Source organism: Prionailurus viverrinus, chromosome A1 (genome assembly GCF_022837055.1).
Source record: "Prionailurus viverrinus isolate Anna chromosome A1, UM_Priviv_1.0, whole genome shotgun sequence".
NCBI classification, from domain to species: Eukaryota; Metazoa; Chordata; class Mammalia; order Carnivora; family Felidae; genus Prionailurus; species Prionailurus viverrinus.
This window is the reverse complement of record NC_062561.1, coordinates 219169012-219313190: the sequence shown is the minus strand read 5'-3', so window position 1 is coordinate 219313190 and position 144179 is coordinate 219169012. Positions and strand designations below refer to the sequence as shown.

General features: G+C 34.1%; 1 protein-coding gene and 1 non-coding gene across 4 annotated transcripts; both read right to left on the bottom strand.

Moving 5' to 3' along the window:
* Positions 1-34891: 34891 nt before the first annotated feature.
* Positions 34892-123397, bottom strand: CDH9 (cadherin 9). Of its 3 annotated transcripts, none has more exons than XM_047862011.1 (11): positions 123170-123397; positions 68505-68799; positions 61837-61956; positions 61079-61246; positions 58836-59023; positions 57638-57891; positions 45783-45955; positions 45248-45369; positions 40811-40928; positions 40458-40709; positions 34892-35379 (listed from the first exon to the last, which is right to left on the bottom strand). In XM_047862011.1, the coding sequence occupies exons 1-11, from the start codon at positions 123395-123397 to the stop codon at positions 34892-34894; spliced, it is 2406 nt and encodes an 801-aa protein (XP_047717967.1). The 3 variants fall into 3 exon arrangements, with proteins under 3 accessions (XP_047717967.1, XP_047717976.1, XP_047717980.1); XM_047862020.1 differs by having other exon boundaries at positions 45819-45955; XM_047862024.1 differs by lacking the exon at positions 61837-61956 and having other exon boundaries at positions 45819-45955; positions 123170-123242.
* Positions 123398-137128: 13731 nt separating this feature from the next.
* LOC125147249 (U6 spliceosomal RNA) lies at positions 137129-137235 on the bottom strand. The gene has a single exon (XR_007145089.1). It is a non-coding gene; the product is annotated as a U6 spliceosomal RNA (small nuclear RNA).
* Between the last annotated feature and the right edge of the window lie 6944 nt (positions 137236-144179).

Below are 144179 nucleotides of genomic sequence, written 5' to 3'. Positions count from 1 at the left end.
AATATAGAACAGTTATTAAAACTGTTATGTGTGTTATATGTGTTCATCCCAACTCAATTTAGTGTAATATCACATCCAAAAATCCACTCTCAAATATGACTGTTATGCAAATGAGTAAATACCGCCTCTATTGTGAAATTAATGCTGGTCTTTAAATTACTATTTAAGATCGTATTGAAATTCCAAGTAAGAATTACAACCTAATTTAAGGAAAACAAATAGTGATATCTGAATGGAATACTTTTATAATGCTTACAGATTCAAATATATGCTAAAATAAAGTTCAGCACCCAAGACAAGGGCATCTGATTATTAGTGAAGATTTAGGCTTCAGAAGCACCGATAAACATTTTAATTACTTCAAGTGGATTGTCAGACTTTAGTGCTTGTACGCTACGTTTCTGGGACCATGTAAATAGTGTAGTTGGGAATATTCCTCAGTTATGAGGCTGTGGTAATTGTGTATAAAGCTTATAATGATGGCTTCAAAGTGAATCTCTTAACTAAGACTTCATCATTGTATGAATTACCATTTATTCTTTCAACAAAATATTAGTAAAGAAAGTATTGTGTAAAAATCACTTGGAATGCCCTAAACCATAAGCCAGGAACTCTTTGTGGTACTTAACAGTCTCTCAGAGTGAGACCACTAGAAAGCTAAAGCGCCAGAGAGTATTATCAGAGGAGAAAAGTATTCAGGGTCAAGTAGTAACCCAAAGAAATTGTAGTCCATTGTACTTATAGGTGAGGGTTAGCGTCTTAAAGGGGTGAAAAGGACTAAGTGTTCCTTGCTTCAGACAGAATTAAATTTAAGTGCAGTTGATGGCAGAGTTGCACTCTCTTAGATGCCTATGTCACATCTTCTCCTCTCTCCTAAATCACTTAAGACTTCCTTTTCCTGCCTTGATCCAAGATATCTTTAGCATTTTTTCACAGAGAAAATAGAAGCAATCAGAAGAGAATGCCCACATATATCTACCAGTACATTTATCAAATCTATCTGAATCCATGTTCTTGTCTTTCTTTCCATCACAGTGGATATGCTCCTTGGGTTTCTTAGAAATACCCACTTGTGATTTTTATGTCTTACTTTCTTCACCATCACTTTAGAAATTGTTCCCTCTTTTGACTTCCTCTAACAGTATTTTTTTTCTGTTAAATCATTTCATTAACATCTATCTTGGCTTATATATCTCACAATATTAAAAATTCTCTTTTGACTCTGAAGCCCTTCCAAGTAACATAAACTTTTCCATTTTTAAATCTTCTGGTTTACTTCTTTCTCCTTTGGAAACACTTACGGCATGATTCATTTCTCATGACTCCACTGACACAGCTTTTCTCAGGGTAACTAATAGACCTTGGATGCCAAGTTCAATGGACAGTGAGAAAACTTCATCTTTCTCAACTGTCAGCAGCATTTGACAAAACTAAGTGATCTTATACAATCTTTTAACTTTTTAAATGTTCTCTATATAGATCAGCTGCAATTCCTATCTCCTACCAAGATCTTATTCCTAACTCCAGAAAAGTATTTGCACTTTGTTTCTACAAGTGTATGAAGTGAAACTATAATTCCCCTATCAAACCTACACTTTCTGCAGTACTCCAATTTTAATGAAGAGATACCTCGATTCTTCTACTTGCTCAAGCCAAATCTATGCAATCATCCTCGGGCTTTGCCCATAATATATCACACTCAATACACCAACAATACTATAGGTTGTTCCACTGAAATATACCTTGTCTCACCAATTCTCACCACCTCACTTCAGCCATCGTTGTCCACAATACCAAATTTGATGCCGTAAAAATATGTCTCATCATATTGCTCAAATTCTCCAGGGTTTTCCACTCCTACTCAGACTACAATCCTAATTCCATATGAATGGCCTTCCAGGATGTATGTGACCTGAACCACTTATATTTATAACCTATCTCTAACCTCATTCCTTCATTCTCATTCATATTTTCTCTCATTTTGCTTTTTGTTGTCCCAAAATCATGCCAAGCACATTTCTGCCTTGGTGACTTAGGTTCCTTTTTGTTTGTTTTGTTTTTGGGGTTGTTTTTTTTCTGCCTGGGAAGTATTCTCCCAGAATTTTCAAGCACTTTTGTCCTTTATTTTCCTTCTAGTATCTGCTCAAATATTATCATATCAAGGAATCTTTACCTAATACCCTTTTATAAAATACTATATAACCACTTAAGAATCTTGGTCTCTCTTAACCTGTTTTATTTTCTTCCTAGCACCTAGTCAGCCCTCCTTTACACTATATTTATGTATTTCTTTTGTCTACTTTCTCCACTAGAATATAAATTATATCAGTAAGATATGACTACAGTCAAGTTGTCTGTTTTACTTACAACTATATTAATGATGCACAAGACTGTGTTTAACAATATTAATCTCATAATAGAATTTGCTGAAAGAACAATGGACTGACAGAATAAATAAATGAAAGGAACAATGTGAAAGACTTTAGATATTATAGGGACCCAAGTATGCCTAAAAACATGCAACTTTAATACGACTTCAATTATAGCTATAATTTTTGTATGAGAAAAATTAACATGGCTAATTATTGTTTTTTTATTTGTATCATTTTATTTTATTTCATTTTTTAGTTTTATTTTTTGAATTTACATGCCAAATTAGTCAGTATATAGTGCCACAATAATTTCAGGAATAGATTCCTTAGTGCTCCTTACCCATTTAGCCCATCCTCCCTCCCACAACCCCTCCAGTAACCCTCAGTTTGTTCTCCATATTTAAGAGTCTCTTATGTTATGTCCCCCTCCTGTTTTCATATTATTTATGCTTCCCTTCCCCTATGTTCATCTGTTCTGTGTCTTAAAGTCTTCATATGAGTGAAGTCCTATAACAGTTGTCTTTCTCTGACTAATTTTACTTAGCACAATACCCTCTAGTTACATCCACGTAGCTGCAAATGGCAAGATTTCATTCTTTTTGATTGCTGAGTAATGCTCCACTGGAGATATATATACCACATCTTCTTTATCCATTCATCCATCGATGGACATTTGGGCTCTTTCCATACTTTGGCTATTGTTGATAGTGCTGCTTTAAATATTGGGATGCATGTGTCCCCTCAAAACAGCATCCCTGTATCTCATGGATAAATGCCTAGTACTGCAATTGCTGGGTCGTAGGGTAGTTCTATTTTTAATTTTTTGAGGAACCTCCATAATGTTTTCCAGAGTGGCTGCACCAGCTTGCATTCCCACCAACAACGCAAAAGAGAACCTCTTTCTCTGCATCCTCCCCAACATCTGTTGTTGCCTGAGTTGTTAACGTTAGCCATTCTGACAGGTGTAAGGTGGTATCTCATTGTGGTTTTGATTTGTATTTCCCTGATGATGAGTGATGTTGAGCATTTTTTCATGTGTCGGTTGGCCATCTGGATGTCTTCTTTGGAGAAGTGTCTATTCATGTCATTCGCCCATTTCTTCACTGGATTATTTGTTTTTTGGGTGTTGAGTTTAGTAAATTCTTTATAGATTTTGGATACTAACCCTTTATCTGATATGTCGTTTACAAATATCTTCTCCCATTCCATCGGTTGCCTTTAGTTTTACTGTTTGTTTCCTTCTCTGTGCAGAAGCTTCTTATTTTGATGAGGTCCCAGCAGTTCATTTTTGCTTTTCTTTCCCTTGCTTCCAGAGATGTGTTGAGTAAGAAGTTGCTGCGGCCAAGATCAAAGAGATTTTTGCCTGCTTTCTCCTCAAGGATTTTGATAGCTTCCTGTCTTACACTGAGGTCTTTCATCCATTTTGAGTTTATTTTTGTGTATGGTGTAAGAAAGTGGTCCAAGTTCATTCTTCTGCATGTCGCTGTCCAGTTTTTCCAGCACCACTTGCTGAAGAGTCTGTCTTTATTCCACTGGATATTCTTTCCTTCTTTGTCAAAGATTAGTTGGCCATACATTTGTGGGTCCATTTCTGGGTTCTCTGTTCTGTTCCATTGATCTGAGTGTCTGTTCTTGTGCTGTACCATACTGTCTTGATGATTACTGCTTTGTAGTACAGCTTTAAGTCTGGGATTGTGATGTCTCCTGCTTTGCTTTTCTTTTTCAAGATTGCTTTGGCTATTCAGGGTCTTTTCTGGTTCCATACAAATTTTAGGAATGTTTGTTCCAGTTCTGTGAAGAATGCTGGTGTTACTTTGATAGGGATTCGTTGAATATGTAGATTGTTTTGGGTAGTATCGACATTTTAACAATATTTGTTCTTCCTATCCAGGAGCATGGAATCTGTTTCCATTTTTTATGTGTGTCTTCTTCAATTTCTTTCATAAGCTTTCTGTAGTTTTCAGTGTATAGATTTTTCACCTCTTTGGTTAGATTTATTCCTAGCTATTTTATGGATTCTGGTGCAATTGTAATTGGATCGATTCCTTGATTTCTCTTTCTGTTGCTTCATTGTTGGTGTATGGGAATGCAACCGATTTCTGTGAACTGATTTTATATCCTGCCACTTTGCTGAATTCATGAATCAGTTCTAGCAGTTTTTTGGTGGAACCTTTTTGGGTTTTCTATGTAGAGTGCCATGTCATCTGCGAAGAGTGAAAGTCTGACCTCCTCCTGGCCGATTTGGATGCCTTTTATTTCTTTTTTGTTGTCTGATTGCTGAGGCTAAGACTTCCAATACTACGTTGAATAACAGTGGTGAGAGTGGACATCCCTGTCTTGTTCCTGACCTTAGGGGGAAAGCTCTCAGTTTTTCCTCATTGAGAATGATATTAGCTTTGGGTCTTTCATATATGGCTTTTATGATCTTGAAGTATGATCCTTCTATCACTACTTTCTTAAGGGTTTTTATTAAGAAAGGATGCTGTATTTTGTCAAATGCTTTCTCTGCATCTATTGAGAGGATCATATAGTTCTTGTCCTTTCTTTTATTGATGTGATGAATCACATTAATGAATCATGGATACTGAACCAGCCCTGCATCCCAGGTATAAATCCCACATGGTCGTGGTGAATAATTTTTGTAATGTATTGTTGGATCCAGTTGGCTAATATCTTGTTGAGGATTTTTGCATCCATGTTCATCAGGGAAAATGGTCGATAGTTCTCCTTTTTAGGGGGGTCTCCGTTTGGTTTTGGAATCAGGGTAATGCTGGCTTCATAGAAAGGGTTTGAAGTTTTCCTTCCATTTCTATTTTTTGGAACAGCTTCAAGAGAATAAGTGTTAACTCTTCCTTAAGTGGTAGAATTCCCCTGGAAAGCCATCTGGCCCTGGACTCTTGTTTTTTGGCAGATTTTTTATTACTAATTCAATTTCCTTACTGGTTATGGGTCTGTTCAGATTTTCTATTTCTTCCTGTTTCAGTTTTGGGAGTGTATATATTTCTAGGAATTTGTCCATTTCTTCCAGATTGCCCATTTTATTGGCACATAATTGCTCATAATATGCTATTATTATTGTTTTTATTTCTGTTATGTTGGTTGTGATTTTTCCTTTTTCATTCTTGATTTTACTTATTTGGGTCCTTTCCTTTTTCTTCTTGATCAAACTGGCTAATGGTTTATCAATTTTGTTAATTCTTTAAAAAAACCAGCTTCTAGTTTCATTGTTCTCTTCTACTGTTTTTTTTGGGGGGGGGGGGTGGGGGTTGTAGCATTAATTTCTGCTCTAATTTATTATTTCTTGTCTTCTGCTGGTTTTGGGTTTTATTTGCTATCCTTTTTCCAGCTCCTTAAGGCGTAAGGTTAGGTTGTGTATCTGAGATCTTTCTTCCTTGTTTAGGAAGGCCTGGATTGCTATATACTTTCTTCTTTTTTTCTTTTTAATTTTTTTAACATTTATTTATTTTTGAGACAGAGAGAGACAGAGCATGAACAGGGGAGGGTCAGAGAGAGGGAGACACGGAATCGGAAACAGGCTCCAGGCTCCGAGCTGTCAGCACAGAGCCCGATGTGGGGCTCGAACTCACGGAGCACGAGATCATGACCTGAGCCGAAGTCGGCCACTTAACCGGCTGAGCCACCCAGGTGCCCCTATATACTTTCTTCTTATGACTGCTCTTGCTGCATACCAGAGGTTTTGGGTTGTGGTGCTATCATTTTATTGACTTCCATGTGCTTTTAAATTTCTTCTTAACTGCTTGGTTAGCCCATTCATTCTTTAGTAGGATGTTCTTCAGTCTCCAAGTATTTGTTACCTTTCCAAATATTTTCCTGTGGTTGATTTTGAATTTTATGGTATTCTGGTCTGAAAATATGCACGGTATGATATTGATCTTTTTGTACTTACTTAGGGCTGATTTGTGTCCAAGTATATGGTCTATTCTGGAGAACGTTCCATGTTCACTGGAGAAGAATGTATATTCTGCTGCTTTAGGATGAAATGTTCTGGATATATCTGTTAAGTCCAACTGGTCCAATGTGTCATTCAAAGCCATTGTTTCCTTGTTGATTTTTTGATTAGATGATCTGTACATTGCTGTGAGTGGGGTGTTGAAGTCTCCTACTATTATGGTGTTACTATCGATGAGTTTCTTTATGTTTGTAATCAATTGATTTATATATTTGGGTGTTACCACATTTGGTGCATAAATGTTTACTATTGTTAGGTCTTCTTGGTCTATAGACCCCTTGATTATGATATGATGCCCTTCTGCATCTCTTGATACAGTCTTTATTTTAACGTCTAGATTGTCTGATATAATATAGTTAGTCCAGCTTTCTTTTGTTGACCATTAGCATGATAGATGGTTATCCATCCCCTTATTTTCAACCTGTATGTGTCTTTAGGTCTAAAGTGGGTCTCTTGTAAACAGAGTATAGATGGGTCTTGTTTTCTTATCCATTCTGTTACCCTATGTCTTTTGATTGGAGTATTGAGTCCATTGACATTTAGAGTGAGTACTGAACGATATGAATTTATTGCCATTATGATGCTTGTAGAGTTGGAGTTTCTGGTGTTTTTTTTTTTTTTTTCATCTTTTCTGCCCCTTTTCTGCCCTCATCTTGTCTTCCCTTGTAGGTTAGGGACTTTTTTTTCCCTTGCTGCTTTCATGATTCTCTCCTTGCCTGAGTATTTTGTGAATTTGACTATGCTATGCCTTGTTGATGGTCGGTTTTTTGTTGAATCTAATGGGAGTCTTCTGTGCTTCCTGGATTTTGATGTCTGTGTCTTTCCCCAGGTTAGGAAAGTTTTCCGCTATGATTTGCTCACATAACCCTTCTGCCCCTATTTCTCTCTCTTCCTCCTCAGGGACACTTATGATTCTGATGTTGTTCCTTTTTAATGAGTCACTGATTTTTTAAATCGTGCTCTTTTGCCTTAATCTCCCTCTTTTTTTTCTGCTTCGTTATTCTCTATAAGTTTGTCCTCTATATCGCTGATTCTCTCTTCTGCCTCATCCGTCCTTGCCGCTGCTGCATCCATCCGTGATTGCAGCTCAGTTATAACATTTTTAAATTCATTCTGGCTATTTTTTACTTCTTTTATCTCTGCAGAAAGGAATTCTAATCTATTTTCGGCTGCAGCTAGTATTCTTATTATTGTGATTCTAAATTCTGGTTCAGACATCTTGCTTGTGTCTGTGTTGGTTAAATCCTTGGCTGTTGTTTCTTCCTGCTCGTTCTTTTGGGATGAATTCCTTCGTTTTGTCATTTTGAAGGGAGAAAAGGAATTAATAAGGTAGTAAAATCAAAATTAAAAAAATTAAAATTAAAAAAATATTAAAATTAAAAATAAAAACACACACAAAAATTGAATAGAGGATGCTAGATCCTAGGTGTGTTTTGGTCTGGGTGTAGAAAGTGGTTTGACAGATTAGAGAAACAAAAACAAAACAAAACAAAAAGGAGTGGGGGAGAGAAGACAAAAAAAGGAAATCGTTCTAGAATTTGAAAAAATGAATACATACACTAAAGTAGAATATAATACACAAAAGTAGAGAATATAGTAGAAAAGAATTTTAGAAAAATATTTTTAATAAAAATTAAAAAGAAATACGAATTTTTTTGTTTTCTGTATTTAAGAAAAAAGAAAAGAAACAAAAACAAGAAAAAGGATAAAAAAAGAAAAAAGAAAAGACAAAAAAAGAAATCGTTTAAAAATTTGAAAAGGTGAATACACTGTAGTAGACTGAAATAAAATGATGGGAGTAAGATAGAATTTGAAAAATTTACATAAAAGCAAAAAATATAGTAATAAAAATTAAATGAAGATTTTTTAAAAGAAATTGAAAGAAATAATGACGTTTCTCTCTTTCTGCATTCAAGAAAAAGAAAAGAAACGAAAAAGAAAAAAAGAAAGAAAAAAGAAATTGTTTGAAAATTTGAAAAGGTGAGTACACTGAAGTAGACCAAAATAAAATGATGGAAGTAAAGTAGAATTTGCAAAAATTTACACAAAAGCAAAAAATGTGGTAATAAAAATTAAAGACAGATATTTTTAATAAAAATTGAAAATACAAATGAGTTTTTTCTCTTTCTGTATTCAAGAAAAAGAAAAGAATTGTAAAAGAGAAAAAGGAAAAAGAGAGAGGGGAAAAAACATTGAATAGATGAACCTGCTAACAGATTGAATTAGGACTGAAATTGCTTCGTTTTCCCCTAGAGGTCAGTCCATGTAGCTCTTTATAGTCCATAAATTAAGCCGGCGGTGAGGTTTGTGTTGTTGAAGAGCGAAGTTGGCCCGGTTGGGCAGGGCTTGGTGTAACAGCTTCGTTCTCCACTAGATGGCGCTGCTAGCCTACTGGGGTGGATTGTTGCAGTGCTTCTGGGTGCGCATGCGTGGGAGCAGTTAAAAATGGCGCCTCCCAGCCACTCAGTCTGTTGTCCTAGATCAGCAATCACACACCGGTCCTCCGACTTCAGCTCTTGTCCACTCTCTGTGACCAGGCCCCAGGCAGTACCTCCCTCCCACGTTTTGTCTCAGATGCGGCTGTTTTCCCCGGCCCCTTACTTCGGGAGGACTGTGGCTTTACCCGCTCTGCCTCTCTGCGGGAGGGTCTCACTGATCAATGGCTGAATGTCGGCTGCACCCATGTACACCTGCTAGACCCTTCTGTTGCTGGTGCCCAGAGACTGTGGCCAGGTGCCAGCCTGTCCCCGAAAAAGATTACAAGACAGTGTAGCCTCAGCGTTTCAGGGACCATGGAAAATCGCAACACACATCTGGCACCAGGCTTCACCCTCAGCAACCTTCCCCAAGCACCAGCGAATGTGGCTGCCTTCCCGGGTCTGCTGGGACCAGGTGGCTTCAACAGTCTCTACCACATGTCCTTCCAACAGAGGAACTGCTTTTCCCCGTGTGGCCTGAGAACTCCCGGACACCACTCTGTTCCTGGGGATTCGCCCTTCCCACCAGAGCACCGCCAGGTATGGAGCTGCGGAGTTGCAGCCTTTGCGCTCCCCTTGTTTACAGTCTTCATGGAATTTAAACCCTCTCCTTTCTCCTTTCTCCCTTTTTAGTTTAGTCCCTGCGGCTGTTTCCAATTTTCCACTTTCTCTCCAGCTGCTTTTGGTGAGGGGTGCTTTTCTCATAATCTCCCCACTGTTTCCATCCTCTGTCTCTATGCAAAAGCACCTCCTTGCCCTCCACGGCTTCTCTCTCCCCAAGTTTACCTCTCCGAGCCACATACGTGCTGAATTCTGTGGTTCAGGTTGTGCAGATTGTTGTGTTAATCCTCCGATCAGTTTTCTAGACGTGTAGGATGGTTTAGAGTTGGTCTGGCTCCATTTCATGGATGGGAGACACACAAAAAACTTCCATGCTGTTCTGCCATCTTGGCTCCTCCCTCTGGCTAATTATTGTTTTACCAGATAAATAATTAATTATTATTTTTCTAGGTTTATCTATAAAACCTTAGGACTCTATTTCATTTAGGGTTTCCTGATATAAACAAATAGTTGTGAGAATCTTTCATGTGTTTGGCATCACATTAAGTAATTGGTATATAAAATGAATGAAGAAAACTAAATATCATTGACCAGGGAGAACAATCATCATGCATTTTCTATAGAGAAAAATGACTGCTATGATTGGAGAGCATAGTGTTAAAGTATGCTTAGCAGAGGCATTTCACATGGCCTTTATTCTAGGATTTACAGACTTAACTATCAGGTAAACTAAACACATGCTTAAAGCAGCACCAGCCCACCAAAGATGCCACTTACAAAAATGAATGTATTAAGTTTTTTGATGCCCAGGCCTTCCAGAAGTTTTAAAATTGCCTCTATTGTCTTGTTTCTCAAAGTGACACGATCACAAAGGGCTTCAGCTACATTTATCTAGGGATAAGCCTGTATCTTTAATTTTATTACCATACATTCAGTACAAATGCCTTTTATCTAATGCTTATGAGTACATTTATCTAAAAACTGGAAAGAACGCTACTGAATGCTGATCAGTAGAGACATCTGCCAATGCAGATCTGAGATTATGTTGTACCATTTAAATCTACACGTGATGGGCTATAAAATGTTAAAAGTGAAAGTGTTCTGATTCCATTTCCTACTTTCCTTGACTCTAATGGTTTCTTTGATCTTGCTCAGAAGCTATAATTGGGACACTTCAGAGTGAGATAACCGGAAGTTTCATTGACAGGAGGGTAATTTTGTTTCCTGAGGGTATGATCATCCTTCTGGTATTTTGCCAAGAATCATTTTTTAAATTCAAATATGATTAAGGAATCCTTAAGAAAAAAATATATAATGTTCTTAGTGTGCAAAAGAGGTAAAATAACTATCCTTCAAATGTGAAGTTTTAAAGGAATCACAGTACATAATGGAATATCTAGTTTGCATTGATATATTATAAGAAGCGAAATTGAGGTGCAGGAAGAGAAAAGAGACACAATAAGTGACACAAGCAGAATCTTCAAAGAGGAAAATGAAAGCATTAAAGAAAAGGGGAGCAAAGGATACGGAAAGCTAATAAATTTTCTTGCTGAGTACAATGGAAGTTTAATGGAATTAATCCTTTTTACACATTGGATCATTTCAGAGAGAGGCATTGCAGAGAGCCTTTTCGGATGATCAGAAAAATGGCAAAAGAGAGTAGAGAAACGGAAGACAATTAGAATGAACATGGATCAAATAATTAGAAAGAAATTTATAAAATTCATGCCTAAATAAGTCTTACCAACTATCTAGCTTGACACAAAATTAAATGTCTACACTTTTAACATACTGCCGTGATAAGTGTGTCTTTATTGTTTTGTTTGTTTGTTGGTCTTGTGATGTGGGCTTTTAAGATCTATTGGCAACTTTCAGATATGCAATACAGTATTAACTGTAGGAACTATGCTATGTTACATCCTCATAACTTATTTTATAACTGAAGTTTGTATTTTCTGACCACACCCTTATTTTTTATTTATACAAAATATATTTAATGTAATGACTATAAATTTAATTATAAATTCTATCATAAATTAATTTCTTTGCCCCGCATTTTATATTGGGTAGATCATACAACACATTTTGGTTGGCTTAAAGTGGGGACACATGTTATGTCTATGGAATTGAGTTAAACTGAGAAAATTACCTTAAATAGTCCTATTTTTCTGCTGCCCAAACCATGATGAATAACAGCTTTGTTTGGTTTTTGAAGCATTTTTCAACCTTGGAATTGTTGATTAGTTAGATTGATATACACTTCTCCTATTTATTCTGTAAAATGTAAGCTATTATTTCTAAATAATTGTCAGGTTGGCATCTAGAAAGACAAATGTGGAATTTTATTGTAAACTTGAATTAATAAATTATACAGTATCATTTGAGATAGCACATAGTTCTCAGAATTTAGAAGAAAATGAGAATTTCAGATTATATTACCCAGAGAAGTATTACAGATCCCCACAATCCCTTTTATGGGGATAGTTGCCTTAAGTGATTATTATGCAAATTAATCTGTGGGCTTATGCAAAAAGATTGAATGTACATGTGACTATAAATGATGCTATTAAGTAGACCTATGCAGTTACTTTTAAATCCTTTGAGGAAACATTTTCTTTCAGCTGGTTGTCAAGTATTTTTTGTCTTCTTGAATGAATACGTTAAGAACCTTTACTTCAATGAATAGTCATAAAATCATGTAAGCCCCAAGGGGTTCTACCTTTGGTCTCCTTTTTCTTTTTCACTTTGAAATGTAATGGGCCAATCATTTCACCAAGGGCCTCTGATAAACTAAACACATGGGAAAATTGTGAATTTATTCCAGTCAGATCTAGGAAAAAAATGTTCAGAAGCAAACATATATCTCCTAGATGTTAGAAAACAAGCTTGCACTTAACATAACCTCTATGTATTTTTTTTCTTCTTGCCAGTATGTTCTCACATACTGAAAGTGAGTCAGTCCACAATCATCCACTTTTCCATTCAGCTTGATAGTTTTACAGCTTGAGATAATTTTTGTGTTTTATGTTTATGTGTCTAGAGAGAGAACAAATTGGACACATACAATCTAATTTTTTTAATGTTTGAGAATGTCATAATTGCTAGTTCTTGAGAAAATATGTTAAGGCTGCTTTCCCATGTGGTTTATATGAAATGCTTTCCCATGTGGTTTATATTAAATTCAATGGTATTTAAATAGATACATAGTTGACCACTGAACAACACGGGTTAGGAGTGCTGACCTCCCACATAGTTAAAAATTTCTGTATAGATTATTACTCCTCCAAAACTTAACTACTAGTAGTCTACTATTGACTGGAAACCTTACCAATAACATCAACAATCAATTAACCCACATTTTGTTATATATTTTATATACTGTATTCTTACAATAAAGTAAGCCAAAGAAAAGAAAATGTTATTAAGAAAGTCATAAGGAAGAGGCAATGCATTTACTGCACTGAACTGTAAAAAATCCACCTATAAATGAAGAAGTTCTTTTCAAATTCATGTTATTCAAGGATCAACTGTGGTCAAAGAAAGTTATAGTTTTAAATATTTTTGATGAATCCGTTGGTTAAACATTAGGTGACATGTTCATTCTCAGCACCAAAATCTGGACCCTATCATATGCCAACATAGTGTGAGAATCTTCATTGACTATGCAAATAATGCTTTCTATATTTAACCACAGAATTTTTTATTTAGAGTGCACCTTGCAAGTTGGATATTCCATGAATATACTTTGATATGGTCTAACAGTCAGCTATTTCAAAGCCTCTCCATTTTCTCTGAATTTCCCATTTCTAACACTCCCTTTCTAATATTCAGTAGAAAGCAGATGCCAATAAATAGAAACTTACCCAAGTTCCTATCAGAAATCCAGCAGAATTATTTATATATGCATCAATTTTTTTTATTCTTTTCCCACCTAAAGAAACCCCACCAACCATGCTCTGAGCTCATTGACTTCCATCTTCTCAGAATTATCCACCAACTCAGTTCTTTTCTATGTTTTCAGCCTCTCCAATTTTGCTCACTTTTATTCTTCTCTTCTAAGAATTTACTCTCCCCTAGGATTTTAGAACTGGAGTTCTACCAGAGGCACGATTGTATGATATCAGTCTCAAGTACAGATTGTCAAAATTCTTGCCCTAGAATCTTTGGCATGAGTCTAGAATCCCTCAGAGATTCCAAATCAAACCTGAAGTAATAAAATCACCAAAACAAACAAAAGCAAGACACACACACACACACACACACACACACACACACACAGATTTTATAGCAAAGACTTTTCTTGAGATATATTTGGAGTACTCTATTCAAGATCTTTTCAAAATCTTCCTCACAAATGAAGAGGGATGGAAAATGCTCTTTTCCAGTGCAGGTCTAGAGAGAAAAACTTCAGTGGGACCAGTGGAAGGGAGTAATAGGTATCACTAAAGTTGGGGAGCCACAGTGGTCTGGGGGAGGAGTATGCTATTATTCTGACTACCAGTACACCCAAATCATGTCTCTTTCTTCCTGAAACTATATCTAAGTCATAGTTCCCAACTTCTCATACATGTGGTTGTGTGTTTTCCATTCTGGCCACTGCAGTGTGGAAGGGAATTAGATATAATACTTCCAAGCCTTTCATAAAAGGCCCTAATTTCTCTCCTTTTCTTTCTTTCTTTCTTTCTTTCTTTCTTTCTTTCTTTCTTTCTTTCTTTCTTTCTTTCGTTTATTTATTTTTGAGAGAGAGCGAGTGAGCAAGCAGGGGAGGGGCAGAGAGAGAGGGAGACATAGAATCCGAAGCAGGCTACAGGCTCCAAACTGTCAGTATAGAGCCCGATGCAAGACTCGAACTCAGGAACCATGAGATCATGACCTGAGCCAAAGTCGTACACTTAACTGACTGAGCCACTCAGGCACCCGAATCTCTTCCTCTCCTTCTGTCTCTCTCCCTCTCTCTGTCTCTCTCTGCTATCTAGCGAAGACAGCAGATGCAAATGCAAATGCAAAGAATAGTGGAATTGCAAAATGGAAGGGCCCAGTTGAGTTCTTGAATGGCTGGCTGTTCAGAAAATCAACTTCAGTACAACTCCTTCAAATGATTGAATGAGTATAAAATAAACTTCGTTTATACTGAATTAAGCCATTAGGATATGAAGGTTGTTTTTTTTTTTCCATAGTAACTTCTAGAAGGTAATTTTTGCCTAAGACATTTGGAGATAACAAGAGTTACACTGATCAGATGCTTTGAGAGAGATATAATGGAGAAACATCCTATCAAATCAAAAAGAAAACACTTGCTACCAAAGTTTCAAGTGTACTAGTGTGTTTATAGGAGATGTGGACCACACAGAGAGCAGAGAAAGATATTAGCTATTTTATAACAACTGTCTTATCTCTCCTTTCCTTATTTCTTCTGTGATTCAAAGCTAGAAAGGTCAAAAATATTAGCTACCAGGTTGAGGGAGGAAATGCCCAAAGAGATAGGATGGACTAAGCTTCATAGCAAGTGATTAATCCACAAGACTCTGGCTTGGGTGGTTGAGGGTATTTGATATCAAAAAAAGTTGAGGGTTTGATAATTTTGAGGAACTGAACATTCCAAAACCTATAACTAAATATAGATTATGTTTTTAACGCTAAGCTTTGGAAAACTTCTTACCTACGCATCCATGTGCAAGATAGAAATTTAACTCTTTATTATATAAGTCTGAGTAGTATATTGGCTGTGCTTCATCTATTTGTTACAGCATTTTTTCTACTAACTTACCCTTATACATGTGTTTCCATCTTTATGTATTTCATTAGAGGTGATGGAATAGACAAAGAGTACCGTTTTAGTGGTGAAGCACATGAATCTTGCTCATATTCTAATAGTTGATATCAATGATATGGCCACACTAGCAGCAAGAGGCTTTAGGATTAGGTGTTTATTATGTATGACCATTGGCTAGGCCAAAGATGTTACTACTCTGAAGGAAAGCAGTAATAAATATTAGATTAAAATTAGCAGTCTGGTCCATATTCTACTAAATTAATTATAAAGAAGCAATTGCATTTTTATTATGTCCAGTAGGTCACCTGCCTTTAATATACTAATAGATACTAAGAAACAACTTAAAAAAAAAGTCAACTCAATAAATACAACAAAAGACCTTTACTAAAATTATTTCCCAAATTTCTTGATTGAATCTTCAACCTGTGTTGTTTTTCCTTCTTCATCTTCTTTTCTTATTTAATTCACAGTGGTATGGTCCTACTGACACTATTTTACTGATATTACACTCATGAAAACAAAACAAAAATCTCTTGTTTCCACCTCGTGTTCCATCTAATCTTCTGTGTTACAGCTGTATTGAGGATAGTTGTCACTAGTGATAAAGACAAAATAAATATAAGCCTTGAACTTGTTTTTGGCTAGTCACTGTGTATCTGGGCGTGTGTACACGAAGGAGAGGTTGGGAGAAAATCCAATCCATGTAGTTGTTTCCAATTTTGCTGTGACCCTAAAACTGCTCTAAAAATAGTCTTTAATAAAATAAAAAGAAAAACCAAAAACTAACAAAAATCTTTGCATGTTCAAGAAATAAAGCATATTCACACACAAAAACTTGTATGCAAATGTACATAGCAGTATTATTCATAATAGTCAACAAGTGGAAATGAATTAATTGGCAAATGGATGAACATATTTTGATATATCCAAACAATGAAATAATATTTGGCAATAAAAAGAAATGAGTGCTGATAACATGCTATAACATGGATAAATTTTGAAAACATTGTGCTAAGTGAAATGAACAAGTGTTAAGAGGCCACATATTGTATGATTCCATTTATATGGAAGGTACAGAGTAGGCAGATTTATAGAGACAGAAAGTATGGTAGTGTTTGCCTAGTGTTGGGAGGAAAACATTACCTGTGTAACTTTGTGCAAGATAGAGTTTTCTTTTTTTTATCACATAAAGGTCTGAGCTAGTATACTGGCTCTGGTTCATCTATTTCTTGCATCATTGTCCCTAGTAATTTACCCTCATGCATGTATTTCCACCTTTACTACATTAGAGGCAGTGGAATAGTAAAGGAATACCATTTTAGTGGTTAAACAACACATGATAGACAGGAAATAGAAGGGTAATGGCTAAGGGGAGTGGGGTTTTGAGGGAGATAATAAAAATGTCCTAAAATTTCTTGGACACGTGGTACTAGATGCAAAATGTAGCAATGGATACACAGTTTGGTGAAAATACTAAAAAACGTTGAGTAATACAGTCTAAATGGGTGAATTTTATGGTTATGAAATATATCTTTATTTCAAGATGCAAAATATCATTTAAATTTTTTTTATAGAAGTAGGGACCCACAGAGGCAAAACTTCCTGTGGCTCATGCAAACCACAATACAGCCTTGACTCTATACTATCAGAAACTTAGAATACATGTGCCCTACATCTGCTGTTTTTGCCCCTACTTCTATTTCTGACCTCAAAATTCAGAAGCAATGGCAAGCCAATACCAATAATGTTTGCCTTTCAGAGTCTTCAGTCCCATTTTATGTAATTTTGAAAACATACACATAGTTCATGAGATATTTATGGTTAAAAATACCTATGGTTCTGAAAAATACAAAAGATCTGACTCTGGGTAGCAAGTACACAGCTTGAACTCAGCCCTTCTCTAGCATGGCAGATTTCCTGAATGACCTCAGTCTGGATCAAAATCAGAACAGAACTAATGTATCATTTTCGTAAATGCAGCATATATTAAAAGAGAAAAAATGTTCTAAGAAAAATTCAGTAGAAATGTTGGTCCCTGTTCTGATATTTAAATAAAAAATACAGACTGGGAAATAGCACACTGAATAGGACACTAAAGCCTTGGCTGGATTTTCAGATAGAATTTACTAAGTATGGGATGTTTCATCTAAGTGGTATTAGGGTTCCAGTTCCCCTAAGGATAACATTTGGTGAGTGTTCACAAATCTAAAATTGCTCCTATCCTAAATTTGGAGGACAGCTAATACATAAGCTAAATTCGGTTTTTTTCTTCCAAATACATGGTTTCTTTGGTAGTTAATTATACCCTTTTATGATGAGGAAGTTTGAATTAAATTATTTAATAATCATCTTTTTTTGGGGTTGTGGTAAAGTTAGACTGTAACAGAGATACAACAATAATTTAGCTACTTAAAAGGGATAGGAATTTCTTTCTCTTTCACATAGTAAATCACGGACAGTATTAGGGATAGCTGAACAACTCTGCTCCGCAGGAGCACGGCTCTGTTCTCCATGGTCTCCAGCTCCACAAATTCTGGCTGATGTCTGAAGCTTGTTTATCTTCCCATTATAGATGATTATATTTAACTTTTTAGAAACTTTTTTCATCTTTAGAGTTCATTATTTAATCCATCCTTAAGGAAGCAGATTTTAAGGTGGACTAAAGTGAATAGTTTAGACACTGTCAGAGCCTTCTGATAAAATACTCCTGGATTATTTATAATAGTCACATCTGTAGAATCTAGAGGCAGGCTACCTGAGGGATAGTTTCAGCTTTATTACTTATTAACTGTGAGAACTCATACATGAAGCATGCGATTTAATGGCTCTGTGTCTGTTTACTCATACAGAGATGTATGTTATAATAATCATACCTCAATGATATATTAAATCAATTAATAGATTTAAGGAGCCTAGAGAAGTAGCAAAGCCATAGTAAATGCTCAATAAGGAATACTGAGTACTGTCTACTAAAATATTAAGTAATTTAAAGTAAGGTAAGATATTGTTGGTTTTTGTTATTTGTTTGTTTACTGTTTTATCGCCAATGCCCAAAGGGCCTGGTAAATAGTAAGCACTGAAATGTTAGAGTTAATAAATACTGAGGCATTCCACAAAATATTCTTACATCTATTGATTTGTTAATACAAAGAATCTAACACTCAAAATATGGTTTAATGTAATTGATATAGCATAACATTTGTGAACTAACATATTGGGATGCATCTGTCTAATTTGAATGCTGGATCTTCAACCCCCTAAAGGTTTGTTTAAATTCTGAGTCACATTTGCCTTCTCAATAAAATAGGATTACTAAAAGCATACCTCTCAAATATTATTTAAGGATCAAGTAATATGGTATAACTAAAGTGCTTAAGATGATGGTTAGAAAAATGATAAATGTATGACTGGTATTATTTTTACTACTATTATTACTTCCCATTTGGATAATCATTAAAAGTGTAGGGGTTCTCTTTATGCTGTAATTACATTAACATTCACTAAGCCTACTTTATACCCTTGTTATTTTGTCTTTCATTAACTTTTAAAATGCTTGTTTTCTCAGTAGACATGTTTCATACCATTTTATATTCCATCTGCTCTCACTGGTATATGACTGCAATGAATGCCAACTGGTGATTCATCCTAGTGATTTAGGGAAAGTGTTCTTTAGGTATAAAGTCAAGCAAGCCACTTTCTCTGTGATCAATTACTCATGTCTTTCTTTCTGAAAAGAGATCTTGTTTAACAGGGCTGCCACTCAGTAACCTCTCAGAAACGTGGCTTCCTCCAGACATCCTCTTCATTTAAATGAATTATTTTTTGCCATCCTGTCACACAATAGTAGTACTTCTCTTAGGCAGGGGTTCATTGTTTCTGTAGGCACTGTTGCTAAGAAAGATCTTCACAGATTCTTTGACACTTATTGTCCTTTTGTTATTTTTCTCACTGACAAAGGACAAGAAAATGAGCTTTGACCTTATCATTATCATTCAGTGAGTCTTTGGTGGAGACAGTCCCTTTGGAAAAACTGTTGTCATCCATTTACTTTTCTTCCTACAGAATCCTTTTGAATACCCTCTGACTTTTATGAGGTAAGGTTTTCCTAGTCCGCTCTCCTCTTTGAAGGCAAAGAATATTCATCCCAAATATTTTCATTTGGGTAACCAACAAATTTATGTATTGATATGCCCCGATTCGAGAGACCCCCCCCCGAAAACAAACCACCAGAGTCCAGAGTCAAAGCCAAGCGGCAAGGGTCGTTTATTGCAGGTTCGAACCCGGTCCTCCGCGCAGTCGTTGCCGGTGACGCAAGAGGCCCCGTGCAAGGATCTTACAGCTTCTTTTATAGATAGGCACAAACAAGTTAGGGATTTTTTTGAGGTTACAGAGTTGTTATAGGCTGACATTTAAATTTGAACGCTCAGCAGAACTTGATTGGTTCCCGCCTTTATTTCAAACCATTCAGCAGAACTTGATTGGTTCCCGCCTTTATGTCAGACTACCACCGGGGGAGCCCTGGCTGGTTTCGGGAAGTGGGGGGGAAGGGAAAGATCTTTTCTTTGCAGTTGTGAGTACACCTGGTAATTTTTCTCTTAGCCTCTCAGTATTACTAATTCCAGAGTCTTGGCATATGCTGTGTGTTAAGCATAAGTAGGATTTAGTCTCTGTATGTATGTTGCTAGTGTATTAAGAGATCAAATTTATTAAATTTTGAAAAATGAAAAGGTATACATTCGTCCAGCATATTATTTGGGTTGACTCTTGAACTTTGAATGTCCTTATTTTACTTCCAGTCACTGTATTTTCAAAGACAGTATGTTACCAAGAAATCGGAATCATTTCTTTTAGACATAAAAGATCCTTCTTTCTCATATTTTTTTTACTGAAACAGTGCCAAGATTAATAAACTACAAAAGCCTACTAAATCATCAAAATGATCACATTTCATGAGAATTTATTAACTTTCAGACTTTAGGAATCCAAAAGCCTTTGCATATCTACAGGTTTATTAACATTAGAATGTTATTGCCATAATGCTAATAAGGTCTAATACTACCCAAAATGATCTTTTGTTTTTAGTATAGTTTATTTGTTTATTTTTTTTGCTATGCGGAATAATTGTGTAATTGTAGTTTGACCTTCAGAATGTTTTATAAAAATAGTCATCTATAGATATAAGTTAGCAAACATATGTTTGATTAGTCAGAATGTTATTTTAAATTATATAGGAGTTGGTAATTCTAAATATTGATGTCCCTCTCTGTTTGCCATGGGTGTGGCATTGGACAGATTTCTCTACCCACAGGGACCCTATTCCAAACTTTTTTTCCTGTCACACTGCTTGTCTCCTTATTCATTTTGAACTACACGTGAAAAGTCTTCATCCTCAATCGGTCTCTCTTGAGGGTTCTCTTAACTCTGTCCACTCTTTTGCGTATAATCTTTTTCTTCAGTTAAACACATTGAACACGTTGACATCTTTCTTTTTTGATTAATTAAATATAAGATGAGGACAAAAGGGTATCATTAAATACTTCTTTGAGGTTTACAAATGGACCCATGAAATATCTCTGCCTTCCAATTACCAAACACACACTATTCACCTGATTTTATGTACCTAGAATTACAGAGAAGCAGAGGGATAGTCACGAGGTGCCAAAAGTTACAAAAGATCTTGTTGGTGGAAAACTGGCATTTTGGTTTCCTTCCTCAGTGTACAGGGGACGAAATTATTCCTTCCCAATGCTTCTGTTATTTGTTGCTATATACCAAGCTACCCCAAAACTTATGGGCATAAAACAAAAGCATTTCACTTAACTCATCGTTCCATGCATTGGCAATTTGGTCAAGGCTCAGGTTGGTGGTCCTCATATTGGCCTGGATATTATTTTCTGGGTTTGTTCACAGTTCTGGGGGATTAGCTAGAGTAGCTAGAGGCTCTCTTTATATGAATATTTTCTCTTATTCTCCAGGAGGGTAGCCAGGCTTGTTCATTTGAGGGCAGACTATTTCTCAGGGCAAAGGCAGAACTGCAAGCTCAGAATTTGGACAAATCACTTCTGCTGTATTCTATTAGAATAAAGCAAGTAGAAATACCAACAGCCTAAATGCTTGGCATGGGGAAAGAAATTATAATTCTTTTTTATTTGAGTTTGTTTTTATATATTTTGAGAGAAAGAGAGAGAGTAAGCGGTGGAGGGGCAGAGAGAAAGGGAGACAGAGGATCCAAAGCAGGCTCTGTGCCTTCAGCACAGAGCTTGATGAACTGTGAGATCATGACCAGAACTGAAATCAAGAGTTGAATGCTTAACTCTGAGAACTTAGGCATGAAGCATGCTGAAGGTGCCCTAAGAAATTGTAATTATTGATGGGAGAAGTTGTAGATAATCTTTGTCCAATTTTTTAAGGTACCATACGTAGTCCTACCTCCTGGAGTCAGGTGAAGTGTTGCTCCATAAGAATCAAACAAAATTCACCTGAACATATCAGAGATATATTAACAAAAATATAATCTGGCTTCCCTTCTCTTCTTAATTAGATGCCGACTGAGTTCCTGAATAGGAAAGTTGCTTTATTGTTGTCATCAAAGCAGAACAGAGAGAACAGAACAGGATGCCTTTTTGGGAAAATGCAACATGTGTCTCATAATTTTGAATGTTGGGCAATATTCTGGAGGCTCTTTCCATTACTGTTTAGATGCTTAAAACCTTGATAATAAAATAGCCCATGATAGTGGGCTAAGAGCAGAGTATGGACTAACAGAGTACCCATGGAAAAGATGGAAGCTATCTCCAAGTTCCTCAATTCTGCATCCTTCCCTCACATTTTCCATGACCTGCAGAAGGCAAAGAATATCTTAGAACTTCTGAAATACCATGTGAATGAGCACAGAAAGCAGAGAAAATGTGCTTATATTAAAGAGACTGATGATCCCTAGAAAAAGAGAAAACTTTGATTTGTGAGTATGAATGCAGTTGGTCAAATCAGTATATGACACTGTGCAAAAACTGACTCAGTGCCGCAACAAGGCAAGTAGATAATACTTTCATAGTGAACTAGGACTAAGTAAATTAGTGATTATGGATGCTTGATAATATCAAAAGTGGAAATAGTAAACATATATATCTATAATTTAAATAAGATAAGTAAGATAGACCAGGAAAACGTGTGTGTGCTTTCTTGTTTACTGTCTCTCTGGCTACATTTTTTTCTCCTATCGAGATGCATTGCTAGGCTTTGTACTGATAAAGGACATTTATATAATGAAAGATAATGAATGTTGTAGGAGCACATAAGAACTTTCATATGAGCATACAATTCCTTAAATCATTGTCATCTTTGTTCTCAGTGGATTAGAGCTTCAGTCATTTCTATGGTTGATTTTGTTCTACTTGGGATTTAATTTTAAATTAAATTTTAATGAGCTGTAATTTCTTTTCCTCATAAATTGAAGAAGAATAAGGATGAAGTTTCTTCTTTTTTCCTCAAAATAGAATTCTACTTAAAAAAATCTTAAAAATGCAACTACCCTTTGAGATTTATAGCATAGTTTTTAGCTTGGGGCTTTTCTTTTTGATCACTTACATTTATGCTTTTCCTCTTGGACCTTTCATAGGAATCTATAAAAAGAGCTTTTCTCTCAAAGATGAGCAGAATTTCCTCTTAATCTTAAGTTCACTTTCTTGGTCCCAATTCACAAAGGTGTTTTTGTTGCATATGTGGAAATTCACCAAAAATATATGCCTAAAATTGTTAAATACACATTAGTTTTCTTGGGAAATGTTATTTTATTTATAGGTTTCTGCTGCCTGGTAGCATGTATATTTATTCTTAAAAGGAAGATGAATATGGTATTTAGAGAATAAATAAAACATATTTTGTTAAGCTGCTGAAGATAAAAACAAATCATGTTAATTAATTTGTCATATATGATCTAACGGCAAGCAGTTCAGCTGTATTAGTTTCAACTGAATTAGATTAGATTTTTAAATAATTTTTTTAGGAATTCAGATCACTCATTTAACAGAGATTTGCATTTAAATATCTTTTAACATTGTTTCTAAATTATTTGTTATTCAGTGAGTAAAACTGATGGTTACTGCATTAAAGTTTTAATGAATAAAGGTGGGGAATATTTAATATAATTTCATGATAATAAGTATGAGAGTAGATTAATAATGAAAAAATGCAAAATACGATCTTTCATTATAGCTGGAAGGTTAAGGAATTAATTTTACAGACCATGAAATGGAAATAACTTCCCCACTATTTTATTAACTGATGCTTAGATCAGTATAATCAACTCTCCTATTCGGAGCATGTCTGTCCTCTGATCTAGTAGCACTAGATCAACATTTCCATCAGTTCATTAGGTTAACATAATTCAATAAATAAATACTCAAGTAAGAACTACATCATATTACATGATTGTTTCTTGATAAGATGCCTTATTTCGCTACGTAAATACATCAACAATTCTAAAACTGAAACAAGTGTGAATTTTTTAGCGACAATTTTTGTAAGTTAGGCAATTTATTAGCATGATGCAATCAATACAGGAAGCCACCATTCATCCAGAACATAGGGGAATATTTAGAATACTGTAAACTTCACAATTAGTTCTTTCTTATTGGGTAAGTGAGTTGTAACTCAAAGTATGATTTTTTTTCCATAAAAATTAAAATCTGAGTATGTAAACACTCTCGGATGACATATATGAATGACCCTCTACACTTTCAGGAGATATTGTGATATAGATGCTATATTTTAAATATATTATAGATATAAGTATTATATGTGTCTGTCTACCCAGATTAAATGTATTTGAGTTTTATCCTTGACAATGTCTGAAGTTTTCCATCATTGAGAAGATAAAGGCTTCCAGTTATGGAATGAAAAATTCATGGGAATAAAAGGCAGAGTGTGGAGAATATAGTCAATGGTACTGTGATGCTATTGTATGGTGACAGATGGTAGCTACAATTGTGGTGAATATAGCATAACACATAGAGAAGTTGAATCACAATGTTGTGCAACTGAAAATAATGTAATATTGTGTGTCAACTATATTCAAATAATCAAAATATAAAAAATTAAAAGTAAAAAAGTCATGCTTTGGGAACGGGTGGATATATGTGTGGAGCAGAGTGGGGAGTCATCAAAATGACTCCCTGGCTCACCTCTGTCATTTGTTTTAAATGAATACACATGGAAAAAGAAAGCCATATATTTTATTCAGTGGCCAGAGGAAAAAGTAATCAGACTAGTGTCACCATCGTCCATTCTTCTATTCTTTCATTCTAGTAAGATGTTCCTAATTTCCAAATTGGCCACTTTAGAATGAATGTGGCTAATGATAACTGTGATGTTCAATATTCCTTCTTGACTTTAGACTTAATTGCTGCCAGGTACCATTTTAATTTGCTTGCTTTGCAGATTAATTCAAAAGTGGTCTTTCAAAGGTTTAAAAGTGTGATATGGAAATGCAGGATATAAGGTCTCACCTCTGACCTCAAATCTTTGTTTTTAGTGCTGGTGCTTTCTGTTGCTTCCTCTGTCCCAGTCCTATCCGAGAGAATGTGACAAGCTTCCCACTATTACCTGGCTTCAAAGTGTGAATACATATTTGGGCACCTGGGCGGCTCAGTTGGTTAACTGTCCGATTTCAGCTCAAGTCATGATCTTGCAGTCTGTGGGTTTGAGCCCTACATCAGACTCTGTGCTGACAGCTCAGAGCCTGGAACCTGCTTTGGATTCTGTATCTCTCTTTGTCTCTGCCCCTCCCTCACTCGCTCTCTGTCTCTCTCTCTCAAAAGTAAATATTTAAACAAATTTAAAGAAGTATGAATACAAATTTACCTATTATTATTAGCATTAACCAAAGAATAAAAATAAACTCAAAGTATTTAATTTTTAAGGAAAGTAGACATATCTAATTCTACATATACTCCATATAACTTATTATCCAATGCAATGTATTTAATATACAAGATTTTGTGGGAATTTCTCCTAATCACAGAGTGATTTCCCCATCTAAGGAGAAATAATCAATAGAAATCTCGTCCATATTGTGGCATTTTTTTAAGTTTATTTATTTTGAGAGAGAGAGAGGGAGACAGTGCACATGAGTGGAGGAGGGGCAGAGAGAGGGAGACAGAGAATCCCAATGAGGCTCCATGCTGTCAGCAAGGAGCCCTACCCAGGCTCAGTCCCACAAACTGAGATCGTGAACTGAGCCCAAATCAAGATTTGGACGCTTAACTGACTGAGCCACCAAGGTGTCCCATAGAGTATCAATTTTTAATACATCATTTTATGTGCTGCAGTTTTGTTAGCTTTTGCTATTTATGATTAGATATTATTTGTCTTCAGATTCTGGTATTACCCTTATCTAGAACTTGCTTGTGTAATTTCAGATCCTTCCATTACAAGAAAAATATTTTATATCCTTTAGTTTTTCAAAACCCCAAATTGTTAGTGGACATTTTGTTATTATTTTTTAAAGATTTTATCTTTAAATAATCTCTACACCCAATGCGGGGCTTGAATTTATAATCCCAAGATCAAGAGTCACATGCTCTACTGCCTGAGCCAGCCATTTCATTATATTTTTAATCAAATTGCATATGATTGATATTTTCTGAGACAAATATATGATTAAAAGTTCCTAACTCAATGCTACTACCATGCTTTCTGTTTCATAAAATGATGACCTAATATAAGATACTGGTTAAAAAGCTGAGCCTACCATATCGAGTCAGGCTGCCTAGATTTAAAGCTTTTCTTCATATTTTACTAACCTTTAACCTTAAATAAATTTTAGCTCCCTGTTATATATAAAGAGAAGGATAATACTTGTCTCAAAAGATTTTTGAGACTTACGTGAGTAATCCCTGTAAAATGCTGAGTACAGCGCCTAGCACATGGGAGCATAAATACATCTTAATGTAGCTATTCTCTTCTTCTATTTACCAACTTACTTAGTCTATCAATAACCAAGTGTGCATTACCCTATAATTGAAACCACAAATATGCTCTATACTAAATTATTGCATTTAATAAATAAATACAATGATATTTTGAGTAATTTCATGATTAAGAGGACCATTATAAAATATCTGTGAAATATTTTAGAGTATTTTAAATGTTTATAAAATCATATTTTATGTGTTTTTAACCTTATCAAACTACCATTTTTAGATGTCTAAAACTTAATTGTAATTTGTTTCTTGTGGTCTTCTGCACAGGTAGATGGACTCCCACTCAAAGTGTGATTTGAATATAGAGACCAAAGATGCCATGCACACACACCAATAAGGTATGAAAAGCTTTATTGTTTATATGATTGACACCTCTTGGGAGAACACTGAAGCCTCTCAAGTAATTCCAAAATGGCTAAGTTTTTATTGTGATTAGAGGGTGGGGCTAGATGAAACTTTGCTCCTATGGGTAGGACGTATGTGAATTGAATTTCCTGTCTGTGCCCGAAGAAGGAACACCCAGACTTTTATCAGCTTGTCTAGACTTGGGGCTCAAGGAAAAGAGGGAAGGGTAAGGCTTTAAAGCTCTCAGTAGTCAAATATCAAAAAATGGTATCTGTGTCCTCATTACACTGTGATCTTAAATTTTAATATCAAAATTGACTGAGTTAAATTAAGTAGAAACAGCTCCTTACCGTATTTTATTCAAAGGTGACTTTGATTGATTTTTACTGGATATAGTAATTCTTGTTTACCAGTTTTTAAATGATATAATTGTGAAACACATGTGAAGCCAAGAAATACTATTTTACCCTTTTTTTTATACCATTTCTAAGCCTTAATCACATACTACTTTATATTTTAGTTACTCATGTTAATGTTTTGTCTATTGAATTGAATTTTGAAGTCTTATAAGAAATGAGTTCTGCGCTGTACTATTTTTGCTTTTTTTTCACCTAGATTCACATAATCCTAGCATTTAATTGGGATTTATAAAATTAATAAGTTAATCATTAACTTACATAAGATTTTATCAGTGATGTTTCTTTGTTGCTATAGCATCCTGAAAAAAGTAAATTATAATTTGAATCAATACCTTCCATTAAAAGCATTACTTTTCTCAGTATACTATTCCTGTAATTAATAGAAAAAGGCACCAATATGTTTCCTATAAAAAAAATAAATTTGAAACTAACAGACCACACAACTGAACCATTCTTACAAAGCTGGTAGTAGAGAGAGGTTATAAATGTGATATACTCTGATTAAGATAACATTTGATTCAAATAAATATATAAAGATACATACTTTATTTGGCTTTAGTTGATATTTTGTGCATATTATTCTAGATCATGTTGTACTTGATTATTAAATCAATGTGTGCATACTGAATTTCCAAGTATGTGAAGGGTTTTAAATGCATTTTTCAGGATTATATACACTGAAAGGTAGACTTGAACTGGCGTAATAAAACCAAACAGACAAAACCAGATCTGAATGTTTATACATTCATTTCAAGAATATGACTACCCAAAATGTATTTCCTGATAATGCATATATGTGAGGCTATTATATATTAGTATAAGTAATGATCATATACTAAATTTATAATAATTAAAATCAAATAAATAAGATTTATTGATAATAGGATTCATAATTTTTTTTTAGAATTCTGGTCAAGGTTGTATACTAACATTGTTATAAACTCAAATGCCTAATGCCTATGAGGAATAGGCAGATCATATAAACTAATGAAGCTGCTGTGTAAATGTCCTTGGAGAAATTTCTGGTGACCAAGGAGTTGAAATACTTCCTTCAAACTAGTGAAACTTCACGACACCAATACAGTTAGAGCAAAAAGACAAGTGATTACTAAAGCATTTCTGTTTGTGTAAAACACAATGGAACTATAATATTAGACACAAATGTATAGTAACATCATTTAAGAGATATGTAGACAAAATTATCCTAAACATGGTGGGGAGAAGGAACAAGAAAAAAAGACTCAAAGTGTTTGACATGGGACATAGGACTCTAGATTCCAGTTCTGGAGGAGAGACTCAGGGAATGCCCAGGTAGATGGTGGGAGGAGGTACCAGGATGCATCTGGCTTAGAAGACAGTTAATCTCACTCAGTAGAGCAGTTCAGTGACTGAAGGAAAGATTTCTTCCAGGAGATGAAATTAGCTCTCCACTTTTTTTGTGCTTCTGAATCTCGAGAGAGAAAATTTACACAACTGACAGAGTTTGGAGCTGAATTAGTAATAAGGATACATAGAAAACCAAGCAAAAAATTGCAGGGAAACCATAAGACATAGTTAATGGTTAACTTCATAGTATACATAATTTTGGTTACATTGAAATTAATTACAGTGAAAATGCAAGCCACATATTTGTGAAAGATATTTATATGTTATTGAAAAATGGCTACTATCAAAATTACATAATTATGTGTTTAGAAACAATAAGAAAATAATAGACATGAACTGGCAGTTGGTGAGATTTACTGAGTGATACATAAATATAGCAGAAAACTACCTAATTTCACTACTAGATTCCACAGGAAAATCCATAGGGAATTATGTATAGGTGAAATACCTTGGTCTTTAAATGTTGGTAATACTATGGTGATGTTTGTTGTACTTTTTAACACTATATTAGCTAATAATATTCCATCAAACAACAACAATAACAAAGACTGCAGGTAAGATAAGGCCCAATGTCTGTACATTGCTAGTTTGAACATAATGACTTAAATAGCTGATTTTTTTTATATGAACTGTTACTAAGCAATGTTTATTTATTTTAATTTTTTTAATGTTTATTTATTTTTGAAAGAGAGAGACAGGAAGAGTGGGGGAGGGGCAGAGGGAGAGAGACAGAGGGAGACACAGACTGTAAAGCAGGCTCCAAGCTCTAAGCTGTCAGGACAGAGCCCGATGCGGGGCTTGAACTCCTAATGGTGAGATCATGACCTAGGCCAAAGTTGAATGCTTAACCGACTGAGCCACCCAAGCACCCCCAAACAATTGTTTATTTTTAAAAAATAGTCACACATCATTACTGAAATTTGGAAAGTAATTAAACATATTTAAGTAAGAAAACATTTTCATAGGTTGTTCAGCTTGCCTTTATTCACAAAATATTATCCAAATGTGGGAAAAGAGGGCTAAAACCAATCCAATAATTAGGTGATTATAAAGATAATTAAAACTGCACAGAGAAGGCTGTTTCTTTGATTCTTATTTGTGTTGGCTTGTGTTTTGATTCTGGCATTTAGAATTGATGGCCTGAAATCTAGTAAAATCCCATTACCGTATACTTTTAGAAGCACGGATCATTGAATACAATTTTAATTTAGGGAGGCTTTTTTAAAAACTGGAAAAAATTTAGTCATGCTTTCTGTAATTTTGAAAAGATCTTTTTAAATAGTGACCTAATCATGATCAACCAGAATTCAGCATATAGTACTTAGATTTAATACTCTAGGCTATAATCAATACTGTGTTGAAGGCATATACTTTGTTATGAATTTGAGTATAATTCTTTTTTGATTACATTTGTTTTATTTAAATGTCCTATGTGTTGATAATATTTTACCAAATTAAGAAAAGTATCGTATCTAAATATTGAGCATGTCACTTAACTTTTAACAAGTATTTGCTGCACGTTAACAAATTATGATTTGGGAAGAATTCTTGTTGGAAGAGGTCACTGAGACCTCAGGTTGACCCCAAAACTAGACCCTGGGCTTTCAGAAGCTCCTCACAACCCTCCCCTGTCCTTGCAATGTACATTTTGCCCACCATTCTCACACTAGGAGCTGTTTCAGTGTTGCACCTTTGAGAGAGTAAGGAGCTGTGGAGACCATCTAGGCGGAGTAGGTGACTGAATCCAGTTAAATCCTTTGAGAAACTTTTAAGATTCTGGCTGGCAGGTGCAGAAATGTAACTTGTCCTGTTGCTGCTCAAGACAAGCCTCGTATGCAAGTTCCTTTGCTTGTTAAACCTGCCGCTGGCCAGTCTGGAGGGGCCTTCCTCCTTCTTCCACCTCCCCTTGCCCTGTGTGTGGAAGGGCCAGTTTGTGAACCAACAATCATTCTAGTAGAATTTGGCAAATGAAATAACTAAGTGATAAACACATTATGCATTGTGTTCAATAGTGATATTTTCTGTGGAAAATATTTATTTTAAAATAAATCGGGAAAGGAGAAATGGGTTTTGGGGGTTGTAGTTTTCAGTGGCGTTTGAAACAGGACTGGAAAGAAGTTCTAATGGTTAACTTCATGAATATCTGGGGAAAACTAATTTCAAGGATAGTGATCAGTGCAAAGGGAAAATGCTTAGTGTTTTTAAGGAAGAACAAGGAGCCCAGAATAACTGAAGTGAAATGAGTTAAGGAATTAGAGGAGAGTAAGATCAAAGAGATAAAGGGTACTTGATAACTTCGTGAGGACTGACTTTCACTGTAAAGAACAATTGATAGGTTTTGAATAGAGAAATGAGATGTTCATGCTTACCTAATTAAACAGAAGGAAGGGAGGAAGAAGAAGGAAGGAAGGAAGGAAGGAAGGAAGGAAGGAAGGAAGAGAAAACAAAGAAGAAAAAGAAATGCACACCAGTCTGTATTCTCTCTTCAGTCTTTTCAAATAGATGGTAGGAGCCAAGGTGCATAAGAAAGAACTCTTAGAAGTATACTGCAATAATCCAGGTGCACAAAATGCCAGGATTGTAGCCGGGGATGTGATGAAAATTTATTATATACCAGACAGATTTTGAGGGTATAGTCAATAGGATTTCCTAAAGTATAGCCTATGAAGGATTATAGAATAACAGAAATGAAGGATGACTACAAGATTTTTGACCTGGACAGGTAGGAAGATGTTGTGGTCTTTTTTTTTTTTCCATCAACTTGGGCCACTTTGAGAGTAGAACAGATTTTGGGGGCAAAAATTAGAGGTTAATATTTGGACATATCCCACTTCATTAAACTTTCATGTGGAAATTTAGAACAGTTCATTTGAAATATCTTTGGATTATAGGAATGAAGCAAAGATAGTGGGTTGTAGACCTCCAAAGATGGAGGTCTAAGTTTGAGAATTTTCAATTTATCTCTATATTGATATATCTATATGTTCATATGGATATTGATGTAAAAATGTATAGAAACTGGGAAAGTGGATAGATCATCAAGAGCCAGAATTTAAGTTAAGAAAAGAAAAGAAAAGAAAAGAAAAGAAAAGAAAAGAAAAGAAAAGAAAAAAGAGGGCTTGGTCCGCTCTAAAATACAGAGTTAGACGGAAGAAGCCAGTCAGGGAGGCTGAGTAAAATAAAAGAATACCCAATATAATAAAGGATCCTGGCAGCCAGCTATAGTGGTTACGCCAAAGTGGAAGGAATAATCAACTGAGGTCAGTTCAACCACTGGCTATGGTAGGATTTTTTTCCCCTTATTTTTTTACTGCTTTGTGTTGGTAATACTGTTTTCTTTTCTTTACTAAATTGACTTTTTTAAGTGACTGGAATCTATTTCACGTGTCTAAGAGCAGGATTGAAGATACTACCACCCAGTCCATATCTTAAAGTGCAAATAATGTAGATAGGTTCCTCTCTCGGAAAAAAACTTCAGAGATAAATATAGACATATATTATTTTGAATTTATTGAATATATAAAACAATGATTGTTTTAATTATATTTGGAAAAAAATGTTTACTCAACTAGCTTCAATTTTATCTTAAGTTTAAACAGTCAAAGCTAACTAATTTATTTTGTTTGGAAAGTAAACACACTTTAAGAATTAATTTTCCTCAGATTTTACCAGTGTCTCAGTCCCATGAGAATCAAGTGTTGGAAACTAATATTATTGAATGTATTGTGTGCATCTTTTTTTTTTTTAATTTTTTTTTCAACGTTTATTTATTTTTGGGACAGAGAGAGACAGAGCATGAAAGGGGGAGGGGCAGAGAGAGAGGGAGACACAGAATCGGAAACAGGCTCCAGGCTCTGAGCCATCAGCCCAGAGCCCGACGCGGGGCTCGAACTCCCGGACTGCGAGATCGCGACCTGGCTGAAGTCGGATGCTTAACCGACTGCGCCACCCAGGCGCCCCTGTATTGTGTGCATCTTAATGAAATAAAATTATCCAAACACAATAGAGTAAATAATTATTATCTCTATTTTTTGTGTGGGTATGGGTGGGGAAGTTATATTTTTCTTTCTTTTTTTTTTTTTTTTTTTACTTCTCAATTAGGAAATTTTTTTTTTTTATTTACAAAAAAGCTGATCAGTCTTCTAAATGCATTTTCCTACTACAGGAATTTCATAGATTATTAGAAAATTATGAAAAGCATTAATATTTCATGAAACTGGTAATTTCTTTCACCAAATAGGACTCCTTGATTGATAGCAAAAACAATCATATACTTATTAAGTATGAAATCTATTAGTTCTGTCCTCACAAAGACATCAGTATATCAGTCATTCTCAGATCCAGAAAAGGGAGAACTCAAACCAGTTTTATTAAAGTGCTGAAAAATGGTAATCAAATGAATATTTCTTCATAATAAAGCTTACAAATTTAATGTCTTATTCTATGTGGTATTAATATGATTTCCTCATTGCAGTTGTAGGTTTACAACTTACAGGTAGCTTGGTTTGTTGTGATGCGCTTAGTATTTGAAGTGTGGTAAACCCAGGTATGCAATGTAACTACCAATTCCCCTTTTCTGACTCAACATGATTTTTTCTTCATTTCTATACAGCTGTTACACGTACAGTCATTATAGCCTCTTCTTAATTTGTTTACTTCTTGCCACTTATTCTAGTGATTATAGAATAAAGTGATAAGAAGTTTAATAGATATCTAATTCATTTTTGCCGACTGCTTTAAGCCACTCAACGTTATCCTCCTCAAATATTTGTCTGATTCATGCTGGAATAGCTCTAGCAATGGGAAAACTTAATTACTTTCTAAAGTTAAAAAAAAAAAACAACTTTCTAAACTAAACCTAAAACTTAAAAATTTTCTGTTTTCTGGAAAATTCCAATGATTAGAAAAATTTCAAATTTTTCTTTACTGCAAAGTATATTTTATTTTCTTAGCATCAAATTAATTCTGTAATATGTGTCAGCTACTGGTGCTAAAGTTCTTGAATGGTCTTTGAAAATTTTATAACATAGTAACAGAATACACAAATTTGTCTATAATTGGTATTTGCTATTTAAAAAGGCTTGGTAACAGACTAGTCAGTGTTAAATTTCTAAATAAATTCCACATTAAGAATGACCCTGGGTATGATATTTACTTTTTAAAGGATGAATAATAAAAGAGAAAACAAAAGATAATTCATGGCACAGGAAATGAATAGTATGCAATCTCCTTGTGAAGTTTCCATATTTTAGTTTAGGTTTTATTCTTCAGATTAAACCGAGGCAGGTTTTCTGCATAGCAGTCTCAGAGATTTGCTAATGATTATTATGCACAATTCTGCCACTCTCTTCCTCTTTCTCATGTCTTAAAGGGTCCAAATTCTGTCCAAAAACATATTTTTTTTTTTACAATCCCAATCATTAGTAAAACCACACATTCCCTAATTTTTTTTTAATCTTTAGCCTACATGTCACCAGTTATTTCAAGATTTCCTCAAATACAGTGACTTTGAATCTATGCAATAAAGTTTTAAATTAAAAAAAAACCCTCTAGTTTGTTGATACTCATTTTAAATGTCACCTGGCTTATATTCCATGAATTATCTGATGAGGAGAACAAAATCAGAACTATTCCTTTTCATTCTGAAAACTTCTGTTGAAGGAGAAAGAGTGATTTACATTTTTTTCCCTGATACACATAACATTTCTTACACATACTTCATATACTCTCAAATAAAATTCACTGGCTGATTCTACAGAAAAAAATATATAAAAACCATAATCATTCACAAGTATATTTATAATAGTTTATATTTCAAAGGTCTCATATCCTATTGATGGGTAGATATCAGTGGTTGAATAAGCATTTGTCCATATTCAAGTGGCAGAAACAAAAAATCATATCTTATACTAAAGCTCTTTTATAGTCTTGCTACATTCTAGTTCCAAATCACATACAGTAACTTAGCTGTTTTTTCCCTGAGTAAATTGTGTTTTGTCTATAAAGATGTAAAAAAATTCTGTTATCAGTGAGATCAGAACTGTTTCTAGGAAGTAAATAAAATGATATTTATTTTTATAAATACTAGTTTATTTCATAAAAATACAAAAATATAAATATACATTTATAAAAATATGAATGAATTAACACAAAGACATTCTTCAACTAAATAAATATGGCAGTAATAGTCATTCCTATTTCTTTAGGGATATATTTTCATATTAATTTACAAAGCAGTTGCACAATGTTTAATAGTAAAGGTGACTATAAGTCAGTTAAGAAAACATTTATAAAGTCTTTATATTTAAGGAAAGGCACAAAAAGCCTTTTATGTAATTTGTATTGATTATTGATGTGATATACTTTCATTCAGAGATTGCTAGGCAAAGAGAGTGAACTGGTTATTATTACTTTTTTTAAAATCTATATCATTCATAGTCATTCACAGAAACTTACTGATTAAGCAAACCCTTACTAAGACAACACCTACGTATTGTTTGTAATTTCAATTTTTAAAAAATTTCCTCCAAGGAAGAGAATGCAGGCCACTCAATCTAGTAACAAGAAGCGTACTTCCACTAACATGGATCAAGTCATACGATACTCTTAATCTCTGTCACTGTCATCACCCCCATACATATCAGCAAGCTTTTTAAAACGAGGTCCCCAGTCGCTGAGGTAATCATAATCTTGGTTACAATCGGCTGTGAGAGACTCCAAAGAACTGAGTGAATCGGCTATGGAATCATTGCCTTCGTAGGCGTATGTTGCCAGTGAATCATAAGGTGGTGCACTTGGGTCTGAGTCATTTTCTTTCAATCTTCGATGGATAAAATCTTGTACATCAATATTTTCCCACAGAGGCACAGTCCTCCTTATCTGAAAAATAGTTTCAGGCATTACATCTCTTCTAAGTTTACTGTCTTCTCTTGCTTCTGGATTCCTTAAGGTGCCAATGTCAAAAGCTTGGGTATCTTCTTCCCCACCACCTTCATCATTATAGGTCACAATGTTGTCACGGACATCGTCTTTTGAAATTATCAGAGGTTCCTTTTTTCTCTGCCTCTTCAGTGCAGCAAACAGCACAACTAAAACTATTAATAATAACAACAACAATAACAACAACAAAGAGAAAATAGTGAAAGTCCATGATTCAGGTTTAAATTAAATATAGCACCCTTTGGAACAACAACAACAACAAAGAGAAAATAGTGAGATTCCATGGTTCAGGTTTAAATTAAATATAGCACATTTTGGAAAGGGAAGTTTGTGTGGTATGAGAGATGCTAAGATTTGTTTGGATAAAAAGTGACTATCCTACACAGTGCCTTGGGCCAATGAGTAAATGTCCTGTATTGATAAAAGAGCAGATATTACAGTCCATTTATTTACTTTCAAGAGTCACTCTCCTGTAGAGCTCTGGCATTGAAAAATCCTTATTCAGTTATGGCTAATTCATTTAGCCAGCTGTTAATTATGTGATATCTCATTCCTTCCAGCAGCAAACTTGCTTAAAAATACTAAAATTCGAAAGCTACACTCATTATTAGCCCAAGATAAATTGAGCAATAATTTAATAGTTTCTTAATGACTCAATATATGCAAAACATCACTCATATACATGCATATATACATAAAAGTGCAATATATGTGTGTATATAATATATACAAAAATATATATGTGCTACTGATCTAATCCTTCTAATAGCTCTTATCTATTTAAATTCCTTTTTGGACCTGGTTTTGAAAGCCTACCTAAAATCTGAGCCATCACTCTATAAGCTCTGATATGGAATTCAAATTCTTACTTATCTTTAACCTGTACTCATCTTACAAGATACTTCAGATTATAGATAGTTCAGACTAATTATCTTGTTATTGAGGATTTCCTTGACTTATAGAAGTACATTGGAACTTTCTGGCTGACCTGTTATTTGTAATCCCTCTATTTGCTGTATCGTTTTATTTTTTATCTACTTGTGTTATCAAATTAATTGTGAACTCCCACATGAAATATACTTTCTTATTTTTGTTATGTTACTAAAATGTAACATATGCATATATGTGACAATGAATGTCTGTATGTAAAATAAATACATTTTGCGATTTACAAATACATTTAAAAGTAAGAAAAAATACATAATTTCCAAAATATAAATTTTTCATTGAAAATGGAACAAGTTCCTAATTTTGTATATAAGAAAAGTTAAAAATTAAATAAAGACAAACTTTCCCAGAACACACTTAGACATTGCATGAGAGAAATAAAAAACAGCTTTTCCTTAATTTAGGCAGCTAAATGTTTTGCTAATACTATTTAGGTTTTATTAAAAACAAGAACATGTTGGCTCAAAAATCTATCATTTCTTTTCTTGATTTTTGTATTGAAATCACACAAAGCAAACTCATTTACATTGAAACCACACTTCACCATGGCCCTTGAGTTTCTTGTAACTCCATTAAAGTCTGCCCAGTGCTATTGTCATATCAGCCAAAACACTTTCCTTAGCTCCTAATAATTGGTAGAAAGAATAAAAAAAAATCATTAGTAACATCTTCAGTTAATCTCCATAGAATAGGCTCTGGGTGCTGAGCTATATTCAGAATCATCTTAGAGACAATAAAACAAAAAACTATTCAATAAAAATGAGACCTATCTCTATTTCCCCTATTAAAGGATGAACATAAGTTAATTAACTCAGCATAGATCTGAAATCCACCAATCTAGTGAATCATGAAGTAGAAAAAAGTTTTTTTTAATAAATTAATATTGAATTAATTTATAAATTCTCTACTTTCCTCAAAATTTTTATAAACTCTGACTATAAAATAAGAACAACATAGTCAAATTATATTAAGGGTTCTTAGCTAATATAATATTTATTAACTCCCACAAATGGACCTTGGAACCTGTTCTGTTTTTTCTCCTTTGTTGGGTCACAATTACCTGCTTCATTTCCCTAGACTGAGGTTATGTGAATGGAATTTAGAAAGGTAAAGATAATGAATAGAAAAATGTATGTCATTATTTTTATTAATCTATTACTAGAATTTAGTATTTCTATTATGAATATCAGAATATACAAGTACTGTAGTGATAGTAACAGTATGTGTGACTATTAAACCAACAGAAATCATAGAAATTTTATATTGCATTTTAGTTATGATATATCTTAAATAATCATTAGACTTGCACTAGAATAAGGCACATATGACAATAATTAAACACATTTTGCTTTTGTTTCTTATTTAATTTGGATAAACATATTTCCTTTTTTTTATATATCCTATTATTAATTTATTATTCTAAATAGTTCCCATAGTTTGATCCCAAGGTGTCTAAGGAACTAAAACAGTTTAAAAGTCCTGCATCAGGTTTTAATCCTCGACTTTGCCTTGTAACATAGACAAACTCTAAGAACTATATTTCTTCAAACTGTAAAGGTAGGTCTGAGATATTATTGTCCATGCTATATCACTGTCTTGCAAAGAGGCAACTCTTTTAACTATAGAAATTTAGTAAGTGTGTGCAAACAATAGGTGTTGGTGAAGATGTGGAGAAAAAGGAACTCTCTTGCACTGTTGGTGGTAATGCAATCTGGTGCAGCCACTCTGGAAAACAGTATGGAGGTTTCTCAAAAAGTTTAAAATAAAAGTACCCTATGATTCAGACATTGCACTACCAGATATTTACCCAAAGAATACAAATATACTAATTCATTACCTACAATAGCCAAATCATGGAAATAGCCCAAATGTACATTCACAGATGAATGGATAAATGGATAAAGAAGATAAATATATATATATATATATACACACACACACACACACACATACATATATATACACATATATATACATATACATATATGTGTATATATATGCATACATATGTGTATATATATGTACACATACATATACACATACATATACATATACATATACATATACATATATACATATATATGTATATATACATACGTATGTGTATATATATGTATGTATATGTGTATATATGTATGTATATATGTATATGTATATATACATACATATATGTATATACATGCATATAAATACATACATACATATACATATGTATGTGTGTATGCATATGTATATATGTGTGTGGAGATATATATATACACATACATATGTGTATATATATATGTATGTGTGTATATATATATATATATATATCTCCACACACACAATGAATATTACTCAGACATAAAAAAGAATGAAATCTTGCCATTTGCAACAATGTGGACAGAGCTAAAGAGTATTATGCTAAGTGAAATAAATCAGAGAAAGACAAATACCCTATGATTTCACTCATATGTGGAATCAACATGGGAAAAAAGAGAGAGGCATAAAACAGACTGTTAACTATAGGGAACAACCTGAGGGTTACTGGAGGGGAACTGTGTGTGGTGGTGGGGGGGGATGGGTTAAATGGGTGATGGGGATTAAGGAGTGCACTTGTGATGAGCACAGTGTGTTGTATGGAAGTGTTGATATTGTACACCTGAAATTAAAACTACATTGTACATTAACTAAATGGAATTCAAACAAAAACTTTTTAAAAAGATGAAATCACAGAAAAAAATGTTTTAGGAACTTTGATAATGAAACCTTCTGAATTAGAAACAATTTTAACTAAAATAATAGAAAATCCCTCCATCTTTATGCAATCGGTTGGGAAGGTGGAAAACAAGAAATGTGTGCCTTCTATATTGTATAGGGCAGGAAGGTGGCCGAGTTCTCAAAATAAAGAAACAACTTGTAGGATTTCTGCTTCGAAAAAACTGTTAAACAATTTAGTGTCATAAGACATAGTATGTAAGCTTATTAGGGGGCACTTTTGTTTCCTCATGTATGCATGCGTGTCTTTGTGTGTGTATTATCTTAATATAGAAATTTAAAAGTCAAATTTAAAATATGCATATTTCCATGTTGTTCTAAATTAGGAAGGTAGAGCTATGTGACCAAATAAAACAATATAATATCAGTAGCACTTAGCTGAAAGGTAAGCCAAAATTGATACTTCATGGGGATACAAAAATATTTTACAGAAGAGCTGAAATTTCTAGCAGCAGTTCTGAGATGTGGACTGGTGTTGGTGTATGTATGTTCTAAAGCACCCTGAAAAAATGTTTTTCTAAATAGTTGGATCATTTGAACTGAGACAAATGTTTTCCCCTCACTTTTATCAATCCCCCACTGAAGTCGCATAAGGATATCTGGCCAGAGGGATTTCATCCAGATTGCTTGAAAGGATTTGCGGTGAAAAGGAGCCAGCACATATGAGCATTGGAACATAAATTTGGCTGGCTCTCATGCCCTAAGCATAAGCATTTTGGATGAATATTTGATGGAAACAATTTTGGGGGGAATGTTTTACAGTGGAACAACTGTTTAATTGAATTAAATCGTTGTCCTGTTAGGGCATGCTCAAATCAAACATTTGCTATAGCAAGCATGACTTTATTTAGAAAATACTGCAGGACTACGTAGACCACAATGCCATACTGATATTTTTAAAAATGAACTTAAACCTTTAATTTGCACCTATGTTCAAATTGTATCAATAAAATGCTCATCTTATATTGACAATTTAAATGCATTTGCCAACTAGGTGTCTAATATACATAACTCGGTATTTGTTAGCTATATTATTTGTAAAGGTAGTCTTTGACTTTGAGAATAATGGTTTAGAAGGAGAATTCTGAAATAGACTAATATATTGAACGCTATTTAAAACACTTTCTAAATGACTGAATTTATGTAAGTTACTTAGTCTTCCTTGAGAAGAACCAGAGTATCCATCTTATGGAGTTGATACAAAAAGTAAATCAGTTGTAAAAGTAAATGTCCTGAGAACAGTGACCATGATTAGCTAGTACTAAACAGTATAATACAAAATAGATTTTAAAATGTGTGTGTATACATGTATATGGCATGAGCTGTTAGCTCTGTTTTCCATCTCTAGAAAGCTAGTCCTATCCTCAGAGACAACTAGATTTTTTTTCAAGTCGAAAGAACAATTTCAATAAAGAGTTAAAAATGTCAATCTTTCACTCTAGAGAAGTGTGCTTTTCAGTAGCCCCATCACTGAACAGTGCAGGAGAGACTTATTTGAGTCAAATGAACATTCAGAGGCAGAGCTTACCAAGGAGTATGATGATGCAGAGAAGGATGGCGATCAGAGCCCCTGTGCTGAGACCTGCCGAGAGGACCAAGGCCTCTGCATTGCAGGACTGCATGTTTCCTTGATTATCACAAGCGCACACACGGATAGTGAGTGTGCCGGTGCTGCTTTGAATTGGATAATCATTGTCAAATATTAAAATCGGTAGTAGATAGGTGCTCATTTTGTTGCGGCTATACCCGTCTTTTCGAGTCATGATTCCTGCTGTATTATCTAAAAAAAAAAAAAAAAAAAAAGTGGGGGAAACAATTCAGTCCAGTCTTTAATTTTAGAACATAAGGCCTTATAATTTTACTTTTAAAAATATTCTGTACCTTTATTATCTACAATGGTGAAGTTCGGATTGAGAGGAAATTCTGGCACTGGTTCAAAGAAAAATTTGTGGCCTCGGGGAGGATCATCTCTGTCCATGACACTGACAGTCTGAATCAGCTGAAACCAAGTCAATAAATGAAATAAAGCACAACAAAAAGCAACGCATGTTGTTTTTATAGGACATTTTAAATCAGTGTTTGGGTTTTAAAAATATCACTGACATTAAAGAAATAAAAAGAGCCCATTTTCAGAAATTATGGCAAAGCTTTTTATGGTTCTGTATAATATAACAATTAGTTAAGGATAAAAAAATGTCCATCAAGTATTACCGTGCAAGGTATCTCTATGAATTATTGTCCGATTCCCAGCCGCTGCAATATCCAACCTTAAAGAAAAATTCAATCACTCCAACATCTCCTCTTTTAACATTGTTAGAATGTCCCAGTGTGTTTTAATAATAATTGGTTACCAATCTGTCGCCTCCACTAAATAACGATTGTCTCAAAGGCAGAGAACATAACAGATGCACTTTTCAAAAACAAAAGTGCTTAGCACAGCCACTCTTACAGATCAAGGACACTATGAATATAGTTTTGAAACAATGAGTAATATGCCACATGATACCAGAAAGCAAAAGATTTTAAAGCTAGGGGGCACCATAACTACAATCACATTGCATAGTTTATTCAACTTATTTGTTTTTCTTTTAGTGGTATTTGCAAAGCTTAGAGATACAAATAAATGCTTTTAAGGTTTCATAAAATCAGTGTTGACGTTGAGAAATTATGACATCTCTTAGCTGTGCTTGCTGTAAGATACAGGTGTGCCCTCGTGTGAAGACGAAGCTGCAAATTACAGGTCACACAAAAAATTCTACTGAACATTTTACAGTGGAAAAAGCACCAAGCTACATATCGGGTGCCTGTTTTCCTAGTCCTGGGTCTGCCATCTGTGTGGCTTGAAATCATAGCCACTTAATTACTCTTACTTTCAAATTTCTTTTCCACAAAAACAGTTGCGCCACTCACTTAGAGGCATAGTAGTCCGACTTCTGTGATGAACAACTGTTGGAATTTCATAGTAGTTTGGCATATCCACAGTTTTTGTTACTGTGAACCTTCTGTAGCCATACTAACCTGACGACTCACAAGTCAATGTTTTTTCCTCTTTTAATACTAACTAGGATTTCATTCATTTTATTGACAGAGTGGCATGTAGCCTTATACTTCTTTATATAATTCTTCTGTATGTGTACAATTATTAAGAGAAATTTAATGCACATTTTCTCCTTAGAAGATTGGGTCATGACATAGAAAAAAATACTTTTAAGACTTCAGCACTTTTGCTTAACCTCCTGTTCCATATTGGCAATGATATATCCAATATTTAGCAATATTTTATTTTATTTTATTTTATTTTATTTTATTTTATTTTATTTTATTTTATTTTATTTTTAACGTTTATTTATTGTTGAGAGACAGAGACAGAGCATGAACATGGGAGGGGCAAACAGAGGAGGAAACACAGAATCCAAAGCATGCTCCAGGCTCTGAGCTGTCAGCACAGAGCCCGACATGGGACTTGAACCCACAAACCGCGAGATCATGACCTGAGTCGAAGTTGGCGCTTAACGGACTGAGCCACCCAGGCGCCCCATGATATTTAGCAATATTTTAAATCATAAACAATGTAGGTCCTCTGGTTATACGGCAGAGTTCTTGAAGTGATTAGATCAGCCATTGTTTAAGCATATTTTAACAGAGAATACATATCCGTAGCTTAAAATACATTTTTAACCTTGTTACTTTTAACAAGCAAATTGTTATGTGTCAAGTATAGAAACGACAGAAATTTTAATACTAATAGTATCTATTAAAATAATTTTTAGTTCAGATCAATTATTTTTATCAATTATTAATTTGTAATACATATCAATTACTCACATGAAAAGCATATTAATAGACAAACGAGTAAAGAATATCTATACACTGTTGTCAATTGACTTCTTTCTCTACAAGACATATGTTCAAATCCTAATTTCCAGTACCTGTGAATGTGATCTTATTTGGAAACAGGCTCTCGTAGATCCAGTCAAGTTAAGATGAAACCGTGGTGGATTAGTGTGGAGCCTAATCCAATGACTGGATTTTTCCCATAAGAAGAGGGAAATAGGGATACAGATAGAATGTCACAGGACAGTGTATGCAGAGATTGGAGTAATTTTTATAAACCAAGGGATGCCAATGGTTTCTGGCACTCACAGGGACTAGGAAATGGCAAGAAAGAGTCTACTCCTATAGTTTATAGAGAGGGGATGGCCTGCTGACACGTTGATTCCAGACTTTATTCTCCAGAACTGTGTGAGAGCGGATTTCTGTTTTAAGCTTTCTAGTTTGTGGTAATCTCTCATGGTAGCCTTAGGAAACTAATACAGCTGTGAAAATGGCCACACATTTATGAAAAATGTTCAGCCCAAATAATTTTGGGAGGATCCGTGTTAAAATTATTATGAGATACTATTTTTCAGTAGACATTTTAAAATCTAGTGTTGCCCAATAAATAGGCAGTCATCCACTAGATATATGACATAATAGGCAACTATTTGGAGGCATTGATGAACATTTACATATCAAATTTATTCCTACTTTGAAGGTTGTATCAAAGGAAAAGAATACCAGGTAGTATATAAATATAAATGTACTGTAATGCTCATTATAGTGCTGTCTGCTGAGTAATATTTTGTTTGTAAACCAAATTTCCATTTTAAGTGGGTAGTTGAATAAACTAATGAATGTATAGCTATGCTGTGAAAATTCAGCATTGTTTTAAAAATAATCATTTGCTAAACTGAGTGTATGTCCATTACATGTTGCAAAGTGAAAAAAGAAAAACAATTTTTAATCCAGATAACTATGTAATGATGCTTTTTTCGCAAGTAAGAATAAGAATAATAATACCCCAATTCTATCTTTTGTGTATGCAAGTGGAATATGGTACATATCTCTGTCTTAGTCTACCTGCTTGGGCTGCCGTAAAAATTATGCAGCCTGGATGGCTTCAATGGCAGAAATTTATTTTTCTCACAGTTCTGGAGACTGGAAGTCTGAGATCAAGGTCTGTGAGAGATTTCTTTTGGGCTTGCAGACAGCTGCCTTCTTGCTACGTCCTTACAATGCCTTCCCTTTAAGTGTATGCATAAAAAGAGAGAGAGGGAGAGTGATCTATCTGTTGTCTCTTCCTTAAAGGACATTAATCCTTTCAGATCATAGCCCTAACCTTATGATCTCCTTTAACTTTATTTGCTTTCTTAAAAGCTCTATCTCCATACTGGGGGTTAGGGTTTCAAATGAACATTTGGTCCATTGCAATCTCTATTGGAATAAAAAGAAGACTGTATTTCACTTTTATTTTCTGTGTTTAAAAAAACACGATGGAGGGGTGCCTGGGTGTCTAAGTTGGTTGGGCGTCCGATTTCCGCTCAGGTTATGATCTCATAGATCATGAGTTCGAGCCCCGAGTTGGGCTCTGTGCTTACAGCTCAGAGCCTGGAGCCTGCTTCAGATTCTGTCTCCCTCTCTCTCTGCCCCTCCCCTGCTCACACTCTGTCTCTCTCCTTCAAAAATAAATAAATATTTAAAAAATAAATAAAATAAAAAACATGATGAAATTATATATGATTCTTAACACCCACCCACTTTTTCCTTAAAAAATCTTAATAACTTGTTAAAATTTCCTTCCATGAAATTTGTGCAGTTACTATCATTTGTAAAATACTATATTAGTGTCAAAAATGAACATATTCTGCAGTTGCTTAAAGTTACTTTAGAGATATCTTATATATGAGGGGACTTTGCAAGAGGACTTTGTAACTTTTGTACAATCTCTTTTTATCTCAAGAAGATTAAAGTTGAAAAATCACAAAGTATAATTATCAACCAAAATGTCTTGCCTGAGAGATTAAAAGAGGAAAATTTAATGAACAAGGTAATTATTTGATTCCCTTTATACTAACACAGAAGAATTTCATGTTCATACTTCATGTGTTATTTAGTAATGTATTTCCATTCTATTCTTGAATATAACTCAGTTTCAGCATAATTATGAATCCAGGAAGAAACTATTTCTTATAGATAGATAGATAGATAGATAGATAGAAAGAACTATATGTATAGATATTTATTATATACCAGTATATAAATTAAAGCATATATTACAACTTTTTCTATTATATCATGGGTTCCATAATAGAAACCACTTCAAAAGTTACCTTTTTAGATCCTGTGAATGTTCTGGTAAGGGGAGATAAACAGGTGACAAAGAGGAATGGCAATAATTTGCATGAAAAAAAAAAAGATTTGTTCAAGTGAATGAATATAATGGTACCTGCCTTTGGAAACAGGAAAAAACAAATTTAAGTTTATAATGGTTTTATTTACCTGCCCAGGCTTTGCATTTTCACAAACAAATGTTTCATAGTACATGGCAAATTCCGGAGCATGGTCATTTATATCTAGAATTCTGATGAAGACAGGGATGTGGCTACTTTGTTTTGAGTTATCTGCAACAAGAACATGTGTAAGACTTCAGTCTCATTTACAGAGAAGCGGTGACACCACTCTCCCCATTTGTAACTTAGCAACAGATCATTTATGTGGTATTCACTTTCTCAATTGGATTGCTGATGAATATCTCAGCTTGCTTACAGGGTCCAGATGGAAAGCATGATTAAAAAGAGGAGAATATGATTGAGAATGAAGTATTATTATTTGTAAGACATAATTTTCTTAGATTACTTATTTTTATGAGGTTAGATTATATTTCCATCCTACAGTAAGCTATAAGAGAAAATTAAATTTAAAAAGTGGATATTTGATAGTCATTAAATAATATAATATCCAACACACACTCAGGCTGCTAACGATAAAATTATTTCACTCAAGAAATAGAGTCTACTTATTGCTGTTATTTTACCACTTTGGTGTTCAGATGGATGTATTTCCCACTCACTTATTTCTGTGGCTGTAATGGTGATGTTGTGCCAAGGAGATGATTCCCGGTCCAGAGGTTTCAAAGTGAAAATAGAGCCATTTTCGGAGTGAATACTAAAAATCCGGTCCATATCAGTATGCCGATCAATGGAGTATCTGGCAGAAAAGAGATTCGTGAATCTAGGCATTGTTTTAAGATTATTAGTTCATCTACTATTTCTTAAAAGTTATAGGCAATTCAAACAATGTTCTCATAAAGTCATGACAGTAAAATGCTAATAATTTGAATTTTTATTTAAAAATTTTTATTTAAAAATTTATTTAAAAATTTTTATTTAAAACTTGAATTTTTACTTAATGTAACTGTCACTTAGACGATTTGATATGTTTGGCCTTTTCCATCATTACTATTCTACGATTGTGTGACTTTAGAGTTATTATTTATACTCAGGAATACTTGCAGCAGCCTTTGAGTGAGTTTTTAATTGTCACTTGATTTACTTATCCTATCATAGACCTATTGCAGTGCTTGAGACATATTAAGTAGTCATATTAAATTTGATGGAGTCAGTTGCATAGATAAATTGAAATTATGTTAAAAAGAAACATAAGAACTTGTCCACAGAGTCCTTATGGCTATAAGTGAATAGAGAAACTGTTGTAAAATACTTTGCTCTTGAATGGCTCTCTTTTAGGGAACATATCAGCTGAATCAAAGGTCATCCTCCAATCTATTCCTCTGACCTATTCCAGATAAAAATGAAATGACATATTACATAGAGTTCCATGACTCTTTCTCATCAGGGTTGGATATGGACACTCTATGATTGGCAAAATAATGCCTCCTCATGTCCCCCAAAGGATGCCTACTTCTTAATCCCTGAAACCTATGGATATGTTACTTTACATGGTAAAAGTAACTTTGTAAATGTGATTAAGGTTAAAGTCATTGAGAAGGAAGACTATTCTTAATTATCTAGATAGGCCTAAATGAATCATGCAAACCATTTAAAGTGGATGAAGAAGGCAGAGAAGTGCTCTAGAGAAATGAGACAGGAGGGAAAAAAAAAAGAGATTTAAAGTATGGAAAGGAATTGATCTCTTATTGCTGGCTTTGAGGATTGCAGGAAGGGGTATCATGCCAAAGGATGCAGGCCACCTCTAGAAACTCAGAATGAACCTCCAGATGAAAGACAGCAAGAAAATAAGAATTACAGTCCTGCAACTGCAAGGAACTGAAATCTACTAATAACCTAAATGAGGAAGGAAATGATTGCTCTCCTACCGTGTCCAGACAGGAATATGGCCCTGTCCACAGTAACATCTTTAGCCCAGTGAGATTCATCCCAGATCTCGAACCCATAAAACTTTAAGATAATAAATTTAAGTTACTTTAGGCACTAAGGTTATGGTAATTTGTTATGGCAGCAATAGAAGGCTGTAATGTAATCATAAGAAAGATCTTTTAAAAGGCTAGCTTATAATAAAATACCTTAGGTCAGGCCATGTTAGGCTGTAATAAGACATCTCTGAGATTTCTGCTGCTGAGTATCTAATTAAGCCATATAGGAAAATAAGTGTTTCTCAAACATTAACTTTCATATGAATTACATTGGGATTTATTTATTTATTTATTTATTTAAATTATTTTTTTTTAATTTTTTTTCAACGTTTATTTATTTATTTTTTGGGACAGAGAGAGACAGAGCATGAACGGGGGAGGGGCAGAGAGAGAGGGAGACACAGAATCGGAAACAGGCTCCAGGCTCTGAGCCATCAGCCCAGAGCCTGACGCGGGGCTCGAACTCACGGACCACGAGATCGTGACCTGGCTGAAGTCGGACGCTTAACCGACTACTGCGCCACCCAGGCGCCCCTATTTTTAATTATTTAAAAAATTTGTTTTTAACGTTTATTCATTTTTGAGAGACAGAGAGTGACAGAGCATGAGTGGGGGAGGAGCAGAGAGAGAGAGGGAGACACAGGATCTGAAGCAGGCTCCAGGCTCTGAGCTGTCAGCATGGAGCCCAGCACAGGGCTTGAACCCATGAACCAGGAAATCATGACCTGAACCAAAGTCGGATGCTTAACTGACTGAGCCACCCAGGCACCCCTACATTGGGATCTTTTTAAAAACGGATTCTGATTCAGTAGGTCAGGTGTTGGAGCTGGGATTTTGTATTTCTAACAAACATCTTAGGTCAATCCCATGTTATAAGACTTTAGACAAGACTTAATATAGTAAAGCTATATACCATGGGATAAACTGTTCAGAATAAAGATGGAAAAAGGAAGAAAATGACAGACAACAAAGAAACTAATCAACATCTGGTGTAGTTCTCATTTTTCTAAATATCTTATTAAAGTCACTTAACAAATGAACTCCTTTTTGATCTGGTGAATTTGGAAATTACAGCTCCCATTATAAATCTGTAATATATTCACTATCAAACATTGACTTTCATAGACATAAGTAATAGAAATTGAGCAGCCAGTGTTCCTTTTTTTTTTTTTGCTTCCAAGATTTTATTTAAATTCAAATTAGTTAGCATATAGTGTAATATTGGTTTCAGGAGTAGAATTTAGTGATTCATCAATTACATACAACATCCAGTGCTCATCTCAACAAGTGCCCTCCTTAATTCTCATTGCCCATTTAGCCCAAATCCTCCTGCCTACCTCCCCTCCAGCAGCCCCCAGTTTGTTCTCTACAGTTAAGTAGTTAAGAGTCTTTTATGGTTTACCACCCACACTGCTTTTATCTTATTGTTCTAAACATTGTGAAACATTTGTAATTTAAAAAATATTTGATGAAAATACATTTAGGTTTTCTATGATTTTTTTTGTTTGTTTGCTTTGGTTGTTTTAAAAAAGAGCCTGTGATTTAGTCTATGGCTATAAGACCTATATTGAACTTAAAGGATCCATTAGTAAACTCAGATTTCCAAAATAATTATAATAATTTAACATCATGGGCCTTGCCTAATTTATTTTATGCTAAATTTTATAAAATGATTGTCTCAACTGACAGATACTATTTCAAAGTAAGTATTTGAGCATGTGGGGAAAAAATATGTATGTACTGGATTTCATCTCAAAGGTGGAATAGCTAAAGACTTTGCATGGTTGGTTTTAGATTCTTGTCTGTACCTTAGTCTCAAAATAGAAAACCAGTCCAGTCACCTTCTTGCCCTTTGGAAGAGTTGTGCAATGGGCAGTAGAGCTACATGGAAATGGTAGTATCTTTTCACTTTTTCAATAATCATAATGGTAATTTTTCTACATGGTGTTATGAAAATAATTTGGGAGATTTGAAAAAACCTTATATAATATATGGTCACTGCCTAATACTAGTGATACTTTTGATGTGGGAACTCCTAAGCAGATCACTAGAACCAAGATATAAAAATCAGTATATATTGGGGCGCCTGGGTGGCGCAGTCGGTTAAGCGTCTGACTTCGGCCAGGTCACGATCTCGTGGTCCGGGAGTTCGAGCCCCGCGTCGGGCTCTGGGCTGATGGCTCAGAGCCTGGAGCCTGTTTCCGATTCTGTGTCTCCCTCTCTCTCTGCCCCTCCCCCGTTCATGCTCTGTCTCTCTCTGTCCCAAAAATAAATTAAAAAAAAATCAGTATATAAAATACATAATGGCGTATGCATATATCTCCTAGGAACAAAAGTTCTATCAGATTTTAACCAACAATTCAATGTCAGACAAGGATCTGAGATGACTCTTATTTTTCAAATAACTATTAATGTACTAAAATTGAGGACAACGGTCATATTAAATTGTCTCTTTTTAATCTCTATTGCTTAATACATGTAAAAAAAATACAGTGTTTCCTATCTCTAGAGGTCAAGTCTCCTATAATTTAGTTCCTAACGTGGACTAGGAAAGTCATTAGAACATTTTTTAAAATGTTCTATTTTACTTAAATAGTTACACCAAATTCTGCTCATGAATAAAACAAACCTAAAATGAACACAAAGAAAGCACAGTAAAAGAACATAACTCAACCACATCTATTATTGAATGGAATTCAATTTATAATATTTGCCTGAATATATATGTATTTTTTCATTGTTGGAAAAGTCAATAGCAACCATTATCTGCTTATGGCTAAACAGACATTAGATTTCTTCTTACTGTTTGAACTGCAGATCAAAATTAAAAAAATATCCTTTATGTTTATTATTACTTGCCCTAGAGATTAGCATGGGTGTTTCTATGATTGAGGAATAGCTAACAATTCTAACCTTATGAAAGTCCAGCTTTGACTCACTTGGAACTTATGTGGGACCAAAATAAGTCTGGGTTTCTGACTGTTCTACGCTTAGATTCAATCTTGAAAGGAACTACTTTTCAGGTTGAGACTTCATGATGGAGAACCACTTTGACAATTTAGAAATAGCTCAGTTTAACATGAATACTGCCAACTTCCAGGTCTATATTTGCCCTAGTGCAAATGATGTCTCACAATTTGTCAAAACCCAGAAATATTTTTCTTTTATCCAGCAGCCAGTATTCTATTTTCAACACAGAATGGGGCATTTTTATTTACCTATTAATAATAAATACAGTGGATTGCCACAGATGACCAGAAGGAACCTGATAAACACTTAACACAGAACAAAGCTATCTCTGTGTTCTAGTAGACGGCCTATTAAAACAACACTATTTTATTGATCTCCTTACATTTAAGTTTGAGCAATAAGTTTTGTTGTTTTTTTTTTTAAAAGACCACTGGTATAATTTGTTAACTGAACACCTTCTGCAACAACAGGATGTGCAGAAACAGCAAATAAGTAAAAAGCACAAGAGAACTGAGGTGTGGAAGCGAACTCTGGTTTTACTTTGTTTGCTTTTAATTTTTAATGTTCTCCCATTAAGAATCTAACACATACCAGATCCCTGCATTTTCATCTAGCACAATAAATATGTAAAGTATATTACAAACACCAGAACAAATCAGTACTATGCAGAAATATGTCAAAGATAGTATTCCCTTTCCTTTCCTGAATTCCAGGTACATCTTTCCCTAAGTCAATATAATTAGGTAATAAGTTTGTTCTTTTCTTTCAATCCACTGCTTTCCAGAAATGTGTTTTCTATCTATGACCTATGGAAGTTTCATTGTCCTTCAAAATGAGAATGTGGCTATATAATGCTTGAATGAATAGTTCAAATCTTTTTGTTGTTGTTTTTTCAAATATTAGTGGCATTATTTTTATTTTTTTTTTTATTTTTAAAATTTTTTAATGTTTTTTGGTTTTGAGAGACAGACAGAGACAGAGCACAAGTGGGGATGGGCAGAGAGAGAGAGAGACAAAGAATCTGAAGCAGGCTCCAGGCTCTGATCTGTCAGCACAGAGCCTGACACAGGGTTTGAACCCACCAATCATGAGCTCATGACCTGCGCCAAGGTCAGAAACAACCAACTGAGCCACCCAGGCACCCACCATTATTTTTAAATAATCATAATTTGTAAATAAATAATAATAATTATCCTACTCTATAATAAAATCAGGCAACTATTAAGGAAACTGTTACACACACACACACACACACACACACACACACACACACACACTTATTTGCCAATTTCAGCTTAGGGTGGAATCATGTACATTTTCCTGAAGCAGCACTAAAACATTTTTTTTCCATCAGGTTTGTTGTGTACATACTTCTCACTTTGCAGTAAAAAAGATTTCTTCTAAAATTTGTTGAACTTTAAATGTTGAGTATAAAATAGGTGTGAAATGAGACAACATGTTCTTTCAGAACCTGTAAAGCTATAATCAACCCTATAACTTGAGAAATCCATGATTACTAATGGGGTGAAACAGAACTGACAACAGCTGCTAATTGTAATCATAATTTCATATTGCAAGTGGCAGATGTATTTCAGAAAATATGTTTGATGAACAGATTTACTGGTGAGTGAGAAATAGTTCCTCAGATTTCCCTGGAAAATGTTTGTCCATGATGCTTATCATAGCCTATTTTCTGCTCTGGGGATCAGTCATCCTTCTAAATTCTATAAGAGCAAACAAAAGAGTCACATATTGCGATGTTGTCTCCTTGTTGAATTATTGCTAGTTTTTCACACTGTAATTTGATACATAAATGTTTTCTTTGCATATATCTTTATGCAAACAGGAATCAGCCTATATGTTAACAGCCTTGGCAATATTTTAGAAATACAATTGAGGATAAATTTGTTTCTTCAATACTTTTCTTCTTTTCATAATTTCTGAGATTTTATAGGTAAACCACTGTACATTGTTTCTTTCTTTATACTTGAGTACTCTATAAAACAAATATTTTGGGGACAGATATAAACTTAAAATGTACCAGCCACTTTTATATACTATGAAGCAAGGTTGCAAGTTTATCAGTCTCTGAGCCAGAAATTTTACTGCTAACATTGTATCCTGAGGAAATTCCAGATATAGAAAAGTATATATTTATATATACACTGAGCATATTATATATCTATATCTATGTCTGTTTACATCTACATCTATGTCTGTTTACATATATATATGTCTAATACATATATATACAGGTTGAAAGACTGCAACTAAATTTTCATCAACCATGTATCACCTACATGGTAGTGTGTTATTTATACAATAGAAGTTTATTGAAAAGTTTAATGGCATTATAAAATATTCACAATTAATAAAAATACATACACTTCTATGTATTATAATGATCTCTACTTACTAAAATTAGGTGATTGATAAATTGAAAGTTTCAATACTTGATAAAAATAGAATAAAATGCCACTGAAGTATCTATTGAGAAGAGAATTATACCTGTCTTCTTTGCTACAAAATTTCCTGTGTAAGAATGACTAAATATGTTGATCAAAAACATGTTTAAAGTGATATTTTGAATGTCCCTTTGTAACAACTATAGAATAACAAGGGTTGGATTTGCCAGACTCTACATACACACACACACACACACAGACACACACACACACACACACACAATCCACTAACACTAAATGAAATATATGAAACAATTATTTTTGAAGGATTAGACACCAGAGAACAATGACCATAATCTCAGAGAAAAGAGAAAGATATGAAATGATACATAAGACTTCCCTAGTTTGCCGCCAGGGGGAGGTTCCAGACAGTGAAACAGGAAGTGGGATCCCAGATGGAGTCTGTCAGCCCCCTCAGTTCAGGAGATAATGCTGATAGTCCATGTTGAAACCAAACGGCCTAGAATTTTAAAGATGGAGTAATTCAAGGGAGAGAGTTTCATAGAGAGGGAACTACCGAAATTTGAAGAGAACGCTACTCAACTTTTCAGCGGAGTTCTGATCAGAACTCACATGGGAACAGATAGAGTGAAGCAACAGAGGTATTCAATCACAAGGATAAGAAGGAATGAAACTGTGAACTAGCCTGTCACAGGAAGGGTTCTAGTTTCCACCAGCCAAAGGAAAAAGTTCAAACTCAGGGGGCTTTGGTAGACTACTCAGAAAGGTTTTACTTGATTTTTTTTAAGTTTATTTATTTATTTTGAGAGAGAGAGAGAGAGAGAGAGAGAGAGCAAGAGGGGCAGAGAGAGAGGGAGAGAATCCCAAGCAGGCTTCACACCATCAGCGCAGAACTGGATGCAGGGCTCAAACCCTTGAACTGTGAGACTATGACCTGGGCCGAGATCAAGAATAGGCCACTTAACCGACTGAGACACACAAGTGCCCCTGAAAGGTCTTGCTTGATTTATTGGGTAAAATTAGGTCTAGAAAAAGGGCACAAAAGCTAGGTCCAAAAAGATTAAGATGTTTCAAGTAACTTAATCACACATCTGAATGGAGCTCAAGAATATTTATGAAAATGCAAAGCTATCTAACACTAACCACAGTGAGAGCACAATGTTTGATATCCAATCAAAACTTACAGGCATGCAAAAAACAAAATATGACTGAAAGAAAATATGATTGAAGAAAATCCTAGCAATTGAAAACACTGAGAAATAACACTTTTAGAGGAGAAACTATAACTTGTAAAATGAAAAATATTCTAGATGGAATTAAAACAGGTTAGATATTGGGGGGGAAAAAAGCTTGGTAAACTTGAAGATGAAGATGAATGGGAACTATTTAAAATGACTAAGAGGGAAAAGAGAAGATTAAATAAACAGCACCAGTGCACTGTGTTACGTTTTCAAGAGACCTAGTATAATTATAATTAAATGTCCTTAAAAAGAAGAATGTAGGGCAAAAAAATATTAAAGAGATTACAGCTGAAAACTGTTCCAAATTTGAAGAAAGGCATAAAGCTACATATTCAGGAAGCTTTATAAACTTCAAATACAAAATGAATGAAGCATACTATAGACAGGAGCATCATAATCAAATTACTTAAAAGTAGTGACACAATTTAAAAGCATCCTAAGGAACAACTGACAAGTTACAAAGAGAACAATAAAGATTAGGGCAATGCAAAAGTTTTACTGTATTGGTAGAAAAAACAGCTTTGGCCTCTAAAGCTGTACCTCAATAAATAAAAATAAATAAATATAAATAAAAAATTTATTTAGCACTAAAATGTACGTATGAAAATAGGAATGAGTCTCAAATCAATGATCTCAGCTTCTGAATCAAGGAAATAGGCAAGAACAGCAAATGAAACTCAATGTAAGCTGAAGAAAGAATAATCAGAGAAAAAAAAAAAAGAGAAAACAAACAATTGAAAAAATCATTTAATCACACAGGTCAGCAAAAAGACAGAAGTAGATACAAATTAACAGTATCATGGAGGACTATTATTATTAGAGGTATCAAAAGGACAATAGGAATATTATGAACAACTTTTTTTCAACTTTGATGAAACTACCAAATTCCCTGAAAGATGAAGGAAAAGGAAAACAAAGCCAAACAGGCTCATGTAAGAGTTAAGATAAACTGAAGTCTTACAACTGGTAAGGAAATAGGATTTGTAGTTGTGACTCATAGAAAAAAGGAATATCATCCTTTGCTTTTAAATTGTACTAAACATTTAGGGAAAAATAATGTCACTTCTATGCAAACTCTTCCAAAAAATTAAAAGAGGATCTTATACTTAAGATTGCATTCTGTGAGACAGTTTTACGATGACTCTAAATCCAAACAGATGTTACATGAAAACAAAACTGTAAAATTATGTCCCAATGACAATAAGTGCTGGGGCGCCTGGGTGGCTTAGTCAGTCAAGCATTAATCTTGATTTTGGCTCAGGTCACGATCTGACAGTTCCTGAGATTGAGCCCTGCATCGGACTCTCCCTGTGCTGGAGTGTGCTTAAGATTCTCTCTCCCTCTCCCTCTCCCCTTCCCCTTCTAAAAAAAGTGCAAAATTATTTTTAAACTTTAGTGAATTGAATTCAACAATATATAATAACAATAACATAATGTGGCTAAGTGACATTTATCCCAATAATGCAGAGCTTGTTCAATATATGAAAAATAAATCAAACATATTTCATATTGAACATATGAAAAAACGCTCAACATATCGGCATAGAGATACAATTATACCCCTATTAGAATGGCTAAAGAGGCTCCCAAGTATTGGTGAGGCTATATAGAAACTGAATCCATCATAATTGCTGGTAAAAATGTAAAATTGTATAGCCACTTTAAACTGTATAGCCACTTTAAAATGTAAAATTGTATAGCCATTGTTTAACTTTAAATAATATGCTGGTTTCTTAAGCGTTAAATACATATCTGCTTGATGATCTGATCATAATTCTTCTAGGTATGTTTTCAAGAAAAGTGAAAACATATAACTATACAAATACCAATGCGCAAATATTTGTATATGTACTTATCAACTGATCAGTGAACAGGTAAACAAAATGTGGTATTTCTGTACATTGGAATACTTTTCAGCAATTGGAGGGATCAACTACTGATGTACATAACAACATGGAAAAGTCTCAATATGGTTACGCTAAGTGAAACAAGTTAGACGAAAGAGAATAAACACTGTATGATTGCATTGGTATAAATTCAAGAAAACAGAATCCATTCTGACCTATATCAACACAAACCCGATCGTTGTTTGCCTGGGGGTCAGGGGTGGGTTTTGGGAAGTTTGAAAGGGAGGCATTAAAAAGACATGAAGAAACTTTTTGGGGTAAAGTATATCTACATTATCTTGAATTTGATGATGTTTTAATGGGTGTAAGAATATACAAGAGTTTCTCAAATCATACAGATTAAAGTTGTGCAGCTTATTGTTGGTCAATAATACCTTAATACAAGTGTTCAAAAAGAAGAATGAAAAGGTTGTAATTTTCTGGGGTGTCTGGGTGGCTCAGTTGGTTAAATGTCCGACCGGCTCAGGTCATGTTCTCATGGCTTGTGGGTTCGAGCCCCGTGTCGGGCTCTTTGCTGACAGCTCAGAGCCTGGAGCCTGTTTCGGATTCTGCGTCTCCCTCTCTCTCTGCCCCTCCCCTGTTTGGAATCTCTCTCTCTCTCATAAATAAACATTAAAATAATTTTCTTAAAAAGGCTGAAATTTTCTAAGCTAACATGTCTGTAGCTGGAGCTGATGAAACTCCCTACTGTGGGAAATGGGGAAAATGAAGAGAAACTAGACCAAATTCTGAGGGGCAAAATACATGTTTGCCTTTTGCATAATTTTGTCCCTGAGGGATCTACCTTGTATAACTGAAGTCAGTCAAATTAGTCTACAAATGCAGCACATTATATTAATTATCTCTAATTAGTAAACAGGTCATTAGGAAAGCAGAGTATGACTGCTAAAGAATTGGCTATGTATTCAGATCAACTGAAGTTTGAATCCTTGGTCTGCTAACTATTACACTGTGTCCTTAACTCTTTGCATCTCTATTCTTCTATAAAATTTGGGTGATAAGAGTTGTACCTGCCCAATAAAGTTGTAATGAGGCTGAGCTGAGCTAATAAATATATATCTCTTCAGACTCTCTAGTTTATACCAGGTGCTCAATAAATAGTAACCATTATTTTACAGAAGAAGGGATAGGCAACATGTTTGACAGTCTCATGTCATGAATTTAATGCCACAATCAGACACTCATCTTCAACCACCCATTGTATTCATTCATTAATTTCACAACTATATTTACATTCCCCTTAAGAACCATATAAAACAATCACTTAAGATTCTGGCATATTTGAAATCTTTGAAATGGTCCATGCTATATTCAAACTTTGGGAAAGTATTTACGCTATACTACACAATGTGATACTAATTTTAATATGTTTTATATTTGCGAGTATCATTACTTTCTTTACTAATTCTCTGTTATTAGAAAAGGTTGACATATTGTTTTTTTCCAAAAATTTTGATGCCTAGTGACTATTTTTAAAAGATGTTTCCACATTTTCAAATTATCTCTTAATAGCATTCCTAGAAAAAATTTTTCTTCTAATTTATTTGTCTAGGTCATTTATTATTTCAACTATGACTTCTCCAAGAGAGGCAATGAGATAAGAATCACTACAGCGGAGGATTAAAATCACAGACTCTTAGAGCCAGATGGCCTGATTCTCAAACCCAGCTTTGCCACTGACTAATTGTTTGGCAAGTTATTTAAATGCTGTGTCTTAATATTATCATCTGCAGTCAGGTATAATAATAGGATCTACCTTGCAAAATGATGAGTCAAATACAAGAATATATTGAGATCACTTAGAAGTTAGTTCAACTAAGAATCGTGCTATGGAAGGATTTAGTCTTATCACTGTACTTGATCATACATAGTACCATGTTATTTTTTTCAAACAGCTTGTAAATGGACGATGATTATTTTTCTGCAAACTTAAATTATCACAAAATACTTACTTTATTAAATTGTTCATAGCATCTGGATCATATGCTGTAACCTGTCCAATGATGCTGCCCTCCTTTACATCTTCATCTACTTCTATCAAGTAATAAAGTTTACTAAACACAGGAGGCTCATCTATATCTTCTACAGATATTTTGACCACAGCTGTGTCTTTGAAAGGTCCCAGGTGTAGAAATCGTGGATCAGGGTGAGTGTTACTTGCATCCACTCTTAAAGTGTACAGCATTTTGCTTTCAAAATCTAAATTCTGGAGTTAAATAAGAAAAAATTAGTATAATATAGCAGATATGACAAGGGAAGACAATATTAAATTTGAATATCCAGCTCTGTTACTGGTGCCAGGAATTGTGATTAAAAAACTTCCTCAGTTATTGCTGCATAGGTATATCAAATAAACTAGTAATTTTTTGTTTTGTCTTACACTTATTCATAGGGGGTAACTGAATATAATGGTATGCACATTAAGACTGAATCCCACTTATTAATGCAATTCACATTTTGATGGTCACAGGCAAATGTATTATCTAATGGATATACAGATTATTTACTATTATTATTAAAGTTATACAAAGTTAAAATCAGAGTAAATATAAAATAGAGATTTAGCAAACTGCTCATATAAGTTGCCCCCTTAGTTCCAACATTTCTAAAACTGATATTTTAAAAAGAAAAAGCATATTTCATTCATCTGAACACTATGGAAAGCAAGATGTGAATGGAAACAGAAAAATCAGGAAAATAGAACATGATCAATATTTAGCTGGATTACTCTAGATAAAGTTTCATAATGTTCTCCCACACTGCGTTAAAAATCAAGAAATCCAAAGTAAAACACACATCTTCAAGTTTCATCGGCTTGAAGAGACAAATTGGAATATTTTGAAAAGTGTGTGAAATAAAGTTATGACTGCATGCCTATTTTTTCAGCCAGGGAGGGTATAAAACAAGGACTTTCGAGGCTATCTGGTCCTACCTTGAGTGTCTGCTATAAGCACAAGCAATTAAGGCTTTGTATCACTTTTTAAGTGTCAGTGGTGAAGATGCGTAACTTGAGATGAAGCCACAACTATACCCCCTTCTATGAAGACTGTAAAGATGGGAAAAATAAATCCTAGGCTTTTCTTCCCTTAACTGAAAAGCAAAAATAAACTATAAGCACTCAATGAAAAAATGAAGACAGTGTAAAGAAACCTGTTTGACAGTTATAATCCCTTCCTGTGTGTCCTTGTCAGTGATGACATCAAACATGTCTGTTCCATCTCCTTCAGCAATGCTGTATTCCATTTCAGCATTCTCCCCCACATCAGGGTCATCGGCTTTTATCCTTCCAACATGGGTTCCAAGAGGTACGGACTCGGGAGAATTAAATTGATACGTACCTGAAAATTCAATCAGAGCTGTTTTGGCATTTCATCTTCAGATAACAAAAACCTTTCTTTTCCTCTGCCTTTTTTACTTCAATAAATTAATTTTAAACTGGGAGAGTTTTTCATCATATTGAATTGTAAGCTGTCAAAAATTATAGATTTATTAAATTGGAAAAATAATTTATAAAGGCAGAGCACTCTCACTTTGTAAATGAGAAATATAAGTTCCAGGAAGATTAAGTGGATGCTCCAAGGTTATTGAGATAACAGATGGTAGGCACGATATTAGAATCCAGAACTTTTACTTAAGAGGGCAAGAAAACCAATTATTTACCGCTTATCTGGAGCTTTCAATATTGTCATTATACATTTTCACAACTTTCAAATTATTTCAAAAACATGCACTTATTCTTATATTCTAGGTCAGAGATAGAAAAATAAACCCATACACAGGAATTTCCTTCCTTCCTTCCTTCCTTCCTTCCTTCCTTCCTTCCTTCCTTCCTTTTTGCTTGTTAATGCCTTTAAGGGATATGAATGTTTCTGTTTCCTTCAGTTCCAGCCAATTATATTGCATTGTGGTGTCCTTGAAAGGATTTTAGTTTGTGACAATTTGTTCAAGAATCAATAGGAAAAAGTTAAAAAAAAAGTTAATGAAAGTTAGAAATGTTTTTAAACATGTAAAATGTGCTGCATTCTGTATAAGGTCAAAGGCCCTCTATATTAATTTATTTAATTCTAATATCCGTCCTCATAATACCAAGGTAGGGATGGGGCTCAAGGAAACAATCCTATAAAATTGAGAAAAACAGCATGCAAAACTAAGTCTCTCTGATTCAAAGTCTTCTCTTTCTAATTTGTTTGGTGATTAAGGAGGACTTCTAAATCCAGCTGCCTGGATTTGAATTCTCATCACTGGGCAAGTTAAATTCTCTAACCCTTGATTTCTTCATCTATAAAATTGGGTGATAATGACAGCAATCATCTCATAGTTTTTTTTAATGAGAATTACATGAAATTATGTCTTTTATATGTTTAGCCCGGGGATAGTTCTTAAACATTTTTTGTTATTACTACTATTATTGTTCTAAACCTTTTTGCTAAGATTATAATGGATCATGGAATTATAGAGTGCCAAGCCATTTGAAAATTCATCAAGTCATACTGTTTCAGTTTATATTTAAGGAAACTGAATGCAAAGTTTAGATTTATGTTAATTAGGCTTATTGTTCATATTCTTAGCAAACTTTTTAAAACATTTATCAGATACATATGTCAACCATCCAAAGCTGAATCATCAAATAGTTTAATTTTGATTAGCTTGGAAAAATGCTCTAATGTATTAGATTCAATATCATAAATTTAAATTTGAGACCCCCTCAACTGAACATTTCAAAATAGGCCCTTCATATTTGTATTCACTGCAAAATGGAAAGGATTGGAATCTGTTTGTGTGGGAATTCATGGCATGCAAAGCATTCAGGATTTAACATACGTGCCTAAAATGGTGATGACTAAAAGGGTATTGACTGATTTGACCTTTACAAGTAGATAACAGATACTAGCAAACATGTCTCAGATGCCATCAGAAAGAAGGCATACCACAACTCAAAGGGCCATTAAGAAAAACAAGTGTTGCCATTTGAACCCATTTTGTGTTGATTGTAATACTAGTATCTGATATCTGAGACTTTAAAATATCAAGTCTGTGTTTTAGAATCAATTAAATAAGGGAGTATAATTCTTATATACAGATAGGATAACTGTGTATAAGATAATCTCAGATAACTGAGGTCTGACGAGTGACAGACATGGGATTTGAAACCAGGCTGTCAGAACTAAGAGTCCATGCTCTACACCGTGAAACAGATAAGAGAAAGATTGAGATGATCACAGCCAATATTGGGAAGTCAATTTATGGGAAATTATCATATTTTGTCGGAGGGATAGGTTGTGGATTTGTCTTTGTTCACAACTGAATAGTGAAAACACTGGTACAAATATAAGCCTCTATTCGTAGTGTGTTGGAGAAGGCTTCCTACACGAGAGAAATAAAACCTTCCTTACTCTGGGGAAATCGTGGAGGATTGTTGTTGACATCTGTCAGAGTGATGTTTACGGTGGTGGTTCCAGAAAGGCCTCCCATCTGGCCGCCCATGTCTTTGGCTTGTATAACCACTTGGTACTGTTCTCTATTTTCTCTGCTCATGTCTGGTAGTGCAGTTTTTATTATGCCTTTTAGAAAAAGTAGACAAATATTTTACAATTTAATCACTGAGTTCTAAGATTAACCTATGCAAGATCTATTTTATAGAAGTTCATCATAACAAACAACCAAAAAGCTGGTGTACCTAACTGTATGAAATCCATAACCAATTTAATGTAATGGACAGAACAGACAGAATTCTTCCACTGGCTATTGTACAGGGAATGAGCTTGGCTAAATCAATTTAATTATATTTTTTGATTTAAAAAAATTAACCTCATTAAAAAAATCTTCAGATGAATAAGCTTACTTAATTTGATGATTTTCACATTCTTTCTGTTTTGAGTATTTCCTAGGACACAAAAAGTGCTAAATTTCAAATTTTGTATTTGGTGTCATAAATTTAAACTCTGTAGATAATAGTCTAAAAGGATAACAGTTCAAATAATCTATTTAAATAATATGAAATTTGCTTTTATTTCCATGGAATAACTATGGGGAATAAGTGGAAGCATGATACTGAATCAATAGCTCTTAAAATACAGAAAAATCTATAATTGTGCATCCGGATGTATTACATAATGAGATGAGAAAGAAACCAAGTATGAAAGGCTATTACCTGATTCTGGGTCCACGGAAAAATATGGCTGTCCTTGCAGTATGCTGTAGACCACTTTTGCACTGTTTCCATAGTTGGCATCATCTGCATCTGTTGCGGTCACTTGTATGACAGACGTACCTACACGAATCCCACCCACCCAAACAAAGATACTTAAATACTTCTAACTTTGAAATGGTCTTTCCAAAAAATTATTGCTCGTGGGTCATGTGGTGTGTTAGATGATGGCACATGTTCAAAGAAATGTGTTGAAATGATGCTGCCTCAAAACAACAACAACAAAAAAAAACAAAACACTTCTCTTTTTCATTTTTTTAAAAATGTAAATACCCCGTAATTTTATTGTTTGAGCTATCTGAGAAAAAAATCAGCAACCTATTTTATCACAAAAATGAATATAATGAGACAAATGCACTGCACTTTTAGTTGACCAAAAATATTGTGAGGAACAATTTTTCACTGAATACAATGTGCATGCAATTTTCAATTAATGCATTTCTTGCTTACTGGAAATGTATATTCAAAGATAAAACCAGTATTGGTAACATCCAGGTTGCTTTTTACCCTGATAAATTAAATGTATATTATACATAGAATAAAAAATAGAGGGACCCTGTTTTCATGGGGAAAAATGGCATAAAATTGACCTGTAATTTTGTGTGTGTGTAAGATATAAATGATTATTAAGCATCTGGGCCTCCCTTTAAAATATAGTTAACAGAGTCATATATGATTACATCTATTGATATGCTACATATTATTTGCTGCACATAAGTAAATCAGTAGATATTTCCCCCAAATTAAGAAAGTATAGATTTTGTCACATGCAATATTATAATTTAACACTACTCTGTTTAATTTTATTTTCTGAAACTTAAACCACTGTCTTTTAACTTTATCACAATTTTTTATATTTAAAAGATAAAAAGGTTTTAAAGGGGCTAAACATAATGCAGTATATTAATGGACTTTTCTGATATCTCACTAATCGCTATAAAGATTCAAAGCATGGTTGTAAAACTACTATTGATTAAAGCCTACCATGTATCCCTTGGGCAAAATGAGTTTGTATGACATTTTCTAGTATACTACATAGAATTTTCCAAAGTTTGACTCTGATTCTACCCAGATTGTGAAATTCTTTAGGACAGGGCAAATTCCACATTGGCCATATCACTTACTTTAAAACCCCCATACGTAACACATTCAGAACTGGTCTAATTTAGTTGTAATGAATGTTTCTCAAAATTTGCATGTATATGCTTAAAAATTATTAATTGTATGTTAAGATTATACTAACAGCTCATTTCCCATCAATGTATCTGAATACTAACACAGGAATCTAGCAGCATTCGTTTTTATGGTTTTTTTTTTTCAAAATTAATTAGCATAGAACTTGAGTTCTTTCTCTTGAGGCCTCTGTTTCCTCAGCTGCAACAGAATTGATATGTTCTGCAAGAAGACACAGTACAACTCACTCGTCCATCCCAGGGGTACTCCTTTGTCATTTAAAGAACACTCACTCATGTCCTAGCCAGACCAAGGCAAAAATAATAGTTATATTATAATATAGTATGTATAATACAATAGAATACAATAATGTTTATAAGTTCAACTAAAGTATTTTTCTGACTTATATTGCATTTTTAAATATAATTTTATGTGAACATATATTAGTGAGAATAACAATTATTTTCATACTTGAGGATTATTTGAAACATGAATTATTAAGTGTAATCAGTATTCTAAATGTAAGTAGTGAATTCATCAATTTCATGACTGGTATTTTCCTAACCAGTTTCATTTTTCTTTTACTGTGGGTATAATTTCATAGCGAAAACAGGTAAAAACACTTCTCTATACCTTTTGACACTTTTAATAATGTATTTTGCTGTTAAATTTGTTTTCTATTGTTTGCTTTTTATTGTAGGTATGTGATCTTTGAACATATCCAAAAATACTTGATCTAAAAAAGAAACAAATAATTCAATCTAAATAATAAAAATCAATTTTGTAATGTAACTAAAATGTTAAAAACACTCATATAAACTACGATCTGTTCTTGTAGAATCATGGTAATGATTAGGAATGCTGATAAACACTGATAAACACTGACAGCTTAATACTATGGTATTTATAATAGCAGAATGAAAAAAGAGAAGTACCTAATGTGTTGGACATTAGGGAATTGAGAGTTGTACTTTTTTTTTCATAAATGCAATGACTTATTATCAGTTAGTACTATTTAGCAATAAAATTAGAAGGTGGTTTTTACGTTTTTTGCACCAATTTCGTAAATATATGTTTATAAAAATGAATTAAAAGATTTTGATTTTTATCTCCCTCTGAATTTTCTGAAATACTTATAATTTTCATTTGCTCTCAAATCTAAATATTTTACTTTTATATTAAACAAAGATTAAAAAATTATAGTGAAGCTTAAATGACAAATGTATCATATGACATATTTGTCGTATCATGATAAATTTATTTGCAGGCTTTGTCCTGTATGATGTAATCTCTCCAAAGGCAGGGGCCTGTCTGGTCTTATTCAGATTTTAACTGAAGCCCAGCATGGTTTCCAGCAGAAAGTCATAATGAGAATGTACGTTTATAGACCGTAAGGTAGACGAGGCAGAATACCCAGCCCTTAATTTGTATCATTACTTTATTCTTATGATTAGCATAAGCTATAGGCCTTGAGACATATAGAAGTGGCTCATGGTCACCTGGTAGGTGACAGAGATGGGATGCATCCTAGGCAATCTGAGGAAAGAAACACCACTCTAAATTTTTACTAAGTGGCTTGTCTGGCATTATGGCTGTGATTAGACACGTTATTGAATCCACAGGTAGTGAATGCTAAGAAAGGGCTTGGGTTAAGTCATAAAGGGTTCATTGATGAGTTATATGTGCCAACTGTGAAAACTGCAAAAAGATTTCTTGTTGAAGTGATGGCGTTGGAGAGGAACTGGGTAAGTTTTTGAGAGACCAGTATGGTGAACTACCCAGTCAATGAGAAAAAAGTTGGGCTCTGCTATAAATATTAAAATCAATGCATCCCATTTTCCTTCATTATATATCCTTAAATATTGTCCAGATTATGTGTTCTGATCAGAAGATGCTAATGCATTTAAGATTTCAACAATTAATTAGAGTCTTGTAATTTCAACTAAAAAGTGATTCTGAGCAACACAATGGAATGTGGTATATGGTTTTGACAGAAGGAAGTAGGGGCAGAGAGATAGAGCAAGGAGAGGAGTTGGTGTGAGAGAAACAGGAGAGACAATTCGGACAAAAATAAATAGGAAGAAAGGGACAGTATCGAGGAGACCATTAGGGGGTATATTGGGGAGAAGGGTAGGATAATAACAAAGAAATTTCATTTTATTTTAGAAGACTTTATTTACCCCCAAAGTTAATGGTAGTAGTTTTTTAGCTCTGGTTTAAGTGAAAATCACTATTATAAGAAAGATAATATTAGAATTAAATGACTGTGCATTACTTGATTTATAGAAGCACTTTTTGTTGTCCGATTATGCATGTGCTTTAACTATTAGTTTAAGATCATCCTTTAGTTTTTCTCTGCAATTGATTATTTATATCAGTAAAAGCATAGAAATAACATCTACAAAATTATAGTGAGTTAATATTTATTTTCCCTTAAAACAGGATTACTTATGACAAAAGAACCGTATAATTTAAAAATATAAAATTTATGGACTTTATTTAGACATGTTTTATATATTAACAGGTCTAAAATCTTAATGCAAAATGCACTCACTCTCTTTCCTCTTATTTGGATTTAATTTTAATGAGGGGGCATTTGAATTGAGAGATAAAAATTTAAAAAATGTTGCTTTTGAGGAATTACTAAGAATCTAATAAAATTGGAAGTGTTCCAAACTATATTTTGCATAATAAGCATAACTATTTTACAGTGGGGACAAATAGTAAGGCATTAAAATTATCCAGCTTTCCCTGCATTTATTAAACATTGTTTTTCTGTTTACAATAGTATAGTAATAAACTATGTTTTGGGGCAAGCCAGTTTAATTCTTTTGGGCTCATTTTTACTTATTTATTAAAATAAGTGCTTAAATCAAATGTAGTGTCTTCCATGTGTGTGTATAATATGTACATTTATATTTAAAACTAGATATACATACGAAGTCTATCGTTGGGCCAAACAGGAAGCAATTAATACAGTGATGTCAATCTTAGTACTAATAATAACTATCCTCCATAAATAGGATCAAGATATATCTGTAACTTTTAAATCCTCTTTTATTAATATGAAAAGCTGCAACCAGAGCCATATATCTCCAAGTTGTTGTTGTTGTTGTTGTTGTTTTTCTGTTTTGTTGGAATTCTAGGCACAGAGGCAATAAAATTGACAATTACCCAAATTCTCACTTAAAAAAATAATGTTTATTTATTTTTGAGAGAGAAAGAGAGACAGAGCAGGGGAGGGGTAGAGAGTGAGGGAGACACAGAATCTGAAGCAGGCTCCAGGTTGTGATCTGTCAGCACAGAGCCCGACGTGGGGCTTGAACTCACAGACTGCGAGATCATGACCTGAGCCAAAGATAGCTGCTTAACCAACTGAGCCACCCAGGTACCCCACCAAATACGCATTTTTAAGGCTGCAACAATAAGAAATTGTGCTGCCCATAATTTAAAGTTTATATAAATATAGATTGCCTTACAGGAAGGGCTTTTTGCACAAAATAATCTATAAGCCTTCTTCCATGTATAAACTTATATATTCTGTATTTTATGGTATGGAATGAGCAAAGATTTTTTTAAATAAAATATACAAGTGCTTACTCTAGTCCTGATATTATTACGTATTTGATAAATATTAATGTAACCTAGATGAGATAGAATATGTTTGAATTAGATAAATGATCGGAATATACAGAATAAGAGATAATATTCCATTAAATTGCACAAAATATATGGGAGAAATGCAGGTATCTGAGTTTAAATATAAATAGTCTCTGATAAATAAGTATTCTGGTTTTTAAAATGAGTTAATTGAGTTAATTCTTTGAAAACTTTAAAAGTTAATCAACTATAAATCAGTTACTATCAAAATGTGTCTTATTCAAATATCTGTCATCCAAATTATACTTTTTATTCCTGTATGTATATCAAATCTATTTCCAGAAGGACAAGTGACAGTTTTTGTACTATTTGTCAAAATACCTGGTAAAATAACATATATGCAGGATAAACAATAATGTGTTATAAAGGTTAAAGGGTGTTACCAGAAAACCAAACTACTTTAGAATACTCATCAACAGGCAGTTGAAATGGAAAGTATGATTTTAGATGTATCTTCATCTCAAATATAAGCCCATAAAGACATCATCATATGTATCTACATTATCCCACTGGTCGACCTATATGGATCAGTCCAGTACTTCCACGGATCTATACCAAGCTAACATATTTTAAAATATTAAAGAAAACACAGCAACTCATATTTCATCCTAGGCTGTATGATTTCCTAGGACTCCTGTCTAATTTGATAACTCTCTTTCATATTATTGAAATGAATACCTAAAAGATAAGAGAACTGCCTCTTTTCTCAGATGGATGAGATTTCATTTGAGGTGAAAAGAAATAACTTCTTTGCAAACCCCTGGTTCTTCTGTCTAGATGACACACATAGTTAAGAAACATCTTATATCATTTCACTCAGCAAAGGTGGTTATAATTTTGTTTTCCTCATAAAAAAACTATTTTAGACTGAAACATGTACTAATTGTAATAATGTCAAAGTTAATCACTGAACAATGATTTTGAAATAACATCCAACTACATAGTATCAAATTTTGAAAATAAGTTGTGCATATTTTGGATACTATAGCAAGTTTACATCACTTCTTTTTAAATATGTAATGACTTAATAGCTCTTATTTTATTAAGACATCTAAACATACACATACAGATAAATTACATAATAACAAATGTTTCTTAAAATTGTAGGCAGCCCTAAAAAATGAAACAATTATTTTCAGTTTGCATGATAAACTATTATTTGGTAGTAGAACACAACTAAAATAATATTAAAAGGCTTGGAATATTGTTATTAGGCTACCAGGTTATTTGATCTTAATTCAGCTGCTTAATCATTCAGAATCCTGGCTCCTAATTAACAGAATGGGGATTTAAAGTTCTATTTCCCATGCTTTCCACATGAAGTTGTTTCAATGATCAAATGAGATGATCAAAAGAAATTTGTCAAATGCAAGTATTAGTTGTTATGCAAAATAATGCAAGCAAAACTGTCCAAAACTGCTGACACTATTTGATATCCCCTTTTTATTTCAAGCAGAAATACATTCATCTTGACTGCTATTTGAATAGCAGTTGAGTAGAGGTGAAGGTGTTGGTAGAAATGCAATGGAATAACTGCTCTCATTAATCATATTGTTAGATCATATTTTTAGATCATTTTAGGTATAAGGAACACCATAGCAGGAATCATTGAAATATATACAATTGAAAATAATTAGAAGTGAGAAGTTAAAACTAAATAGTAGTTTTCAGTTATAGTTCTCATCTTGAAAGAACCATATATAGTAACTGTATGTCCATAATTATTACCTTAGCAAACAAATAAAAATGTTAGTTTACATGGATTAACATATACCTACCGACTCCAGACATTTCAGGAACACTGGCAGTGTATAAGTCTTTTGTGAATTTTGGTTCATTGTCATTGATATCATGGATTTTAATAATAAATTCAGATTCCGGCTCCACCTGCCGCCCAGTCTTTCTGTCTATAGCCTTGGCACGAAGAATGTATAGGGATTTTTCTTCTCTGTCTAATTTCTTTGCAGCATGAATATCTCCTGTATTTTCATCTATAACGAACAGACTGCCAGCCCCATCTCCTGTTAATATGTATTTTAAATTTCCATCTCCTTTATCTTGGTCAGTGTGAAGCTTCAGAGAGGCAGAAAAGAAAAGTTCTATAAATACATGCATTGCTATTACAGAAAAAAATTAATTTTGGCACATATCAACTCTTCACATAATGTCATTAAAACAACGATCACAGTTGTTATCTTAATTTTCAGGTGAGAATACTAAACATTCCAGTTTCATCATTCTCAAAAATTTTAAATAATTACATCTGTACATCACAGGGGACTAAATTTACAATGAAATAAAAATGAATAATATATCTTTTGAAACACAGTGTTGAATGATTCAAAGATTTAAACTGTGACACATTAACAAGAAAAAACAAAACATCCATAAACCTAGAGCTTGAGTATACAATAGTGACATACTCCTGGTTACATTTAATATCACTAAACTAAGAGATGATGTGAGACGTTTTGAACTTTTCATGATAAGTTTAGAATATATACCATAACTGCAAACTGATTTTACCTCTCGTCAGTAAAATATTTGTAGATTCAGAGGCTCTGTCTTCAGAGAAACCAGAGGGATGGAATTTTATTTCAAAGATTCTTCTCTATATGATTTTGGGAGAGTACACTTTCAACCAGGATATCCTTTGTTTGTTTGTTTGTTTGTTTGTTTGTTTGTTTGTTTGTTTGTTTGGAAATTGACATATTTTATAGACTTCTTTAAAATTCAATTGATATAAAAAACACAGGGCTTTTCCACTGGCCGTATACATATTTTTTCATAAATTATTTTTCTTCTGATACATAACCAACTAAAAAATAGACTTTTTAATGTAGGAGGCAGTCTACTAAGTACTTAAAACAGACAAACAGATCATGTATTCACAGAAATTTAGAATTGGAAAAAATCTTGGCATTTTTTCAAACCTAACACTGTTCTGAAACTTGAGTCTTAACTAGCCTGTCCCCTAGAAGACAACTATGTTGTCTTCTATCATATATCCCAAAATTCCCATTACTTCCTGGCTCCACCTATTTCTGTGTCCCATTCTATCTTTGAATTATTTGACTTTTTAAATAGTTTTTTTATGGTAGCCAAAATAAGAAACTTGGGATGCATATTTTACTCTTCTTTACTTTTAATCTCAGTGCCAAAATAATCATATGCAGTCTTCTCTGAAACCCCTTCCCGGCCCATCTATATGTCTCCATCCTCTGGCTATCACCCTGGTTTTGTCCTGCATCGTATCTTATCTGGACCACTGTAGCAATCTCCTAATTAATGTCTGCCACCCCTCCCAGTCTACTCCAAAGAGTTTTCCATTATAAAGGTGATTTTTCTTTTCTTTTTTTAAATAATTTTAAAAAATGTTTATTTTTGCGAGAGAGAAAGCATGATCAGGGGAGGGGCAGAGAGAGAAGGAGACAGAGGATCCAAAGTGGGCTCTGTACTGACAGCCTGATATGGAGCTCGAACTCACTAACCTTGAGATCATGATGTGAGCTGAAGTTGGACACTTAACCAACTGAGCCATGCAGGTGCCCCAAGGAGGTGATTTTCAACGTCACAAATCTGGTCATGTTACCTCTTAGCTTAAAAATCTTCAACAAGGTACAGGGCAAGAGAAATATAAATCTAAAGTCTTACAAACCTGGGTTATACTCATGCAAATTTTTGTGTTTTATTGGGAAAATGTGTGTGTGTGTGTATGTGTGTATGTGTGTGTATGTGTGCTAAGCCTGTTCTATTAAAAAGACATAATATTCTTTACAAAAATAATCTTTTATTATTCTAATTTTTTGGACTCTATCGCCTTATTTATACATCTTCCATAATCTTATCCTCATCTCCAGATACATCACTGCCACCTGTACCCACTTCATTACCATTCTGTACCAACCAATTATATTGTTTTACCTTATTCTATCTTCTTCATTTCTCAGAAAATACTGTTCCAGTTTTTATTCTTGATGTTTGCATATTTTCCTCTTACCCTTTAACACCCTTTCTCTTCTCTGCATTGTCTCCTAATTAAACATTTATCATATCTCATTTAAAATCAGGATGACTTTTCCTACTCTCTAGATTAGAATACATATGCCAGCATATTTCATTGTCCTATCGTGATATTCACCACATTTGGTGAAATTATTTATTGTGCCCACTAAACTGTAAAATTCCAAAGAGAACGATTGATATTATTCTTTTAAATTGCTAGGATTTCATTGAAGGTGACAAAAATATGGAAAGCCATTCCATGCTCATGGATTGGAAGAACAAATATCATTGAAATGTCTATACTACCCAAAACAGTCTACACATTTAATGCAATCTCTATCAAAATACCAATAGCATTTTTCATAGAGCTAGAAAAAACAATCTAAAAATTTGTATGGAACCACAAAACACCCTGAATAACTAAAGCAACCTTGAATAAGAAAAGCAAATCTGGAGGCATCACAATTCTGGACTTCAAGTTATATTATAAAGGTGTAGTAAAACATTATGGTACTGACACAAAAATAGACATATAAATCAATGGAACAGAATAGAAAACCCAGAAATGAAGCCACAGCTATATGGTCAGTTAATCTTTAACAAAACAGGAAAGAATATCCAATGGGTAAAATACAGTCTCTTCAACAAATGGTGTTGGGAAAACTGGACAGCAAAATGCAAAAGGATGAAGCTAGACAAGTTTCTTACACCATACATAAAAATATTGAAAATGGATTAAGGCCCTAAATATGCGACCTGAAACCATAAAAATCCTAGAGGAGAACACAGGCAGTAACTTCTTTACATGGGCCATAGAAGTTTTATGATACGTCACGAGAGGCAAGGGAAACAAAAGCAAACATGAACTAGTGGAACTTTATCAAGATCAAAAGCTTCTGCACAATGAAGGAAACAATCAACAAAACTAAAAAGCAGCCTACAGAATGGGAGAAAAGATATTTGCAAATGACATCCGTGATAAAGGGTTAATATGCAATATATATAAAAAACTCTACACCCCCCAAAAATAATCCAATTAAAATCAGCAGAAGACACGAATAGACATCTTCCCAAAGAAGACATGCAGATAACTAACAGACACATGAAAAGATGCTCAACATCACTGATCATCAGGGAAATACAAATCAAAACTACAATGAGATATCATCTCACACCTATCAGAATGGCTAAAATCAACAACACAGGAAACAACAGGTGTTGGCGAAGATGCAGAGAAAGGGGAACCCTCTTGCACTGCTGGTGGGAATGAAAACTGGTGCAGTCACTCTGGAAAACAGCATGGAGTTTCCTCAAAAAGCTAAAATAGAGCCATCCTACAATCCAGCAACTGCCTACTAGGTATTTACCCAAAGGATACAAAAATACTAATTTGAGGGAATACATGCACTCTGAAATTTAAAGCAGTGTGATCTATAATAGCCAAATTATGGAAAAAGCCCAAATGTTCATGTCTATTGATGAATGGATAAAGAAGTGACATATATAATATATGTGTGTGTGTGTGTGTGTGTGTGTACTCACACACACACATAGTTATATAGTTATAGTTATATATAAAATATTACACAGCCATAAAAAGAATAAAATCTTGCCATTTGCAACAATGTGGATAGAGCTAGAGAGTATTATGCTGAGCAAAATAAGTCAGTTATAGAATGACAAATACCATATGATTTCACTCATTTGTAGAATTTAAGAAACAAAACAAAAGAACATGGGTGAGGTGTGGGGGAAAGAAAGGAAAGCCAAGAAACAGACTCTTAACTGTAAGGAACAAAGTGATTGTTACCAGAGGGGAAGTGGGTGGGGGGGATGGATGAAATGGGTGATAGGGATTAAGGAGGGCACTGTGTTGAGAATAGGGTGTTGTATGTAAGAGTTGAATCACTAAATTCTAATCCTGAAGCTAACATTACACTGTATGTTAACTAATTGGAAATTAAATCAAAACTGGAGAAAAACGTCAATGGAAATTTTACATATATACACATGAATACAAAGTATTTTTTATTTTTTTGTATATCATTCCTTTTTAGTTTTCCATGTATTTAACATAATTCCAATATGTCAACCTAAAAAAAAATAGCCAGGTATTTTATTAGAAAAATGAGTTTATTCAGGAAGAGAAGAAGAACTCTAATTCAGGACAAGCAAACTGGGGCAAGCTATAGGCAAATCTGAGAAAAAGTGACGGTCAGCTTTTGTTAGGTTTTAGGAGGAAATTGAGGAAGATTGTTTTTTAAACAAAAGTTTATTGGAGAAGAACAAAATTTTGAGGTTGTGCCTGCTTCTCATTGGCTGCAAGTGCTGATTAGTGTATTGTTGCTGGGCCAGGGAGAGATCTTCCTTCTTTTTGCAGGTTATGTAGGCTGCAACCAGTGGTACATTGGGATATATACTTCATATTCATATTCATATTCATATTCATATATTCATATTCATGTTTATTTATTTTGAAACAGAGCGAGAGCATAAACGGGGGAGAGGCAGAGAGAAGGAGAGACAGAATCCCAAGCAGCCTCTGCTCCATCAGAGCAGAGCCTGATGTGGGACTTTAACTCATGAACTGTGAGATTATGACTTAAGTAGAGATCAAGAGTAAGATGCTTAACCCACTGGGCCACCCAGCTGCCCCAGGAGTTATATTTTTATATCTTAGATTCAAATACCAATGGAAACCACTCACTTTTCAAACATTTCTCCTCATTTAAAGTATTTTGAAGGCTGAAAAAATATTCAGACAAACATGGTAATCATAATCACTACAATTTTCTCTGAATGATTTTATATTTGATTTTAAAAATTTCAAGAAAACTTCAGTATTAAAATTCTGCTGCTTGGACTGAATATGGTGTCCAGAGAGAAATTAAAATAGTAATGGAACTACAAAATTTTCAGAATAAGTTTGTGGTCTGAAAATACTGAATTTAAATTACAAAATGAAATATTTGCAATAGAATTATATTTTAGTCATTCCTATATTGAAATCATAATTTAGATTTACATCCTATTCCTATCCGTTCTATTGTCTGCCATGATATATTATGTGTACTCTTTATTCTCTTAATTTAAAATGCCATAAGATGGGGCGCCTGAGTGGCGCAGTCGGTTAAGCGTCTGACTTCAGCCAGGTCACGATCTCGCGGTCCGTGAGTTCGAGCCCCGCGTCGGGCTCTGGGCTGATGGCTCAGAGCCTGGAGCCTATTTCTGATTCTGTGTCTCCCTCTCTCTCTGCCCCTCCCCCTTTCATGCTCTGTCTCTCTCTGTCCCAAAAATAAATAAAAACGTTGAAAAAAATTAAAAAATAAAATAAAATAAAATAAAATGCCATAAGAAAATAAAATAAACTACCATTTTAAAAGAATTATGTCACATAAAATCAAGCACATATTTTAAAGCAGTGTCTTTAATTTACAATTTCATTTTAAGAACGAAAACACAATATTTATTATCTGGTGTAATCTAACAGAAAACAAAAGATGCTATATTAAAATACTGGATTTTTCCATCATGTACATTATTAATTTTCAATTACACCCTTAGAGTTGATAGAAATCAATAGCAAAACCTATTATAATGTAAGTATAATATCTTCTATATGGAATCAACACTCAGCAATTTTATAGGATCAATGAAAATAAAGTAGAAATCTTATGACTATTGCTTATCTATTATAGAACAAAGCCCACATAAAATTCCTGAAGAAATATGAGTACCAAAATATAGTTATTTTTTTCAGATCTCAATGTACCAAGTAGTCCTCCCTCCCTGGAAATAACTTATTTGCCTCTTTTAAACTTGAATAAAACCATGATAGCACAATAAATCCTAAATAATGTTTTAAAATGCTAGCTATTATTGTCCAACAGTATCATGTTTTGTACAAAATCAACAGTATCATAATTTTGCCAGCTACAGTTGTTTTTAGAAATTTGAAAAATTTAAATGTACATGCAAAATAAGCTAAAAATTTAAATTATATAGATGCGTATATAGATAGGAAGAAGTCTACCAAGTTCTCCCTTGATCTATAAAAGCAGAAGAGTTCAAGATCAAAAAAATGAAAGACTAACTTGAAGGTAAAAACAAGAGAATCATGACTCCTCAGTCCATCCCCAGACTTGAGCCAGTTAACAGACCCAGACCCTTTGAATGAAAGGGATGCTCAAGTCTTCTTGAGGAAGGTCCCCAGTACTTGCCTGAACATTCATACTATTAGTCTTTCTCCTGGCCTTCTGCAAATGGGCCTATGCCTTTTACCAAGGTAACTGTGTGCTGGATAAAAAGGAAGTAATCAGACACCTGAAGAGTCCTGGACACAAGCTCTGAATTCTCATTGACTCCAGGAAACCCAAATCAGTGTGATCTGCCAACCAGAGTAGAGGTATGAGGAAGTCAGGTGATTGATGGAGTTTTACCTGACATCTGTCTAATAGTGGGCCCAGTGGGATCCTAAATCCATTCTGTAGTTAAAGATAAATTGCTGTATCTTCCCCATCCTCCAACCAAAACAGAAGCCCAATACCTCGTGGTCTTTGGAGGTAGAGTATTTTTCATTTGGATATGTTATTTCTATCCATTTACTGAAACACCTGAAAAGCTGCTAGTTTTGAGTGGGGCCCAGCACCTGAGAAGATAGGATGATTTGGTCTGTGTATACAAGTCAATCTTTTTCCTCAGCCAGTTTTGTTGTTTCCTAATGGGCTCATGAACAAAGCGGCCATGGTGGCAGGAGTGGAAGTTATACATGGGTTTAACAACTTGAACATCCACTGACTAAGGACCATCTGGCTACAGTTACTGTTGAATGCCCAATGTGCAAGCAGTAGAGACCAACATTGAGCCTCCAATATGGTGCCATTTCCTTGGGTGATCATCCAGCTTCCTGATAACTAGTCAATTACACGAGAATGCTTCCATCCTGAAAGGTATGATGCTGTTATTTTGTTTTGTTTTGTTTTAAGCTTATTTATTTATTTTGAGAGATACAGAGAGCATGAGCAGGAAAGGGGCAAAGAGTGACAGGAATAGAGAGAATCCCAAGCAGGTTCTACGCTGCCAACACAGAGCCCGACATGGGGCTCGAACTCACAAGACTGTGAGATCATGACCTGAGCTAAAGCCAAGAGTTGGACATTTAACCTACTGAGCTACCCAGGTGCGTTGGGACAATGTTTTTGTTTTTTTAAATTATTATTACTATTATTATTACTACTATTATTACTCCTGGAATAGACACTTACACTGGATATGTATTTGCCTTCCCTGCACACAGTGATTCTGCCAAAATTACCATCCATAGACTTACAGCATGTCTTAATGGTATTCCATACAGTATTAGTTCTGATCAAGCAAATCACTTCACAGTGAAACAAGTGCAACAATAAGTAAATACTCTTGGGATTCACTGTTCTTACCGTGGTCCATGGTCCACACCATCCTGAAGCAGCTGATTTGGCACAATGATGGAATGACCTTTAGAAGACTCTGTTACTATGACAGCTAGGTGCTGATGCCTTGCAGAGCTGGGTGAGTTTATCTTGAAGGCTACATATGCTCTGAATCAGCATCCAACAAATGGTGTTGTTTCAGGATTCACAGGTCCAAGAATTAAGGAGTGGAAATGGGAGAGGCATCTTTCACTATTACCCCTAGTAACCCACTAGCAAAATTTTTATTCCCTGTTCCTGAAACCTTATGCTATGCTGGCCTACAGTTCTTAGTTCTAGAGAGATGGGGAAATTTTTCCACCAGGAGACAAAAAAATAATTTCATTGAATTGTAAGCTAAGATTGTTGGACTCCTCATGCCTCTAAATCAATAGGCAAATAATAGAGTTATTGTATTGCCAAGGTGATTGGTTCTGACTATAATGGGGAAATGGAGGCAAGGAGCAGTACTTGGAATACAAGAGATCCCTTAGAGTGTCTCTTAGTATTACTATGCCCTGTAATTAAGATCAATGAAAAACTACAACAACCCAGTCCATAAAAGACTACTAGTGTTCCAGACCCTTCAGGAATCAAGGTTTGAATCACCCCGCCAGAGAAAGAGCCATAACCAGATTAGGTGCTTCCTTAAGGCAAAGGGAATACAGATTGGGTAGTGGAGGAAAGCAGTTACAAATACCAGTTATTTGTTAGTTACAGAATGTGTCTAGTTATAGAATGACTCATTGTCATGAGTACTTACTCCTTATTTTGTTATGAATACAGTGTGTTTTTTATAAACAAATTTCTTTGCTTTTTCCCATCTTTTTCCTTTATCATGTAACATAAGATACATGAACTTGTTATCACAGTATTTAAATATTATTAATTTTACATTATTGTATTTATGTTACAAGATACCAAGGAGAAGAATACACATCACTAAAGGACTATACCTCTTCTGGAAAGGGGTTAGTGTAATCCCAGTTGTGTGCAGAATAGTTGTATTCTGTTAGGCAGAATTATGACCTTGTTATTGTCTTTCTTTGAGATTAGCATGACTTAAGGAGATATGTGTGAGTGCCAAGTTAAGAAGAAGTGGCCTTACCATGGTTAATTTTATGTGTCAGATTGTGCCATTGGATGCCCAGATCTTTGGTTAAACATTATTCTGAGTGTATCTGAGGGTGTTTCTGGATGAGATTAATATTGGAATTGATGGGCCAGGTAAAGCAGGTTACTCTCCCCATTTTAGGTATGAATCATCCAATCCATTGAAAACCTGAGAAACAGAATTTGCTTTCTCTGCCTGACTGTGTTTGAGCTGGGACATTGATCTTCTCCTGCCTTTAGACTCAGACCAGAATGTAACACTTTCAGGTCTTCAGACTCCCAGTGAAACTATGTCATTGATTCTCCTGAATCTCTGGCTTACCAACTGCAGATCTTGGGACTTCCCAGCCTCCATAATCATATAAACCAATTTCTTATAATATATATCTATATATATTATATAAAACATATATCTATGTATACATATATATATATGTATATGTATATATATATATATATATATATATATATATATATATCCTGTAGATGACTACAATTGAAGGCAAAATTTGCAAAATCCAAGAAAATTTATTCCTAATCCATTTTCTTTTAGGAATGTAAGAGTTTTTTGATTACTTGCTTGTTTTAAATTTTGTTTAAAGTGTTTATTTTTATTTATTTTTTTTGCACACGCACATGCAAAAGAGAAAAAGAGGAAGGAGAGAGAGAGAGACAGAGAGACGGGGGGAGAGAGAGAGAGAGGTGGGGGGAGAGGGAGAGAGAGAAAGAATAAGGAGAAGGGGAGAGGGAGAGAGAAACTCCACACCCAGCATGGAGCCTGATGCGGGGCTCGATCTCCCAACCAGGAGATAATGACCTGAGCAGAGAGCAAGAGTAGGATGCTGAACCAACTGAGCCACCAGGAGTCCCTGTTTAACATGTTTTTAATTTCAAAAGTATGGTACATCGTCCAACTCTTATTATCAACAATCTTCACATATTCCTAAAAAATATATATGTGGAATTTTCTAACTGTTCAGTTTTTAAAGAGGAATGATATAAGAGCTATAGCTGACAGGCACTAAAAATAATGATTAATAATACTTTTGATGTCTTAATAATGTTAAAATATATGTCCAATATATTAAAAATAGTGTGTTGTGCAGCAGTCTTCAAGGCAGATTTTTCTTCTTTATTTCAGATAAATTGAATTATCTTTAAATTTACTTGTATTAAGTATTGGGTTTATAACTAATATATTAATACGCAGTTTTGGGTAAATGAAAATTAAATATAAGACCACTGATATGCAATGTAGTTATGCCATAAAGATTTCCAGTTTTGACTACAGAAGCATTAGCTGGACAGACCCTCTCATAGTAAGCAACTAAAAATCTAGACAAACGACATGAAGTCGCTGTTTTTAGGAATTACACAACAGAAGGGAAGCAACAAAATGAGTTATAAATTCATTCTACCAGTTTGCCTGGGAAAAATTTTACTGTAGGGATGTGGAGTATGTACAGAGAGTGGCAAATCTGCCAGGCAGAGAAAAACAGAGATGGGAATTCAGGGCTGTTACTGTGGCACCGATTTGCTAGACAGGATACAAAGGGGCGAGAGCCACAGAGTGCTCCAGTCAGAGCATCTGTGTAAATATGGTAGAATCATATAGTGTACATGTCCACAGAGGCTTAGCATAGAAAATTTCTGGGGATCTAAAATTTTAATAGAGAATTTCACCGATTACAAAGAATGGGAAGAGAGGAGTTTGGGCACAGCCAGAATGGTTCAGTCTTAACTGAATGTTGTAGGTGTTAAGAATTGAGAAAAGCCATGCCTTGGGAGAAACAACTGTGTCTATGAGTGAAGAATACATCCTAAGAAAAAAAATACAGAGGGTGCCTTGATGGCTCAGTCAGTAGAGCATGTGACTCTTGATCTTGGGGTTGTAAGTTCAAACCCCACATTGGGTATAGAGCTTACTTAAAAAAAATCGACAGGATTTAATAAAACTTAAAAAATGAAAATTCTTTAAAAATAGACAAACTAAAATGGACCCATTCAAACAGTTCTTAAAACAATGTTTGACAAGAAGACTGTATCATCTACAATTCCCAGAATATAGTAATATAGTAGTGTATATCAATTACTAAGTTCTAGGAAAATGTGTTTTTTAAATATATATTTAATATATATGTTAATATATATTTAATATATATGTTTACATATACGTGTGTATATATATACATATATATGTGTGTGTATATATATATATATATATATATATATACATATATATATATATATCCAATGGAAACAGAAACACAGACAATCCCAATATGTGAGCTACTAACAGACATACATGTAATTGGAATAATGTTCATGCACCTACAGTTGCAAAAGGGAGAAAAGAATATGACAGAGAATATTTTTTAAGAGATAATGGTAAAAAAAATCTTAAAAGCATCCAAGGAATAAACATAAGTTTAGGTTAAAAAATATAACAAGAAAGACAGCTGATTTCATATTAGAAATAATGGAAGCCAGAACTGTTTAGTAAAAATAACCTTCAAAAATTAAGAAATAGTATTCTGAGAGAGAAAAAAAAATGCTGAGAGAATTCACTGCAATAAGACTTTCACTTCAAGCAATACTAAATAGATATCTTTAGGCTGAATGGAAATAATGCTAAATTGGATCCTTGACATAAAGAAAGAAATGAGGAGACTTCATGAGAGCAAAACAGCTGGCATAAGAGATTATCTTAAAGTATTTTTAAAAGAAAAATGGCTGTTTAAATCTTGTATAACATCAACATATTATAAAATTTATATAGCATAGTAAACATAACACACATAACAATAATAGCAAAGTAAATGGAATTCTGCTTTCACCAAGTTTTAACACTATGTAGTAATGACATCATATTCCAGTTAGACTTGAATAAGTTAAGGATGGATATAACCCTTATCCTTATATTCCTTTTATAATCCTCAGGGCAACTGCTAAATAATACAAGGAGATAAAGCTAAAATGGCAACTGTGGAAATAAAATGAAATGCTAATTCGTAGACAAAAAGAAAGTTGAGGAGACAGACAGAAATATTTTTCTATAAACAAAGGCAAGAAACAAGAGGTAAATGGTGAATAATTAGAACAAATGTAAAACAAGAAGGCCAGCAGTATATAAACACAAACATATTAGTGATTACATCAGTATCAGTGGGCTTAAAACCTCAAGTAAGAAGACTATTAGAATCCACTACAAAAAGGTACTTAAGTATATGTAGATTACAAGAGCCAAGCCTTCAACATGATAGTATAAATGAATTTAAAGTAAAAAAATAAAAATGTCATAAATACTAATTATAAGAAAGCATGTAGGGCTATATTAAAATTAAACAAAATAAACTTTAAGAAATAATACAGAAGAAACTTAGTAACACTGAAGGGGACATTATCTCAGAAAGATATGACAATCATTATTGTTCATGGAGCTAAGAATAAATTTCTAAATGAAACACTTGTCATAAAACTAAAAGAAGTAGCAGACAATCCAAATCACAGTTGGATTTTATTATAGAAATGATTAGTTTTTGTTTCTTACAAGAAACTAATACATTGAATACATATAATTGAAATAATGAGATTTTAGAACAGATGATCACAGTGAGTCATAATACTGCCCACATATCATCAAAGCAGCTATACAAGCAGCAACATACAAATGTACAATGTGCAGTAAATGTACAAATAATAAGTATGTTCTTCTAATCCTCTCCATGTATATTAATAATGTTTTTAGTATATTTTTATTTACACAAAAATTACAAAGCTATCTCTATCACTTCCCACATCCTCACACTTAGTTTCAGTTATTAACCTCATATTGTGGTGTATTAGTTACAATAATGGACGAATATTGGTAAATTATTATTAAAGTGTATATCTTATTCAGAGTCCCTTGCTTTTTACTGCATATCTTTTATCTGCTCCACATTACATTTAGTCCTCATGCTCCTTAAACTCCTTTGTACTGTGACAGGTTCTCAGACTTTCTGTTTTTTATTATCTCCATAGTTCTGAGAGTGTATGTCATGTATTTAGTGATATATCCCTTTTTTGGACTTTATCTCATGTTGTTTCTCATGATTATTCTAGGATTATGTGTTTTGGGGAGAAAGACCACAGCAGTGGCCTTTTTCATCACGTTTCAAGGGTATATTCTGTAATCATGATATATCACTGTTGACGCTAACTTAGTTGACTTTGTGTTTGTCCAGTGTCTGCGCTACACAGTTACGGTCTTTCTCCCTTTTCTTACTGTATTTTTTTTAAGTTTATTTATTTATTTTGAGAGAGAGTGTGTATGCATGAGCAGGTGAGAGGCAGGGAGACAAGGAGAGAGAGAATCCCAAACAGGCTCTGTGCTGTCAGTGCAGAGCCTGATGTGGGGCTCAAACCCACGAGCGGTGAGATCATGACTTGAATTGAAACCAAGAGTCAGATGCTTAACTGACTGAGCCACCCAGGTACCCCTTACCATATTCTTTAAAAGGAAGTCGCTACATTCTGCCAACATTTAAGGAGTAGGGAGTTACACCTCTTTGAAGGGAGACTATCTTCATATATCATTTGAAATTTCTCTACATGGGAGCCTTGTTTATTCTCTCCCCTTTACTTATTTATTGTTATTTAGTTATATCAGTTTGGACTCTTGGATTTTTTTTTGCAGTGGGGGGGCTAATACCAGTGTATTTCATTGCTCCAATTTTTTCAGTTTTGCCCACTGGGAGCCCTTACAGTCAATTCTTGTGTCCTTTTGCCATATTCCTATCTTTGTAGTGTGTTTTTGTCTATGTGCATGTCCTTAATTTCTGGCAACACAAGGTACACCCCAATCATCTTGTGTATTTCTTGTTATATTCCTAGAATCATCCTTTTTTTTTCAGGAAGACTCAGTTCTCTTTATTGGAGAATGACAGTAGAAATCGAGATCAGAATGCTAGATGTGTTTACTGCTACTAGGTGTTGTTGCTTTTAGAACCTTTCAGCTGACAGAACAATGAAATTTATGGCTGACTACTAGTCTGTGTATATACCTACCTAGATGACACCAGTTGTATCAATATAAAGTTCATTCTGATACCTGTGTTTGGATATTTTAACATATTAATTTGAGTAATTAGAGAAAAAAAAGATAAATAATAGTAAAGGTACAGAATATTTTGGCAGTGCTCTTAGCCAAATCAATCCCAATAATACTTCAATAGCAAACAGCCCAGCATCTTCATAATATGCATTCTTTTCACATACACATGTAAGACTCATCAGATTATGCTATGTATTAAATTGCATTGGAGATGACCAAAATATCTGGCCCATGGCCTATTGATGTAGGCTCTGTATTATGTTTGTTGTTCCCCACATATATATGTATATATGTACATATATAAAATATCATGTATAATATGTAATATATGGAGTTAATACTATCCCTATCAAAATTTCAGTGTTACTTTTTACAACAAATTGATAAGCCGAAACTAAAATTAACATGGGAATGCAAATGACCTAGAGTAGCCTGGACAATTGGAAGAAGAAAAAAGTAGAACTTATATTGTTAAAGTTCAAAACTTATTCTAGAATTACAATAATGAAGAGAGTGAAGTATTAAATAGAAAAATGAGAACAAAATAGGAAATCTAGAAATAAACTCACAGATACACTTGATTTTAGAAAAAGGTGCCAATGAAATTTTGTTGTGGAAGCATTCTCAGCAAATTCTGTAGCAGCTCCATTGATATTGGTATTTAAAAACAGAAGAAACTTCATTCATACCTCACATAATCCACAAAAATTAATTTGAGATATATTACAAACTTAAATATGATAGCTGGAACAAAAAGATCATCTTGGAAAAAACATGAACTTGACTTCATGATATTGAAATAGGCACATATTCCTTTTGTAAAATCAATAGGTCCAAACAATAAATACAAATAATATTTTTATTTAATGAAAATTAAAATATACTCATCAACAGACAATGTGTTTTTGATACTCTGCTGTTAAGTACATACACATTAAGGATTGTTGTCTTTTTGGAGGAGTGGCCTTTTTATCATTATGTAATGTTTCTATTTATCCCTGATAAATGCTCTTGTTCTGATATTAGCTGTATCTGAAGTTCATCTAACTACTCCAACTTTCTTTTGATTACTATTGCCTTAGAATATCTTTTTCCATCTCTGTACTTTTAATCTAACCCACTTTAAATATAAAGTGGTTTCATTTTAGACAACATATCGTGGAGTTTTATATTTTTTATATTTTTTATCCACTCTCTACCAGTGGTGTGTTAGACTCACATTTAAAGAGTTTGATTGGTATAACTGATTTAATATCCTCCATATTTGTAATTATTTTCTATTAATTACTGGTTCTTTAATTCTTTTTTTGTTTATTTGTCTGATCTTTTTCTGCATTTTTCTGGGTTTTTTTTTTGAGCATTTTATATATTCCATTTTCTCTCTACCCTTCACAAATCAATTATAAGTTTAAAAAAAAAGACATGAAGGAGCTTTAAATGCATATTACATTTAAATGTAAGTGAAAGAAGCTAATCTGAAAAGACTGCACACTGTATAATTCTATGTGATGTTCAGGAAAGCGCAAAACTTTAGAGATAATCAAATTACTAGTGGTTGCCAGGCATTCAGGAGAGGGAGGGAGGGATGAATAGATACAACACAAGGGATTTTGGGGGCAAACTACTCTGTATGACACTATAATGGTGGATACAAGACACAATTCATTTGTCAAAACCCATAGAACTGTGCAACACAAAGAATGAGCCCTAATGTAAACTATGTATTTTAGTTATAATGTAACAATATGGTTCACATCAGTTGTAACAAATGTACCACACTACTGCATGGTGTTAATGGAGAGGGAACTCTACTCTCTGGTCCGTTTTTCAGTAAACCCAAAACTGCTCTAAAAAATAAACTCTATTAATTAAAAACAAAACACAAATTATAAATTTATAAAAAAAAGTCCATGTAAGATTGAGAATCAAGCCACAGACTGCAGAGAGAGTATAAAGTAGCAAAGGACTCATCTCTCTAAATATGAAAATACTACAAGTCAATAAACAAAAGACAAATCCAGCCAATACAAAGTGGGTCAAAGGAAAACAGGCGTTTCATTAAAGTTGATACCTGACTAGTCAATAAACATAAAAATGTTCTCAACGGCATTACTCTTCATCAAAACGCTTCAGCTGTGAAAGCTCAGTGGGGAGTACTACACATATTCCAGAAAACCTGAAATTAAAAATTAAACTGAGAAAGATACGTTGTGCAAAACACTGTTCAATTTGGAAGGAAGCTTGTTTCACAGATCTGATACACGCTTTTGCATTTTCTAATAAAATCATTTAGGGGCACCTGGGTGGCTCAGTCAGTTAAGTGTCCAACTTCAGCTCAGGTCATGATCTCAGGGTTCCTGAGTTTGAGTCCCGCGTTAGGCTCTGTGCTGACAGCTCAGAACCTGGAGCCTGCTTCGGATTCTGTGTCTTCCCCTCTCTCTGCTCCTCCCCCACTCACCCTCTGTCTCTGTTCGTCTGTCTGTCTCTGTTTCTCAAAAATAAATAAATATTAAAAATTAAAAAAAATCATTTATATACTTTCCCTTAGACCAAGTGCATGTACTTCTTGTTACGTATCCATATGCCAATGCCCACTTCAAACACTTGTATAAATTCGTTGATATAGGTTTTATTTGTAATAGTCTGACACCCAATAGTAGAAACGTGAAATTATGTATATCGATAAAATTCAGTACTGCTCAGCCTTAAATAACAAAATACTGATGCATTCCACAACATGTATGAATCTCAAATACTTTCCAGTGACTACAATCATTTTAAAGAGCCATACAATTTCATTGATATAAAGTTCAAAAACAAGCAAAACTTATTTGTGATAATAGAAGTCAGAGTCTTGGTGTATTGATTGGGAAACTGAAAATGACATTTCAGAAATGCTGGACAGTCTCTATACCTTGATCTGAAAAGTAGTTACTAATGTGTGTGTGTGTGTGTGTGTGTGTGTGCACCTATAAACATATATGACATCATCAAGCTCTTAAGATTAACTTTACACTTTATTGTATATAGATTATGACTTAAAATTACTATAAAAGGGTGTTCCTTAAATAAACAAACAAAAAAAAGCAGATGACAGCTCATAAAGGCAATGGAATGCCAAGGCAGGGCCTTAGTCAGATTTCTGGCGCTTAGCTATTTGAGTTTATAAAATGAAAGCATGTGTTGGGTCTCCGTCAATCTGATGTGCTGGGAGATCAGAAATGCCCTTGGCATCCAACAAAATATCCATTGTGTCAAGAAATTCATCCAATATCAACAGAAAAAAAAATTGCTTGAAAATGGCTGTGAGTAAAGTTCCTAAGTACTAGGGCATGACATAGTTCATATCACATGACCTCTATTTGCAGCCTGAGGAGATACAAATATGTGTTATGGGGGCCTGCCACTGATTCTTAGTTCAGTTTTGTTAATCACATAACAAGTATAACATCAGAGGGTACATTTAAAGGATTAGAACAGCCATGTGGCTTGCATGGGTGTATTTCTTCTACTGAAGTACAAGTTTTTATACAGTTACTACTCTATAGATAGAATCAAGGAAACAAATTTTGTAAGCATATCACAGTACTTGTTACACAGAAATGCTCTACTCAACAGGCAATTGAAACACTTGTTATTCAAAACAGGTGACTGGCAAGGGTCTATGGGTTGTCTGAATAGTTTAAAGGAACACATTCTTGAGTATGAGAGGAGGTAAAGTGAGGTCTTCACTAGAATTGTTTATAGCCTCTAGAGAAGGAATGACACGGAGGGGAATGCAATTACAAAACACTTCATCTTTCCATCTAAGAAAATGTTTCTTCCATTCTTCTTTATCCAGTGATGTCACACCTACTTAAAATTTTTGTCTATGTAAAGAATGCCTAAGACCTAATTTTAATGTCACTGAATTTACCAGTGCATATTTTTAAAGGTATTTTGGAGTAAGTCATAACACCAACCCCCGTGGCCTAATTAGGGCTACCTACAAATGCAATTCCATTATCAAGCAGCAGGTCTTGTCCAATATCCTCTACCTGCAAATCCCAAATATGCCTAGAGATGAGGGCAGGGGTGGATGAAAAGTGTTAGTAAAGCAGTTTTTATTACCAGCTCTGTAGGTAAATAACATTCCTGCTAAGTTTAAAAGTCAACCTTAGGTGGAAAAGTAATAAACAGAAATGGGAGGCAAACCAAATGGAAAAGGCATTCATAAGAAAAGATTAATAAACCAGGTAGGGATGCAACTGTGCCATTTCCAAGTGAGCATCTCAGGGCAAGAGAATAATACTTTTAGTTATCCCTCTCAGATCTAATGTGACCATTGGTGAGTGGAGAAAGAAACCTTAGGACTTGTTATGCACACAGAAGAAATATTGAACTCTCGCTCATCATGCTCTCGTAAAAATATGTGTGCTGGTTTGTAAGCACTGGCCCCATTGTTTTAAATATTCTGTAGGTACAGTAGGAGTCCACCTGGAGACTCTGAGTAGGATTGAAATAACATTCCTAGAAGGTTGCCAACTTGCTGAAAACATCTTGCTTATCCAAATAGGGACGTCAGAAAATGCTCTTTTCCAGGAGATTGGCAATGGCCAGAAATTGGTCTTGAGAGAAAACAAAGCCCTAATTGTATGGATTAATTTAATAATAACTTTAGCAGAGCTGTCAAGAATGGTGGAAAAGAGCTTATTCATTACAAGGAAAGGCTACCAGACATCATGCGATGGCTTTGTGGTGTAGAAAGGCAAACAAAGGAAGTTCAACTGTGTGGGTCATCACAAAGAAGTATGGCTTTTATCATTGCTTTCTAATGGCCTGAATATCACAGATGAAAGAAGTCCTCGCTATGATACAACCCACTGGCCCTGAATAGAGGAGCAAAGTTGAGTCATCTCTACTGGGTATGGATGGACCGGGCGACACAGTGCATAGTTCTAACACCTGGAAGCCAGTGTCCTAAACCCTTTCCTATGGTAGCTGGGATATTTTTATGTCTACAAATCAAATATAACCCAGAATTCACAGAATAATGGTCTTTGGTCCCCATCTCAATCAGTGGAATGTATAGTATGTAGAGAAATTACTACATTAATCTCTCTGCCAAAGCTATATGATGAACATATGACTTAGAGAATTAAATTAGAGCCAGACTTGTGTAAATAATAATTCTCCAGGCAGAGAAAACATTTTATGATCTAAACTGAAGCCATCACTTAATGAAAGGACTCTGAAAACAGTTTGTCCAGAAAATGAAGTAAGGTTGGCCTTATAAAAATTACACACTCAATAAATGCTTGCATCAATGTATAAAAAGTTCAAATGACTGTCATCACTGGGGGAATAAGAGTAATTGCGCGGACAAAAGAATATTAAAATAACTCAAAAGGGATATCATCATGTTTAACAAGCTTTGCAAGGAAATACCTATTTAAAATTGCATGAGTCAAATCCCATTCATTGTCATGGTGTTAGTAAGATTAATCTTTGTAGAAAATATAGCACAAACTATAAAACAGATAATTAAAATGTGTCTTAGAAATATGACGATATTGACTGAGGACAGAGATCAGACTAGGAAGTTACTTTACCTTCAAGGTGTTTCCTTTGCATTACTAGAGAGACCCTCCTTAGGTTGAAAGAAGGCATGTGAACATCACCTAACCTCAATGTAAACATGCTAAGTAAGAATAGATGTCCTTAAAAAAAATAATGGTATTTGATAGGAGAAGAATTCTTCTCTTTTAGATGTGTTAGTGGACTATCCCTGGTTTAGGTTTGCCTTTGGTAATTAAATAAAAAAAATCCATTATTAATGAGGTATGCTGTCTGGAAAATGTCACATGTGACTTCTTCAGTACAAAATGGAGATGATTTGTGACCGAAGTTTACCCAGTTTTCTAAAGCAGGTGATTATCCATTTCACATAGAAGCCTATTCTTTAGATATGGGCTGGAGATGCATCCTGTAGGGATCTGGTGAGCTGTACTGAACTCCTCCACCTCTCTTTCCTTTATATATATGTGTGTGTGTGTGTGTGTGTGTGTGTGTGTGTATATATATATACACATACATATGTATATATATATACACTAATATATAATTATATTATAAATAAGTAAATATAAATATATATATTCTTTTGTATATATATATATTCCTTTATATATATGTGTGTATATATATTCCTTTATATATATATATATATTTTTTAAGTTTATTTATTTGTTTTGAGAGAGACAGAGAGAGAGTGTGAGCAGGGGTGGGGCAGAGGGAGAGGGGGAGGGAGAGAATCCCAAGCAGGTTCTGTGCTGTGAGCTTGGGCTCAATCTCATCAACTGTGATACCATGACCTGAGCCAAAATCAAAAGTTGAACACTTAACCGACTGAGCCATGCAGGCACCCCTCCTTCATATATTTCTGTAGATTACACGTATCCTTCAAATACATGAAATATCAAAGGCTTGATATTGGGTAATGTGTCTGATCAATGCAAGTCTGATTTGACAATTCCTTATCATTTGTCTTATTATTAGCTCAGAAGGAAAGAACACTTGTTTATCATTTCTTAATCATAGGCATCCTACTGCTGTTCTCACAGATGTATTTTTCCTTGGACTTCAAAAGTCCTCTCAAAACTTTCATCTTCAATGCATAGTTTCAATTAAAAAAATAAGAAAGCAAGCAAGAAAGAGAGAAAAAAAAATTCCCAAGGAATTTTGTTGTTCTAAGACTAATTCTCATTGTATTAAACCAAAATTCTCCTTTCCCTAAAGAACACACAGTTTGAGGAGAATACAAAGTTGAATGGTGAAAAAATTTTAAAAACAGTAAAGAAAGGGGCTCCTGGGTGGCTCCGTCGGTTAAGCGTCTGGCTTTGGCTCAGGTCATGATCTCATGGTTCTTGAGTTTGAGCCCCGCGTCGAGCCCTGTGCTGACAGCTTAGAGCCTGGAGCCTGCTTCGGATTCTGTGTCTCCCCTCTCTCTGTGCCCCTCCCCCGCTCATGCTCTGTCTCTGTCTCGCAAAAGTGAAGAAAGATTAATTTTTTTTTTAAAACAGTAAAGAAAGTAATTAGGATGCATGCTATAGAATTGATCTTCTATGCAGTCTTGGCATAGAACATACTGGCTGTAGTGGAAGATCCACATTAACTTCTGTCTAACCTCAATGTTTATAGATGCTTTCATAATTTTGCAATATATTTCCTCATTTTTGTTTGAGAAGATAAAACTTCCCACTTAGTAATATATGAAACATTCTTATTTAAAAACCTAGTAAGTCAGTAACTTGATGTATAAAGACATTATATAATTTAGGTTCAGTTATGACAGAGTGAATTTGAAATTTTAATTATTATTCTATTAAATTTTCTCTATTATACTTTAAAAAATGTTATTGAAAATAAAGCTTATACACTAGTGTACTGCCAGTACACTCACAAAGCATTCTCTCCGAGACATTTCCATGGATACCACTTTAATGAATTTATTTTTACACAATAAGAGTCCTTATCCCTGTTTTCTATTTATACTTTCTTCATAAGCAGTTTAGTCAAATGACTTTACATACAAATTATATGTAATGACTCTCACAATGACATCTTCATCCGTAATTTTTCCGGTCTTTTCAAATATAATATGTAAATGCCTACCTTTTATACCCATCAATGTGTCAAATAATCCATTTAAAACTTTATATGGCCAAACAAGTTTCTCTTATTTCTCTCTGAACTAGCCATTACTCATCTCTTCACCTGCTGTTTCCACCGTGGTCAATAGTGCTACCCTTTGTACGATCGATCACACTGAAGTTCTTTTCTCTCTTTTCTTGAAACCTCTCCATCCAGTCTATCTGTAAATCCCATGGTCTCAAAACTCTTTTGTTAACATCTTAATTCAACTTAGTGTATCTTAGCCAGCACTGTGGGCCACCTTAATTACTTCAATACCTCTTACTCCATCTCCTTGAATTTCATTTTCCATTAGAATCCATGTTCCACACAACAACCAGACTTTCTTTTCAAAAAAACCATCAGTTTATATGAATCACCTTCTTAAAACACATCATCTATGTTTTTTCATTGTCCTAAGTTACACACACACATCAAAAACCAAAACCAGGCAAATAATCAAAAACCACAAAGAAAACCAACAGATTACCGTGGCTTCCAAGAACCTACCTGACCTTGCCTCTTTCTACCTCTCCAAATTCATATAGTCATTACTTCTCTCCTCACTCACTGAATTACATCTACATTGGCTTTCTTTCTTCACCATGGATTTCCATATAACTGATCATAAACTCTTCAATTTAGAAAGACAAATTAATTACCTTGTTTAAGATCATGTTAGAATTTTATTGTGGAAAAATATTTAAACAGATATCCTGACTTATCATTGTTCATTCTTTTCTATAAATATCTAAACTCCAATTAACAACAACACTCACCACAGCTTCCTTCATTTGTGATTATCAATTATGAATATGAATTCTCTCTCTAACTGGATTTCTGAAAAATTTAGAGCATTTTTGTCTTTTTGGTAATTTTGTCTTTTGCTCAATTTTTCCCATTCTCAAAAAATTATATCTCCACTTTTTGGATCTTAAAAACTCCCTTCTGTGGTGAAGATAAAAAGTTGTGACATAAGAGAGAAAAATTAATGATAATTTTTAAATTATAATAATCCTGATGAAACTTCATAAAAGTCAAATGCTGATTAAGTCATGTGTGTCCTCATAAAATTCAACCTAAATAGCAGTTTATATGGGACTGTTAGAATATTTTCATAACAAGCTGTTAAATACTCACTGTAAACTAAAACCAAACATCGCTAATCTATCATTCGTCAGCTGTTCTTTTTCTTTTTAGCTGTTGGCTCTATCTCTCTTTTCAAACGTTAGCTCTCACTATCTGAAATATCTCCTCACTTCTTTGCAGTGTTAACTTCTGATTGCTGTTAAAAGTTCAGGTTAGATGTTACAATATTAAGAAGCCCTTAACTTCCAAGTGCTGCTCTAACAATTTACTACAATCTTACTTATTTATTTATTTATTTATTTATTTATTTATTTACTTATTTATAAAAGTTTATTTATTTATTTTGAGAGAAAGGAAGAGTGGGGGAGGGACAGCGAAAGAGGGAGAAGAGAGAGCCCAAGCAGGTTTTGCACTGTCAGTGCAGAGCCTGACACAAGGCTTGAACTCATGAACCATGAGATGATGACCTGAGCCAAAATCAAGAGTTGGATGCTTCCCTGACTGAGAGCCACCCACACGCCTCAATTTACCATGATTTTAATGGCCTAAACTAACACAATTTATTATCTTTAGTTTTTACAGTCAGAAATATGACAGGTCTAACCAGGCTAAAATCGAGATATCACCAGGGTCACATTCCCTTCTGGAAACTCTAAGGGAAAATCTATTTCCTCATCTTTTTAAGTTTCTAGAGGCTGCCTGGTTCCATGGCTCATAAGCCCCTCCTTTATCTTTAAAGCCAGTAATAGCAGGTCAAGTGATTTTCACATGGCAGCTCTCTGAGATTTTGTGGTTGTAGCTCAGTCTCTTCTTCTCCTTTCCTCTTCTCTCTCACCCTCCCCTCTTCCCCCACAACCATCTCAGGATCAGCTGATTACCAACCTCAATGCTCTGTTGTCACATAATGTACCAATGTCACAGATTCTAGGCATTAAAAAACATACCTGTACAGGAATGTTCATAACAGCACTATACACAATAGCAAAAATGTAGAATTAAAGACCCATTGATGGATGAGGGATAAAGAAAATGTGGTATATTCATACGATGGAATATTACTCAACTATAAGTTGAGTGAGTGCTTAATGGGAATGGGTTTTCTTTTTGGGGTAATGAAAATGTTTTTGATGGTTGTACATTGAAAATGTACTAAATTACACTGAATTATATACTTCAAAATGGTTAATTTTATGTTAGTAATACTTCTCTGAAAAACTTTAAAAAAGGGGTGCCTGAGTGGCTCAGTCGGTTAAGCATCTGACTCTTGATTTTGGCTAAGGTCATGAGATCAAGCCCTGTGTTGGGCTTCGTGCTGAGTGGAGCCTGCTTGAAATTCTATTTTCTCCCCCTTTCTGCCCCACCCATGCTCACACTCTGTCTCTCTCTCACAAAACAAAACAAAACAAAACAAAACAAAACAAAACACTTAAAAAAAAGGTAATGAAACAAGAATTTAGCTACTCTTTATTTGATTTTCTTTCTTTTCTGTTATCATGAACTTTTGCAACACTACCTAAAGACAAGGCATCCTAAATACTTCCAGTGAAGAGATCAGTTGTTTGGGAATGTGCATTATGTAAACAGTAGACTTGTCATCAACAGTCTTGGACACTGAAAGCTAAAGGAGTGACCATTGTTGTGAATGTGTATATTCATGTTCAAATTATTTTGAAACTGAATTCCATACTGAGTAAAATTGTTAATTAAATGTAAGGATAAAATCAATATAACTCATGCATGGACACAAAGAGCTTACCACCCATTTGCCATTCATAAAACAACTGACAAGTTTAGACATCATATTAAACTTTCAAAGAATGATATAATTAGTAATATAATTACGATACAAGAGGCTGTTTGTTGAGAATGGTATTTAGAAATTTTCTCAACATAAAAGAAGACAACCAGTGACTTCAAACACACATCTCTGTAAAGTGCTGCCAGCTCAATTAGAAAACAAACTAAAATGTAACATAGTTTTAATAATGGTAGATATGAAGAGAGAGAAGAAAACTGATATGATTTTGAACCTCTGAATATTTTGTCATTTAAGTGACATTAATTTTAAATTGTGTATTATAGCTCCAACTATAAACTTGATATCACCTGGTGTATTCAGAACTTGAAAATTTAGATGAAATTGCACAAATCCCCTTTTGCTATATGCTATTATAATGCAAAGCTCTCTACATTCACTGAGCCATTATCAAGAGTATCTCTATTCCTGGGGCGCCTGGGTGGCGGTCGGTTAAGCGTCCGACTTCAGCCAGGTCACGATCTCGTGGTCCGTGAGTTCGAGCCCCGCGTCAGGCTCTGGGCTGATGGCTCAGAGCCTAGAGCCTGTTTCTGATTCTGTGTCTCCCTCTCTCTCTGCCCCTCCCCCGTTCATGCTCTGTCTCTCTCTGTCCCAAAAATAAATAAACGTTGAAAAAAAAAAAAGAGTATCTATATTCCCTTCCCTCTTCTATTGCAAATTTTCCAAGTCATCCCAGGTACAATTGTTTAAGTAAAGAAAATAAGATGGGGCGCCTGGGTGGCGCAGTCGGTTAAGCGTCCGACTTCAGCCAGGTCACGATCTCGCGGTCCGCGAGTTCGAGCCCCGCATCGGGCTCTGGGCTGATGGCTCGGAGCCTGGAGCCTGTTTCCGATTCTGTGTCTCCCTCTCTCTCTGCCCCTCCCCCGTTCATGCTCTGTCTCTCTCTGTCCCAAAAATAAATAAATGTTGAAAAAAAAATAAAAAAAAAAAAGAAAATAAGAAAAAAATTAACTCACTTAATTTCCAAACAAACTAACCAATGAACCAATCAACATACCTACTAACAATTCCATATGCAATTTTTCTTTTATTTAAGGAGATTTTTATGTACTTATTTGTTTGTTTATTAAATCAAAAGCAACAAAGGCAGGCACAGCTGAGTGCAAGATCTGTACCAAGGCACACTGAAGACTAACCCTCTAACTGATTCTAACTAACATAAGACTCTAGAACCCCTCAGGTAACTTTCATTATAGATGTGGACTCAAAAGCCTAATGAGGAAGCAGAACCTTCCTCATCATGTCTTCTGAAAATGTCTCCTTATTTACAGCAACTACTCTCTTCTTTTAGTGTTTTCTGTTTATCTTTCTGTTTATCTCACCCCTAATGGGACAAGGGTTAGTATCATCTCATATGTCAAAGAGATAATAAAGGTACCTCAATGCAGAATATTTCTGGTTTTGGCATAATGATTTTTTTGATTCATATACTTAATTATTTGGGCCATATGAAAATAAAACTTTCAATATTATTAAAGCAAATAAACAAACAGACCCAGGTTTTTGTTGTTGTTGTTTTTAATTCTCAAGCACTATATTTATCAGAAACTTGTCAGTCCCACTTTCTTTTCTTTTTGAAGTCTCTTATTACTTGATTTTAGAAAACTTATACAGCATACTAAATCATTTCATCATTGATAGTTGCTCAAAATCAGATTTATCATAACGGAGTAGAATGTATTGTAAAATAAAACTAATTAAAGCTAAGAGGACAATAGATTTTATCTACTATATGACAGTCCAGGCACAGTCACTGTGACCACTACACAGAAATCTAACACTATGTGTTCACTGTGTTAAAGCCTTTTTACTATCAAATCCAAGGTTTTCTTTCTGACTTTTACTGATCCTTCACCACACAGAATAGGTAGCTTCCTGTCGCTAATAATCTCCCTGACCTCTGTCCTCTTTTGTTGGACAACCCATCCACAGACAAAAACCCCAAGCTTTCTCCTTTTAACTATTTTTTGTTGGTTTAGATTCTCCCCAAAGATCTCACTCTAAAATCAGTTTATCACATTTTTTGTAAACAAAAATTATTTTCTTTTAAAAAAAAATTATTTTAAGAGAGAGAGCAGGGAGGGGCAGAGAAAGAGAGAGAGAGAGAGAGAGAGAGAGAGAGAGAATCTCAAATCTCAAGCAAGCTCTGCACTACCAGCACAGGTCCTGACGTGCGGCTGGAACTCACAAACCAGGAGATCATTACCTGAGACAAAATCAGAGTTGGACGCTTAACCGACTGAACCACCCAGGCGCCCCCACCAAAATTATTTTCTTAATAAAAGGAATCTTCCTGCAGCTAAGTCAATATATTTTCCTACCCCGCCCCCGAAAAATCTCTTCTCTTTGAACAAATTAATCTGCACAGTGATATCATGACAATTTAAAAGAAAGGAAACAATCATCTGTGTTACTATTATTTGCAAAAACAATTATTTGCAATCATCTGTTACTATTATTTGCAAAAACAATTACTTTAATAGACAAAAATACTCCATGACAATTGATCAGAACTCTTTAAATCCCATTAGAATTGATCACTTTAGAACTACAGATAGTGATGTAATCTTCAATCTATAGCATTTAGATTTTGTCCTTTTTCAAGAATAGTGTTTGCTTTGCTCAGAAGAAAATGTAGAACATAAAATAGTACCAAAGTAATTTACATTCCTTTGTAGTTTAGCAGTGGAACAGCTTCTGGCTCTAATCTCCTGTGAGATGCTATCTGCTGGACTTTTAAGTATGTCACTTTGGATATGTCACTTATATCTTAGACTCTCTCAAAGTATATAGAAAAATAAGGGTAAGCACAAAGACACTGAATGCCAATTCTATGTTTCCTGGTTTATGCTGACAACAACTGTGCGTTGCTGAATTTTGAGCTCAGCCAGAACATTATGAGATAAAATCAGCACTACATAAATAAATTAGATATAGAAACATAGATCAAATAAATAATAAATAAATAGCCATTACTATTCTCCCAAAAGTTTCTAAACTAGAGAAGCCTGGGAATGTTTATTTAATTATTGTATATATTTTTCTCGAATAATGAGTGCAAATGCAAATTGACTCTTACCATGTATCCATGAACATTAGTGCAGATTGGTGATTAGGTCTTTGTCACTCTTTATAAAATGATACATTATTTCAATGGACATTGTGAAGTTACTCCCAGAGATTAGATAACTCAGTGAATGTTAAATGAATCACAAAATAAGAATATGGAAAAATGTACCTTTAACTTGAACTTAAAGATTATTAGAAAGAAATGGCACTGATTAAAAGTTTGAAAATCTTTCTGAATAAATACTACTATGATTTTAGAAAAGAATCCATCTCACTAAATTGAAGGCTTTATACCAAATTATATTCAAGGTTCATGGAAGCACTAATATTATAGTTTTCCATTAAAAGGAAAAGAAAAAGTATGAGTGCTCATGCTAAGTGCAATCAAGAAATTGTGAATAGTACTTTCATAAACTTTATAATAGAGCTGTCATTGTGTTCTGCTTTATTGTTTTGTTCAAGGAAATATTCTCTTCATAAAATTTATGTTCAATATAGAACAAGCCTTTATGATGATTCATACACACACACACACACACACACACACACACACCTATTTTAGAACGTGGGGATTGAGAAATATTTTTTAATTTTATATTTCACTGCAGAAAGACTAGACTAGACTTCCAAGAGCATCACAAGGAGACCGTTGTTCCTACTCCCTAGGAATTTGGTCTACTGAGTTATAGCCTATCCTTTCTCAATGAATGCACAGGAATCAAAGTCATAAAATATATAAAACTATAAATGATGGTTATTTTTCTCCATTGATCTTTTTCTCTTCCCAGAAAAATGGTGTGTTGATTGAATAAAATAATTTTGCCTTCATGAATCAAATAGATTTTCTCAATACCATTATATTTAAGTCTTGTAATTATTTTGTAAAATACAAGGATACATCTTCTGATCCAGCAAAATTCCAGTCTCTTATTCCCTTGCTAAAAATTTCCAGCTAATAACTACTTCTAGTTGGTCTCCCAGTGATCTTCCTGGGTCAGACAATGAAGAGATTAATCAATGTCTAGAGACTATTATAATATCCTTTACCGATGATATTCCTTTTTAACTGAACAGTTGCAAATCCATCTTAAAAAGAATGGAATCTCTTGTAATTAAAACATCCAGGATACATTGACTTTTAACTAGTTTTCCTTTTAGGTCATTAAAATAGTTTTCCTATTGCATCATTAAAATAAAATATCTCTCTTTTGCAGTTGGCGATACCCTTGTGCGCTTTATGAACAGGAAACAGTAATTGAACAACTAGAAACTGAACCCACTATTTTAGCCTAATTATGTGAACATTTCTGGGCTACTGAATTTAGTGCTATGTATGTTCCGATCAACCTATCTCCTCTTCAGAACTAGGGCACTTTCCCCAGGTCACTGATAAAATTCTCTTGTTACTGCAGCTCAGTGAAAGGGAACCACCTCACCCAAGTTAAACTCCTTCCCTGAAGCTCCCCACATCCAATGCTTGATGCACAGTACAAAGTCCCAGGTTCCTTGTCTCAGTGTTGGGTAGCTCTGAGAGCAATTCCAGATCTAGAACTCTTCATGAGATTGGCTTTTGCCCCATGCCCCAGTCCAACTTCTCTTTCCAGTCTTGAGTCTTTACTTCTTGTGGCTCTGGTTCAGAGTGTTTCCTGCTACAGCTTCATACCAAGCTCTCAGGATCTGCTGTGGTAGGAAACAATCTAATATGCGATCCATATTCAGATGATCTTCTAAACACACATCACCTGATTTCTCCCAATTATCCACCCAAAAACAAAATATTTAATTTCTGTGAAGGTACCACTTATCATTCCTTTTCTTTTGTCGTACAATAAACGAAAGAGCTTCTACTAACTTTCTCCACTTACTCTACTGACATTCCCAAGACAGTTCTTCACAATTTGGCTTCTACCCACAAAATTGGAATGTTCTTTTACAGTTAACAAACCCAGTATTTCTCTTAGCCCAATTACATAAATACATTACTGTGACATCATTTACCATGTAATTATTGCAAGTTATCCTTGTTTGAGCTTTGCAATGTTGAATTTTTCTAATTCTCCCAGAGCTTGTCTTTATCTGTGGTTTTCTGACTCTTTCTGGAATGACTAGCCCTTGGGCTGGAACGTATACATTCCTTAGTTTCTGTCCTGGAGTCCTCTTCAGTTGTCTTATGTTCTTTTCTCTTGTCTTCTTTCCCTGTATGTATTGCCCCAGTAATTTAATTACTGTCAGTATCAGCAAACCCCATACTTACCTGTAAGTTTCTCTAAAGGAGTAGCCTTGCTCATAAGATACGAGACCAAGTTCTGTTCGAAATTAAAACTGTATCTATCCAAATTTAAATGTATTATAAATTCAAATCCTTAAGAAAGTTATTTAATTACTTTAATTATAAGTTTCCTCAGAAAGAGTACTTATGAATGCAATTACAGTTCTACATCTGTTCTAATGTTCATTTGTTTAGTATCAAAATATATTCCAGGCACGGTTTTAGGCACTGTGAATACAGCAACGAACACAAGTGAAAATGCCTGCTAACTGGAGCATACATTCTGCTAGGGGGAAATAGTGAGAGGTATTCACATCCTATTTTAAGTGACATCTATATGTATAAAACTCTGTTTTGTGGCACCTGGGTGGCTCAGTTGGTTGAGCGTCAGACTTCAGCTCAGGTCATGATCTCAACGTTCCCAAATTGGAGCCCCCATCAGGCTCTGTGCCACCAGCTCAGAGCCTGGATCCTGCTTCAGATTCTGTCTCCCTCTCTCTCTGCCCCTCCCCCACTTGTCCTATCTCTCTCTGTCTCTCAAAAATGAATAGACATTTAAAACTTTGGTTTTTATTTCTTATGGTCTTTATTTTACTTTTCATTAGATAAAATTATAGATCCAATGTGAACCATCAACTTATGCAATACAGTATCTGTAAGAGATAAAAATAACATTAATTTAATGGATTTACATTTTAGTAGAATTCCAGGCATTCAAACAATGGAAATACAAAATGATATTATTAGAGTATATATAGAAGTATGTTCAGGAAAGAGAAGAAACCTGGGGATATTTAAGAGAATGTTTTCTGGAGTTGATGGTATAAGAGATGACTTTTGATAGATGAATAGATATATATCCCAAAGAGGTGGATGGTCTGAACACAGTAACCATTTCAGGATAGTCAGGGTTCTAACTTTTGGCAGGAGTAGTGCCTAGAATTTAGAGAGTGATGGGGCCAAGTCTGGACAGATTTTGATGTCACATGATTAGATAGAAGTGTTAAGTATATAAACCAAATTAAATATAAAGATCCCATCTGTCCTCCCCTCACTGACCAGAAACACAGTCTATATATATCAGATATTTAAGTATACAACTATTAACTGATGTTTTTTTAATCCTCCTTAAACCTAAAATCTCTCCCTTTTTTGTTTTTTGCTTTTTGTTTTTTTACTAATTTATCTTAGAGAGCTTCTCATATCATTTTATATAGTTTCATATACTCGTTTTCCACAGCGAAGGAATTGTTTATTCTTATTTAAGTAATCTTCAATGAATGGATATTTAGTTTGGATCCTTTGTTGTTGTCATTGGTTATTATATCAAGTGCTATAATGAATACTCTTGTCCATATGTCTTCATATATTTCTAAGAATATACTACTGGACAAATTTCTAGTGGGGGAATTGCTGCATCAACTATTAACTATTATTTTATTTTTTTGGTAGTTTTGGATACTTATAGCTAAAAGGGACTTCAAAAATCCCTTGCCAAATATCAAGCTTTTTCACTTTTACTAGGCTCATTGAAGAAGAATTGCATTTCACTATTGTTTTGATATTATTTTTGTTTTTGTGGCTAGAAAATCTGTTCTAATGTTAATTGGCCAGAGAAGGGTTTTCAGAGTGATAATCATTTCAAAAAATAGCTTTTTCTTTTGTATGTATGTTCTTATTCCTGTTGCCATTGGATTGTGTGGTTCTTGTAAACATTCACTGTAATCTGAAATATCCTAGCATAGAGCCTCAAACTAGCAGATGCCAGTATATAGTTGTAGAGTTTAAATAGATTGTTGGATGCTTTAAAGATTCAAAATTTCCTTTGCTTGGTATCTACACTTATCATTTCTATTAATTCTCTTTTCCTTGTTTTTTTTTTCTGACAGCAAGAACCCTAGACTTTTATTTTTCTTAGTCTGCTGATTTCACTGATAGATTGAAAAATAAATTACATATATACATATATATTTATACACCTTTTTCAAAGTAAGTCTGATGAGTTTCAAAATTTCTTCAAAACAAAATATAGTAGTAAATTTTGAATTCTGATAATTCAAGAGATGTCAGGTTTTTGTTTCTATGGAAATGTCACAAAACTAAATAGTCATTGTCTTTTTCTTGATAACACATACAATTTAAATTAAAGCTATTGACCTTAAATTACAGGTTTTACTAATCAATTAAACGTTTTCAAATAGCTTAGTGAAGAAATGATTATGAAGCTCAATGTTTTTACAGCAAAAAATAATCTTTATCAATTTATTCATGTTTTTTTCTAACAACTCATGTAACCTGTAATGAGAAATAAACCTCATTAAATTAATATATACATACACATGATATATATGGTCTGTATTCATGTAAATGTTTTTCCCAATATTTCATTGCTTTGATATTTATGATCAACCTTTGTTCTTCAAGGCACATCACATTTACCAGGCTTATTAATCTAAAGTAAACATAGAAATAACTAAATCATTGCAACTCCAAAGAAGTATGATAGAATAATTGAGTACATCATGAAGTTTTTGCATTAGTAATCAGAACCTTCATTTCTCTGCCTTCACTGAATTTTCTTTCCATATATTTACATAGACTAGACCTTATTTATTTGAGAAAAACCTCATTTTGCAAATTTGACCTTGTCTTCTATACCTGTATACATGTAAGTAAGATTATTTTTTCTCATAAATTTTGCAGGTCCTACAGCGATTCAAATGTCTAGTGTGAATATAATAAATATGGTCCTGAGATTTTTACACATAATTCAAATTGAATACCAACATAAACTTTCATTTCCTTTAAATTTTCTGATCCATAGCGGGGAAAAGAATGTTAGCAGTAAAACCTCAGAAATGCTTCCGACATAGAAGAGGCCATTCTTATCACAATTCACACATTTCAGCTACCTTTTATTCTATGAAGTTCCTTTTGACATAAATGCAAACTCTGCTTCTTTTCAGCTTTATGCAAAGCTAAAATGGGAGCCTCTATTTCTAGCCTTGACCAGAAAGTCAGAAAAGAGAATGTGTACTGTATGATTCCAGCATTATTCACCATGAAAATGGTCAAGATGAAACACTTATTACCAGGAGTGAAATGACATGAGAGAAAATTAGGATTCACTCATTGGTCATATTATATCTCATAGAATACAAATGAAGGTTATTGCCTTGAACACATCATTTTCAAGAGGCAATTATTATACTCTGGGGAGTGCTAACTACAGCAATGTATTATCACTCCCACTATTTCATTCCAACTTTAGAGAAGTACCTGTTCAGTAGGAACAACTTTAAATGGTATTATCCATTGTGCCCTCAATGCACAAAATTTATTAAATGTAAGACCTGGAAGTCAAAAAGAAAAGAATTTAGAATGAATCATTTTCATGCAAGTGATTATTTGTACATGTTGCCAGAATCGACTACATGGCTGAAAAGCACTTGACAACAGGATTTTCCTTAGGATATTTGCTCCAGAAATTTAGTCTCTTTACAGAGAAAGCTGTTCTTATTTCTCTAACAAATGTGTGTGTGTGTGTGTGTGTGTGTGTGTGTGCGTGCGCGCATGTGTGCGTGTGCATGCAAGCACTGAGCTGGGACATTGGAATGTAAAGGGATTAAGTAATTTTTCTTTTCACAGCCTGCACAAAAATCACTCACAACATATGCAGGCACACACACACATGCTCACCACGCATGTGCACACATACACATATACAGATACAGCTGTGTGATAGGAACATACAAAGATACTATAAAACATAGTGTTACAGGACAGGGAAAATAGCAACCACTGGCTGGCAGGTAGATAAACAGCTCGTAAGAATGATATCAAATGTAGACTTTTTAAATTTGAACAGGATTTAATATGCAATGAATAAAATGGAAGGTATAAATAAACAATGGAGATTTCAGGATTAAATGGAAATTAAGTATGGGGTGATTGTGCCAAGAAGGATAGCGAATGCCCTATTCTTAAAGGTTTTAAAATAACAGTAGTCTGAACATATTTGAGCATTTTCCCTAGGCAAGAACCATTAAAGATGTTCAAAGAGGATAAGATAATTTAGAAAAAGTACTCTCACAGAGTATATAAAGGCAATTTGAAAGACAAAACAAAAATCAGAGGGAATAGGACCAGTTAAAGATTTAATATAAGAAAGCTGACAAGAGACACCAAGATACTACTTGTGGCAGAAACAAGTATGCCACCACACTTATGAGTCTGGAAGGTAAATTAATGGAACCAGATCAATCACAGAAGAGGAATAAACTCATGCATTCGTTTTTCTTGAACCTGTTTTGTATATTAGATGCTTTTCTGTGGCCATGTCACACTAAATATTAAAAGCGTCTTTATCACAACTCACAGCATATGGTCAAACATTTTAAAATGTCTTTTGGTTTTGCATTTAGTTGCAGGTGGAGGGCAGGAAGGAACTAAGGAGTGATAATGATGAGTTTTAATTTTAGGATTGCTAACTGCAGCAAAGGAATAGTAACCTTATATTTTTACACAACTTTGAAATGATACCTGATCATGATTTGGGCTTTAAATTGATTGTTGAATGTGTTCTATATATGACCCCTATACTATATGGCTTCAGTTAACGGCTTAAAAATTTGGAAAACCTAAGCAACCATGGTCTGTAACCTATAAAATGTTTGCTAAGTATCTGCATAAATATATCATTTGCTTTTGTTCTTTACCTTGCAATCACTTTTATGGCAACTATTCTTTTACTGAAGAAAGCTCCTTGAAGATTAGCAGTGCAAGCCACATTAACTATTGATATCCAGTAAAGACTGAATTTAAATTGATCACAAGCATGAATAGTATCTATCAATTTCAACTTCTTCATAACTGAAGTTTTTCAAGTGAATCTAACAAGAAGTTTCACCAATTTGAGTGTCTGTCTCTCTACTTAGGGAATGTCAGTTAATGAATTATTCTGTGAATTAATTTTCTTTCTTTTTATATTGTGATCTCATTTTTAACATAATGTTATTGATGTTAAGGTCCAAAATACTGCATTTTTATAATTTAAAATTGAAAAATCAACAAAATAATATCTAATGTTTATAGTATTTAATATGACTCAATTTTACCTAATTATCTTACCCAATATATTTTAAAACTTAATTTATTCTCTCTTCTGGTTCATTTTGCTGAAATCGTGTCTTCATGGTAAGGCCATATTTAGTGAGCAAAATGATGATTTTTGTACTTTTGAAGACAAATAAGTAAATAAGCATGATATATAATTTTCCCCTTTGCAAAACTCCTCTAAAACAGTTCAGTGGGTTTAGAAAATATCTGCTTGCTTAGTTTAACTGTGCCTTGTCCTTAATGAGTGCAGTGATAACAACAATGATAATAATATCACTGTCCCATGCTTAAAAAACTGGATTAAAACCAACATTGATTTGAGTGTTAATATGTTCCAGGCACTAAAGTAGAGGAAAAAAAATCTATATTTTCAAAGAATAACCAAGTCTGAAAAGATATAATGGAAGTATTTTTATAAAATACGGTAAAACATAATGGTGATGTTGGTTTTTATTTTACATACTTCTGTTATATATAAAGTAGTATGAAAGATTAGATAGTTCAAGAGGTGAAGGCTAGTTAGTGACACCTGACTTCTTGCCCCCACACTCTTACTGAGGTATTGATGGAATGAGTGGAGGTGTTGGAAATTGCCCTGGAAGGAAGGGGCACGAATCATCAATCCCACAGGGCATTCGAGATGTGGCGATGAGAAGAGCAGAGTATAACTCTAAAATAGACTTGCTGGTCCAGACAAGAAATGAATAGCAAATGTTTACAAATGGCCACTGCAGATGTTCACTGGAAGGTCTGAGTTTTTTGCCAGTAAGGAAACAGGGAAGCACCATGTTTCTTAACATGCTAGAGAACCCCCAAAGTACCAACAACTTATCCTGCAGAGTGACATATCACAGTAAGGAATCGACTCACACTATTACCTATGATAAAAAACACTCTGAAAGTTCTACCTAATATGATAAAACAAGAAACAGAAATAATAAGTATATCTTATTTTTATTAGGCACATTGGACAAATATTTAAATCTTAACAATATCACAAGCCTTAGTGGCCTATGAACCCTACATTCACATTATGAAGTGTTTCTCAAAAGCAATCTTGGTATTTAGCTGCACTGGACAAATATACCCGCTGGGAACAATTATAAAACATGATCAAAACAAATAGATATACAGGCAGACAGACAAAACTGATGGCGAATCAAAAGAGGAAGTGCTGCAAAGTATATTCCTTTGAGTTATACCTTTTGTGGCCTATGCTATTACCAGCCTTTTCCCCTGAAGGTACTTTCCAGTTAGGGAGTTAGTGACGATATGTTTAGAGCCCAAACAGAGAGAAGCAGTGTTATTTGGCTGAGAAGACAGTGGTAAGGGTTTGGGTTTGCCAGAGTGGCTAGAAATTGTACAGCACAATCTTAGGGAGGATCACAGAGAGTAGAGCCCCCCGTCTCTGCTAACATCTCCAAATTGAGGTCTAAACTTCATGTACTCAAGATCTGAAATACACAGGGATATCAATAGGATGGCATTTAATCTTTAGATTATTTTTGAGTCTTCTATCATCTAAGCATATTGTATTTTTCCAGATAAGTGCCCTTCAATGTTGCTCGCATTTATAGTTTATCCTGAATCTGTGAGAGTTTCAGTTTGTTCATACCATCACCTCCCCTTGGGATTTTCTTTTTACTTTTAGTCATTCTGGTATTTAAGTGGTTTAAATCTGCATTTCCTAAAAACTTGAACACCTTATCATATGTATCTTATTGGCCACTTGGGTATCATCTTTTGTGAAATAACTGTTCAATCATTTTGCCTGTTCATCATTTTCTTCTTCATTTAGATACTTCTGTAGGTATATGATATTTGTCATATCTATTATGACATGCACTGTATGAATTAAAATTGCTTTTATGGGGCACCTGGGTGGTTCAGTTAGTAAGCATTCGACTTTGGCTCAGGTCATGATCTCGCAGTATGTGAGTTCCAGCCCCATGTCGGGCTCTGTGCTGACAGCTCAGAGCCTGAAACCTGCATCAGATTCTGTTTCCCTCTCTCTCTCTCTCCTGCCCCTCCCCCACTCATGCTCTGTCTCTGTTTCTCAAAAATAAATGTTAAAAAAATGTTAAAAAAAATAAATGTTAAAATTGCCTTTATCAATTTGTAGACACCTTACCAATTTATACTTCAAAATGAATATTTCAGAACAAGAAAATTGTCTAATATAATCATGATAATAATTATAAAATTAAACAAATTTAATAGTATAATTATATTTAACATTAAAACAAAAGTCCCTCTTCAAATATAGCAATTGTTCTAATAAAGAATTTATGATAATATGCCACAAAATCCAGGATTCAATCCAGGGTCACACATTTCCTAAAATAGGTATGTCATTTTAGTCTCTTAAATCCGAAACAGTTCCTGAGACTAGTGGAATTTGACAAACTAATTTTTAAAAGTTTATGAAAATGCAGAAGACCTCAGAAGCCACAGTGGTTTTAAAGAAGAGGAATACAGTTGGGGGACTTAAATGGCTATATTAAAAACAAACAATAATGCTTCGACAAGAATTTGGTATAAACATAAGGACAAACAAAAAGATTAGCAAACACATGTACACATAAACAGCCACATGAATTATGCAAAAAGTGGCCATTGGAATTAGATGCAGAAATGATCTCTAAAAAAAATTAATACTGGAAAAAATCTAGGCCTATATTCACTCCTTGATCTCTACTTTAAATGTGGGCCATGATGAATTTCAGTTGGCTTATAAACCTAAACTTGGTACAGAAAACAATGAAGCATCCAGAAAAAAAGCAAAAGATATTATCCTAATGATGATAATTCAATCATAGGACACAAAAATTAATAGCCTCAAAGGAAGAGATTGGTATACTGAACCGAACTAAAAGTAAGAAACTTTCTTCATTAAAATACACTATGATGGTAATGAAGAAGTGAGCTGAAATTAGGAGAAAACAATTTCAATATCTCTCAAAAAATGACTTGTATGTATAAAAACCTTTATGACATGGCAAGGTAAAGTTACATAGCATTAGTAATATGTATGGAGTAACATATATGGAACTAAAAGCATTAGTAAATACATGGAGTAAATGAACAGTCACAAATTCCTGGAGGGAGTGTCACGTTGGTACAATTTCTTTGAAAATGCTTTATGAGTATCTACTAAAGACAAATCTATGCCCACTCGATGATTCAGCAATCCTACTTTTAAAATATACCCAAAGGAAATAAATCCACATGTGACAATAAAATGTAAGATTCTTCATAGCACATTTTATATATAATAATGTCCAGTTAAAAGTGCATCAATAATTTATCAATAGAATAAATTGTGGCATACTGAAGCAATGGCATACTGTGTAGCCATTAAAAAAATTAATTCTACATATAATGTCATGGATGAAGTTATCCTGTATAAAATTGAAATACAGAATCCAGACATACTGTGTAATCCCATGCATATAAAATTCAACTACTTGCAAACTTATCAATAGGGATTGGGGTCAGCAAAGCGGTAACCTATGGGAGGTCATTGATTAGGAAAGGCTAAATGAGAGGGTGTCTTCTTGGATGCCAAACATTTTTTATATTGTGATCTTGGTCATATTAACATAGGCAAATAGAAATATAAAATCTCGTTGAGCTGTACAGTTAAGATGTGCATACATCAGTTTGCACATGTACATCTTAAACAAACCAAGTTGGCAACACATACCAATACAAACACAGGCATTCTTTAAAATGTTTTTCTGTTGTTTCAGAATCATTTATGTTTACAGTCACTATTTTGTGATTTGTAATGGGGTTTTTCATAATACTATTTTTATTTGACAATGTTACACAGCAATTGAAAACTATTTCTGGAAAATTATTCTGGGACATCAAAATATGTTCACACTTTAATCTTAGGTACACAGCTCAGGTGCCTATGTGGCTCAGTTGGTTAAGCCTCCAACTTTTGATTTTGGCTCAGGTCATGATCTCACAGTTCGTGAGATTGAGTCCCACATTGGGCTCCATGCTGACAGTGTAGATCCTGCTTGGGATTCTCTCTCTCCTCTGTCTCTGCCTCTCTCTCTCTCTCTCTCTCTCTCTCTCTCTCTCTCTCTCAAAAAAAAATATATATACATACATACATATATATATATGTATGTATATATATAAAATCTTAGGTACATAGGCAGAACACCATTTCTAATTTTCAAATATTTACTATATACAAATTTTATGACAAAAAAAGAATACCAAAAAAAAATTATCTCATTATAACCATAATTATCAGTGAGTTTGGGGGTTATATTTTCTTCTTTGCTTTGTTCATCATTTATAAATTTTCCACTCTCAGTGTACATTTATCCTCTCCTTGCACACTTTAAGAGGAGGAGTGTTATCATTTCACAAAGGAGACCAGTTTATTAATGGTCTTGTTTTAAAATTATTTACAATTTTCTAATGGCACTTTTACACACTCATCCCAAATCGTCACATTTTATATTACTGCCTTTGACTTAGAACTTAAAGAGCATCAAAGGACACAGAGATAACGGCTAAATGATCCAAGGCAAAGAGAGTAACGTTAGCAGGCAAAAGTTGAGGGGCAAATATGTAACACCAATTTCCTGGCATCTCTAAGAGTTATTTTTAAATTTGTGTTTATGCCTCACTGACTTTCTTTCAATCCTCTAAAGCTTCTAAGAAATGGTAAAAAATAATGTCTATGAAATTAATTCTAAATGTTATTAATTCTCATAGTCAAAGAATCACTCTAGCACTGTTGTTTTGAACTTACTGGCACTCTGAATGTCACAGTTTCAGTATATTAAAAAAATATTGAATTATGGTTGACATACAATGTCATATTAGTTTCAGGTATATGACATGGTGATTTGGCAACTCTGTACACTACTCAATAGTCACCGTAAGTCAACATACAACATTATTATAATATTATTGACTGTATTCCTATGCTGTACCTTTCACCTCCATGGCTCACTTATTTCATTTTATAACCGGAAAACTGTACCTCTTAATCTCCTTCAACTATTTTGTCCATTCATTCCCATCTCCCTTCTGTATTAAGAGCCTGCTCATTTGTTTTGTTTTTTTAGATTTCACATGTAGGTGAATTCATATGGTATTTGTCTTTCTCTGATTTATTTCACTTTGCATAATACCATCTAGGTCTATCCATGTTGCTGCAAATGGCGAGATTTCATTCTTTTTATGGTTGAATAATATTCCATTATATATGTAGACTACATCTTCTCTATCCATTCATCTATCAATGGCTACCTTTAGAACTAATAAATGAATTCAGTGAAGTTGCAGGATACAAAATTAACATACAGAAATCTGTTGCATTTAAATACACTGATAACAAAGTGTCAGAGAGAGGAATTTCAAAAAATGATCCCATTTACAACTGCACCAAAAAGAATAAAATACCTAAGAATAAATTTAACCAAGGAAGTGAAAAACCTATATTCTGAAAACTAAGACACTGATGAAAGAAATTGAACATGGCACAAATACGATATACCATGCTCATGAATTAGAAGAATGAATGTTATTAAAATGTCCATACTACCCAAAGCAATCTACAGATTCAATGCAATCCCTCTCAAAACACCAATATCATTTTTCACAAAACTAGAATAAATAATCCTAAAATTTGTATGGAACCACCAAAGACTTCAAATAGCCAAAGCAGTCTTGAGAAAGGACAAGGCTGGAGGTATCACAATCCCAGAATTCAAGATATACTAAAAAGCTATGGTAATCACAACAGTATGGTACAGGCACAAAAGCAGACATATGGATCAGTAGAACAGGATAGACAGCCCAGAAATAAATCCATGCTTAAATGGTCAACTATTCTATGACAAGAGACAAAAATAATACAATGGGAAAAAAGAAAAGTCTTTTCAATAAATGGTGTTGGGAAAACTGAAAAGCTACATGCAAAAGAATGAACCTGGGGCACTTTCTTACACCATACACAAAAATAAACTCGAATTGATTAAAGACCTAAATGTGAGACCTGAAACCATAAACAGCACGAGCCAGTAAATACTTGACCTTTGGCCTTAGCAATATATTTATGTATATTTCTCTTTAGGCAAGGGAAACAAAAGCAAAAATAAACTATTGGGAATACACCAAAAAAATAAATAGGTAAGTACGTAAGTAAGTAAGTAACTTTTTTGACTAAAGCATTTTTTGTGTATTCCTCCCATAAGCACTAACCAGACAAGGCACTTTGTGGAATAGGGGCTAGGCAATGTCTAAGGGCATGTCTACCCTTCTCATCTCTGTCCCTATCTTTCGTCTCTTGGTCAAAGATTTTTTTTTTTCAACGTTTATTTATTTTTGGGACAGAGAGAGACAGAGCATGAACGGGGGAGGGGCAGAGAGAGAGGGAGACACAGAATCGGAAACAGGCTCCAGGCTCTGAGCCATCAGCCCAGAGCCTGACGCGGGGCTCGAACTCCCGGACCACGAGATCGTGACCTGGCTGAAGTCGGACGCTTAACCGACTGCGCCACCCAGGCGCCCCTCTTGGTCAAAGATTTTAACTTTCAATTTAATCTTCCAATTTATCACCAACAAAGCAAGTTCTTTGCTAATATTAGCCTAATAGAACTCGGAAGAAGAAAAATGAAATTTTTCTAGTATCTCAGGTTTATATAATTTGAAGATACTGAAGTTTCCTGACTTACTTTAGAGGAGTTATTATGAGAATTTATGGGAAATAGTAGTGACATAACTTTGTATTTATGATATTTTATATTTCATTGTATTCCTAATATCCATTTTATAATAAATGTTCACCATTGCTTTGTTCACATTAATTTTGAAGTAATATATATATATATATATATATATATTCATTTATGTGAAAAACACTTGCTAAATTTAGCTCATTGTAAATTAGAAATTAAACTTATAAAAAAACCAATATATTTAATGACAAATTTTGGGAAAATGGAATATACTTTATGATTTTGTTGTATATTAGAAAACTGATTTCATAACATGTTTAAACAAATACTTATTTGTCTGTGGTTTGACCAAGACACTTATTTTTTCATATACACATAAAAAATGACTTCACTTACTTGAAGTGAAGATTTTTTTTTGACAGTTTAAGACATGCTTTATTGAGGTAAGCATAGAAAAGTCAATAAAACTTTTTATTCAGAGATTCGTAAATTTAAAGCTTTTGTCAGTAACCTAGTATTTTGGGCCTTTAAAGATATTGAATGTTGCATTTTTATTGATTATTATTAAAATGAAATATACTACAGCAACTACAAAGAATGATTTTTCTAAGCAAGTAAGAACTTAAAAACGTGTTTTTAAAACATACATTAACATAATTACTGGAAATATTGTTTTTTTCCCTAAAAGTTTATTATCCTTTAATTTATTAAATATAGTGACTGAATTTCAACAGTGGTTGACAGATGAAGAAACAACACACCCAGGGGCACCTGGGTGGCTCAGTCAGTTAAGTGTCCAACTTGGGCTCAGGTCATGATTTCGTGGTTTCTGAGTTTGAGCCCAGTGGCAGACTCTGTGCTGACAGCTCAGAGCCTGGAACCTGCTTCAGATTCTGTGTCTCCTCCTCTCTCTGCCCCTCCCCTGCTCATGCTCTGTCTCTCTCTGTTTCTCAATAATAAATACATGTTAAATGTGTTTTTTTAAAGAAAAATGAAAAGAAAATAAGAGAAAAGAAAAGAAAAGAAAAGAAAAGAAAAAAGAAAAGAAAAGAAAAGAAACAACACACCCAGAAAAAGTGGTGGATATAAAGAACAGTGGTGTATATAAAGACTTCTGCCTTGTCACTGCCATTATTCCTGTATAGTGTTAGGACTTACTATTACCTAATGACTTAATATTATCTAATGACTTAATGTTCTCTTCAAGCAATTTGCTTCATTCAACTTTCTTAACATATTGACAATACTATTCCAATTAACAACCATAAAATAGTTATTTACATGGGGCGCCTGGGTGGCTTGGTCGGTTAAGCGTCCGACTTTGGCTCAGGTCATGATCTCGCGGTCCATGAGTTCGAGCCCCGCGTCGGGCTCTGGGCTGACAGCTCAGAGCCTGGAGCCTGTTTCAGATTCTGTGTCTCCCTCTCTCTCTGCCCCTCCCCTGTTCATGCTCTGTCTCTCTCTGTCTCAAAAATAAATAAACGTTAAAAAAAAAATTTTAAAAATCGTTATTTACAGCAGAAAATTAAAATTGATTATGTGATATTCTTAGGGCCTTTTATAAGAATGCCCAGCCCCTTCTTCAGTTCCTTCTACTGTGGAAAAGAAAAATTATTCAAGAAAAGAAAATGAAATAAAATATTTTTTTCCTTTTTAATATGTTTATTTTGAGTGAGAGAGAGAGAGAGAGAGAGAGAGAGAGAGAGAGAGAAGCAGAGGCAGAAAGAGAGAGAATCCTAAGCAGGCTGCATGCTATCATCACAGAACCCAATGCATACTCGATCTCACAAACCATGTTATCATGACCTAAGCCGAAATCAAAAGTTGTACAGTTAACTGACTGAGCTACCCAAGTGCCCTAGAATAAAATAATTTTTAATCTATATGCTCTGAATTATATTTTCATCACTGACTTTGTCTCATAGGGCTTCATTTTGTACAAACATTCAATCATAAGACATTTATTTAAAGGAAACACAAGTTTTAAGAAGGGAATAATACATAGAAGTTGATTTTAGTCATGGAACATAACTTGTGTGGGAACAACACTCTTCTTGAAATAATTAACTGTTTACAAATTAGTTAAAAAACAACAACAACAACAAAAACTAAAAATACAAATACTTTGTAAAGGTAGTAGATAAGAACCAGGACAAAAATTCAGAGGCTTACTAGCAAATAGGGAATAGAGTGATTTCCACATTAACCCCTTTTTTTCTTGCAAGTATACCACATTTCATATGTCATGAAGAAGACAGGGTTCAAGCAGAAATCAGCAGTCTTTATGATGAGGCATCGGAGGTCAGGATTCAGGGACATCATAATGGCTAAAAATTGAGAGAAGAAATCCAGGAATAGAGGAAGCCACAGAAGAGAGAGCCCTAAACCTTGAATATACATTGCATGTAACATGTAGCTGACTTCTAAACTGACCATGTACAGACTAAGACTCCAAGGAATCCAGAGAAAAGGAACAGACTGAAGATTAATAACTAAGCAGAGAGGTTAGCCATTCCAGCTACTAGGAATGAAGAGTTTAAGATTAAAGCTCCTTGTAGGTAAATGTGTTTGGTGAACACTTTGAGATTTCCAGTAAAACAGCAGAAAAGTGATAACTTAGGAGCCAGCAAGATGTGCTAGGATTTAGGGTTATACCACAGGGCTAAGGGAATAAACAAAATAGTCTTCCTTGAAAATCCTGAAAGCCTACATACAATCAATGTAGAATCCCATAATTTCACTTCCTTGTGGGACAAAACTCAACAGTCTTCAGAGGAAGAAAACAAAATCCAGAATCTCCACAATATGTTACCCTTAATACCCAGTATGCAATCTAAATTTTGTAGAGATTTAACAAGCAGAAAAATATAGCAAAACAGAATAGTCAATAGAAATAGATGAAAATAAGACTCAGGTGTTAAAATTTAACAGGCAAAGACTTTAAATATAGCTTTCGTAAGTATATTAAAGAATGTTTATGGCATACTAAAATAATGGACATAATATATTAGGGATTTAATAAATTATATGCCAAATCAAACATAAAAGAAAACCTATAACTGGAAATTATAGCTTCTGTAAAAAAAATGTGCAACAGTGGTGTGGACACAGAAACAAAAGAAACAATATATTTGATGACACCAAAAATAAATGATCCATATTAAAGCACCAATATAAAAATATATTGACACAGATATAAAAATATATAACACAGTCTCAATGATGTATGGGACAATGTACAATGCTCTAATATACTTGTATTTGGAGTTCTCCTCCTCCAAAGAAGAGAGAGCAGGCCATAAAAATACAAATAAGCATACAATTTAAAAATTGGATGAAAAAGGACACACTGGTCTAAGAAGGCCAGTGAGTCCCAAACAGGTTAAACAAAACACATCTAGGTATCAAAGTACAACCCCTGTTGAAACAGACAGTCAGAGAGCTGAGGACACAGACCTTAAAAGCAACCAGAGACAAATACACATGACATACATGCATCACTACGAAAAGTAATGAAATCTACAATGCAATGTAGCAAAAATTTTAAGTACAAAAAGAAAAGAAAAACAGGTAAATCTATATTTCTACATTCAATTAAAATATTTTTCTTTTTAGGGGTGCCTGGGTAGCTCAGTTGGTTAAGTGTCCTACCTTTGATTTCAGCTCAGGTCATGATCTCAAGGTTCATGGGATCAAGCCTCATGTTGGACTCCTTGCTGATAGTAAGGAGCCTGCTTGGGATTCTCTCTTCCTCTCTCTCTTCCCCTCCCCTACTTGCCCTCTCTTTTTCTCTCTCTCTCAAAATAAATAAACTTAAAAAAATAAAAGTAAAACAAGTTTTTTTTTCTTTCTTGTTTGTTTCACGTTTTTTTTTTTAAATTCTACTTATTTAACATCTAGTGTAATATTGGTTTCAGGAGAAGTTAGTGACTCATCACTCACATATAATACTCAGTGCTGATCACAAGTGCCTTCCTTAATAGCTATCACCCATGTCGCCCACCTCCCCTTGAGCAACCCTCAGTTTGTTATCTATAGTTAAAAGTCTCTTATAGTTTGTTCCCCTCTCTTTTTTTCCCTTCCCCTAGGTTCATCTGTTTTCTTTCTTAGATTCAACATATGACTGAAATCATATGGTATTGGTCTTTCCCTGACTGACTTGTTTCACTTAGTACAATATACTCTAGATCCATCCATGTTGTTGCAAATGGCAAGATTTCATTCTTTTTGATGGCTGAATAATATTCCATTGTATATATCTACCACATCTTCTTTATCCATTCATCACTTGTGAAATAATATTTTCAGATTAAAAAAAAAACCAAAAAATTTGTTTCCATCAGATACAAACTACAATTAATGTTAAAGGAAATCTTCAGGTTGAAAGAAAATGATAGTACACAGAAATTCAGATCAATATGAAAGAATAAAAAGCACTGACTGGAAATGGTAACTACATAAGTTAATATAACACAACATAATGTAACATAATGTAACATAAGATTGTGTTTCTTAAAATTTTTAATAAATAATGGAATGCTTAAATAATAAAATATTAGCAACACAGGGTGCAATTTATAATATATACAGAGAGAAAATATCTGACAAATATAGACTAAAACCCTACAGAGGAAATAAAATCATACTGTTGTAAGATGATTGCCCTGCATGCTAAAATATATAATATTTACTTGATTTATATTATAGTAGGTTAAGAATACCAAATTTAGACATTTAAGAAAACACTCAGTTGACCCAAAATATGGTAGGAAAGCAAAAACCAAGGTAGAAAGAATAAATGGAACAAATGAAAACAAGAAAATGATACACTTAGATCCAATTATGTCAATGATTACATTGTTTATGAGTGGACTTAACACTAATTAAATGTTAAGGATTGTCAGATTGGATAGAAAAGCACAAACCACTTCTGAGATGTTTACGAGAGCTATTTTTTATATTAAATTGTACAGAAGGGCTGAAAGCAAAATGATGTAAGTGATCAACCGTACAAATGTTATCATAAATGACTTGGTGTGGCAAAGTTTGTACCAGGCAAAGTAAACTTCAAGCAAGTAGTATTATGAAAGATACAGGGTGATATTTCATAATAATAGAGCATCAATTAATCAGAAACCTAAGAGATAATTGGCCATGCATCCGGTAATTGCATAAAAACAAATAAAGAATATTTGACAGAGGTAAAGAGAGAAATTAAAATATAGAACTTTTTAATATTCTTCTCACAGTAAGAATTGGAATAAGGAGACACAAAACTTTTAACCATAGAGAACTGAATAATACTATCATCAAGCTTATATAAGATTGCAAAATACTGTACCCAGTAGGTATGCAATAATTCCTTTTAAATATAGAAGACACATTTACGAAAATAGTTTTTAAATTGCATTTTTTAAAACCATTAATATGCAATAGCGATGTATCCTATTGTATTTGTATAATAAGATCAATAGAACATAAACTGTGGGGCAATGTTTTAATTTTTCAAGAAAAGCTTTTGTTATAGTAACCATTAAAGGAGCTGAAACTTTCACAAAATGGCCACATACAAATATATCCCTTCCCATTGTAGGAAAAAGAAAGGCCTTTTTCCTCTTAGATTTGCCAATACATTTATTTATTGATCTTGAACTCACTTTTGTGTTTCTGTTAGCGTATAGTTCTGAGTATGATGATTTATTGCAGTAGCATCCCTAAAACATTCTGGCTGTGAAACAGGATACTTACTGAGGGAGTTCCACTAAATGTATATTCAGTGGCACATCTAGAGTGGCCTCATTTACTTTATGAAGTCAGTGCAAAAAAGGCTGAACATCTTTTAGAATATTGTCCTAATTCCTTTTCCATGAACAATACCACAATAGCTATAAGACTATTAGTATGAGTCATTAGAATTTACTGTGGACACATTACAAAAGCTGCACAAGCAAAGTTTGAATATTATGTTAAAATCTGGTAAAAAAAAATAGTCTATGTTCATGGGAATAGGGAAATATGGCAGTCCTAAATTAACAAATAAACAAACATGCATACGTTATTAACTTGGAGGGTGATTCTAGTGCTAAATTAGGCTAGGTAGAATTTAGCTATTAGGAATTCAGTCTATTAGATAAGGAAAAAGTACTTTCCTTCATCTAAATTGAGACTTCTATCAGGTATTTCTCCAACAGGCCAGCAATAATAGCATTTTGCTTATTATAGATAGAGACTATTTTATTTACAACACATTATTTCTATCTATTTCTAAGATAGAGACCAGTGCATCTTATTTACTCTTAGTTTTAGGATTCAGTCTTGGTGTCCTGCATTGTAGGTGTTCAGTTTCTAAAACTAATTGAATAATAATACACAGGGTTAAGATCCACATTAACATAGTCATAACTTTACAAATAAATATCTTTATTTGTAAAATAACTTTGTTATTCTTTTTATTTGTAAAATAAATTTGTAAAAAAACTTTACAAATAAACACACTAATGCCATATTAGTTGGCATATTTTTGGAAGATAAGCATCATAAATTTTCTGAAATGCAACTGACTAATGCATACCCAGAGCTTTAAGATCCATTCATATCTATTACTCTTGGAATTCTACTTTCAGTAATAAAGTAATCTAGTAAGTGTAATTTAAAATACACTCAAAGTTATTAGCTACCAAATTTTCATCACAGAAATGTGTGTGTATGTGTGTGTAATACCAGTCTAAATAGAAATTTCAGAAAAGACATAAATTCAATTTAATTAAAAGTTATATGTATGATATTATATGGCAAATACTGAAATTTTAACAATGTGCAGAAACACAGAATTAACTGAGAAAGACAAATTAACATATATGTAAGTAATATGAAATCAACAGTGCTAAAATATATAACTGGAAATAAGCAGAAATATGTAAACTTTTAACCTTATCTTCATAGTGTGATTATAGTTATCTTTGAGATTTTTTACATTAACTTTTAATTTTATGGACCTAGTTTTTTGTAAGGAACACTAATAACTTTTATTAAAATAATAACGCTTATTATTAAATGATGCTTGTGCTTAAATATTTTTTCACAGTCCTCCCTCTAGACCTTCCTAGAATTTCTACTACTTCTTAAGTTTCTTTGTTTGTTTGTTTGTTTTTTAAACACTGATGAATATGTAAGCGTGGATGTGATCTTTTGCAAGTTTGGCAATAGAGGAAGAGACTGTTAAAATATTAGAAATATTTCACAAGCACTGAAGTTGGTGGAAGATGTCAGGGAAAATCACACATAGATTTGGTAATCGTACTAATAAACATTTCTACCATACTCTAATATTTTAAATGGTTTAACAGTTACTATATTCCAGGGGGAAAAAAAGTTTTAGTTAAATTTTAAATGTAAATTTTTCTAGAAGTAGTTATGTTTCCTTAATCAGTCAGAATTTGTTTCATCTTATCTTTTAATTCTTAATGCTTGTTTGAATTACCTGTATTCAGGGCAAAGAAATTGTTGGAATGCAAATGATTCTAAAGTGTGCGCTGTTTTGGCACAGAGCAAAATGAGAGGGTTGCAGCTGCAATTAGGGGCTTCAAGGATAATGGAAATACAGGAAAGGAATTGACTTTTTGCAAAAGTACCAGGAAAAATGGGATATATTTATTTTAAACCTTCTCTGCTGTTTCTATGTTTCAAAGTGCCAGTCTCTCAGGATCCAGAGTAATAAGTGCTTAATAAAGATAGGAACTGAATATTAATTTTGAGTAAATAAATATATTTTGTCAAACATTTTGGGGAAGAAAAAAATGAAATCAAACACAGATTTAAAGCCCAAAGGCCACAGATTCTAGATGGTAAAATATTAGACCAGAATAATTTAAATTATGCCTTGAATAAGATTTTGATAGGTGATTAAATTTTGATGGGAAATTCTAGCCAAGAAGAATGGGGATGGGCTTTATATAAGAGGATGCCGTTGAGATAGGACTTAAAGCAAGAAGAGATGAAATTATGAAAAAGCAGCTTAGATACTCCCTGTAAAAGTGCCTGTGACCATGATAAAATAGAAGTGAAGCCTATGGAAGAGGAAAGGTTTCACTTTGTCTAGAACTAAAGCCATATTGTACTGTTGTGGGAACACAGAATACGGGCTGGAATATACAATGATTATCGAATACTTTGAATCTACTTAAGTCAATTTTTCTACAGAGATTTTGTCCAAGAGGTTGGTATCATTCAAGAAACAGTGTGTAATGGGTTTTTAAGAATTAAAAAAAATAATAATGAAGTCAAGTAAAAAGTCATTAGGTGTGCTAATGCAGTGGTTCGGGGAAGTGATAATGCAGTGCAAGCGATGAGGGGCATAAATACTAGCATTCTAGTATAAAAGCAGAGTTTTAGAGATCTCAGTGTGAAGTAAGCCATTGTAGACTGTCCAGAGAACCTAGCCTTAATGCTTAATATTTTTCTCATGTGTTTTTAGTTTTAAACAACTAACCTATAAAGAGAATTTTGGGATACAATGTGCCCATAAATCTGAAACAGCTGCTACATGTACTGCACCATAGTAAAGCTTTACAAAGATAATTTATTTAGATGCTGAAAAACACTATAATACACTATAAAAATTTATCAAACATCCTTCAGGAACTTTGAGACTTTATTTCTGTTTCTGTACACATCAAAGTGCCATTTTCTGAAAGCCTAAGAGAAAATTGCCTATCTAAGTACATTATTTTATGTATGCTTTGGGGGGATATCAATATTTAGTGCATATGTCAATATCTGTAAGTGTAAAGGAGAGTCATCCCACAGTTTCATTACTCAGTCTGATATAAACCACACTCCCATCCATTTTCCAGTTGGTACCTGTGTTTTCCACTGTTTTAGTAAGAAGTAAATCAGTTGTATCCAGTTGTAACCAAGAGCTTGATAAATGTTAAAATCCCATTCCAATTTGAGATTCTGATTATACTCATGGTAATTTTGGCTATGGTATAGTAAAAGGTTTTGAATTAAAACATAAAAACATATAGAGCTAACTCAGTAAAAATATGTTGTATTTAAATGGTGACTGGTTATAGGCAGTTCCATAGCACAGTACTGATTGCTGTGAGCAAAGCAAATGCTTTGAATTAAAGCGTAATGGTCGGTTAAGCTGATATTTCAATTATTTTATAAATACCAGTGTTTTCTTTCAGAAGGAATAAACACTATACTTGTAAGTTTGGTATCTCTCCAAGTAATAAATGTGTTTTAATCAGGTATTAAATATAAATTCTCAATAATAGGCATGTGATCTATTAATTATTAATTCATGACAACTAGGGATTCCTCAGGATCTCGACCTATTGTGTAAGAAAGGAAGTGCATATGAAGTTTCTCTAACAGAGTTGTAGGAGCCTTTGCTATACTTCTTGTTAAATTTATTTAAATTCTTCTCTTGAGCAGTATTACTCTTTTGCTTAAGTAATTCAGCCACATGCTTCTATTCAAATTACAGGGAAGCTACATGGCAATTGTCATAACTTTGTAATCCTCTTAAGTAAGAACCAAGAATTTCCCTCATTACAGAAAACAGAATTAATATATCTCTGATAGCATCCATCAAAAATGAGCAACCAAACTTCAGACTGAATTATTGTGGAAAACGAAAATTACTCTTAATTTTATTTTTATTTTTCATTTCTTTTAAAAATTTTAAATCCAGTATAGTTAACATACAAAAACTACTCTTAATTTTAACATTCCTCACTTTTCTGTCCTGTCTTGCAAAAAATACGAAATGACATACAGAAATATCCCCTTATTTTTCCTTTTAAAAATATCATTGTGATTCATTTTTTTGCTCCTCCAGTCCATCCTAACAATGAAAGCAAACCGAGCATCCCAGACTTGTGCTCCACCAATAATGAACTAGTACAAAAGCTTTCAACAGGGTTCAGCTTCCATGCTGTATATAAAACAACTCAGCATGGAATTCTGAGCCTTTGACAGTAGTAGTCTAACTTCATCCTATTAAGCTATTCTGTGTGTATGTGTGTGTGTGTGTGTGTGTGTGCACGTGCACACAAGTGTTTCACATGCATATCATGCCATATGCAATCCCACCTCCTTGGATTTATCCACATGCAAATTTTGTTAAATTTTTACTATCCCTTCTTGTACACAAATGCAGTCCCATCCGCAATCCTAGAAAACATCAGAATTTTAAAGTTAAAGAGATCTTAATAACAATTTAACCTAACAAGAATTTGAGGTTTGGAAAGTTTAGTTAATTTCTAAATTGTATGCGATTACTAAATTGCAAAACCAGGACTGACCCTTGTAAATTGCATGTTTATGTGCATGTACAAGTATATTTTGTTACATTTTGCTGCTACTATTTTCTTGTTTTAAAACTTCTTCATTTAAATTCAGGATCAAACCGTAAATTTTTCATCCAAGGATTATATATCCTTCCAACTTTATACAATTTTATGTCACCTATAAATTACCATATGTCTTAATATTGTCTGCAATGCCAAGCCTCTGGAAAACTAGGAAAAAATATGAAAATTTCTTTCCATTAGAGGCTACATATTCTTTTTGAATCATGGTACATGGTAAATATGGTAGGCCTTTACATCACATGGAGGTTGCCACGGTAGTGGATCCCAGAAGACTAGGCAAACAGAGCAATGTGGTCAAAAAGACCATCTGTTTGGTGTTCATGTGTTTGACCAAGTTGAGTCCTAAGTGAAGAACTCAAGTTTGACCAAGTAAGGTCCTAGCTAGGCTCTGCATATGCAAATGAATGATAATGTTGAAAGCCAAGAGAACAGGTTAGGAGTTCACAGACCCTTAAGAAGTTAATGAAAGTAAACAGTAGTTGGAAGCCTACTTTTATAGTGAACTCCATATATGGTGCATGGCATATCTGAGAAAAGGCCCTATTTCAAAACAGAGAAATCATTTTTTTTTAAAAGTAATGAGTGTTTTATTTTGTTGAAGCTTCTCTTTCATATACATATTGCTTTCCAAATATAAAAATAGTTGACATAACCTTTTGGTTTGATTATCTTCATTTGACAAAAATTCTTATTATTATAATCGGTTTTCTACCTTTGGCTCATAATATGGTTGTCAAGGATAAATAACCAGTAAAAAATTGAACACCTTAACTTGTGTGTGGCTTAAAAAAAACAGGTTATTATCCAAAGACAAGTGATCAAATATTTTATGAAAACTAATTAAATAAAACTATGCACACATTTTAGTAACTATTTTTGACAGATTACAGAACTAATTAAAAAAAAGCAGGATGGTACAAAAAGTTCTAAACCATAGTGCATATTTTAAAATGTCGGTGCAGTAATGGTGTCTGTTAATCAATGCACACATAATTTTTAGAAGGAAGCATCTTTGTTTACAGCTAAAAATAAATGCTTGTAGTGGAGCCTTGATTGCCTTACGATTGAGCATCTCTTTTTATCTGTAGCTATTCTTCTGCATCTGTGAATCTCCAAGGATGAAACCCTCTATGTAAGACCTTGTGAACTGAATGTGCCCTTTATACACTGCCTTAGAAAAAGAATCATAAGGCAATTTCAAGTCCTTAGACACAAACATTTGTCAGTTGAACTTGAAATATCCTGATGTTAGTTATTAACTATAGTGTGAGAAGTGATGTTAAATGAGGGATGCTGGGGGATGCCCTATGACTAACCTGAGGAGAAATAAGAGGGAAAAAAAAAAGAATCAGCAAGTGAACTATATGGGGCAAAATGAGTGTGACCTGTGGAACCAGGGGAGGAGATATCAAAAGAAGAGGAAATAATAGGCTTCTGATAAAAGAAGCTGCAGTTGAAAAAAATACACTGCCACACACACACACGCACACACACACACACACACACTGAAAAATTAGAACAGGATTTTGGCAATTTCACAGAATAAATGTGTTTCTAGTTTAAAAGCAATATAGGCATGACTTTTGTGAAATTAGATGCTTTTTATGTTTTTATTTTTGGCCCATTCTATCTTATCTGCCTCGTGTTGCTAGTAACTCAAAAAATACTGTGACCATCACAGTCATTTCTAGTATCATGTGCAAAGAATCAAGAAAAAAAAGTATGTGATTTATGAGCAATGTTAGTATTCATCATTGTTTATTTTGTTTTATTCTTAGAATTTGAAAGTATCTCAGCATTAGGCACATATCTGGAATAATCCAATAAACAAAGGATTTGTCTTGCATGTAGAATGGTATGAGTGAGATTGGTAGATATTAGATAAATAGAAAATTCTGGATGTTGGAACGATCATGTCATCTATTTTGAGGAAGACAGAAAAGAGGAAGAGAAAGTTTACGAGTCTATTTTCTCAAAGTTGAATACAAGAAGGAGAGTTACGTATTCTCTATCGCGGTTTGTTCCAGACTGCTAATGAGCCACTATTGCTGTTAGGATGGTTTTAACTTTCCCGAAGGTACTGCCTTCTTTCTACTTCTGTTTTCTTTCTCCTTCTCCTTGAGCCCTTTGGTCCGGATTACAGGTGAGAAGTCGTTCAGTTTGACTGATATTAAGAAACAGACTACCGAGAGAGAAGTATTTATACTTATTTACTTCTCATACACAGCAGACTATTCTTAATTATGATAAATTGTTTATTAGTAGTCACCAATATATTTTAGTAATTTTTGGTATACTATAATTGCATTTTGTTTTGCCTCATATAGCACACTAAGTTATTCTTTATCCGATGCTTTAAATTAAATTTCAAAGAATGTTTTTAAAACATTTTAGATGCACATCCATAAATATATAAATATAAATCATATATTGCTGATTAATAATGCTATGGACACTGACCTACATTTAGCTACCTGAGTAAATCACATTACCCATACTACCCTACTGAAAACATTTGCAATATTATGCCTTCTGCACACCATAATTAGTCAAATATTGTCAAATAATCATTAATAATATGGGAAGTTGCTGTAAAAAGTAAATAAATTGCCATCACTTTCAGCTTCTAGATTTATCACATAAAAATTCTTACCTTGCCAACATACTGTGTGTCTGTACCTGTGTACTCTTCCAACAAGAAGAACTGATTCCACATCCAGCCACGCTTAGTACGATGTAACATTTTACTATCATCTTTTGTCAGATCCACAACCCTTTTGCTTGGCAAATCCCTACTAGCTTTTTCTTCTAATGGAATAGCATCAACTGTATGAAACATATAGGTCCAGATGAATAGTGATACGCAATAGTATGTCCTCATTATAAGCAGCTTCAGTAGGATATCAAATTCAATGTACTGTCCAATTCCCCTGAGGAGTAGAGAGAGAAAAATGGCTTATTAGGTTGTGTTTCGTTTTCACATAACCTGTAAACTATAAAACTTTTCTAAACATTAACATTTTATAAATAATATATATACATTATTTTTCCATGTTACATCAATGAACTTATCATTAAACATATCACATCATATAGCTCACATATCATAGAGCGAGGTGAGGAGACGTGTAGCACAGATAAACTAAACAGAAATTTAACAGGTGACTTTAATATCACTATGTTGCAGCATATAAATGAGAACATATTTGTAATTTAAAATACCAAGTATTTGAAAAAAAATTAAGCTCTACAATATACCAAGGATCATACTGAACGTTCCTGAGTCTTTAAGACTAATAAAAACTAGTGTATTTATTAATATATACATATATATGAGCTTATATACCTTTAGTAACACTGTTTTCAGTGCACAAGCTATCAACTTTTACAATCTGTTTCTTCTTCTCCTCCACCTTTTCCTTTTCCCTCTCCTCTTCCTCCTCTTCGTCTTCTTCCTCCTTGTTCTTCTGTACCATGATAAGATATTTCCTCAAGGCAAACTAACTTGTACCAAATATACTTTGGATTATGTCCTGCAATACCTAACACCATACTATGTTGATCCTTTATAATTGATAACTGTATTTTTCCTGACAGTCAGTTGAATAACTCACTCAAATTTACTTGAGGCTGAAAAGAGCATGCTCTAAATGGACACACTTTACCTGATAATTAAAAACAACAACACATATTTATTTCCTAAAATAATAGGAAAAAGGAGTGCACAAAATCGATGTGGTAAAATTCGATATGGGCATCTTAGCTATGAGATAACTTGATCGAGAATTTTGCAATACTGTCTCTCTGTTGATACGGTAAGTTGAATTTTCTTGAAGTGAAAAAAACACTAGTTCATTTGGTATTTCAGAATTAATTTTGTTTATTAGCAAAACAAATTGGTTTCATTTGAAAACATTCAGAAGATGTGAAATCCTAATAATGCTGCTGCTGATGGTAATGATATTGGTAAGCAATAGAAACCCATCTCAAACTAATGTAGGCAAAGGAAGAATTCACTGGAATATAAAATCAAACTAAATGGGGAAAGGAAGAAATGAAAGGAGCAAAGAAGCAATTGGGCCTTTCCTGCTCATGAAAACAGGAATTAGGGGCGTGGGTACTTTAATACTATTCTCTCTTGCTCACCCCTCTCTCCTCTCTTGCTTTCAACTAAGCCTCCTCAACCTGATGGCATATAGGAATATATAAAGTTCCGATTTAACATCTTCCAATCCAGAAAGCAACTGACAGTGTTTTCTAATTTGAGTTTGAAAAATTGTGGGAATGGACTCTAATTTACCTGGCTTAGGCCAGATCCCAACACTGGACCATAAGTCTCTGGAGTCAGTTGTTGTTATCAAGGCATAAAGGTCAAGCATGTGCCTCTAACTTGGCTTTTCCATTATTATCTGTGAGATTTGGTGATATTTACTTGGTCTCAACTACTTACTCCTAGAAAAGTAGAATAATTATTACCTGACTCACAAAACATTGTTATTAATTTTATTTTAAACCTTTAGGAATACAAAGTAATACTTATTTGTATCACAAAAATTTTATTTTATTTCTACAACAGTGTATACCCATGAGAAAACTGCATGTGAAGAATTTAAGTAATCTGGCAAGTGCACAAGTAGTAAGTATTGGAACTAGATACACAGCCTTAAACAATGTTTTACAAAAGATAATATATGTAAAGAAGTTAGCATAGTGCTAGCATACAAATTGTCAACATGTTAATGCCATCATCATCATCATCATCATCATCACCATCATCCATGGTTGCTTCCACTATAGTCATAGTCATATATCAGATAAGGAATGGTGATTGGCAGATAATGGTACGGATGCTTGCTATGGTCCACAGCTGTTGGCTCTGTCCAGCACACATGTACTCTAATTTCCATACCTATTATTTAAAAAAAACTTCTTACTTAACAAAATACACATCTATAATCACAAATCCTCACACTGCAAAATGAGAGAAATTAAAATCACATTACTTTTTGACTCTGAAATCTCAGGTACTTGTCTTTCTTAGTACTTTATGTGGCTATTCGTAATCCTGTAAACTATAGGAAATTGGTAAATTTAACCACAACAGATGTAAAACTCTGAAATAAATATCAGAAAACTACAGAGTCAAAAAGTGCTTAGAAAAAGTGCAATGGAAAAGTACCATCTGGTGGCCACTAGCTCAGAACATGCCCTGCATGGTTTGAACAGTGATGGTGCAGTAGGAAATGAGCAGCCGAAGGATCTCAAGAACAGCTGGTGTCTCACTTTGATAAAATACAACAAATTCCTTAGTTGACCACACTGGACACCTGTTTTCCCCCCAGTGGGAAATCTCTTTTCACCATCATTTTTACTGAGCACTCTTGCAAGAGAAATTAGAGAGCATTCTTCATTTCCTGTGGTCTCTTCTAACTGTGATGCCCACTTTAGATGGAAATAAGCGTTTAAGCAGAAAAGTTGAGTTGTATTTGGTGGAGCCAGAGACTTAGGCAGAGGCCAGGATCCCATAGGTCTCTATAAGCTAGAGTAAAAAAAAATGCATTCATTTTCAGTGCAATGGAAATCAGTTGGAAGATTTTTAACATGAAATGGTTAGAAAAGATCAATCTGGCTGCAGAGTGGAAAGTAGGTTAGAGGGTAAGCAAGAAATTTGGTTAAGGGGGAGATCAGTTAGAGTCTATCTCTCTAGTTAAGAAAAAGATGGCAGTGGCATATGGAGAAGTGGTTTCCAGTGGACACTGACACTGTGCTCAGGTTCCCTTCATTCTTTAATATGGACACACACACACACACACACACACACACACACACCACATGCACTAAAATTTTTTCAGGCTTTTGCCTCTAATGACCTGCACCTGCAACTCTCTTTGGAGGACTTCCTTTGGCTACTGGAACCACTCTGCTCACACGCACAGGGTGCCTAAAGTGCCTACAAGTTTACAATCATCTCCCATGAAATCCCTGAGCCATTGTCTAACAGGTGCAAAAATGTGGAAATTCACACTTTATTTACATCCCAGAGTTCCCCTACAGACTCATGGAGACTGAAACTTTGAAATCACACCCTGTTTGGATTCTGTTTTCCCATGCTCTTTCTCACTTTCTGACCTGGAAGCAATTTGTTAACTAATCAATTGTATACTAATCCTTGCTTCAGGATCCAACTCTGGAGAAATGGACCTAAGGCAAGAATACAATCCAAGTATTGACACGTCAATAAGAGTAGATGCTACCTGCTTATGTTCTAAATATTGAAGGTGAAAAAAGATACATAAAGTATAGCTTTTAGATTATTAGTTTGTGTGTTGAGTAAATTATTGTGCCATTTTTGTGGGGTCGCTTATAGCAGGGACACCTCTTATAAAAGATGATCTATTAGGAAAATGACGAATCAAGTTTTTTCTTATTTTTGGCCACTTTTATACTGGTACTATTACTAACATATTAATCATAGGAAGCGAAATGATTTGCTGTCCTACTAATTCAATCTATATATTTATGACAACTCTTTAAAATGAGTTCTTCCATAGTCCTTTATATTATGATGAGGAAACTGAGGCACAGAGAGGTTAATTGGCTGGCCCAAGTTTATATAAGCAGACCCAGAAGAACTGAGAATTAAATCCAGGTACCCCCTTGCCTTGGGCTGCACTGCTCCAGAAATAGCCTCCTGACATCTGTGAGGCTGGCAACCAACATTTATCTTAATGTACATTCTGTGTTCTAGACACTATTCTGAGTCTTTTTTTAAGCATCGTTTCTTTAACTCCCATCACAGAAATATTACCAGGAAGGGATGTCACATTGGACAAAGGGGCAAACTGAGGCTTTGCTTGTTTAAGTAACCTGCTGTTATCACAAGGTGGTAGACACCTGTGGGAAAGGTAGAAGGCATTCAGGATTTGAATTCTGTTGGACTGATGTCAGTGCTCCTGGTATGAATTGTACTGTTGCTAGATAATGATGCTCCACGTGCGCGCACCTGGGGCCTCCTTCACCTGCTTTTGCCCTATTCAGGGTCTTTCTTTCCTCCCAGTGTGACCTGGAACAGTCTTACTTGGTTCATCCATAGCCATCTCCGTTGTATTATTTTCAGTTTCTCTATCATATTCTGCTTTCTTGAGGAGTCTTCTATAACAACTTTTTCAAAAACACCCTACCCCACTTCAGTCTTTATTGATTTCTTTCATACCATCCATTTATTTCCTATATAGTATTTACCATGATTTTAATGATCTCTTTCGTTTTAGTGGATTATGTATTTATTGATGGGTTCTTCTAGTTATGATGTAACTTGTATGGTGGTGAGATACTCTGTAAGTTACTGTATTCTGCATAAAATAGTTATTGATATATAGTAGGTGCTTAATACGTATTTATAAAATTAGTTGACTCATGCCTAAATAGATAATCCTCAATTTGAGTCTGGGATCACAAATGAGATTGACTTAATATTCCATTGCCTAAACAAGCTAATAGAGATAAGGAAAGAGCTCAGCTGGGAGGAAATATGCCCTTAAAAGAACTCTGTTGGTTTTCTTCCCGACAAATGGACTACAGTCCATTTTTTCAGTAAAATAAGAACAATATGCATAAACATTTGCATAATGTGGGATTAAATATGAACTTTAGAACATGATTCATATAAATTATAGACTGTTTGTTTGAACTTGAATCCCTTTCACTAAGTAGATTCTTTTCCTTATAATTCTTAGCATAATTCTTTCACATTTAGGAATAATAGCGTATGCCTCCTGTGGCCAATTTAACACCCGCACATTCCTCTGCTTTTAGACAAAAGTACACATTATAAAACGTTTTTTATTGCACTTTGTTTTAAAGTTAGCAAGCTCTTATCTCATGGGGTTTATTAAAAATTCTTCCTATCCTTTATTCATTCAATAGCAACAAGCTGATTACTAAATTTTCTATGCTTAATTATCTCTATCAGCCTTAAATGTTCTGCATTTTAATCATATTTTTTGTTGATAAATAAATACCATTAGATGCATTATAAAGTACAATATTTTAAATTTGCTTTAACTTTGATTTTGTAATCAGGGAATTCACTTGAATCTTGTTAACTTTAAAAACTGAAAATTGTTTTATTATTATTCCCTTGTTCCCATAATTATATTTCAATTGCATTTGTGAAAAAAGGCTGTTGGCTATTTGTGAATCCAAAAAAAAAACAAAAACAAAACAAAACTGTGCATTATTGTAATTAAGTAGGATGTTCAGTATATAAAATCCACATCTAAACTAAATTATATCATTATTTCTTATCCCTATAGTGTAAACTCAGATAAAGTATTTTAATAATTCCAATCATGTCTTTCAGGTAATTTCTCAAATGAAATGTAACTATAACACAATTGTATACTTATATCTTATTATACTGTTTGTAATCAACAAAGTACTTCCACATAAATTAACCATCTATCTTTTTAGAAAATTTGGATTTGGTCATATAATTTAAAATTTTTTCAGTAAGATATATGAGGATAAGAGAAATGAAGAAAGCTGTTTCTGATTACACAATTATTTTATGGTTTGGGCAAAAGTCATACATGTTATCTGATTCCTTGGCCAGTGATCTTTCCAACATAGCATTGTGTTTTGTTTTACATAGATAGATAGATAGATAGATAGATAGATAGAGATATATCGATGTATATATCAGTTGGAGAGACAAGTCTGACAACTCATTTAAGTGACACAAATGTAAAGAACAAATTCTATGAATTTAAATAGACATTAAAATTAGTCTTACATAATCAAGGAACTATTTAGGGCTATATGTTTTAACATGTCTATTTTTCACAGTGATTGATGATTCTTCCATTTATTATCTAAATGTCTGTGGGCATACATATGAATATATATAATTGATTATTGGGTTATCTTATTTATTCAATATATATTTAAGATCTCTAAAGTCATTTATTGATTTTTTTCAACAACCTCATATTCAATTATTGTCACATTACAATTTGAGATTTTACACTTACCTGAATGATGTTGTACATGATTTCAAGAAAAACAGAAATTGTTGGAAGAAATAAAGCTGCCAGCTTTGTATAAGGATTTCTGAATAGTTAACATAAGTAAACTCTCAGCTTTAAATATTTAGTTTTAGGTCTTTAGAAAACTGGCAGTATAGACTGATATCAAAGAGAAGCTCTTGAATCAGGTTTTGCCAGTGTCCTATCAAAATAAAATGATAACAAATTTATGGCCAACTAATCTTTGACAAAGCAGGAAAGAATATCCAGTGGAATAAAGGCAGTCTCTTCAGCAAGTGGTGCTGGGAAAACTGGACAGCGACATGCAGAAGAATGAACTGGACCACTTTCTTACACCATACACAAAAATAAACTCAAAATGGATGAAAGACCTCAATATAAGACAGGAAGCCATCAAAATCCTTGAAGAGAAAGCAGGCAAAAACCTCCTTGACCTTGGCCACAGTAACTTCTTACTCAACACATCTCTGGAGGCAAGGGAAACAAAAGCAAAAATGAACTACTGAGACCTCATCAAAATAAAAAGCTTCTGCACAGCAAAGGAAACAATCAGCAAAACTAAAAGGCAACCGACGGAATCAGAGAAGATATTGCAAACAACATATCAGATAAAGGGTTAGTGTCCAAAATCTATAAAGAACTTACCAAACTCAACACCCAAAAAACAAATAATCCAGTGAAGAAATGGCAGAAGCCATGAATAGACACTTCTCCAAAGAACATATCCAGATGGCCAACAGACACATGAAAAAATGCTCAACATCACTCATCATCAGGGAAATACAAATCAAAACCACAATGAGATACCACCTCACACCTGTCAGAATGGCTAACATTAACAACTCAGGCAACAACAGATGTTGGGGAGGATGCAGAGAAAGAGGATCTCTTTTGCACTGTTGGTGGCAATGCAAACTGGTGCAGCCACTCTGGTAAACAGTATGGAGGTTCCTCAAAAAATTAGAAATAGAGCTACACTATGACCCAGCAATTGCACTACTAGGTATTTGTCCAAAGGATACAGGTATGCTGTTTCGAAGGGACACACACATCCCAATGTTTATAGCAGCACTATCAACAATAGCCAAAGTATGGAAAGAGTCCAAATGTCCATTGATGGATGGATGGATAAAGAAGATGTGGTGTATATATATACAATGGAGTATTACTCAGCACTCAAAAAGAATGAACTCTTGCCATTTGCAACTATGTGAATGGAACTAGAGGGTATTATGCTAAGCAAAATTAGAGAAAGACAAATACCATATGACTTCACTCATTTGAGGACTTTAATATACAAAACAGATGAACATAAGGGAAGGGAAGCAAAAATGATATGAAAACAGGGAGGGGGACAAAACATAAGAAACTCTTAAATATGGAAAACAAACTGAGGTTTGCTGGAGGGGTTGTGGGAGGGGGGGATGGGCTAATGGGTAAGGGGCATTAAGGAATCTACTCCTGAAATCATTGTTGCACTATATGCTAACTAAATTATTTAAAAAAATAACAATTATAACATTGTACATAATAGAATATAAAGACATATATAAAAATAAATTATATATATATATAATATAAAGAGATGTGAAGACCATATTTCCAGAATTTTAGAAAGATAATCACAATCTATAAGGTTAGTGAGACCAGATTAGGAAAATAAATAATGGTTGATAACTCCCTGTTATATATGAAAAATGCATTGACTTGCAATTAAAAGAATAGGCACTTTTTCCCAGTGTTGGTCCCCTGAATGGGGATCACAAGGATCAAAACTTATGTATAATCCTTTTATACCCCCTTTGAAGTTTGTTCCGATACTATTATATCTATTCGATATATAACAGGGCTGGAAGGAAAAGGAGACAATTTAGGGGGTATTAGTTTGTATATATTTTAATTTGTAGATATGCCTTATAAGCAACTTAGTGTGAGAGATGGAACAGCTAAGTGAGAGAGGTCCATGTTCAGGACTTGTTTAAAATGTTGGCTAATGAGGTATTATTGGTGTGGGGGGCAGGTAGAATTTGATAGTGTCATAAACAAATGACATTTTCAGTCAATATGTTCTTAACACTAGTAACTAGATTAAACATTTCCACGTTGGTATGAGGAAATGACATAATATACAGCATGAAATTGGGCTATACGAAGGCCTATGGGAATCCACACCATCCTATCACACGAGCACATGCAATAACACTTTCAGCTGAGGGAAAAACACAAAACAACACAACACAACACAACACAACACAAAACAAAACAAAAAACACCTCACCAAGCACAACAGAGAGTCTGTGAACAATGTAGCAAGTCAGATGAAGCTAGGGCTTTATGTGGGAAAGAGCAGTTCAATTTCTGTAGGAGACAGAAGAGCACTTAAGTCTCAACACATCTCACAATCTGGTGAACTTCTTAAATACATGAGAAAAGGAGGGGGAAAAAGACAGCAACAAGCTTTATAGAGAATGAGGCAGGATCATTGATAAATAAAATATTCTTCTCAAAAATAAACTTAAAAAATAAAAAAAGTTTAAAGAAATGAAAATATTCTTTAAAACTAGTAACAAAGTAGTGGACTTACGTAAGTATTTAAAAAGAAGCACCAATGAATTGTGGGCATGTATTCATTCACTGTCTAAGAAAAACTGGTAAAAAATCATGCAAACACTCTTCTAGACACTGATGATACAGTAATGAATTAAAGTACCTTACCTTGTAGAAATGTTAGCAGAGGACAAATAGTCATCAACAACAACAAACAAAGTGGCAGACAATTCGAAAACTTACTATAAATTTACATTGATCAAGGCAGCATGATTTTGGCAAAAGAATAGACACATACAATTGAATAGAGTACAGAATTTGATCCACAAAAAATCAGTAAACTAATATTTGATAACAAGGCAAAGGCAATTCAGGGGAGAAAAGATAGCTTTCTCAACAAACTGCATTCTAGTTAATAAAGTTGCTTCTCCTGAGGATATAGGTTAACAAGTCTCATGCTGCTACACATGTATACTGACACTGAACAATTAAGTAAATAGATGACAGCTATTGGGAGTCCGGCTTCTTACTGTTGTTATGGGAATTTACAGATAAGCAAAAGGAGGAGAACAGTGAAATTCATGTGGTGATGGATTAGAATTGGAGGCATTAAGAAAAAGTTGTATACTTTGATATAGTTACAGATGGCTACATATTGAAATATTTATAGATGTGTGCATATGTACAAGTTTGTATAGAATATTTGTTTGTTTGTTTTTCTGTCAGCCAAGATGGCCTAGCGCATTGCCACCCAGTACCAATAAACCTAGCACCCAGGTCTTGGTTTCTAATACAGTTTTCCAATTAAATGAACCAGAGCTCCTTGGGGGAAATAGCTGACTCTAGGACTAGACCAAGAAACATATAAGATGAGCTGGGAGCATCTTGCAAGGTCTGGAAGTAAAGGGGTGCTTAACAAACACACAAACACCAAAAACATACCATTGACAGGGGTATTTCAAAAGCTCACAGAACAAAAAAAAATGTCTCAATGGCCAAAACTGGATTAATTTGAGCAAGAAACTAAAATATTACATTATAATTACATGGGTAAAATAAATATCCATGCATTCCGATTGATATAAATAAATGATTCAATCAATACATGAGTGAGGAAGAGAAGACAAATCTCCCTTAATATGAGTTCCAAATATTTATATAAAAACTCTGCCCTCAAGCAGGAAGATTCTACATTCCCACTACGTAAGTGTGTGATGTACATAGTAACTTCCTTCAAAAGAGTATAGTATGAAAATTGGAAGAAACAATTGTTCTTTTTAACTTTATTAATTTATTTTGAGGGGGGAGGGGCAGAGAGAGAAAGGGAGAGAGAGTATCCCAAGCAGGCTCTGCACTGCCAGCACGGAACCTGACACAGGGCTCGAACCCATGAACCCTGAGATCATGACCTGAGCTGAAATCAAGAGTAGGACACTTAACCGCCTAAGCCACCCAAGTGCCCCAGAAGAAACAAGTACTTTTATTTTATTTTATTTATTATTTATTATTTTTATGTATTTTTTTTGTGTGTAGAAACCTGAGAAACACTATCTCAGCCAGGTATCAAGGTCAATATCAACAATATAAAATCAAGCTGATGTTAAGTACCCTTGACACAATATCAGGAAAATGGCACTTTACCTCCATGGCCTTCTCCTCCAAGCCAGACTCAGGCTAATGACAGAAGAACATTAGACAGATTCCAATAGAAGGCCTCCCAACACAATACCTGGCCAGTTCTCCCCAAAACCATCTAGGTCATCAAAAGCATGAGAAGTCTGAGAAACTGTCTTTGCCAAGAGAAGCCTAAGAACACATGACTACTAATGAAATGTAATATCCTAGATGGAATTCTGAAACAGAAAAATTATTAGATACAAAGGAAACCTTAATAAAGTATGGACTTCAATAATAGCAATATATCAAAATAGATCCATTTATTATAAAAAGTTATATATTATACTAACATCATATGTTAATAGTAAATGGAACTAGGTAAAGCATGTATTGGAACATTATGTTCTACGTTCTTTATTTTTCTGTGAATCTGAAACTATTCTAAAAATAAAGTTTAAGAAAAATAAAGTGAGTTTAACAGACAGAGGGGATAAATTATGTGTGTTGGGGGAGGTTCTGTTACTTTTGTTAATATGATCAAAGAGGGGGATTCTAGATTACGGTGATATTTGAGCATAAAGCTGAAGGGACTTAGGGAGATAGTTATGAGGATTTCAATGGGAACAGTCTTCCAGAGAAAGGAACTAACAAAATGCAAACACTTAGCAGGGAAGGGGTAGGGGAAGAAAGCATGTTCATGTTAGAAGCCTTCATGTCATAGAAAGGACATAAATGTACCTACAGCTGAGTGAACAAGGGGATAATTCTAGGCTATGAGATTCAAGAGGCAACAGACTTCTAGAGTCTTACAAGCCATGATAAGGAGTCTTAACCTTCATAATATTGAAATCACAGGAGGGTTTGTGGCTGCGGAGGATCCTGACATAACTTAATGTTAAATGGGTAACTCTGACTGGCGTATGGGAAAATAGATTTTATAAGGAAAGAAAGGAGACAGAGAAAATGGTGAGGTGATCCAAATAATCCTGATAAGTGAATGTTCTCATTGGGATGAAAACAGAGAAAATGGTGAGGTGATCCAAATAATCCTGATAAGTGAATGTTCTCATTGGGATGAAATTAACAGAAGTGGAGTAGGTAGGAATGAATCCAAGGCTTTGGCTTGAACATCCGATTAGAGCTGCCATTTGCCCATTAGAGGCGCTGGAGAAGTTCAGGTTGTATGAGGAATTAGGGAATCAAGGTTTTGATTTAAAACATGCTTTATTCAATATCCAAGTGGAGATAACCCACATGCCTTTGGACATTCAAGTCTGGAATTTAAGGAATTGTCAGGACTGACTGAGACTATTGAGTTTCACCAGTGCATTCCAGGGTTATTAAAGCCATGAGAGTGGTTGAAATTACACATGCAGTACAAAAATAAGAATGCAGTTTCAGTCTCAATGGAAGGTAAGAAAATGCAAATCTTATAATTAAGGTTTAAGGTTACCTGGCTTAATATTTGACAATGAAAGCCAAAATTCTGAAAAAAGCAAGGATAGTACTGAGTGCTGTTAAGGCATAGCAGGGTGGGCATAGTCCTTGGTATACAAAAAGAAGAATATTATTAATGATGAGAGTAAAATGCATAAAATTTTGTTGAAAGTAATTTGTGAATAAGGATCAAAGTCTTAGAATGGTTTACAGTGTTTAATGAATAAAATTCTAAGAAAGTTTCTTAAGAAATTAGGCATTTGAAAGAGAGGCTTGGGTATAACCATATTTATCAAAGCATTGTTTAGTATGAGATGTACTGGACCTTTTTATGTTTGCACCTTCAGACGCACTCTCAGTTTTTACTTTGCTCAGTGCAGCAGGAGATAAATTTGTAGGAACTGTGTCAGTGGGCTCACTAGTCCTTGGGTGCATTTAGCCGGTGTCAGTGGGCTCACTAGTCCTTGGGTGCATTTAGCCGGTGTGAGGCATAGGCAGGAGATGATGGGTAGAAGGAGATGGAGGTAGTCTTCTCCACACCACACCCTTAATGGGCAGTTGCTTTTCTTTACAATGAGCCACAGCTTCTTTCAGATAGCTGGTGCTCTGTTAGAATAACCGGTACTCTCTCGGAAGTAATGTCTACTCCGGCGCCTTCCTCCTGTAGATCCAGGAGGGGTAACAAGTTTATGCTGCTGTGAATTCTGCCATGCCACCATCCCTAGTTAGTGCCTTTAACACTGCCCTCACTGTCTATTAAAACAGTCTCAGTCACTGAGTATGTCATTTGTTGCCTGTAAACATTCTGACAGAAACATTGGAGAAATTTGGAAATGAACTAAATGTCTATGAAAGGGGAAGGGTAAGAAAGTCATGCAACTTACATGCAATATAATGACATGATGAAGTCATCAGAACAATCTACATATTCTTCTACCAAATATATACAAAATGCTTTTTTTCTAGGCATTTTTCTAGGTGAAAAGAATAACAGACTCCTTGAGGAGTTTGCATTCCAGAAATATAGTCTTACATACATAAAAAAAACGTTTATTTATGAAACACCCCGAAGAGATCGCTGACATTAGAAGTAATGTTTTCTTTGTTCCCTGTATCTATGAATCTGTTTCTACTGGGCTTTGGTTGTTGTTTTTTTTTGTTTCCTAGATTCCACATATAAGTGAAATCACACAGCATTTTTCATTTCTCTGTCCGACTTATGTCACTTAGTAAAAATCCCTGTGCGTCCATCACAAATGGCAAGATTCCATTTTTTATGGCTTAGTAATGTTCCATTATGTATGAATATACGTGTGTGTGTGTGTGTGTGTGTGTGTGTGTGTGTGTGTGATATCACATCTTGAATATCTTCAATAATATGTCATCTATCAGGGAAATTAAAGAGAAACTTATTTTTATATCTCAAATTTTTAATTAGTGGAGAAGGTATAAGTGAATTTCCTGCCTGTGGTTTCACGTCAGCTTCCAGTGACAGAAATGAACATCAGAGTCTGTCAAATGCAAATTAATGAGTGTTTCACATGCCATCAGCCTACACTAAGTATTTCTCATTTAAGAAAGAGTGTACAGTGCTAAAAATTGTCCATATTTAACACTGTATTTGATTTGACAGAGCTTCTTTCTTGAGTTAGGTCTAGAAACCAGTAGTTCAGACAAAACTGTTGGCCTGCTTATGTCTTAGAGTGGGAGGGGTGAAAATGGGGACAAGAGGGTGTAGTGGTAGGATGTGCTTGGCAGTCTGGAGGAGAAGAAGGGAAGTTAAATAGCTGTGGAAGAGCAAATTATAACATAAATGTCCAGACATTTATAATAATTTTCACAGTGGAGACATAGATAAGTTAATATTTTAACTATTCAATGTTTTAAATTTTTTAATTAAATATTTTAAATATTTCAAATATTCACGGGTATTATGGATTTCATTTTATTTATTATTATTATTTTTTAATGTTGAATGCTTAATGAATTTGTGTGTCCTCCCTGCACAGGAACCAAGCCAGTCTTCTCTGTATCGTTCGAATTGTACTATCTGTACTGCCAAGGCGAGCACGAGAGAATATTTTGGATTTTAAAAAATAATTTCAGTCTTTTTGTTTCATGAAACTTTTTGTCAATCTGATTACAGGATAATGTTTTTAAATCATTAATTAAGATATGAGACACAAGTATTAAAAATAAAATCAATGCTATTAAAATACAGCTACCAAAACATTTTAAAAACTGATTTTGGTTAAATAATATATATGCTTCTTGATTAATGCAATAAATTACAAAACCCATCAGCAGATCTATTAGTACCATGGTGTCAAAGAAAAAAATGAACATACAAAGCACTTAGTATGATATTTAATTCCTACTGAGGATAAAATCACAGATACCTCTAATACTTCTGTGTAGTAATACCCATAAACATAATTGGGAGGGATGCTAAATTTCAGTTCGAGAATAGTACAAATATTGATGTAATAGATTTTAAGTTTAAATATATAAACTCTATGTTAAGATTTCTTAGAACTACTTACAAAATTTTTAAAAAAAGACTTAAATTTTGAAGAATATGTAATTTTGTAATAACATTAGGCAGAAGACTGGAATGAATAGTAAACCTACGGGGAGGACATATGGATTAAAATTCTGAGTTTGTCACTCTCTTAATGAGCTTAGGCAATTTTATTAACTAGGTTTTATTTTCATTATATCTGGAATGGGAATCATAAGCTTATCTTATACAGAGATAAAATGATTAAATAAAATCATGTGTATAAAAAGAATCTGAAATATAGTAGATTAATAATATATAATTATAGTCTCCTTTCCTTCAAGCTGAAACTATTGATTAGTTCATTAAATAATTATATTCTATTAATGTGCAGTAAAGCAATATGCATTTGCCTGGGAAACTATAAATGAGATTTGAGAAGGTCATTGTAAACTATTACAGTAACCATTTTAAAGGCATAAGCACATCCATGGTTTATTCAAAGTATTAATCTGGAGTCTGTGGTAGACACTGTGTGTTCCACACGGATACTGTTTACCAAGCCAGTCTACTTACTAGCCAGCTGTTGTTAGGTATGGCTGCTCCATGCTTATAGCTAACTCCTTCTGAGAAATTTTCTGGACTGATGAGTACCACCAAACTAGGGACTGACTCCACTCACCACTATGATCAGTAACAATGAGGGGCAAATAGATCCTTTGCCTCAAGGTGGGTCAACTGTATTCCAGAGTCTTCTCTCTGTGGATCAGGCAAGGCTATACTCAATCTGAGAATATGTCTCTATGATCTTTCTTTTTCCTGCTTTATTCCCTTTTATTACAGTTGTCTCCTGAGAAGCACATTTTCAATCAATCACCTATATCCAAAGCCAAGTCTCAGACTGGATCTAGGGAAGTCCGTAAGATTGTACATATATAGTCTGAATGAACTTCTACTCTGTTAGAAGTGAGCCATTCAGTTATTTTTCAAATATTTATTTGGTGCCTACTTTTGCCAGATGCATAGCACACTTTAGATGCTTGAGATGCAAACAAAGACTTCTGCCCTTGTGTAACTTACATTCAAGCAGGAAAAGATAAACACTACCCAATAAATGTAATAAATATGAAAACAGTAGAGAGAAAGTATTCAGTGCTATTGGAAAATAGTAGAGCAATATAGGGGAATCTGAATATAGGGTCTGGGGAAGGGAAGAGAAGTGAAATTCCAGGTTGGCCTCATTGGGAAGGTGTTATGTGAATAAAACTTTGAAGTAAGGGGAACTATACAAGTAGATATGCAAGGGAAATATTTTCAGCCAGAGTAAAAGCCTATAGCAATGGAGTGCCTGGCTTGTTTTAGTTGTGTCTGAGAAAGATAAGTGAAGGGGAGAGTATAGGAAGAGAGGACAGAGTGAGAGTAGGAGGTTTTTTTATGCCAGAAAGGAAAGTATATTAAGAGGTAGTGGCATCAAGCCAAGTGATCAAACTATGGGGACTGGAAATTGACCACTAGATTGAAACTATAACCTTCACTATGTAATTAATATATTGCAATGCTTTTCGAATAAATATATATTTTCTTTTACCTGGATTATTCAAATGGCCTCTAAATATTCAAATGGTCTAACGTGTAATTCCTAGGACATGCTACAATCTTTGTTAGTGACAAATAAATTTGCAAATATCCTTTTATCTATCTTGATTTCACTTTTCTGTGAAGTTGGCCTGGGAAACTGTTTAAATTTTAAGACTCATAGTATTACAGCTTATTGTTTGAAAGCATTAACTTTGGAACTTGGATGCCTGGTTTCAAATCACAGCTGTCCTAGTCCTACCAGATGCCTTTGAACTTCCTCCACTTACCTTGCTGTGCATGTTGTATTATTGTGGATTTTTAGGGTGCTTTGAGTTAAATTAGCTGATACCCATAAAATAAATGATATATTTTCTGGATATTCAATTTTGAATGGACTATTTAATGCAATGATAACAGTATATTAAAATAATGTTTCTCACACACACAGCATGTTTATCATAGGTCAGTTAGTGAAGATGGTTCCACCTTATCTTCCCCCCCCCCCCAGGATCTCATTTTCAATTCACTTAGGCCAGAAGTTCTTTTATTTTTAATTTATTTGCAGTATAGTTAACATACAGTGTTGAATTGGTTTCAGGGGTACGTTACAGTGATTCAACAATTCTGTATATTACTTAGTTAGTGCTCATCAAGAGACATGTACTCTTAATCCCCTTCACCTATTTTACCCATTCCCCTACCCTCCTCTCCTCTGGTAACCATCTATTTGTTCTCTATAGTTAAGAGTCTGTTTTTTGGTTTCTCTCTCTTCCCCCCCCCACTTTGTTTCTTTCCTTCAATTCCACAAATGAGTGGGGCGCCTGGGTGGCTCAATAGGTCAAGTGTGTGACTTCAGCTCAGGTCATGATCTCCCAGCTTCTGAGTTCAAACCCCATGTTGGGCTCTGTGCTGACAGCTCAGAGCCTGGAGCCTTCTTCAGATTCTGTGTCTTCCTCTCTCTCTGCCCCTCCCCTGCTCAAATGCTGTCTCTCTCTCTCTCTGTCTCTCTAAACAATAAATAAACAATAAAAAAATTTTTTAAAAATTCACATAGGAGTGAAATCATATGGTATTTGTCTTTCTCTGACTGGTTTATTTTGCTTAGCATTATACTCTATAGATCCATCCGGTTGTATATACATATACATATATATGTATATATATACATATATATACATGTGTGTATATACATATATATATATGTATATATGTATATATATATATATAATTATTACTATTATATGCCCATTCATCTGTCGATGGACATTTGGGCTGCTTCCATAATTTGGCTAATGTAAGTAAGTCTGCAGTAAACATAATGGTACACATGTACTTTCAAATTAGTGTTTTCACACTCTTTGGATAAATACCCATTAGTGTGATTACTGGATCATATGGTAGTTCTATTTTTAATTCTTTGAGAAATCTCCATACTGTTTTCCACAGTGATTGTGCCAGTTTGCCTTCCCACAAACAGCGCACAAGGGTTCCTTTTTCTCTACATCCTCGCCAGCACTTGTTGTTTCCTGTTTTTTTTTATTTTAGCCATCTGACAGGTGTGAGATAGTATCTCATTGTGGTTTTGATTTGCATTTCCCTGATGATGAGTAATGTTGAGCATCTTTTCATGTGACTGCTGGTCATCTATATGTCTTCTTGGGAGAAATGGCTATTCAGGTCTTCTGCCCATTTTAATTGGATTATTTGGGGGGGGGTTGGTGTTGAGTCGTAAAGGCTCTTTATATTTTGGATACTAACCTTTTACAAATATGTCATTTGCAAATATCTTCTCCCATTCAGTAGGCCATCTTTTAGTTTTGCTGATGGTTCCACCTCATCTTTATCAGAATTTCAGGCTAAGGGAGACAGACATGCTTCTCTGTCTACTTCCACCTTTACCAAGGCAAGAAAAAGTAACTTTGCAAGTGACCTTCAGTCATTTAACATCTCCACACACATCAGTTTACACACTTCAATTACACTCCCTTTTCATTGACCAAATCAGGTGAATTTGTCTAACTTCAAAGGTACTGGTGAAATACCTTCCTAGCAAACAGTCAGAAGTTAGAAATATCTGGTAAATAACATAGATGATTATGACAATTCAAGCCCTCATTAACCAAATATGAGGCTGATTCTTCCTCCTGGAGAAAAATGTGCAAACATACCACTCACAAGTTCCATCCAGACTTGTCATCAAGTTCAAATCGAGGGAGTGTGGAAGAAATATAGCATGAAGTAGTTTCTATATCAAATCTACACGAGACTTCTCATGACCAGAGATTAAGAGATAGCATGTGACACAGGGGCAGTATAAGTGCAACAAATTTTCTCCAGAAAATGATGGCTGTTTTGAAATTGTGTTTGCTTGTCCTACTATTCTGACAGTAGAGTATTAAGCCATAATTAGATCTTATTCTCCAGTTTTGTCTCTTGAGAGGATCTCCCTTATCTAGTAGTCTTTGTGCCTCTTCATTTTCTGGAATTCTTTCATATTTGTTGACCTCATGGACCACTGCTGAAGAAGGCAGAGTGAATAGTATCACTCTTTGCAAGACAAGATGAGCAAATTTCTTAGCCTACTTACTGGCTGTGCAAGTTGACGGCCCCAGAATCATCTTAACCTCACTCAGACCCAGAGTTTTGGATCTGGCCTGGCAAGACAGTTCTTCAAAACTAAGTCCTCTTTTTCTTTTTGGCTCCAGTTTTAGTTTCATGTGTCAAGTGTCACTCCATAGAAATATGTTCCATTTAAACATACTTCTTAGATTTTCTATATTTATTTATTTTCTTACCACTGCTCCACAGGTCTTGCTGTGTCTACTTCATTATAGGTTTCTTAGTCTTATTAGGTTTTACTGGACGAAACATAGTTTCAATGTCTTTAATATGAGACAATTTATCTGGTATAAGGATGTATTGAGAACCAAACACTTAACTGGGTCCTTAATTTTGCTTAAATAATCTGTTCAGAAGTTTGAAAATAGCCATGATGGTCATTCTTTTGCTTTGAGTTCTGCTACAAAAGTTTCAATCATCCATTTTCAAACCAAACTATTATTTCTTTTTAACAAGGAGCATTGAAAAAGTTGGCTCTTTCACTCAACTTGTTGGTCCATTTATGCCATTTGCATTTCTTCAAATTTTTTGCCATCAAACTGACAATAGTGCTCTGAATTTATCTGTTTTCTAATAGCATTTTGACAATACAGGCATGGTGACAAATATGCCCTTCAATTACTCTGATTTCCCACATTTTCCCTTAGGGCTACAAGTTCACTGGGCCCAGGATCTGCGTTCCAAGTTATGACAAATGTTACGCTCTTTTATGAAGTGAATTTCCACCTCTTGATCCTCTGATTAGGCTTTCTTTATGGCTGGATAGCCAGGAATTAAGTTAATGCTACAAATTTTAGGATTTCTTATTGTTTTTAGGACAACATATCACCTCTAGTAGATATTTATGTACCTGTCATGCTATAGTAATTGAAAACTTACAAAATTGCAGTAGCTTTAGAAACAAATGCATACTCAGAGTATATGACCACTGTTCTTGTCCTGGGAGACTGTAATAAACCTTATCATCAGGAACCCAAGGCAGGAGGACTTCTATCACCGTACTCCATGACTGCCAAGAGAAGACAGAGGAAACATGGAGAATCCCATGTTGGCCCTTAGGCTTCCCATGCAGAAGAGACACATTTGCACCCACATTTCAATGGGCAAAGCAAAACATAACCATGGTTATGTCTAAATTCAGAGGTAAGGGAGTAAAACAATCTTATGATGTGTTTGGAAGAGAGAAATCCAGAAATATTTGGACAAGAGTTCTGATGATTGCTTCAACAGCCTATGAAAATGCTTGTTCTGGGTTGAATTGTTTCTGCCAAAAAGGTATAGTCAACTCCTCACACATGATACCTAAAAATGTGAACTTATTTGGAAACAGAGTCTTTGAAGATGTAATCAAGTTAAGATGAAGTCATCCTGAATTAGAGTGGACTTTAATCCAATGGGTCCTTATAAGAAGAGACACAAATATAGAGTGAAGAGGGCCATGTGAAGGAGGAGATAGAGACTGGAGTTGTGCTGCCATAAACCAAGCTATCAGAGGCTGGAAGAAATAAGGAATTAGTCTCCACTAGAGTCAGTGGACAGAGTATAGACCTGCCAACACCTTTATTTAGATGTCTTGCCTCCATTGCTATAAGATAATACATCTCAATTGTTTGAACCTACCCAGTTGGTTGTATTTTGTTACAGCAGCCCTACAAAACTAACACAGTGCTAATTAGATATAAATGTTTATTATCAATTTGTAATATTTCCTTGAATTTATCAGGTAAATTTAAAAGATTCTTTTTTCTGTTCTTCAACATCATTAAATCCATAACATTAAGGACAGAGAGTTAACATGAAGGATTTTTAAGACCATAAACTTAGAATTGTTTTGGAAGGCTGTCATATAACTTTTGGTAAGACACTAACCTTCTCTATGTCTCAGTTACTTACTTTGTAAAGCAGTTATAATAATAATAATAATAATAATAATACTCCTCATTGATTGCTACTAATTATCTTAAAAGGTTAGAAAAATGTTCAGTTAAGGTTAGATATTTTTAAGTTACTTATGACTATTTTGACTATGATTTTTGATTTTTGACTATGATTTGAAATTGGAATAGGGATTTTTTTCATCCATATATTAAATAATCTTGCTTAATGCAGAGCACAAGATTAAAAAATATGTTTACTGACTAAATAACTTAAGTTAAATACTTAATGTTCAGTATACTGAATTACATATATTTATTTTTTTAATGTTTTATTTATTTTTGAGAGAGAGAGAGAGAGAGAGAGACTGAGTGTGAACAGGGGAGGGGCAGAGAGAGAGGGAGACACAGAATCTGAAGCAGGCTCCAGGCTCTGAGCTGTCA

Excerpts from the sequence above, each read along its gene's own strand:
- CDH9 (XM_047862011.1), bottom strand. The coding sequence starts at position 123,397 with ATGAGGACATACTATTGCGTATCACTATTCATCTGGACCTATATGTTT. Across the intron at positions 68,800-123,169 it reads ACACACAGTATGTTGGCAAG|CTTCACACTGACCAAGATAA; the intron begins GTAAGAATTTTT and ends GCCTCTCTGAAG. Across the intron at positions 45,956-57,637 it reads GCTATGAACAATTTAATAAA|ATACTCCATTGATCGGCATA; the intron begins GTAAGTATTTTG and ends CTTTTCTGCCAG.